The 144179-nt window shown below is 38.5% G+C and overlaps 1 protein-coding gene across 2 annotated transcripts; it reads right to left on the bottom strand.

Annotated features, from left to right (window-relative positions):
• Nucleotides 1-69229: 69229 nt before the first annotated feature.
• On the bottom strand, nt 69230-111296 carry LOC149806784 (ERI1 exoribonuclease 3-like). 2 transcript variants are annotated; one of them, XM_089957577.1, is made up of 7 exons: nt 110963-111296; nt 87407-87523; nt 81476-81535; nt 75694-75785; nt 71881-71953; nt 70696-70792; nt 69230-69628 (listed from the first exon to the last, which is right to left on the bottom strand). In XM_089957577.1, the coding sequence occupies exons 1-7, from the start codon at nt 111074-111076 to the stop codon at nt 69546-69548; spliced, it is 636 nt and encodes a 211-aa protein (XP_089813703.1). In that variant the 5' UTR covers nt 111077-111296; the 3' UTR covers nt 69230-69545. The 2 variants fall into 2 exon arrangements, with proteins under 2 accessions (XP_089813703.1, XP_089813694.1); XM_089957568.1 differs by lacking the exon at nt 110963-111296 and adding an exon at nt 92712-92933.
• Nucleotides 111297-144179: the final 32883 nt, after the last annotated feature.

The following is a 144179-nucleotide window of genomic DNA, read 5'->3' as shown; positions in this document are numbered from 1 at the left end:
TGGTACCAGGCTCATGCCTCGGACCCTTTCGACTTTCAGGAAGAAATGCTAAAGTATTGTCGTTCCGACGTGGACATTTTACGACGTTGCTGTGGAAAATTTCGAGAACTGTTCATGGAACACGGAGGGGTCGATCCTTTGAAAGAAGCTTGCACCATTGCCAAAGCGTGTTCCTTAGTGTACCGCCAACGATTCATGCCTGAAAACACCGTGGCTGTCATCAGTCCTCAAACGACCCACTATGTCAAGCGTCAATACTCGGTCAAAGCCCTACGTTGGTTACATTACTTGTGTGACAAGGAAGACAAATGGATTCAGCATGCCCGCAACGGAGGAGGCGAAAAGACCATCGGAACGTATTCGGTAGATGGCTGGGACTTAGAAAACCCCAAGATCGTGTACGAGTTTAACGGTTGCTTATTTCACGGATGTCCCGTCTGTTACCCTGACCGTGACACTAAAAATCAGTTTTTGCAACGAACCATGGAAGACTTGTACCAGGACACTTGTCAGCGACGCCTAAAGTTGGAACAGGAAGGATACCAAGTGGTGGAAATGTGGGAACACGAGTACGATCACCGTATGAAAACCGATCCCGAGTTTAAACGCCTCGTGGAAAGTTACCAGTTCATGGACCCGCTGAACCCGAGGGATAGTTTGTACGGAGGAAGGACCAATGCCACCTGTTTGCTGTACCAAGCCGACGAAGAGAACGGAGAAGAAATCAAATACTTGGACGTGTGTTCGCTGTATCCCTACGTGTGCAAATATTGTCGTTTTCCCGTAGGGCACCCGCAATTGTTCACGGAACACATCGACCTGGTCAACATTCGACAATACGAAGGCTTGATCAAGTGTAAAGTTTTGCCTCCCACGATCCTATACCATCCCGTCTTACCTCACCATTGTCAAGGCAAACTGATGTTTCCTTTGTGCCGTACTTGTGCCGAAACGTGCAACCAAGACCAGCCTTGTCATCACAGCCAAGAAGAACGGGCCTTGACGGGAACCTGGGTCAGCGTAGAATTGTTCAAAGCTCTGGACATGGGATACCAACTGTTAGAAGTGTACGAAATTTGCCACTTTCCCAAGACACAACAATACCGCAAGGGTGACCCTACTCAGAAAAGCATTTTCGCCGACTACGTGGATGCCTTTTTGAAACTGAAGCAAGAAGCCAGCGGCTATCCTTCCTGGTGTCACACTCCCGAAGACCAAATACAATTCAAAGAGAAATACTACGCACAAGAAGGCATCACTTTAGACCACATCGAGAAAAACGAAGGCAGGCGATCGTTTGCCAAAGTGATGTTAAATTGCTTGTGGGGTAAAATGGCACAACGACCGTGTTTACCCAAGACGGAATATTTGACAGAACCTTCCCGCTACTTTCAGATGATTCACGACAAAACCAAATTCATGAAACACGTGGACGTCGTTCGCGAGGATTTGATCTTGGTCAATTACGAAGAAGATCTGGACTTTGTACAAGACGACCCCTTTGGAAATGTCATCATTGCGGCTTACGTGACAGCCCATGCTCGCTTAAAATTGTACGAAGCTTTAGAACTGTTAGAAGAACGCGTCCTGTACTTTGACACGGACAGTTGCATTTACATCCATCACCCGATTCAACATCACCCTAACATCGAAGGAGACCGTTTAGGAGCCTGGACAGACGAACATCCCGACGACAAGATTCTAAGTTTCGTCAGTGGCGGTCCCAAAAATTACGGCTACGAATACCGTGACAAACAAGGAGAAGTGCACACGACGTGCAAAGTGAAAGGACTGACTCTGAATTATCGTACCAGTCGAGTGGTCAACTTTGGGGTAATGAAAGAAGCCTTGCAATCGGGAGAGGATGGAAACTTTAAAGTGACCACCTACCAACCGAACAAGATTGTACGTTTACCCACTCACCACATCGTCAGTCGACCTTTGGAAAAAGTTTATCAAATCGTGTACCAGAAGCGAGTTCGACTTCCCAATCATTTCACCTTACCGTACGGTCACATCGGTATTGGTCTGTATATAAAAAGGAACCCTAGGCAAGATCGATAGTTCATTGGGACTACCAAGACCGAGCGAACAAGATGAATACTTTGAAAGAGACATCGTTCCAGTTTGGGGATTGTAAAAAAGTTGTATCTTCCTCTAGTGTGACTAATATTGGATGGATAAGACCCAGGCATTGCGACGGAAAATGTCCGGAAGGAAACTGCGATTGTCCATGTGGTTACCATTGTAATTGCGTAACGGAGTTTGCAGACGAGTGCGATTGTGAGCCTTGCGATGGATACGATGCTGTACCTTGTGACCTGAGCGATGCCGTAAAGCATCATGGGAACTTTAGTGCCCCTACCCCTATCATGGAAAGTGATGCTGTGCGTGTCAAACCTGTGGGATGCGAAAGCGATGCTGCTCGTCCTCTTGGACATTTTACTGGGTTTCGTTTTAAAGGGGAATGTCCACCTTCACGTCTACCCCCCTACGGATGTCATCCAGCCCTGAGCAAACTCCTACCCATGTCACTCAACCCTCATAGAAACGAACCTGTGAAAAACGAATATTCTTTTCCTGTGCGTTTGTCGGAATACTGCGACTTTGAAAATCGTCTTCAATCGTTCAAAGGAAAATGGCCAAAGTATCTGGGAGGACCGACCCCCGAAGAATTAGCCAGAGCCGGATTTTTCTACTTGGGCGAAGGAGATAAAGTCAGGTGCTTCAGTTGCGATGTGACACTTCACCACTGGGAACCGCAAGATTCGGCCTACGTAGAACATGCTCGATGGTCACCGAATTGTCATTACTTACCCTTAGTGGGACCGAGACATTGAAGTAACTTCTTACCATAATCATCTGTTCATGAATACTTTACAAGAGAACATTCGTGCTTTGCCTGTGGAGTTGAGAGAACGCATTTATCGAGAACTGGTCAAAATACAAGTGAAACGTAAAGAACAATTGCATCCGATACGTCACCGGTGTTTGAACCACTGGTACCTGAAGGCTATACAAGGACTGATTCAATTGAAAGTGTTCCATTGGACAGACATTGATCAACGACCTCCTGGTTATAAAAAGGAATGGTTTGGTATGGACGATTTTATCTACTACATTGTAAACGTACTGCATCGAATTCCAGAGGAAGAGTTAACGAATTACCAACATCTTTCACACAATGTCAACTTGGTGAAAGAGGAAACTTCTGAACGAATTGTAATGTGTAGATTAGTGACTCAACGATTTAAATTCGACACTGAAGTGAAACCATGTTTGTGCAAAGAGTACATTTCTTGTGTCAGACCAAAGAGGATTTAGTATGACCTATTCATGGATACTTTACAAGAGAACATTCGTGCTTTGCCTGTGGAGTTGAGAGAACGCATTTACCGAGAGCTGGTGAAAATACAAGTGAAACGTAAAGAACAATTGCATCCGATACGTCACCAGATCTTTAACCACTGGTACCTGAATGGTATAAGAGAACTGATTCGTCAGAAATTGTTTCAGTGGTCAGACCTTGTTCAATACTTCCAAGCCCCCGATGATCCACGTGTTGATCATTTTGGTTACTTCGAGATTCACCTACAGCAATACATTGAGGAAGACAAGGTAAAGGATTATCAACATATTTTACGTGGAATCTACTTAGAGGAAGAGGAAACTTCTAAACGAACTCTGAAGTTTCGGTTACAGTATGCAAGATTTAGATTCCCTACTGGAGAACGAAGATCTCTGGCTAGAAAGTACGTGTATTGTTTCCGAAACAAAGAGACTATAAAAACAGGCTGCCATGCCACGACTTATGTCACATGTTATCCAACAGATTCCGTGGAAGGAACTCAATGACCATATTCAAACCGTGGATCATTACCATCGATTATTACAAGAACTGTATCCATTCAATTTTGGACGACAAGTGGTGTGTGTCTTAGTGACTTGTTTTCTGGGATTTCGTTTACCAGCCGATTCTTTGTGGACTCTTTACGATCAGTACTTACCACCTCCATGGCCTTAAATGGTCACGAAAAACTCCTTTTGCTCAAAGCCTTGCGGTTTCATCTGGATACTTCTCGACCTCTACGGGAAAAAAAGATTCGTCAACTTTTAGCGACCCAAGACGTGTATGACGATGTGTGTGTAGCTTGTGACTTACATCCCCATTGGACAGATGTCCGTGCCTGGAAAGAATGGGATTTTGAGGCTTGGACCCAAGAAGTGGCCCAGTATGCACGAGAGTTGTTCAAGGAAAAAAGTTACTTTTCAACCCGTGTTAGTGACGGTGCCAGAAGAACCCGTCACCCAGGACAGGACTGTCGTGGACAGACCTGAAAGACCCTTTCGGGAGGACACTTGTGTGACCTTACCCCCTGTTGAACTGGTTAGAACATTACCCAAAAGATGTGATTGTTGTACAGACACTTGTGTTTATTCCACGTTCATCGTTATCATGTGCCTTTTATCCTTGTACTTAAGCCTTTGGCTTTTATGTATTTTTGTCTTTCGTATTCATGTTTGATAAAAAAACATTCAATAAACGTGTTCTGAAAAAGTATATAAACTCTTGTCTTGTTCGTTTTCGTGTCACAAGTGACATTTCTTACACCATGGCTACCTCTGCTGTCTCTACTCCCTCTTCCTCTACTGTCAAAGTCATCGACGAACACTTAGATCGTGCCAGTTGGGAGGCTTTGTATCTTCGCCATCCCTTTAACATGCTCATTGCTGGACCTAGCGGTTCAGGCAAAACCGAATTCGTCAAACGTTTGATCGAACATAAACATCATTTGATCGATCGGCCCCCTCAACGGATCGTGTGGTGTTACAAAGAGTGGCAATCGGCGTACAGTCTCTTGCGAGAAAGTCAAGGCGATTCCATCGTGTTTGTGGAAGGCATTCCTAAAGAAGACGACGGCATCGTCTCTGACTCCCGTCAAACCCATTTGGTCATTTTCGACGACATGTTAGGAGAAGACGAAGAAGAAATTAAATTGTGGTTCACGCGCAAAGGGCATCACCGTAATGCCAGTGTCATTTACATCACCCAAAATTTGTTTCAACAAAGTAAAGCCCATCGCACCATCAGTCTCAATGCGCATTACGTGGTCTTGTTTAAAAGCCCTCGAGATAAATCGCAAGTGCAAGTCTTAGCCAAACAGTTAGGAACGCCTTGGCTGACTCAGGCGTACGACGATGCCACTCAAACGCCACACGCCTATTTACTCGTCGATTTGAAACCTACGACCCCCGAGGATTTGCGATTTCGTACCCACTTGTTTCACCACTGGTGCCAAGACGGAGGGCCTGTCCTGTACACGTCTCCGTCCTCGACTTCATTTCACTCCCCATCAAAAAATCTATAAAAACCTCAGACCTTTTTCGTCTGTCTCACACTCAGTGCGAACATGACGTCCCTTCAGTCGCATCTTCCCGTCAAATTGATTCGTGCCTTGTATGGCATCAGTCGAGAAAAAGATCCACAAACACGAGCCCGTGTCTTAGAAGCTAGTCTCAAAGAAGTCTTACGATGGTTTACGGTGACGGCACGTCAATTACTCCAAGGAATCATTCAGATTCCTCATCAAACCCAACGCTTTTTCGATCGAAACAAAGTCGCTTTGGTCCAACTGGCCGATCCCCGCATCGACACTCAAACCAAAAAACAAATCATTTTGAAACCTGGAGGGAGCGGTACTCTAGGAGGGGTCATCATTCGCTCACTCTTAAGATGGGATCCTAATGCCCCCAAAGTTATCCCCAAGACAAAAGTCCAACGAAGCCCCAAGAAGAAAAAGACCAGGTCCCCAAAGAGAAGAACTTCTCCAGTGGCGGGACCCTCCTCTTACCAGACACCACCCCGAAAAAAGAAAAGAAGCCCCCAGAAAAAGAAACAGAGAAAAAGTCCCCAGAAAAAGAAAAGTCCACAGAAGAAAACTAGTCGCAAGAGAGGCACTGCGGCCAGGACGCAACCTTACACTCGCAAACCACGACCTGCCACAGCAGTGACTGCGTCTCCAGCATCCTCACGTTCATCCACTTCTCCGTTAATGTCACCCAGAACTGAAGAGTACTTGGAGACGTTGATCACACCAAGAACATCTCCGTTGATGACCCCCAAAAGAACTTCCCCAGTGGCAGGACCCTCCAATTTAGTGGCAGTGGCTGCTGCTCACAAAGTACCTTCTCCCAAAATCAAAGTCCAAGAAAGATCGGGCATGTTACAAAGTTTACTGGATTTGTCCAAGCAAGAACTGGCTCGATTTAGTCCGTTGCGTACCCCTGCACGACGTGTCATGCCTGTCCTCAAACTGATAAAACGTAAAGACAATCAGTGGCGACGCGTTCCAGTATAAAAAAGGCCTGTGACCAAGTAGGGTATCAGTGTTCTTTTGGTGCTCCTAAAGACTCAAAGATGTCACCCTCCAGAAAACCCCAAGGAAAGAAAAGGAAAGGACTGCCACCACGTTTAGCCAAACATGGGGACCTGTTATCTGTCCTGTCCAAAGCTTCTTCACCCCTACGAAAAAAACTCATTCAAACGGCCTCCGAAGAGGTCATCGATACCGTGTGCGAATGTTGTTTGAACGTTTTGAAAGGCACGATCCCTTTGTCCAAACACCAGAAACAATGCTTAGGCAAACATCGTCACGTTCTTCGCCAAATGGTTCAAAAGAAAATTCCCATTCGTCAAAAAAAGAAGATGTTGGTCCAACGTGGAGGTATTTTGCCTCTCTTGTTAGGCCCCATACTGAAAGGAGTCTTGGGAACCATGTTGGGAGGACTGATGGGAGCAAGATAAAAAGGCCTTCGAAAGTCCCAAGATCTCAGAATCGACCCCTGACAACCCCATGGAAGGACGAAAACTAGCTTTAGTGCCTTACAAACGATGGATGGAATACCATCGGTGGCAAGAACAACGCACCCCGCATTTACCTCCCAATCCCCATTTGAGCGAGATGTCCCAGTTACAACACGAATTGCAATCCTTGATGGATCGCCAAGATTTGTCCGAAACAGAAAAATCGCAAAAGTACGGTCAACTCTTGCAACGACTGCAACTCTTTCACCAGAAAGCTTTAGACGAAACAGCTTTACCCACTCTAAAAGATTTTAAGACCTTGATGAAAAGTCCAGCACCATCATCATCATTACCACCACTACCATCCCCAAGGGTCACCAGAGATGCTACCCCACAAAGACCTGAGGAAGAAGAGATGCGCGAAGTGTTTCAAACACCGACAGCAGCTCCCATTTCGAGTAAGATTGCAGCATCCTTGTTGACCCCGTCCCCCACACCCCAACGAGAAGAAATGAAAGCTTGGGTTAAAAAGATGATGTCCACACCTCCTTCGACAGAAGTGAAAAAGAAAGAAGGGAAACCAGAAGCGAAAAAAGAAAAGAAAACCAAAGCCATTCCATTGCCACCACCACCACCACTACCTTCGACTTCTACTCCCGTAGCCCATCGGACACGTAAATCCGTTTCCAAACCACCCTTTCGACCCACCCAAAGTAGCATCACCGAAGAGTGGGTGACTTATTAACACAAAATAAAAAATGGAAAAAGTCTTAGCCAGCATTTACTACGATCCCTCCCATCCTGCAGGTTACGCAGGAGTTCAAAAATTGTATCGTGCTGCCAAAACTCGACTGAAAAGTCTCCGTTTACCTCAAGTGCAACGATGGTTACAAGAACAAGCTACCTACACTTTACACAAACCCATTCGACGCAAGTTTGCCAGAAGTCGCACCCGAGTGGAAGGCATCGATCATCAATGGCAAGCCGATTTAGCCGATGTCTCTCATTTGGCCAGCTACAATCGTGGCTACAAATATTTGTTTTGTGTCATCGACGTCTTTTCCAAATTTGCTTGGGTCGTACCCTTGACTTCCAAATCGAGCAGCGAGTTAGTGCAAGCCCTGCAACGGGTGTTGAAACAAAGCGGTCGTCACCCTCTTCGATGGCAAACGGACAAAGGCACCGAATTTCTGAACCAAGCTTTCCAAAAAGAATTAAAGAAACGTGACATTCATTTTTTTACCACCGAGAATCCCGAAACCAAAGCCAGCATCGTGGAACGTTTTCAACGCACTTTGAAAGAACGCATGTGGAAATATTTTACGCATCACCACACTCTGAAGTACATCGACATCTTACCGCACCTGGTGCAAGCGTACAACCAATCTTACCATCGAAGCATCGGACGTGCCCCGCAAGACGTGACTCCCGACAACGAAGTGCTGGTGTTCGAGCGCCTGTTCGGTACGTCCCCGACGAGGGCTGTCCCCGAGAAAAGTGGAGAGTTGACCGTAGGAGATTGGGTGCGCATTGGCAAAACCAAACGCACTTTCGACAAAGGTTACTTACCTAACTGGACGACCGAATTGTTTCGCGTCACTGGACGAGTGCATGGCCGTCATCCTGCCGTCTATAAATTGGAAGACATGAACGGAGAAGTACTCAAAGGAACGTTTTATTTGCCCGAGTTACAACGTGTCACCAAAAAAGAAGACGACGTGTACGACATCGAAAGCATTCTCGAACGCAGAACCCGTAAAGTGGGCAAACGACGTGTCAAAGAAGTCAAAGTACGTTGGAAAGGATATCCACCCAGTTTCGATTCTTGGATCGACGCTTCGCAAGTCATCGACTATAAAAAGAAGAAGTGACCATCATGCCCTTTCACACAGCAGCAGACGCAACTACGTCAATCAGTCCTTCTTCCCCTAGTTCTTCTGTGCAAGATTTACAAAAACAACCCTTGTGGGTGTGGTGTGGAGAACGTGTGCCTAAAACGCAAATCGTCTTTTTCTGCCAAATCTTCGTGGTGTATTGTGTCATCGGGGCAGCCATTGCCAATTTGAGTTTGCAACAAGGAGACAAACAATTGTGGACCATTTTATTGAGCAGTTGCATCGGTTACCTGCTTCCCAATCCCTCCCTGAAATTCTCCTCGAACGGGAACGTTGTGTCCAGTGCCAGTCACCACTCCAACAACAACCACAATCAGAACCCCATTTTGGGCGGAGACACGCCTCTGACATCCATTAATAACCCCTCGGACAGCCACAGAACTCTGGAATTATGAGTCACCAAAACCAATTTTACTTAACCTTACCCAGTGACAGTTCCATGGAGGTGTTTCCCAAGAACACGTTGTGCTGTTACACGGCCAAATTACCTCAAGCCATCCCGTTAGATCACGAAGCCCATTGGGAAGTGGCTTTAGTAGAAATGATTCACCCTACACAAATCAAAAACATCACTGAAACTCAAAACTTTTTTGAGGTCGAAATCCTGAACCAACAATTACAAGAAGCCATGACTGACATCGGGTTTTCAGGGATCACAACAACATCCACCAGCAATCCAGCCTTCAAAATCTACACCGTGAAAATTCCACCAGGGTTTTATTTTAGTGGCCAACATTTGGTGGACACTATTGCGGACAGGTTCGAGTTCGCCTTTGCCAAAGCCCTGAACAGAACCAAAAAAAGTGTCACCCTGGAGTACCATAAAGTGGCTCGTCGCTTACTGATGAAATTTCAGGATACCCAAACGATGTCCATCAGTTTCAATCGTGACTTGTTTGATATTTTAGGTGGAGACACAAACATGGCTCCAAATTTTAATCCGAAGATCAACAGCAATACGGAATTTTACAAGTTTTTTAGATTCCCTATAGAACTGAATCAAGGACTGAATTTAATGTTCGTGTACTCCGATGTGGTGGAGTATAACGTGGTGGGACACACCTCTGTACCGTTACTGCGTGTCATTCCTTTCAAAGTGGATAATACCACGGTCAGTGACCAGGAAGGTGGAAACACTTACCACGTCCACCGCGAATTTGTCCATCCTCACTATTTGCCTGTCAGCAAGTCGTATTTGGACACGGTCAACATTGCTATAAAAGGAGATTTGGGACAAAATATTCCATTCACCAAAGGAAAAGTCACGGTGAAACTCCATTTTCGAAAACGGTTCTCTCACGACTCGTAAGTAAGTCATGTATCCAGTGTACCAAGGGGTTGCTCGACAGCGAGGACACGGTTTAGGAGACATGTTAAAATCGGCCTTTCGTTCGGTGGCCCCAGTGTTGAAACCGATGGTGACACGCGGATTGCACGCTTTGAAAGATGCGGCACTGACGCAAGGCAAAGAATTTCTCCAAAATGTCATCATTGACAAACAAAACCCTAAAGAAGCCTTCATGAGGGCAGGCAAAAATGTCTTGCTGCAAACGGGCAAAGACATTTTGGGCCGACGAGACACACCTATAAATGCCCTGCACGCTACCGAATCAGGCATTCAGCAAGGACAAGGCAGAAAAAGACGACGACGAAGAAAACACCCTTTCACCAGACTTCAAGCGAGAAAGGCCAAGAAAAGAAGAACCGTTCGAGACTTAGACGTTTTCGATTATTGAGAAAAGAGACAAAAAAATGATGCACCGAGAATCTTGCGCTTGTTCCAAGACGGAACTGGATCTGTTTGCCATGCCCCCCACCATGATGACGATGCAAGAATCCCAATGGGTGGAATTTCATCCCGTCTCCTCATTGACAGCCTCAGCTCCCATCGAGTTTGAAATCAAAGGACAGCCCGAAGATTACATCGATCTGAATAGCAGTTACTTGTACTTGAAAGTCAAAGTTGTCGATGAGGACAATTCGACCCTAGATGGCGATGAGGTAATAGCTCCCGTCAACAATTTCATGCATTCCTTGTTTAGCGGAGTGGACTTGTACTTGAACAACAAACTGGTCAGCAGCAGCATGGATACTTACCCTTATCGAGCGTACCTGGAAAATCTCTTGACGTACGGAATAGATACCAAGAACACTCATCTCAATGCCTGTGTGCTATGGGAAGCTGACGAAGCAGGCCAGTTTGAAGAATTCGAAATTGATACAAAGGATAAAACTAAATCAACAAATGATGGATTTATAGAACGAAGAAACAGAATCAAAAGTGGAGATAGTTTAGAACTGATGGATCGTTTGCATTTGGACATGTGGTTGCAAGAGAAGTATTTGCTGAACGGGGTGAATGTCCGCCTGAGACTGAATCGTAGCAGTACCGCTTTCCATTTGATAGGTAAAACTGCTTGCAAAACTGTCATCGAGGAAGCCAGGCTCTACGTACGACGCGTAGAAGTGTTACCTAAAGTGGGTAACGACATCAGTCAGACGTTGAGCAGAACGACCGCTAAGTATCCGATCCGACGCGTGGAAGTGAAAACCTTCACCATTCCCAAGGGACAACGATCCATGATCGAAGATCATTTGTTTCAAGGACAGCTACCCAAACGTTTGATCGTTGGTATCGTCGAAAATACAGCCTTCAACGGAGATTTGGGTAAAAATCCTTTCAACTTTCAACACTTTGGCGTGTCCAAGATCGAAGTCAGTCGCGATGGCAAGACCTTGTGTACCCGACCTTTCGAACCTGACTTTGAGAAGAAGAATTACTTGAGATCGTACTTGTCCCTGTACGAAGCCACCGGCCAGTTAGGAACCAACACCAGTCACGGTATTACGTACGAGGATTACGCAGGAGGCTATGCTTTGTGGGCTTTCGATTTCACTCCTGACCAAGGCAGCGACGAGGGACATTTCCACCCTATAAAATCCGGCCAGATTCGTGTGGAAATTCAGTTTAAAGACCGAATCCCTGATGAAACGGTGAACGTCATTCTGTATGCAGAATTCGACAATACCATAGAAATCAACAGTTTGAGAGAAGTCATTCTGGATTACTAGAAACCATGGAAGACTGTTATCCCTCTTTACAAAGTGGAGAAACTTTGGACATGAAATGTGAGGAGACTGTGGAAGAAGAAGTGATCATGATGAAGTCAAGATGGCCAGAACAAGAAGCCCATTTAGTCTCCTGTTTTGCCAAACACTTGGTCGACAAAATGACGGAATTGATCAAGAAAAATTGTTATGGATGTCAAAACGATCATCCCAGTCAAATTCAACACGATAAATGCCTGATGTTGAGCCAAGAAGAAAAATTGGACGAGTATCTGGACGAAGCTTGGAGTCTCATCTCGAACAAAGACGTGTTGCACCAGTGGTATAAAGACTTGCGTGAACATTCTTGTCCACCATTAACCACTCAAGAGATCCATCGTATCGAAGCTCTCCTAAATCAGAGTGAGGAAACAGAACGAATCACCGTTTATTCGTCAGACATTTTCAAGCAAAAAGTCAGGATCGAATTGATGACTTATTATTACCTGTGAAGAAGAAGAAGAAAAAACACAAATCAATGGATACCTGGGAACTTTATTACCTTTTGAACCACAGTTCGTATACGGCTTCTTGGAATCCTGTCGTCTGTGCTAAAGATGAACTCCCTCATCGCAAACCTAAAGACCATCAAGCTTACGTGATCAACACGGACGACAGTCATCTCCCAGGAACCCACTGGGTAGCCGTCTACTTTCCTCAAGAAGGATGTGTGGAATATTTCGATTCGTACGGATTGCCCCCTTTGGAAGACGATATCATCGACTTTATGAGAAGAAATGCTCAAACCACCCGATTCAATAATGTGAAATTACAAGGCACAGATTCCTTGGTGTGTGGACAGTACTGCGTGTATTTTCTGCATCATCGCAGCCTGGGCTATTCCTTAGAACATTTAGTGACTCATTTCGATCCTCGTTCTTCTGCTAGAAACGATGTGAAAGTAGATCGATGGTTTTGTGACCATTATGCTTATCTTTTGTCTCAAGCTAGGAAACGTAGTGTCCATCAATGGCCTAATGATTTCCAACAGTGGAAATCACAATTTCATTCACAACGTTGTCAGCCCTGTTTAAAGTAGATTGTTATTTGAGAAAAAAATGTTGGTGATTTGAAAAAAATTTGTTTGATGTTATAGTGTTGGATTATTGTTAAAAATGTTGTTGTTTAGTGTTAAGTGATTTTTGAATAAAAAATGTTGTGTTTTGAAAAAAATGCCTTTGTCTTTTGTTTAGCTATAAGAATGTTGGATTGATGCTCTTTCATTTCTTACTATCCCTCTCATGAACGTTGCGGCTCGAAAACCGTGTGGGGATGTTTTCCTTCACGTCCGCGCTTTCACTTTAAGAACCGGTTTGTTCCCAGTCTAACCATCCATTGTCGACTCATCCTCCTACGAAGATGTGCTCCAAACTAGCTAAGCTCAACGAAGCCTACGTGAATTTGTATAGGGTCAGACACAGTCTGATACCGAAGCCAGAAGAAATAGAAAATGTGAGAATGTTAAAAATCACTGAAGACCTAATAGAAGAGCTCTTCAGAGAAGAAGTGAACAGGGAAAAAGAAGAATGGACAGAGAAGTACAGACTTCAGAGACAGCAGCAACAGCAGCAACAACAGCAACAAGAACAACAACAGCAGCAGCAACCTGAAGCTGACAGAGGCTTTGTCGATTGCCGTATCGACACCAAAGAGTTCTTCTTCTCTTTCCGAAGAAGCAGACCTATTGCCAGAAAGTCTATAATCAGAGGACATCGCATTCTTAGAAACTAAAAAAGAATGCCATAGCAAAACAAAAAACAGCCCTTTTCAGGGCTACCCAATACTCTAGAAAAGAAATAACTATTAATTTGCCAATGCGTATAGGTAGAGTAGTGTGAAAATAAACACTAACTCTTTATTAATAGTGGAAGTGTATGTGTTGGTGTGTTTGTGTTAGTAATGTTGAAGTAAGTTTGTGTGTTTGTGTTAGTGTTTGTAAGAGCTGAAGTAAGTTAGTGGAGATAGTAGATTAAAATGATATCTTTTCTTAGTGTTTGAGGTGTATATTAGGGGTTAGATTGGATTGATTTGAGTATGTGGATATTCAAATTGAAGTGATTTATAAAAAAATTTTACAATAGTGATGGGTAGCATAAAAAGTGAGTGAGTGTTTCTTTTAGGTCCGCGCGTTGTTGTTGATTTTGGTCATGATCTAGGTAAGATGAATTTTATGTTATTAGGGGGATGTTTTCCTTCACGTCCGCGCTTTCAGTATAAATTGAAACTCGCTCGGCAGTCCAGCTACCCTTGTTGATTGATCAACACCAAAAAAATGAACACGAGACTTGAGAAACTGTTGGAGCTTCATGTGCATCTGGAATATGCCAGGCGCATATTAAATGAACTGGCCGCGGAAGCCATTGTCGAGGAGGGAAGGATAAGAGAGGAGGAAAGAAGAAACAAAGAAGAGGAGGAGAGAAGATATAAAGAAGAAGAAGAAAGAAGATATAAAGAGGAAAGAAGAAACAAAGAAGAGGAGGAAAAGGAGAGAAGAAATTTCAAAATCCCAGAGAGCGAAAATTGGGATTCTGAAGCGACATATCCTGCCTCTGCTCTCTCCCCCAAAAAGGTAAAAAGTAACTGGGGGATAAGATGTGTATGTGGCGCCAGGCCTGGAAGGTGCCACCATTAACCAGGTGCCCATGAAGTTCCAAACAAAACAGCCCTTTTCAGGGCTACCCAATACTCTAGAAAAGAAATAACGATCCATTTGCCAATGTGAGTAGGTAGAGTAGTGTGTATATAAACACTAACTCTTTATTGATAGTGAGAGTGTATGAGTTTGTGTGTTTGTAAGTGATAAAGTAGGTTGTTGTGGATAGTAGATTAAAATGATGTCTTTCAGGTGTTAGAGGTGTATATTTGGGGTTAGATTGGATTGCTTTGTTTATGTGATAGTCAATTGAAGTGATTTATAAAAAAATTTAAAATAATGATGGGTAGCATAAAAAGTGAGTGAGTGTTTCTTTTAGGTCCGCGCGTTGTTGTTTTTTTTTGGTCATGATCTAGGTAAGATGAATTTTATGTTATTAGGGGGATGTTTTCCATCACGTCCGCGCTTTCACTATAATAACCCACAGTATTCGTCGTTCAAACCATTCTGCAAAGAATAAAAAGAAGATGGCGTCAAACCAAATGGACAAAATACAAACCTTGCAAGACGTTTTAGACAACTTAGGAATAATGGAACAGATGCTATTAAGACTGGTTGAAGACCATTATTCCTATAGTCCCCATCGTGTGAAGATGGAAATTAATAATTTAAGGAAAGCAAAGGACAAGATTAGTGGTGTAATGAAAGAGATCAAGGAGGAGAAGGAGGATGAAGAGGAAAGAATAAGAATACGCAATTGGAACGAAAAAATTGAAAAAGAAGAAGAAAATGAAAAGAGGAAGAAAGAAGAGGAGGAAGAGAAGAAGAAAGAAGAGGAGGAGGAGAAGAAAAAAAAGAAAGAGAAGAAGAGTGTAGGAGATAAAATAAGAACTTGGTGGAGGAAAAGAAGAAATTAGAAGAAGAAGAAAACCCAAAGGCCCTTTTCAGGGCCAGCCATATTTCTCGAAAAGAGATAGTCTTTGAATTGCCTACCCCTTTTTTTAAAAAAAATTTTAAAAAATCCCATGTTAAATTCCCCTTGTCCGTAGATTGTCCCACGATTTTTCGCCATGTTAAATTCCCCTTGTCCGTAGATTGTCCCACGATTTATTCCCATGTTAAATTCCCCTTGTCCGTAGATTGTCCCACGATTTATTCCCATGTTAAATTCCCCTTGTCCGTAGATTGTCCCACGATTTTTCGCCATGTTAAATTTCCATTGTCCGTAGATTGTCCCAAGGGGTTCTGTAATGCTAATTCCCATTGTCCGTAGGGTATCCCTATATACTACTTACATAACACTACTATCCACACAAACTTACGCGAACGAATACAAATACAATATCTAAAATCCACACGAACATACGCGAACGCAGACAAACCCCAAATATAATATCCACACAAACTTAGGCAAATGCATAAAAACCCCAAATATACTATCCACACAAACGTACGCGAACGCATAAATACACACACCAGATGGAAGAAGAAAAAACAAACCCAAAATATACTATCCACACAGAAGGGAGGGAAAACAAACCCCAAATATACTATCCACACACTGGAAGAAGAAATAAAGAAACCCAAATATATTATTCACACAAACGCACGCGCACGCATACAAACACACACTCTACTATCCACACAGAATGGAAGGGTAAAAAACCAATATCTACCACAAAAAATATCCCAATATTTACTGTAAAAAACCAATATCTACTATCCACACAAACGTACGCGAACGCGTAGAAAGACACACTCTAATATCCACACAAACTCAAATATACTATCCACACAACGTACGCGCGCGCATACAAACCCCAACTATATTATCCACACACGGAAAAAAAAACAAATATACTATGCACACAGAGAGAAGAGGGAAAAAAACAAATATACTATCCACACAAACGTACGCGAACGCATACAAACACACACTCTACTATCCACACGGAAAGGAAGGGTAAAAAAAAACCAATATCTACTATAAAAAATACCCCAAAATTTACTATTAAAATAAGCAATATCTACTATCCACACAAACGTACGCGAACGCATACAAACACACAATATAATATCCACACAAGCCCAAATATACTATCTGTCGCAGAATAGAAACCGAGTGGGTTTTTGGACTAAATGAATAAGACAAACACAATGTGAGAAAGATGGAAATTTATGAAATGAATTAATAAAGAAAAATATATGATGTAAAAATACAATGATTCTCTCACGCTCTCAACATACGATTGACCCAATCACTCTACACATCATTCACTCATTGAAAATAAACCCAAAAATATGAAATCAATATGAAGTACAGATCCAAGAAACCTCATGGACTGCAGATACGATTCAAACAGTATTATACACTACAAGAGAGATTCACATAATCTCAAATATGAACTCCGATTAAGGTTCAAAATAATCTTATAATATTCAAGTGTGTTTCCAAATAATGTTATAAACTATAACAGAGATTCACATAATCTCTTGGAATACATCTAAGATTCAAAATTATCTTATGAACACAACTAAGATTCAAAATAATCTTATGAACACAACTAAGTAATTGGAACAACAATTGAACCAAACGTATGCTTCTAGACCCCTTGTACAGTCGCACGATTCCTTGGGTTGGCCCACACTCTTATCGGCCGCTCGCACCCTTTATGGATCCACCACATGTACAGTCATACATATACACGTACAGACAGCATACAGCACCCTTTTGAATTAGCTACGTCTACGTCCGTGGCACAGACATACGTACATACATACATGCGTATCGACAGCACGCAGCCTTAAATACTCTGGAAACTCCAGACAGCTCTAAACAGCTTCAGATAGCTCTAGACATCTCTAGTAAACTCTAGTCAGCTCTAGTCTTAGTCACAGTCACAATCACAGTGACAGTCACAATCAGCTACAATAAAACCAAATTTGTCATAATAATAGTTTTTGTAAAATCTAGATATATGCTAATAAATTAACCTCTAATAGTGACTTGTAATTCAAAGTTCAAATCTGCGTTGTAATAAATGCATTATTACGCGATAAGACATTACAAACCGAATAAGCTTCGCATATCAAATGAAATGTAAATTTAACACTTACCCCTATGGCTGGAGAACAATGGAGAGCTTACACTCCTTGACGTGATCCAAAAAGACCAGTGTCGGTTTTAGAAATTGATCTTACTTAAATCCATAGGAGAGTGAGCAAAAGTCAGGGTAAAATGCCCGTGCATATCATGTTATTAATGTCACTTCGTCACAAGTAATTTCCGGCGAGGTACATATTAATACAGTCGCTTACCTGGAAAAACACTTATTCACCCTTGATAACGTTGCACGCATGTACAACGAAAAATAGTCAAATAGTTCTAACGCAAAACCAAGTTATTTTTTTGCATAATTCTGTGACACTATCCATACAACGTACTCGCACGCATACCAACCCCACAAAATAGCATCCACACACGGAAAGAAGAAAAGCAATATATACTATCCACACAAACGTACGCACACGCAAAGAAACACATACTCCACTATCCACACAGAAGGAAAAGGTAAAAACCTAATATCTACTATCAAAAATACCCCAAGATTTACTATTAAAAAATACCCTAATATATAGTATCCACACAAACGTACGCGAGCGAATACAAACACATACTCTACTATCCACACAAACACATACTCTACTATCCACACAAACGTACGGGCATGCATACAAACTCCAAATATACTATACACACACGGGAAGGAAAAAAACAAATATACTATCAACACAGAAGGAAGGGAAAACAAACCACAAATATACTATCCACACAAACGTACGCAAACGCATACAAACAACAAATATATTATCCACACACGGGAAGAAGAAAAAACAACCCAAATATATTATCCACACAAACGTACGCGCACGCGTACAAACACTCTACTATCAATACAAACACACACTCGACTGTCCACACAGAAGGGAAGGGAAGAAACCCAATATCTACTGTCAAAAATACCCCAATATTTACTATCGAAAACCGCAATGTCTGCTATCCAAACAAAAACGTACGCTAACGCATACAAACACCAAATATACTATACACACGGGAAGAAGAAAACGAAACCAAATATACCATCCACACAAACGTACGCGCACGCATACACGCACTCTACTATCCACACAAAACACACTTTACTATCCACACCGAATGGAAGGTAAAAAACCAGTATCTACTAAAAAATATGCCCCAATATTTGCTATCAAAAGACCCAATATGTACTATCCACACAAACGTACGCGAACTCACACACACACACACACACACACACACACACACACACACATTTACACCAGGAAAGGAGTGAATGTTTATAATCACACTACTCCACATTCACGCCAATTGTCAACTTGAATAGTCTGTTTTAGAGATTTGGGTAGCCCTGAGAAGGGCTGTTTTTTATAGCTTCAGATACACCTGCTTAATGCTGACATCTCCCAGGCCTTGCCCCACACACGCAACGTCTACTCTAGTCCTGCTCCCAGCTGATGTCTGTTCTTGGGAACGCAGAGGCGGGTTGAGTGGCCTCATGATTCCAGTCTTCACTTTGTAGGATAGTGAAGACTTCCCTCTGTCTTCTATTTTGTAGCCGGGGATGATGAGGTCTCCTTATCTCTAGCACAGGTACTGGGGGCTGTAGATGACATTTTTGTGACTGAGGTGTTGGTTGTCGTGGTGGAGGTGTCCTCACCTCAGGCTTGACCTCACACAGAGGTCTCAGTATGAGGTGAGGCAGAATCGTTCTTTTGTTTTCCTTCTCCTCTTCTTTCTTTCTCTCCTCTTTCTTCTCCTCTATCCTAACACGTTCTGCTATGGCCTCCATGACCAGTTCATCTAATATGCGCTTGGAATACTCTAGACGCATCTAAAGTTCCAAGATTTTTGCGATTCTACTCATTTTTCAAGTTGTTGAATCAACGATGGGTAGCCAGACTTACGAGCGCTTCCCTTTTATATTTGTCAAGCACGGACGAAAAGGAACATATCCCCTGATACCAAAACTTGCAAGACCCATATCATTACCAAAACAAATATGGAACGCTAGGTCCGGCAATTAATGTTAAGGGGATGGCGAAGATATAAGGCCTCCCAACTAGCACGATCTAAGTGTTCGTCGATGACTTTGAAAGTGGAGGAAGAGGGAGCAGAGACAGCAGAAGTAGCCATAATTCAGGGAATGTCACTTTTGACACGAAGACAGACAAGACAAGAGGTTTAATACGTTTTAAGGACACCTTTATTTCAACACATGTTTAAAATGGAACAACACGAAAGACAAAAAATACATAAAAGCCAAATGGTTAAGTACAGCGATAAAATACACATCACAACGATCAAAGTGAAATATAAACAAGTGACTGTACAACATGTTTTTGGTAACAAAGGTGTCCTAGGGACAGTGTGTAATATTCTTACAGTCTCTACGTTGAGTAGATTCATACAGGTGTCCACCCAGAATGGTCTTTCGGGAATGTCTGTGTCACTCCTGTCCTGAAAAGGAATGGTTTTCCTTGGTGTCGGATTCTTCTTCTTCTGGCACTGTCACTAATAAAGGTTTAAAAGTTACCTTTTTCACTGAACGCTTGAATTTAGGATCACAACTCTTGGGCATAATTGGCCAGTTCTTTGGTCCAAGCCTCGAAACCCCAATTCTTCCAGTCACGTATATCTGTCAAGTGAGGGTGTAAGTCGCAAGCTACACACACAAACACACACATCGTCGTACATATCTTCAGTACCTAAAAGTTGACGAATCTTTATTTCCCGTAGAGGTCGATGAGTATTTAGATGAAAACGCAAGGTTTTAACAGAATGAGTCTCTCGTGAACATTTAAATGGACCACTTTCAAGTTTTATTCGGTGGCAAGTACTGTTTGTAAGGAACCTACAATGAATCGGCTGGTAAACGAAATCCCAGAAAGGAAGTCACTAAGACACACATCACACAACGACCCCAATTCAATGGACACAGAACATGTAATAAGTGTTGGTAATCATCCACCGTCTGAATACTCTCATTGATTTCCTTCCACGGAATTTGTTGTATCATCACTGATAAAGACCATACCATGGTAGCCCGTTTTTATACCTCTTTTTGTCGGAGGCAGTAAGTGTATTTTCTGCACAGAGACGATCGTACTCCAGTGGCAAATCTCAATGGTTTAGTCACTAACTTACACATCACACTCCGTTCAAAAGTTTCCTCTTGAACTACGTTTACAGTACGTAAAATATTTTGGTAATCCTCTAACTCTTCTTCTGGAAATCGTTGCAGTATGTCTACCTTGTACTTAAAAGAATGAGTCACAACAAACCAATCCTTCTCGCCCACGTCCAGTTTAACAATGTCTGAACAAGGGAACACTTTCATCTGAACCAGTCCTCTTACAGCATTCAGGTACCAGTGGTTTAATCATCGGTGACGTAATGGATGCAATTGTTCTTTGCGTTTCACTTGTATTTTGACCAGCTCTCGATAAATGCGTTTTCTCAACTCTAGAGGCAAACCACGAATGTTTTCTTGTAAAGTATCCATGATCATGTCAGTCAGTATTTATACCCATGTTGGGGTCACTCCTAATTGTCCTTATTTTATTTAAAATCTTCTCCTGGAGTGTAAGTAATGGACATACATAGTGAATAATTTCTGACCACTGCCATTCAGGGAAACGGTCAAAAATGGTAATAAAATCTTTTGATGTAAACGTTCTAAAGTAGAATAATCGAATGAACGCAGACTTGATCATGAAAAATCTGACGAGTTTGTTGACTTTTGTCAATTTTCTCTTGTAAATTTCCCGACACAAAAGTTCCTCAGTCACCAATTGAGATTTTGCTCTGGCAAGTCCCTGCCAAACTTCCTTGTAGATCTTCTCTTGCAATTCATCTGGTAATCCTTGAATAATATTTTTAAATGGGGTTTAAATACTTGTCTGGGTGTTTTCCAACATTTGACCCCGAGCCAAGCTGGTTTCTTAAACGACATGGTATGCCACGTCAATGACTAGGGTCCCACTAAATGTAGGTAGTGACATTGCGGAGACCATCTAGCATGTTCCAGGGAAGCCGAAACTTACTGCTCCCACTCTTGAAGTGACACACCGCAACTGAAGCACTTGACTTTATCCCCTTTGCCCAAGTAGAAAATCCGGCTCTGGCCAATTCTTGGGGGGGGGTGTAGTTTCTTCAAGATATTTAGGCCACTTCTTTCATTGAATCGTTTGAAAACGACTTTCAAAGTTGCAGTATTCATGCAAACGCACAGGGAACGAATATTCGTCTTTCACAGGCTCGTTTCGACGAGGGTACTGTGAAATCTGCAGGACTTCACTTAGAGTTGGATGACATCCGTAGGGTGGTAGCTTCATGGTTTCACGTGGAGGATGACATCCGCCATGAAAAACAGTAAAGTAATAAGGTGTTCTGCAACGAGTGGCATCGCTTTCGCATCCTTCAGGTTTGACACGGACATCATCATTTTCTATGGTAGGTATCGTAGCAGTCGTAGTCATATCAAAGTTCCCATGATAATGTACCGAATCCCTAAGGTCACAGCGTACCGCATCCCTGCAATCGTAAGGCAGAGCATCTCACTCCACTTGAGAATCCCTGAACTTGAATGATGTCTTTTTAAAAGTATTCATCTTTCTCGATTGACGTTGGTAGTTACAGTGAAATATAGATCTTGTACGTTTTTCCCTTTATATGCTGGCCAATATCGACGTGTCTGTACTGCAAAGTGAAGTGGTTGGGAAGCCGTACTCGCTTTGGATACACGAGTTTCATGTATTTGGTTTTGTCGTGAGTCATTTGGAAGTAGCTGGAAGGATCGGACAAATAATCCGTCTTGGGTAAACACGGTCATTCTGCCATTTCGCCCCACAAGCAAGTTAACATCACTTTGGCAAACGATCGCCTTCCTTCGTTTATCTCCACGTGGTCTAAAGCGATGCATTCCTGCTCCCAGTATTTCTCTTTGAATTTCTTTTGGTCTTTGGGAGTGTGGCACCAGGAAGGATAGCCACTTGGCTTTTTGTTTCAGTTTCGAATGTCGTCCAGATCGATGTGTACGTTCAGCAAGTGCGGGTACCCTGCGGTAAGTGACGATATTTGCACACGTAAGGATACAACAAACACGCGTCCAAATATCTGATTTCTTCCCCTTTCTCCTCGTCGGCGTGGCACAGCAAACATGTGGCATTTGTCCGTCCTCCGTACACACTATTCCGCGAGTTCAGAGGGTCCACCAGCTTGTAACTTTCCACGATGCGTTTAAACTCGGGATCGGTTTTAAAACGGTGATCGCACTCGTGTTCACACATTTTCACCACTTCGCATCCCTGCTGTTCTAACTTCTAACTCCAATGACAAGCGGCCTCGTACAAGTCTTCTACTGTACGTTGTAAAATCTTTTTAGTGTCACGTTGAGGGTAGCAGAGAGGACATCCGTGAAATACGCACCCGTTAAACTCGTACTCAATTTTAGGGTTTTCTAAATCTCAGCCATCCACTGAGTACAGCCGGATGGTCTTTTTGTCTCCTCCTTTTCGAGCATGTTGAATCCATTTGTCTTCCTTGTCGCACTTGTAATGTAGACAGCGTAGGGCTTTGACCGAGTATCGACGATTGACTAAGTTGGTCGTTTGAGGGATGATGACAGCCAAGGTGTCTTCGGGCATGAGTCGTTGCCGGTATAAAAAAAAAAACACGCTTTGGCAAAGGTCCAGGCTTCTTTCAAATGATCAATCTCTCCGTGCTCAATGAACAGTTCTCGAAATTTTCCACAGCAAAGCCGTAATATGTCCACGTCAGAACGACAATACTTTAACAATTCTTTCTGAAAGGCGAAGGGTCCGAGTCTGGTACCAAGCATAGAAAAAAAGCTTCTCCTTGTTCGATGCGCATGTTGTCGGTGTCGTAGTAGTAATCCTCAGGCAGATAGGGTCGAACGGCATGTTGATTGGCTTCGGTATTAAAACGGTGCGACTATAACCTTTTGGCCATTTCTGTCATTCCAAACTTTTTAGGCATTCGATTCAAAGGCATGGCCGAGTAACTCATCGAATCTTTAAACTGCACTTGTCCCACTTGCACAGAAACGCATTTGGCTCCGTTCAAAGTCAATTTCGGACGTTCGGTACTTTGTTCCGTATAGTATCTGAGAAGAAACCGTCCATCTTATCCCTGAGGGGTCTACGATCCTTTCGGTGAAATCGGCCAGCGTGTTATGTCCCCGAAATATTTTTTCACGTCCTCCAGGAATCTTGCTGCAGTGAGTGGAATGACTAAAAATTAGCTCTTGGGTGCACTACTCGCAAGCTAGGTGAGCCAGGCAGAAATTAGGAATGTGAATGCCGGTTCCTTGCATGAATTCGAAATCGAAAAAGATGAAATTCCCTTTAGTCTGGTCATCTTCCTCCTCTTGTTTGGAATGGTATATTTGAATTTAGCAATCGTGTTCCAAATCGACGATTTGGTTACTTCGTTTCATTCCTGGACATACGTGAGCCTTGGCATTATTGGTACGTATGCCATGTCCACAAGTAGGGCACAACCTCAGGAGTTGACAAGCACCTTTCGTCTGTTAACCTTTCATCTTCAGATGTTGTTGGTAACAGGCAGGGCTGACAAAGATGCGCTGACAAGTAGGACAATGCACTCGTTCTTGTCCTTCGTCAAGACAGGGTTGAAAGGCCAAACATCCTGAACCTTTCGAGCCACAAATGCTTGTGTTGCTCTCGATTGTTATAGCCATAGTCACATTTCTCACAGTAATAATTGCAGCACAGGAATCCGGTGATACTGGCAATGGTATCGAAATGTTCATCCTGATGATAGACGTGAAAGTATTTTCCGTCTTTGAAATATTTGCCTCGAATTAACAGAGGTCCACGTACTTTGCATTTCAGGAATGCCACAGGGTGTGTCTTTGGATAGCCCCGCTCGCTGTAACAGGAGTTCTGCTTCACTTCGTTGTTTGGCTCGGTCCGACTGTCGAATAGTTTTCCAGGCTCTTTTCCATTCTGCCGTCTCGTTCTTGTCGGCATACGTTTGTCCCACCACGATGGCACAGGCTAAACACATCTGGTCTTGAGGACTGTTAATTTGAGCGAGGTTCTTTTTGGTGCTGCGAGGGTCGTCCACCAATAACACCTTTTTGCGTCCGGTCCCTTGGGGAAGAGAAGCGTGGGTCATGAACAGGAAGGTCTTTTTCTCCTGGGTCGTAATAAAGAAGTCTGATACATTTGTTTCAGACTCCTTAGCTCTGCCAAAATGTCTAAGAGTACGGTCACTGTTTGACTTTCACTGTCCTCCTTCTCTCTTTGACCTTGTTTCGTCTCTGCTACTGTTTTTCTTCTTGTCATTTCCTTCTTCTTGCCTCTTCTTCTTGCTGTTTTGATGTTGCTGTTGAAGGAGAAAAGCTTGTTCTGCTTCTTTATGCTGCTGTAAAAATTTCTCCAACTCTTCTTTCTGTCTCTGCATAAAATCATCGACGTGTGGTAAAGAAGGAGAAGATGGCGAAGGTGCTGGTGCCGGAACAAATTCTTGCGAAGAAGAGAGAAAATCCACTAAATCCCAATTAAAATTGGTCTCTTCTGGAAGTTGGACTGTGTTGACTTTGGTAGCCGTTGCTATGAAATCGCTTCTCGTCTCCACGGCCGGTACACCCCAATTCATCGTCTTCTTAGTTTCCGTCATGTTTGAAAACTTTGTCGCATTGATTCACTGTGCACAGACGCTAGCGAATCTATATAGGGAATGTGACGTCACATGCAGAACTCTTCGGATTGGAAGACAGACTCCACACTGTGACTGAATTTTGTAATGCGTATTGGGATTGGTGAAAAAACTCAATCCGTTTCTATCCGTTCTTCCATTATAAATAACTGTGGTTCACTGCATTAGCTTCACCATTGCTCGTCACAAGATGTGGACTAGCATTGAATCATCTACCCTCGTATCATCGATGGTGTTCCATATGGACTTGCCCATGTATGTCAAATCATCATGGGCAATCATCCGGATCACCGATTCGAGCGTTTGAAAAAGAAGAATCTATGTGGAGAGACAAGGCTGTCTGAAGAGAGTCTTCATCTACGGTCCAGAAGTTAGAAGAAGTTTGAGAAAGAGAAGAAGACCTATGCGATGCCCTCTATGTTAACGGAATGATGTTAACGAAAAAAAGGAAGAAATCCAAAGGCCCTTTTTAAGGACCATTTATATGCCTCAGAAAGATTTGCTTTCTTTCCCAATTTTGTATTTAGTTCGTTCTATAGTTGTTTGTGTGAGAGACTGATATTCTATCTATGTGTGTTATATATGTCTGTCTCTACTGTATTTGTCTATACCTAGGGTAGCTTGTATTCAGGTCAGTCACTTGCAGCATTGTTTCCAGCCTTCCGCCGAATTGAGGTCAGCCACTTTCAACATTGTTGGGAGTGTTCCGTCCAAATGAGCTGAGCCACTAGCAACGTCAATTCCTATTGAGTCGAAACAGGTCCACATTCAATTCCAATTTGACGCTATAGTGCCGGGACCCTTTTTCAACATAGAAGCCTACGTGAGGCTAAAGTGCCCCACTTAACTACTACCGCTCCATAAATATCTAAATAGGCAAATAATGCAAAGATTGATACATAGGTGCAAATAAAATTATCTGTTTAAACTTATCCCGCACAAACTGTAGTCAAAACAATATATGTAAATAATTTGTACTTTTGCTGATCATCATCATCACGTACATGATCAAAGACCACGAAAGAGGTTACAATACAGATAAAGTTATATAATTTATTCCCGCTCTTAAATTATCTATCAAGCCTTTTTTGCTGATCCTTTCTATATGTTATATACAAATGTCTCGATAAATGTTTAATGCATTTTAAACAATTGCATAGAAAATATTTTGTGTATTACCAGAGATATAGACCGCTCAGATGGAATAGTGGTTAGAGCTTCCGCTTCGGACGCGGGAGGTCGTGGGTTCGATCCCCGGCCGAGTCATAAAAAATACTTACAAAAATGGTACTAACAGCTGCCTCGCTAGGCGCCCAGCATTAAGAGGTTAGTGTTAGGACTGGTCGGACTGGTGTCATGATAATGTGACTGGGTGGGACATCATGCTACATGTCTGCGGCATGATGCCCCAGTGCTAGACATCGCTATAAACTGCCACATTGCAGACATCGTAGCGAAATGACTGAAAAATTGTTAAAGCTACGTTAAAAATCATAATCACACACACGCACGCACGCACGCACACACACACACACACACACACACACACACCAGAGATATATTTTATATTAAATGTATCACCTGTTTCCATAAAAAAGCAGCAAACATCCTGAAAGTCATGATAGTTATTACCAATCCGGCCAAGTCTCAGTACTTGTAGTTTAATAATGCCCATGAACGTGTTGCTACTTACTTTTTTTGTACAGTCATAGAATTAAAATAAAATACATTATATACACATCTATCTTTTATTTGCTCTTTCATTCAACGGTCGCTTTCCCATCTTCGCTAGCCAAGGTTCCGATATGTTAATCCTATCAGAATCTTGGGTAGAGAAGATGTCACTTTCGTTGCCCTGGCCTTTTTTGCTATTTCAGCAGCGGGGAGGGGGGGGGCAAACAGATTCTAATTGGTTCACCCGTATTTTCGCAAAATACGACTTCCTGGGGGATCGCAAAAAATGTTTTTAAAAAAATGCGATATTCAGAAAACAACTCCGTCGATGACAAATTGGTTTACTTATTATCGCTGATAGTTTTTTTTTCGATGTAACTTAAGAAAAAATGCGCGATTATTCGGTGACGCGTTGAGAGCGTCGCCCTCCCTGCTGCTATGAATTAAAAATTGCTATACCAAATAATGGTGCATTCGGAATCTTACACAGCTCGACTAGCTAGAGAGCGAGAAGAATCACTTAAAAAATATATCCCTGTAAAAGAGGAGTTCAAAAGAAATGTGCAGTCGCGACAGGAAGCACAAGTTGAGTACGCAGCGGAAACGGAACAGTTGTTTAAACCTATTACCGCGGTTACTGGACATGTTTTAACTGCTATTAGGGGACCTAAAAAGGAACCAAGTGAGAAACAAGAAAGTCTTATTCAAGTATTAAAAGAAACTGCTGAAAAAATGGCTGCGGTCCAGCCTCAACCTGAAGGTGCTATTGGAGGACCAAAAAAGAAAAAAAAGACAATTGATCCTAAGGAGAGATTTACTGAAGGGGGTATAACAACAACAAAAATTTTTCCAATGCAAACATCCGATGAAATAATCAAGTTTGGTATGTTTGCTGCTGCTGGTTATGATTCAAAATTTTTTTTAAAAACCCCAATATGTTAAAACTACAGGTCGTAATAAGTGGATTGATTGGGTGTATAAAGTAAACAAAGGTGTTGGTCGATTAAACACAAAAGAATTGTCTTATCGGGCATATTTATCAGGAGTAAACAAATATGATGAAACGATGCAGGAACTAAAAGAACAGGAAGAGGAAGAAAAACGACTACTAAAACAAAAGAAGAAAAAAATCTTCTGCTACTATTACTGTTCCACATCGTGAGCTTTCCTCACCTGAAGAAGAAATAAAAAAGTGAGAAAAAAAACGGAGGAAGATTTCTCCTATCGACTTCCTTCGCCACTGCAGCAAATAGACCGACAACAATCTCAACTCTGGTCCGAATTACCATTGGATACCGCAGAGATGTTTGAAGAAACTCCCATAAGAAATCTTCAATCGCATCCAATGTATCGTTTAGTCGATATTGCTGCGAGATATAATTATCCGACTTATTTAAAACCTGAATATCTTGGAAAAGTAACACGTGAGCAGTGGCCTGCTGCAGTATATTTTACTTCTAGAGGATTACCTATTAACCTAACCGATCCCAATTACTTGTCATTTATGGAAAAGGTCGAAAAAAAAAACGACAACAATCTCAAAAAAAACACCCGTTGCTACTGGCAGTGGTTTGGGAAGTTGTTTTATTCCCTGCCCTGATAGTATCTTCAATGACGTTTCGCTGTTAGAAGTTCTCATAGGAGGAAAACGAGCTGGAAACAACTCACCAGAAATAATTAATGAAGCAGCTGCTATCTGTCGGCGATTGTTTCAAGGTGGTGTCATGGATGCTAGTATTTACCGAGAACTCGTTGATGAACTCGTTGATGATTACAGCGATTAAACAATAGTAAATAGCATAATGGTTATATATAACAGACATACACCTGTGCAGATCAGAGCAGTAAACTCACGATTACCAATCTATAGAGCAGCTTACGGAGTTGGACTTGGTGATGTGACTTAAAGATTATTTGCAGGCTTAGCACCAAAATTTGGTCCTCTTGCAAAACAATTATCGATGAAAGCCATTAACGTGGTTGCCGAAAAAGCTCCTGGTGCAATTGTTAGCGCTGCTGGTAAGGCGCTCTCAGCAATCAAAGAAAGACTAGCGCGATTAATAAGACGAAAACCACCGGTGAAATTACCGAGTACCGAAATTATGCCTGCGGGTGTTAGTAAGGTGATAAATCAAGCTGCAGATCAAAAACTAGCAGCGTTAATAAACCAGGAATCTGACGCACAAAAAAATATAACAGCGAATTTGATAGCAGGAAGTTGACTTCGTGTTCGACGAAGATAATCACCATTTGGAAAAATAAGCAATAGTATAAAATGTTCAAACGCATATCCGACCCAGCATTTAACATAGATGAGCCGGTCGAGCAAGATAACTCAGTTCGTAATTATCAATTTTATTCCTATGATGCAAAAGAACCAAAGCAACGAGGGCGTATAGAACTTCAAGTTCATGATACAAGTGGATATTTTCTACCTCATGAGGCTTTTACTGAAGTAGAAGGTAAACTTGTAAAGAAGAATAATAATAACTACGATGCCAATGACCGAGTTGGTTTTGTCAACAATTTAATCATGACACTGTTTAGTAGCGCCACTTACATGACTGATGGAAAAAATATCGAATCGATTCAGAAGGATGTCGATGTTGCTACAACGATAATTGGTCTAGCAAGATACTCTGATGATTTTATAAGATCGGCTGGTCCATCAATCATGTTTGCTAAAGATACTACCGATAACGCTGACCATGTTCAGTATATTAAGTTGCGAACATCACGAGATACTGCTGCTGACCCACAGCCAGTTGCTGATGGTCCTGAGTATGAAGGTAGACCAGCTGGTGCATTTGATATTGTAAAAGGTATTAGCGGGACTCACAATTTAGGATTTGCAACAAGCCGATTAATGTTGTCAGGGTCCAGTAGGAATTTTTCGTGTGCGATTCCACTAACTCATATCTTTGGATTTTGCGGAGATTTTAGAAGGGTTATCTTTGGAGTTAAACACACAGTTGTGCTTTACAGAAAAGAAAGTGATAATGATGTGATCTGGCGAGGAGCTGGTGTTGTTGATGCTGATGCTGCTGCTGATGCTGCTCTTGCTGGCAAAGTAGAGATAGCAAAACTTTCGCTGTGGATGCCGGTATTAACTCCATCGATCACGGAAGAACCCCGATTACTTTCTTTTATGAATCAGGGTGGTAAATCATTGTTATCGTGGTTAACAGTGACCACAGATTCCGCTCAAAGTTCTGCCGTGGGTTTGTTTACTTGGCATATAGCATCACAACAACGTATTTCTGCGCCACGACATATTTTTATTGCGCTGCAAGGTAAAAGCCGGGAAAATAAACAAAACCGATCTCATATGATATTTGACAAACTTGATGTTACTGGTGTTTCGTTAAGAATAAATGGACAACAAGAACCATCTGAAGATATATCATTAAATTTTACACAAAATCATGTAGCGCGTGTATATCAACGCTGGCTAACGTTCCTGGCGCGTAATACAAATATAGATACTGGGACGCAAATATCACAGTTTGATTTTACAAATCTGTATCCGATTTATTATTTTCCGCTGGAGCATCTTGATTTATCCAAGCAATCTGTCGTCGATATATACTTTCGAGCTCAGATTGGTAACCTACCAATTATCAATCCTAATCCGGTAGTTCGTGACACCTGTTACAAAGCAATCGCTGTCATACTTAGCAATAAGGCAATTTTACTTGAAGGTATCAATGGCCGAATGAGACTCGTTGATGCACCAGTAGAAAACATGTAGACAATTAAATCAAGAGTTAATTAATAAAATGTCATATAGTCACGTTAATGTTACTTTGACTTCTGGTCAGATTAAGAAATTACAATCAAAGAACGCGAGTGTGTGTGGGGCAACGATAACACTAAAAAACGATCAAATCGCTAATGGTGGCCCAAATAAGTTATCGCTGACGAAAACCCAACTAAAACATTTCAATAAAGCGAAGCAAGCAAAAACCGGAGTTCAACTTGATTTCGCTCCAAAAGCTATCAAGGATATGGTTAAAACCGGTGGTATATTTCCACTTCTCGCAGCAATACCAGCGCTGATAGCTGCTGCTGCCCCAGCTGTCGCAAAAGCAGTCGCGTTAGGAGCTGTTGGGACAGCTGCTGGAATGGCATTAAAGAAAAGGATATAAAAAAAGAACGGGGTCTAAGACTTCCAGGAACTCCACCTTCATGGTACCCAAAACGGTTTTGACACAATACGAAAACGCACCGATGTCAAATTTTGATTTCCTCGATGCTGCTAAACAATTAAATATAAAAAAATTTCAGAGGCGTCTTTATGCGAGATCAATTACCACAACAAACGAATAATCCAGAAACTGGAATTATTAATCTCGGTAACAGCGATGGTCCTGGAACTCACTGGGTTGCTTACGCGATCGATCCACGTGGAATTATTTATTTCGATTCGTATGGATTGGCACCGCCAGTTGAATTCCTCAAATACGCACGTAGAGTGCAAGCCACTCCAACCCCTATTCCAGTCTGGTATTCAACGCTACCAACACAAACACTAACCGATCCACCAATATGTGGCCGTGAAGTATTAAATGTGCTTGACGCGCTATCAAAATCAACCAAAGTGCCTCATAAAGTCGTGCACGAGTATACCGCGGGTCGATTTAAACAATACTTAAGAGAATAATGGTAGATATTTACGGAAGATCTCTCATCGAAGCAAAGATAAAAAAACGCGGTGATATAGATTTATCAAAATATGCGACCAAAGATGAAATCGACAATCTTTTAACATCATCCGGGATAGACCCAGATGAGGTTGTTATTTTTCAGGACCGATATGGCAAGCTAAAAACCAGTAATATCAAATGGAATGACATAGTTTGCAGGGTTCTTGGAGCTGTCCCGGATAACATCCCTGTGTTTACTGACAGCGGAAAAATCAGAGACTCAAGTATATCGTTTACAACCATCAGGAATGAAATTGCAAAAAGCGTTGCTAATCGCCTAACAAATACCGGTGACACAATGACAGGTGAACTCAGCATGAACGGGAATAAAACAGTTGTTTTAAGAGATCCAACATCCGACGACGATGCTGCAACGAAAAAATATGTTGACGTTAACTATGGCACCGTTGACAATAAATTATCCACGCTGCGGGCCGAGTATGACGTTCGCGTAAACACGTTTTTAAGACTTCGTAGAAACCTTCAAAAAATTAATGAAACCACAGAAGGATTCTTCGGCACTCTGCACACCGTTGACATAAATCTTTCTGATATCAAAACCAATATTGACACGATCAAACAAACACAGCAAGGTATCAAAACCGACATTGACACGATCAAACAAACACAACAAAATATCGTAAGTGGGATTCCTGAGATCGTTAATAAAACCGAATTGATTAAATTCCCACCTGGAGTTACTCCCGGGCATTTTAACAACATAGTGTACACGATATCATCTGGATTTGCAACATGGTCTGAACAAAATAAAACTATCAAATACACCGCAATAGCCACTGGCGTGTACAGGTTTTCTGTGTTCAGTGCTGCAAAATTTGAGATTTTCACAAAATATCCCTGGCGACATTCCACCGATAAGTTTTCCGGGTTTGTTACTATCATATTAAACAAGGGAACCGAAGAAGAATTTATGCTGGAAGCAGACGATAAGACGTTAAACGCAATATCTTACTGGTGGTGTTTGGAATTTGTAGCTGAAACACCTCAATTGTTTACTGCGTAAGACAATAAATGACCCTGACAGCATCAACGACAACATTAGATGCGTAACAATATAGATACGATCAAGTACGCGAATGGCAATCAGAGTTTAAAACCCTCATCGATAAATACAACCTAAAGGTAAAAAAATATAAACGACGAGCAGTCATCCTGGATGCGTTAGTATGCTCAGTATCCGCGTTAGTTGCATCCGCCGGAGTAGTATTATCAGCACTAACACCAGTAACAATCGCAGTAACGATCTAGGTCTTTTCATCAACTGCCATCGCAGGGGTTTTTAATATAATCGCAAAAGAAATATCCTCGTGCACGAGCATAAAATTGCACGATTATGTCATACAACTAAACACAACCACAGTCGCATACTCAAAATTGTCGTCGTTGATATCATCAAGCATCGACGATACAACAATATCAGATTCCGAATTCGCGTTAATGGTTAAGATATACGAAGACTGCACCCGCCATTTAAAAACAACAAAGATAGATAATGACAGAATTACTTCAGCAGATAGTCGACAATACAAGCCCCACGAGAATTTCAATGATAACGGTAAGTTCGACTAACCCTGAATTTAGTATTAATTTTCCAACTGCAATCCCCGTGAAAGAAATCGTACTAGCACAATTACGAGTATATCACAGTTGGCCCAATATCAGATCAAAATCGTTTGGTGGATTACCAGCAAATAATTCGTTCGTGTTTGCACATAAAAACCGACCAGATGGTACACCCAACTGGAACGTCATTGGGATACCAACCGGGTCTTATGATGAAATCAATGAGGAATTACAACGGCGATTAAAAAATATCACCGGAAAAGAATTCAAGATAGCAATAACTGTTCATGAACCAACCCTGTCATCTGCGATCGAAATAAGCACTCCAGACTACGCCGTGGATATATATCAGAGTTCGATCAGAACAGTGTTAGGATGGCCTGAAATCCCACCCGAAGGACCACCGATACCACCAGAACCGAAAAAGTCTGATTATGTCACGGACAATTAGTCATATCACGAAACTGAACCATCGTACAGAAATAATTTACTTAAAATAAGAAGTGAAATGTTGGATAATGAATTTTTATCCGATGGGGGTGATATGCGGTAATTTGTTTATGAACAAAATCCTAGCGGAGTGAAAGTGGGTATAATTATTAAACCAGATTATGTCACTGAATATCTTAAAATTATCAGTCAAGAATATAAAACACAACTACAACGACTACGGCAGAGTTTTCAAGAACATATTTTTGATTTATCGTTAAAAACCTCAGTTATCAAACATATAGAAATATTAAATCAAATTGCATATAATATGGAATTGTTTAACCTACGACTTATTCAAGGAGTGTTAGCTGCCAAAGATGGTTCTGCCAGAGTAGATTTTGCAAATAGGTATAAAGTACGCGTAGATGATATTCCAACATTTAAATTTCCAGGGTATATTCCACCAAACGAACTCAAAAAATCAGTCAGTGATATCATTGATGAGTTCTTTGATGACATACTCGCACAGTACAAAAAGAACACTGCCACCGGCAACTATTCTCCGGCACAAGAATGACCCAACAGGGACAGGCCGACATGTATCCCCGGAAATCGTAAATATAACTAATGTGGTCGCGGTCAGTCTTGTGTGTGATGTAATCGATGACAGCTACAGCACGGACACCACAGTATCAAATCAAGCCCAGAAAGGATTTGTTCTTTATTCGTTCACCCCGAAAGAACCACCTGGATATCTGATTGTGCAAGAGCCAATCAATCAGGTTTATTTGCAGTGTTATAATCCACTGTTATCAAGAATAAATTTCAAACTAACAGACCAATCTGGCCACCTTCTTGATTTAAGGCATGAAACACTACATATTAATCTACTTGTAAGATCCTAAAGATTTCCATCCTGAGGATTTCTATCCTAAAAATCTTATTCCAAAAAAATCCTGACAGTCAGCGTGTTTTTTTAACTATCGCTCAGAATTATAAGAAATTTATTTTTTACTGAAAAACTGTCAAATTTCTCAATTCTGAAGGGTAATATGCCTGTCAAAATCATGAAAATCGACCGATTTTCTAATTCGGAAGGGTAATATGCCTGACAGAATCATGAAAATCGTCCGATTTGCTAATTCGGAAGGGTAATATGCCTGACAAAATCATAAAAATCAACCACAATTCACTAGCAAGTATAATAATTTTATTTTTTATGCACGAGGAACAGTAAAATTATTTTATTTATATATATTTTGTGCACATCGACTGATTTGCTAATTCTGAAGGGTAATATGCCTGACAGAATCATGAAAATCGTTCGATTTGCTAATTCGGAAGGGTAATATACCTGACAAAATCATGCAAATTCAGTAAAAAAATATATCTGCAAAGAATTTTATTTTTTCCTGACAGACCCTGATTTCCATTTAATCAAACGAGTATTATATATGTACAAGCACATGAAGGTTTTTATTCACGACAAACAAGCACTTGAAAACTACATCAAAGAGGTGTTTATGCAGTCCCCGGTCAGCACAGTTGATTTAGTTATTGATGTATTCGGTAATGAAGACTTTTTATTAACGCAGGGACAGTTAGATGAATGCGGCAAAAACGTATTTGTGTGATCACATGTGACAGAGATCAGATTTTAAATTACGCGCTTTCCTGCATTAAATTTGATCGGCTTAAGGAAATATTATTTAACTCTGCAGATGCAGATCAGATTGATACAAGTGAAACAGATGCAGATCATACAAGTGAAAATAACTCATCAGATTGATTGATGTAGGTCAGATTGATGTGGGTAAAAAAAAATCATGTGGGTAAAAAATATTTTTTTTCTGTCACTACAACGAGACTGACATTCTACTTTCAATTTCATTTCCACGTACCTGACTTCATTTCCAACAAATCAAGGGGATCTAACTCTCGATCTTTTTTCTCAACTGTCTTGCACGAGTATTAATTTTTTTTTTGATTTGTATTCTTCAGGCAATGCTGACCTAATTTTTTCGATTGCACGGCAGAGAGAGACCAATTCATCTAGTTGCTGTTCTTCTATTGTAGCTAGTGATTTAGATAACTCTGTCTAGATTTTCTTTATAAATTTATACTGAGCAGGCCAATTATACCAACCTTCCAATTTAGCCTCATATAGTGCTTCAAAATCAGACATGATTTTTTAAGGATTTAATTCATCAGATATAATTCCGTTTTCTTCTAATTTTTTAATAGCAACAATTGCATCATTGATATTTTCGTAATTCATTATTTATATAATTATGTATTTAAAAGAAGAAAAAAATTGTACACCATTTATGTGAACTTGCAAGTCCAGTCTACACTATTTGCCGTACCCCCTCCAAATTGTCTTGGCAGGATTGCCGACTATTTACCGCGTCCCTCCAAACAACACTATTTACCGTGCTCCCTCCAATTGTTTTATAACATTTTGGCAGGTTTGACGGGTAGTGCAAGGACACTATTTACCATGCCCCCTCCAAATTGTTTTATAACATTCTGGCAGGTTTGACGGTTAGTGCAAGGAAAACACAGACATACACGGGGTTATATTCTACGCTTGGAAGCTCAAAAATAGCTCATATGGTGGGCGTGGTTTTTCGTATTTCTTATCTTAAATATAATCGCAGAAAAAGTACAGATGAACCAAGAAACCAAACGAATTCAGTAAAATAAGTATATTGTTTGTGAAAAAATTTGTAAATAAACGATTACATCTGCCGATCCTCGACTTTGTCAACTTCGACCTTACCACTTTGACAAGGGAAGTAATTGGAGATATTTACTTCCGTGTTAAGTAGCACGGAAAATTGTTTACCTGTAAAGGTAATGACGTGGGTTGCGCTGGGAGAGAAATTCATAATTGACTTTTACACAGTCGCTGCAGAGTTATCTCCGTTATCTGCATCTACATAACGAAATAAAATCCAGCTATTAAATTTGTATGAAATCGTTGATTTGATTATTTCATCTGCAACACGTTGGGCCGAACTCGACTGAATACCGAAATACTTGCTAGCCACGCACATTGACTTAAATATTTTTTTCACCGGTGCTTATGTTGAGAGATCTGACAACTCTAGGAATTTTTTCCAAATGTACCAGTACCTCCTCGTGCAGAATTTTCGCTCTGTGTGATGGCTCGTAAATTTTGAAGAGAGTTATTAAGTTTATTTTTGTCAATATGATCGATCACAAGGCCGTCTTTAATCTCTCCAAAGAAACATTCGAATACAAACCTGTGATTGTAACACATTCTTGTATTCCCAATGTTGAACGTACGATAACCAGCATTATTAACAGCACCAGCTGTTTTTTTTCGACCTACAATGCCTAATTGTGCCATTGCGTGACGCTTCATAATTTTCGATGACAGGGTGTCGGACAAATTCCCGATTCATTTTATATAATAATGTCATTTGTCTAATTTATAATTTGCTTAATTTATAATTTGTCTGAAAACTTAGTTATATAATCGCGCTCACATTTCAGCACATCATTTTTATTTTTTTGTTATGATATCGCTTAAGTTCACGGTATCTTTTCCCCCCGAAACTTGCGCACAATTGTGTTTTACCCCTGACTCCAATACCACATCGCAGACACGGTATTGGTCCCAAACTCCCTTTCCGAACACTTTGGGAATGTTCCCCGCAGAATTCTTTTCTGCAGGATTTGTTACAAGGAGTTACAGATCCCACTTTAAGCCACCTGCACTGATTGGTTTGAGGCATTATATACACACACACACACACACACACACACACATATATATATATATATATATATATATATATATATATATATATATATATATATATATATATATATATATATATATATATATATTATTTCTGATTTAAATATTTGTCTTAAATATAATATGGAAGAGTTTGAGAGATTATCTGCAATCAAGCCCCGGAAAGCTTCTAGATTTGATCTCGACAGACTAACCCTGATTCTCGGAGGCAAGCCCTGACTGGTCTGTTTGATATTATCAGAGATGCCAAAAAAGAATTTCGTCATGATGGAGCATCTCACGTGTGGTCTACGTTCAAAATTATACACGACGACGATGTCATTGATGGCACAATGAGTGACGCACGAGCGAAAACAATCATCGATTACCTCAATCAGAAATACCATTTCAGAATAAAGTTTATTGTGCAAGCAGATTCCGATACGTGGATTATTCGTGACAAACGTGACCCTGTCCTTGCTAATGGAAAAACCGCTCTGTTAAGTAAAGATTCCAAACCAGGAATGTTAACTGGGATTGACAAACCATACTACGCTTGAGCGTATCCTGTGACCGCGGTCATTTATGGAATCTATCAGCTAAATGATAGACCCAACATTAATGATCTTGCCCCGATGAGATTCTCAAGGTTGCATTGTGTAGCCGAGCGAGTAATGGAATATTTTAAAAATGCGAAGCGTGGAAACGGTTTAACTGATCTGCGACGTGAAAAAATAGAGAAGTGGGCTGAATCGGTTAAGGATACAGGAGCGTCAATAAACGATGTCGCTGAGTTATCAAGTAAATTAAAATTTCCAATGGTAGTAAAAACGTTAACGGGGGAGGTTTTATATGAATCAGATAGTAAATCAAGAGGAGCACCAATTAAAATTATTGACCATAACGCTCACGCTTGGACCTCCGCGGTAACAATATTTCCACGAAATCGTATAGACAGCTTTTGGAGTGGAATATTTGATGCTATTAGCTGATTAAGCAGAAACGACCCTGTGTCAGAGTGGTTGTTTAAAAGTTCCGAAGATGGCGAGTATGATTAATTTGTAAGACCTTACGGCGAATTATATCGTAAAGAATCTCTCCACGAAGAAATGAAAAAACTCGCAGAGAGATACTCAGAAAATAGTGAGAAATTATTAACTAATTGTTTTACAGTCCCGTCAGTTGCTGCCCACGCCGCGAGAGAGAGAGAAACTCATGGAGACCAACACACGCTGAGTTCCTTGAAGATGTCCAGGATAGTTGTATCGAATACGGACACGGCGGTTTGTGGAACACCAAGTATAATATCAGCGAGATGATTTCCGTGGACATGACCGCGTGTTATCCCGGAAGTTTTCTTGGGATGGGCGAGTGTGCCGGATATTTTAAAAGATTTGGTCATCCTTGTCATGAGATGGTAAGAGTATCAATTAATGGTCCATTACCCGATTTTGATCTGACAGGATTTGCTCATGTAACGTCGTTTGAATTCACTATGAATCTTCATCCGATTTGTTATGTTTGGTTTGGCAGACATTTTTCGGAGAAACGTTGGGCGCCAATAGTGTTATTACGATATATGCTTGACAGTAAAATATTAATATCGTTGGTTGTCAGTGAAACAATTATATCATATCGGCCGCAGACTTCGGATTGGTTACCAACATCGGAGCGTATCAGTCTCAATGAAGTCATCGAAGAATGCAAACATGAATATCCGGACCTGTCCGCGGATGTCATTGTTAATGATGCTTCTAATATTCTTAAGATTAAACTCAGCAACAGTCAAAAAACAGCAAAAGATCTCGATAGAAGAATAATCGGTAAATTTACTCAGGGTGGTGCATAGGATCATAAACGGCATCACTCACGATTGATTATGGATGATGTTGAATTAGATTTTATAATTAATGATGCCACTGCGAGAAATATACTTTGTAATCGGGAGGACGCTTACTTGTCTGACGGAACACGGTTGGGCACAATTGTTAGTTACATCAATGGAGAATCGCCTCAGTACACCCATTTAACATCTTCGATGCTCGCTTATGTTTCTATAAATTTGGTATCGATGATAAATAGATTTCCTGACACTGCAGTTAGAGTTGCTACGGATTCATTTTATATCGATAAAAAAAATATTCAGAATTACTGGCTCGTTTCACAAGCAATGATGAATCATGGAGTTCAAGGAAATGTTACATTATTATTGTGAATCCGCTGATGTTGCGGTTAAAGATAGTTATTGTAAATCAGAATTATCAGAAATGTCGAATGCACCATCTGTGTATGATCCAGTATCCAGACACAAAACCGTTTATTTGAACGGGGTGAGAAGTTCTGGTAAGACAACTCGAGTGATTGAATTATTTCGACAGAATTCAGATATAATCGCGCTAACACCAACACACAGACTTGCCAGGGAGATGAAACAACGAGGAGTCAATTCTAGTACTTATCACAGCTTTTTCAAATACAGCGGTGGTGTGTGGACTTCAGATCGAATGGGAGAGAAATATATTCCAAAGGTTATTATCTGGGATGAAATATGTACGGTACCGTTAGAAACATTAAAAACGTTTCTCGATTGGTTATTAACAAAAAATACAGCTGTGATAATGTGCGGCGATCACGGTCAGCCACCTCCGTTTGTTGGACCATCCCCACATTTGTGGTTAAAAGAATTTGTTGATTATTACGAGGAGATAACTGATGATCATAGATCTCTCGATGCAGAATTAAAGGAATTTAAAACATTAATCAGACTACAACCGAATAAAAACTAATTTCAGAGACTTCAATAAGCGACTTTTGGAAAACGTGGAGACCAAACGATTTGATAGTGGCAAGTAGAAAGATAGTCAGAGACACACTTCAACAGCAGTTATTTCAATTACACAAGAAAACATTTTCAACACTGCCAGTGCCATTGTGTTATTGACCAGCTGATACGCGGTTACAGAATATCGACGTTGATATACCAGGACAGTCAGGGAAACAAAATCTCGTATTAAATGATATTGTCGCAGTTGATATAAATGTTGTTGAAGATGCACTGCGCGCCGATAAATCCCCGTGGAGGCTAGGATACGCAATGACGATACATTCATCTCAAGGACTAACTACCTCTGATACAGTTGTTTGGATCAATGATGATCGAATCGAATGGTCAAACTTAGTTTACTTGGCTGTGTCCAGAGTCAGAAGAATATCTCAGCTGCGAAGGATTGTCTTGGATGAGTCAATGGCTGATGAAATTAATAATGAAAACAACAGTGATATAATCAGAAAAAAATTAGCTGGTTATAAACAGAGTGACAAAAAAAATAATCGAGAATTTGACCTCGATGTTGAATTTATCATGACACTGAAACAACAGCAGAATAATCACTGTGCGAGCTGTAATTGTGTAATGTTGTGGCAGTATTCGGATAAACATTCAAGACAATTTACCGTAGATAGAAAGGATAATCGTCTTGGTCATACACGTGAAAATGTGATGCTGACCTGACTTGAATGTAATCGACGTCGGGGGCTAGTTAAGTGATCTAGGCGGTAATTGTGTATCCTCGGGAATTACTTGTAATTGTTCACGCGTAAACCCACGTTGAGGAGCAGTTGAATCCAACCTGTAGATTGCTGGTCTACCAGTAGATCTAGTTATGTTAGATATCTTGTGTGTAGTGATACTCCTGATAGGATCAGTCGCTCTTTTTTTTACCCTTTTCAAGTTCACCTGGTTCATATAAATATCTCACAGTGACATCACCCAGTATTGGTTGTGCTGAAAAATCACGTCGTTGTGGTATATGTTTTTTGGATATTGCGTTAATAGGTTTCATATTAGTTGTTCGAGTAATTTCATTATTTAATGCAGCTATCAATTTGGTAATCTTGCGACCCATTCGCGTGATCTCTTGTTCTGAATGAATTCCTTCGCGTATTGATATCCAAATAACTGCTCAGCAAGTGTTCGATTAAATCGCTCAACAATTGCCTGATCACGGTGAATTTCAGTATGTCCTCGTCTGATGGTGACGTTATGTTGTTTCATCAGCGATGATACTGCACCCTGAAATTCTTTGCCAGGATCAGCTTGTAATCGTAGAGGTCCTCGTTGATAAATTCGTTCAAAAGCATTGGCTACTTCAGATGCTGTTTTAGTCGTTAACGGTTCTGCATCTTTGTATCTACTTGCAACATCAACTACAGTTAACGCGTATTTATATGTTATTTGACGTCTTCGGATTTTAATGGTATCGTGTGGCAGAAATAATATATCAGCCTGATGAACTTCATTAGGAACACTAACGTTGAAATGCGCAAAGTGAATTTATTTAGGCGGTGGTTGCTAAATTTGCCATATTGCCTGTTTGGATAACCAATTTTTAGCAGTATCGCGCGTAACTTTTGCTGCTTCAGCGAGTTTACTAATTGCTGCGCTACCCTTCCAATATCCTTTTGGGGAATAATAAATCGACTCCATTTATAATTAATTACCAGCACCTAACACTAATTTACCTTTCATCGCAGATTTTATTAACCAACTAGCTAATTTTTCCTTGAGAGATTTATCAGTGATGGAATTTAACGCGTGAATTAATTTCACATCCGCGAGATGTCTATGCTGCAGATCTTTACTTTTATAAGCTACATCATGAGCATGACACGCCTTATCAATAGCGTTTATCGGATACTCACCTGGTTTTGGTTGATCTTGGTCATCAAGTCTGATATCAAGTCGGGTTCCTGGACCGCAGTAACTATATCCTGGGAGGTGTTTTTCTCCTGGGTATTTAGCCCACGGAGTCCCAGGTAGTTTTTCTAATTTTGCTGCGATGTCACCCCCGTGTTGCTTTTTTTCTTTTACTTGACTTTGGCTTTGACTTTGATTTTGGTTTTGACTTTGGTTTTGACTTTGGTTTTGGTTTTTCACCTGACTTGCCAGTGGAGATAAATTTAAATTCTTTGTACAGCATCGTTCACACTTGCCCGTAACTGCAAATCTATTATTTTTTGTTGTAATGGTTGTTAGATCACTTGTTGGTGTACGCGCCCTGCATTTAACACAATATAAATCCATATTCTTTTTATATATTTTCTATATGGAAATCACTGACTTTTCTGCAACAAGGAAACGAGAACCAGTTAAGCATCATGCAGCGCTACCAAATTCTGTTCGTATGATTATTATAGAACCATCTGGAAGTGGTAAGACGCAGTTGTTACTTAATTTAATAACGAAATGGATGAAATGGGACAAGTTATATTTGGTAGCTCCATCTGTAGACGATCAACGATGCTATGATGTAATAAAAGATTTTAATGAAAGCGCAAAATCGTCAAATGAGAACGGGGACGGTGTTGTTGAATTTATCACTGATATTAATGAAGCACCAAGTATTGATGATATTGATGGATTTATTAATAATTTAGTTGTTTACTATGATCTAGTGTTGGATAAACAATCAAATCCTGCCAGGATATTTTCCAGAGGTAGACACAAAAACGCAGCTGTAATTTATGTAACCCAGCGGTATACACAGATCCCTAAAGTGATCAGGGATAACTGTAATATTATTACTGTCTTTAACGGAGTTGATACTCACACTTTACGAAATATTCATCAGACCTGGTGTAGTGGTGATATGGACATAAATAAATTTAAAAATTTCTTTGTCGTGCTAAAATAAACCCACACGGATTTGTAACAATAAATCTACACGATCCTAGAACACGGTATCGAATCGGGTTAGATGAATTTTTTTAATTCAAGCAGCAGGGGAGGGCGACGCTTTCAACGCGTCACCGAAAAATCGCGCATTTTTTCTTAAGTTACATCGAAGAAAAAAAAACTATCAGCGATAACAAGTAAACCAATTTGTCATCGACAGAGTTGTTTTCTGAATAATGCATTTTTTAACCATTTTTGCGATCCCCCAGGAAGTCGTATTTTGCGAAAATACGGGTGAACCAATTAAAGTCTGTTCGCCCCCCCCACCCCACCCCCCACCCCGCTGCTACGCTACTTCTTTTGCTTCATGTCTGTCGGAGTATTTTCCTTCGCTTGAGTGGATGCAAGACGCTTTCTTTCTGCGTTTGTTATCCGACAGGAAATTCTGAAACAGCTTTCTCTTGACTTCCTCCGATTTGTACTTCAACACTGCATCAGTAACTAAATTATGCCGTTTATGTGGGTCGATGCGATAATTTCCATTTTCGCGTCGGGCGCTATGGTAGTCCATAAAGTGTAGTGCAGTTACACTGTATAATAAAATGAGTTCCAGCGTGGGGATGAGGTTGGGGGTGGGGGTGGTTGGGGGTGGGGGCTGCCAATTAACGGAAGTGTTAAGTTTATTATTCACTGACACTGCATTATTATTGTCCAGACTTTGTTCGAGCGATTTCTTCTATTTGGTTCAAAGACATACATTTTGAGTCGCTATTTAAGGTTAGTCTGCAAATATTCGACAAAGATTGGATCCTTCCCCTTAACATATTATTCAAGTTATCTGCAAGACTTTAACTTAGTTGTTTCTTCAGCTATAATACCGCCAGTTCCATACAAGCGTGTTAATAATACATTGTCGGCCCCCCCCCCCCCCCAGCAAGTGTTTTGCACTAATGCTTGCTATTTTATCGTTGAGATGTTTGGTGCAGAGATAGCGCGTTGCCCTTGAAAAGACGTGTTCAGTTGTTTCTCTCAGCGCTTTCTCTTTGTCTGTGACAAAGTCCATGTTTTCGGGAATTCGGAGTTCTACATCTTCACCTCCAGAGTCCAGTTCTGCAGCAACATGTTCAAGAAAGCCTTTGTAGGTTTTGTATGAGGCGTCTTTGTGAAGAAGAATAGGTCCTAAGAAGATTGGAGTTTCATTATTTTCTACTTCTGATGAGTCTGTAGTTCTTGTAAACAATTATTGTGATATAGAAGTTGCCATGATTAAATGTCATGTCTATTCCTTCTTCGCGAGCCGAGGTTCCGATATGATAACCCTATCTACACCTTGGAGTATCGAGCAGATATTTTTGTACTTGTTTAAATTTTAACACTGTTCCTACATGATCGAGACAAGGGAAGCACACAGCTTGAATGAACTGATAAATAAGCAAATTTTTATTGCCTCTCCGCGTTTGTACAAAAAACTTTCATTCAAATACACATGTAATGGCTTCCTTCTGTCTGTTACTTAGACGTACTTTCGATGTTAACTTACAAAGTATCCTTTTAAAATCAATTGTCTCCCCCATTTTCGGCCGATGTACAATGCACCCTGTTACAAGCTGTTTGTTAGTTGGCATTACTTACTAAGGGGGGGGGGGGGGCAACTCATGAAATTTAATAGCTATCACTAGGACAAAACACTAAAATATCTGCTCGATCCGCCAGGGTGTAAACAGGGGGTTATCATATCGGAACATTGGCTAGCGAAGATGTGTCTATTCATACTGTCTGGCACTTCACATATTTCAGGAAATGTCTGAGGTCTTCAATCTGGTCTGACAGATGATTGATGGAAGTTTATCTTAGTGACGAATGATTGTTTAAACGAAAGGGTGGCGATTTATCATTCCAATTACTTCCAGCAGCTCATCGGCTAAATTGGCCTTGTTTGACGTGACTATATTATCCTTTATCATATCACAGTTCTGTTTATTTCTAAGAACTTCTCAATCACGTACACATGTTAGTGAGCCATTTTTTAAAAAAGTTCTTCGTAGATATCTCTCGGTTTTCGACTGAAGTTTTTCATCTGCTCCGTTATTTTGTCAAATGTTTTAGGATTTGTTCGTACAAAGCCTGATCTGCCGATTGAGTTACCGTGTGGAATTATTTTATTGGATGAATGCCTACATATTCACATAAAGCGATGTTTCCCAAGGTCACGTCATTTTTCCTAACGAAGTATGACACTCTCATCTCAACACTGGAATCTGTTTTGTGCTTGGTATAATATCGACTAAGAATGACATATTCAAATATGACTTGCCCTTAATCTAAGATTTAAGGCCATATCTTCATTTCCATTAAGTGTTATTGAAACTGCATTCAAAAGACAACTGACATCTCCTGTTGCAAACAAGGGAAAGCCGTAAGAAGTAAGGCCGCATTTTTCCATAATGGTTAATGAGCTTCTGTCTGTCTCGATGAAATCGGATGAGATTACTGCTTTTGCGTAGTATTCTAAATCGCCGTGGTATAGGTTTTGCAGCAAATCTCAAGCTTTCTTCTCCGTGTTGCAACGACTGACCCTGTACCTTTTTAAATGATCAATAATGAAGTTCTAGTCAGGAATAAAAACGAATGCAGAGAAGTATATAATGGTTTAATAAAGTCATTAATACAGTATCCCAAAACTCAAGAAACCGTTTTTATTTTAAAAAAATTAAATTCGACATTCTAAAAGACAAGAATGGGTGGGGGGGATAAGGTATATTCGATTCCGTGTAAAATTATTTTGGACACAAAATTATGGTGGTTGCATTTTAGAATTAACCAAAACACACTAATTCATTAGTTTATTTTTTTAATATTCAAAACTGGTTTTGTTGCTACCAATAGGGAGGAAGAAACGATTAAATACTTTTTTTTGCAACTGTGTTGTTGTGAAATATTTTTGGGGTCAGGTTTTATATTTTTGTACGAAACGAGATTGGAGTGAATTTCAAAATTTCTGAAAATCTTATTTTATTTAAGTGAATATTGCCAATCAAATTTTGTAAATCTAGTAGTATTACTTGGAAAACATTATATTTAAATCGAAATTTCAAACCAAAAAACCGAACCTGCAAAAGCTCTATTTGAGTTGATATTTCATTTCAAATTTGAAGCTATTAAGTCTGACCTGTATCAGATGGAATCGTGTGAAAGCATATCTGATAGGGAAATAAAGCATGGCTATGAAAGTTGAATAACGTGATTACTTAATGAAGTGATGATTGAGAAAATAACCATTTTTCTCTCACTATCTTTTTCGTATGTGTATTAACATATTTATATGTTATCTTAGAATTATTAATTCAAACTATTTCTTTACCTATTCACTAGTTTCTTCTTTATTACTTTATTACCTGCTTTCCTTTTATCTTCCTCGTGCTGTCATTTGGTTGAAATAATGTACCAAGATATATGCATTACTTGAATGTATTACTTAGCTCTATGACAATAACATTTATTTTATATAAAAAAAAACGTTTGTAACTATTTATAAACTATTATTATTACCTGCATTAATAGGCTTAATCCATGAGAAGGACGTTCAATTTCTTTGCTGAAACACTGGCTGCATGCGTACGAACTGTCAACATTCCGAAACAATCCAAACGCTATAGAAGACAATTGTTTTAAAAAGGTAATCTCTAACGCAGTTCAAACGACAGGAACCACAAGGCCAGAATGCAATTCTTCTCGAACTCGTAATTTTGCTTCTTTTTGAAGTCATTTTTTCAAGGAAAATTATCTCGATGCTACTGATATAATAATTTGACAATGAAAACACTCGAATAAAATGAAGTACAATAGGTTTCAATAAATATATATACTGCCCCCACACCCACCCGAAAAAAACAAAAAAACATCAATGATACCATAAATGTATATAAAAACGACCGAACGGGCACCGCTCCGGTGCTCTAGTGGTTAGAGCGTCCCCCTCGGATGCAGGTGGTCGCGGGTTCGAACCCCGGTCGAGTCATACCAAATACTTGTAAAATTGGTATAAACAGCTGCCTCGCTAGGCGTTCAGCATTAAGAGGTTAGTGTTAGGACTGGTTGACCTGGTGTCATGATAATGTGTCTGGGTGGACCTGGTGTCATGATAATGTGACTGGGTGGACCTGGTGTCGTGATAGTGTGACAGGGTGGAACATGATGCTACATGCATGTATACGGCATGATGCCCCAGTGCTAGACATTGCTATAAACTACCACACTGCAGACATCGTAGCGATTTTCAGTTCGTGTATATATTGACAGTTATAACGTTTCTGGTCCAACATGTGGAAAAGTAAGAGTTGAAAATCTCATTTGTTTCGTTGATGTTTGATTGCTGTTTTTTTTTTTTATAATTCAAAATTTACTGCTGATATATTTTGAACTAATGCACTGGGATGTTCTAATGAAAAAATGGCGACTGTTCACAAATTCAAACTTGTAAACATTGAAGAATGTTTTACATGTTATGATTCTGAATCGAGTCTGTACTATATCAGAATCAGACATTGAAGTCATCACATTTTCGCACACTTGATTATGAAACTTCTATGTTACTTGTCGACTTTCATTCAAGGTTTGACGTCGTTTACCTCCACACCTACCTCAAAGCTCAAGCTTCCAGCTGAGTTCAAAGGGGCTCGTATGGCAGCGACCCATGAATACTACATAAACTCGTGAATCAAATGAAGCCCAGTATTTTCAGTGAGAAGCAGTGACATTTATTCAAAATCACTTTCGGTAACCAAAACATCATATCCGCTATCGTCTCCAATCTATAATAAAATCTGTCATGTCAACTTGGCAAATGCGTACTCAGGGCGGCGCCAGACCCTGTCAGACTATCTGGAGCCCTAGGCAAAGTTAGATTTTGGCGCCCCTCCCCCCGGAATATATCAATTTCAAAATTTATAAACAATATTTTTTTTTAAAAATGCGCCCCCTGAAATCAGCGCCCTAGGCGGCTGCCTAGTTTGCCTATATGGTAGCGCCGGCTCTGTGCGTACTTCGAAATCGTCAGTCAGTGTATCCCATGGGGGTGCAAGACAGAGTAAAAAGTCTCTTTGGTGTGAAAACTGGGGGTCACGGAATGGTGTAAATGTTGTTAATTAAATACATGTACTCGGGTTTCGTTTCTTTTTCTCTGTACAACGATACCCGAGGGTGATTATAATGTGGTCTATGTATTTCGAAATCGTGAGTACGATTCGTCCTGTGCCACACGTGCAAGGTGCCTTTGATAAAGAATAACGAAAATTCTAAAAGTATAAATACGTTACTACATGTAAAGGACCTTTACAATACTAATGGTTTTGTCAGCAAGCGGCCTGCTAAAAGGATTCGCACAACTCCAGCTGTAGGGGTAGGTAATGTTTTGGGTTTTAAGTGATAACTAGTGTATTACCATTTTTCCCTTTGCATGTTTGTTATAGTTTTCTTTACATACCATAATGCGTGCATTTTTTATTCTTGTTGCGACGTAGTGCAGGACTTGTATTGGTAATGTAAAGCTACATTTTTTAAAAGAATTGTTTACTATTGTCTTATCAAGCAGGGTTAGGTTACTATTGAACCTCTGTTTTGTAATTGCCATTATAATATAATCTTTTTAACTTACCATGTATAACGTCCTTACGTTATGTCTGTATCAAGTTTAGTACACTGTATCGGGTATATTTTCAGCTGAGTTTTTGATGGTAGGAATATCCGGGGTGTCCGGTGTTGTCAGAGGGTAGAAACGTCCGTGTGTCCGGAGCGTTTAAGGTGCCGGAGCGTCTAATGTCTAGCGTCCGGAATGTCAAGAGTGACTAAGGTGACCCAGCTGTAGAGCCGTCAAAGGACCAGGGGGACCGGAGGGTCTAATATTTCAAGTGTCCAGAGGGTCTAATATTTCAAGTGTCCGGAGGGTCTAATGTTTCAAGTGATCATAGTATTCCGAGGGTCCGGAGTCTATATTGGTTGTGAAATTGATTCGGAGGAGCTGTGGAGCGGATATGGTGCACGGGTGACGGAGTGCATCTCCACACATGTATTTTTAGCTGTATGCTAACTGTGCGTTTTTTTTTTGTTAAATAGATCCAATATTTGGATTATAAATACGCACATATCTTCATCATCCACTACTCATATAAATCGCCACATTAAACCATATATCTGTGTCGTCAAAACGTGTTCTGTTGTTAATCCGAAATATCCCACCCGGTTATCTTGTTACAGACTGAGTAAAAAACAAACTTTGTTATCAAAACCTGGGGTCAAATTACAAATTTGTGGTCTCTGAAGCGCAAATGATTGATTGATTGATTGTTATTTTTTGGCACACCAGCACTGTTAGGCTATTTAGCGCATTACAAAAGGTTATATGTATGATTATTTAAAAATGATAACAAGTTTTATATTGACCAGCGATATAAAACAAAAGAGTTGAAGGTAAAATGACAAGATGGTAACGGTAAAAAAAAGCTTACTGATAAACAGGGGATGCAAATGGCGTATGTTAATGAAGACAGATGAAAAGGTATTGAAAGTAAGGGATGGTATATACAGTACATAAAACTGCTCAAGGTGATGGCATAAAAGATATAGTTTAGAATAAATGTTTACTTCTTTCAGGAATTCTATAATGCAAGTCACGTCCACTCTATCAAAGTTCCTTCATGTCATGCACATTGTAATACTGATCGTGCATAGGTTGCAGGTCGAAACACTCTATCATAAAGTGCTTAACAGTGAATGGTTCATTGCAAGAAATGCACTCTGGTGGGTCTTTGCCTTTTAGTATGTGGGAGTGGGTTACATACGTATGATCAATTTGAATTCTTGCAATGACTACCTCCTCCCTACGGATGGTTCTGTTGGAAGGAGTCCATTCTCCTACGGTTGGCTTGATGGCGTGAAGTTTATTATTCGTTGCATCATTCCATGATGCCTGCCACTTCTGACATAAAAACTCTTTGATACTAGGTTTAAAATCAGTATATGGTATTTTAAAATCAGATGGTTCTTGGGATAGGGCCATTTTAGCAGCGTGATCTGCTTTTTCATTACCTTTAATATCAATAAGGCTAGGTAACCAACAGTATACTATATTGTGGGAGTTACTCAGAAGCGCAAATGAGGGTAAAGGGAAACACTGAGTTGGTAACATGTACATGTACACAAATTGTATGTAACCGTTGTTAGTCTTAAATGTAACTTGTTCTTTCTATCTGAAAAATGTAATTGCTAAAAATATCTTGCACACAGTGTAGTCATAGTGGTGATGTACGTTGCACAGGGGCCTGTATCTTTTCTCAAGCAACCTATATAGGAATAAATGCTGATATATCATACTACATTTTGCATAGCCTAATAAATTTTGTACCGATGTTTAGCTCAGGCTTTTGACTTGTATGCTTATATGAATTTGGCTTAGTATCATACCCTTAAGGACTGCCAGATCATTTTCCCATGCTACTGCTCAATATGGCAGTGATCGTGCCCACTTAATACGCAAGTGCAATGCTCTGAATGGAATAATGTCTTCTCATTGGCCAGCTGAAAATAAGTTATACACAGGTGCCATACGTTGTTTCCTTTAATTGCAGGCTTTCATCGCATTCCAGCCAGCTGAATTGTAGGTCATTGGAACTTGAAAACACATCCATTTGCTTTTGTGACACTTTGACTTGTTAGAAATAATACATCAGAGTAAGTAAAGTCCAAGTAAGACAATACGATTTTACTTTATAGAAGAATGCTGATATGGGCTATCAAGTCTGTGAGATATTCTTGAAAATGTTACTTCTCATTCTGATGTAAGTTGACCCTGGAACATGCTACATAGTATCATTATTTAGGCAGTAAGATGGTGACCCCAAAAACAAGCATCAAAGGTAAGCATCTTACATTGTGGGGCTAATCTCAGCCCTGTGTTTGCATGTTTTTAGATGCTAGTAAGACATTTGATGCGATCAGTCATTGGTCACTCTTTAAACAGTTGCTTGATATTCAAATACATGTACACTGTTCATCCTTTAGTTACCTGGTATGGCAAACATGCCGCTCCTGCCATGTAACCAATGGGGACAGGCACGAAGGTGTTCTTTCGCCGTTGTTATTTAATATATACATGAGTTTATAAAATGGGTCAGTGTCACATAGGGTTACAGTGTCACATAGGGTTACATTTGCCACCAAATGTGTAATTTCTTAACAATTTCAGTTTTACCGATGATGTCTTTGACACGTTCTTCTATTGCACATTTAAGGCAGGTATTAAAGATATGTGAGCAATACACATTTGACATTGATATCATTTGTAATACACAGTCAGTATACATGGTGTTTCATTAAACTTATTTCAAATTACAATCTCTTTCCCTGTACATCTTAACGAGCATGCTCTTTAATATGTCAAAAGTTATACGTATTTGGGTCAAATTCTAAATTCCAGTCGGTCAGATGATAAAGATATGATGAAACATTACAGATTTTTGTGTACTCAGACAAACATGCTTCTATGTAAATTTAGAAATTGTTCTTTGAATATCAAAATTAGATTATTCAAATTTTATTGCTGCAGAATATATTGCGCTTCTTTGTGGACAAACTTTAGCAAATGTATGAAAAGAAAACTAGTTATTGGTTATAATAACATTTTTTTATTTTATTGAACCTTCGAAGATGGAACACTACCCCTAACATGCTTTTAAACTACAGCGTATTCAGTTTTGAAAAAGTAATGGAAAAGTATGTTCTCAATGATGACAAGAATATTTATAACTAGAAAGACAATATCTCTGATTCTTAAGGTAAAGTGATGTATTAAGTAAATTGTTGTATTAGTGTTTATAGTCAGTAAAATACAGTATATTCCATAATTAACACCAGGGCCTTTCCTTGGCTTTGCATTTGGTGACAAATGCAAAAGAATTGTAAAAGTGGCATTATTGTTTACTAAATGGTGAAAGTTTCTGACGAAAACAAATTCTAAAGTAAATTTATACCTGTTTTCACTATCTGCGACAGTCAGTGGATCATGTCTGTAGATGATGAATAAGACGTTATTTGAACATGAGTGCAGCTAACTGCAAGCTGTCAGTCGGTTTTGATAAGCAATTAAATGTGATTACTAGGAAATAAGGAATCACCGGGGGATATACTCTATTGTTGAAGGGGTCAGCAAAAAGATTCAGTGTCATTTGCATGTGTTGTTCATTTATGTTTATTGCAAACTGTGAGTTAGGCACTTGGGACTGCTTTGTGTTTTAGGGATTATTTACTTAGATAACACGTCTTTGTGGTCTGAACTAAACTGAGTAACACAGGATGCTGCTACAAGGATACCAGTTGACTGTAAATGGATCAACAAGACCAAACTAGTAAGCTGACATGTAACAATTTTAGGGTATGAAAACATTGAATTTAATCTCCCTTTCAAATACATTTATTAATAATCATTCTTGTGTTTTGAAATGTAATAAAAACATGTAAAAACTGCTTCATTGTCCAGTTTATATAGATTAAAAATAAGGCCAGTATAATATTATGCATATATTTAAGTCCCTGTATCATGGCACTGGATGGTTCCTATGGCTGAAAAGTGGCTCCAAATTTTTAAATTTGGTGCAAAGAAAAATATTTCCAAGGGATGCCCTAAACACCCCAACTCCAATTAATGGACCTCCTCTCCAATTTTAAGAACAGAAGATTTAAAACGATGCAGTGTAAGACCTGTGCTTTTCAATACCTGTTTGCTTCAGCTTCATGATTACAAAAAAATGCTGCAGCAGTCTCAGTTGATCACACCTTTACATTCTCTATATCAATGTATACATTACTAATCAGAGATCTCGGAAACGCTTAATTACGCGTATTTGGATGCCAAGTTTTGATCTGGGACGCAGAAAATCACTGTGGCAGGAGTCCTCCGTACGCGTGTAATAGGTATGCGGCAAAATTCAAAGACTTGCTAGTCCTGCTTCAGCCACCTGCTTTGTGGGAAAATGTGTTGATCATTTAGCTGTGCTAATATTTACAATGACAGAATTCAGTGACTGAAAGACCCCTTGATGTACATACATGTTGCCATTATAAGAGTACATAAAAAAGAACATGATGCAATAGCTGGGCGGCAAGTTCAAAGGCTTTGACTGGTGGCCTGGTGTAAAATGTACTTACATTTACAGTGAGTGAATTCAGAGACAGAAAGACCCAGAGATGTAAATGCGGTCGTTTATAAAAGTACATCATATAAACAACTTTAGCTTTCGTTATTGTGTTCATTTCCAAATGTATCGGAATAAGTAGTGCACGCGACCTCAGAATCAAGACATGTTGAGACTAATACAAAATGCCATTCGTAAATTTGGATAAGTATTTTGGGGTTAAACTGCAAACTTACGAACATTGTAACGAGATTCAGAAAAGTGCTAAAGCTGCTAGAATTGATAGTTCGGATAGGCATTAGCTAAGGGTAAGAAAGTGTATGATGCCTAGCTTAATGTTTGGAATAAGGCCTTACTTGGATTGACAAAATTCAGTATCACTCTGATGGACGAACAAGAGCTATTTAAGAGGTACATTGACTGACCATATTTTTTTTAAATGCCCCTCGCCTTAACCCGGTTAGTTCTAGTGTTGTAGCGAAATGTATTCATCAAGACATCAGTAACTAGGCCTAGTTTTGATATCAATTACGTTGACAAACAAACTTTTGCCCATTCACAAGCATATGTTTTGATAGCTGATTGACCATTAACCCTTTTCCGAGCAAGGTAGCAACTATCAATTTCCTGCATGATATCCTTTGATGATAAAACATACAAACATGTGTTTTAAGATCAGAATCGGTGATCTGGATATATATTAACTGACTCTTGTACACTATTTCATCATAAAATTAGTTTCAAACTGTAAGTGAACCAATAGGCCTAACGGGAAATAATGGCCGACTTCGCCAAGTCTGGGATGTACCAGTTTATTAGATTGTCTGTTTTCGTAAATCATTGGGCAAATATTTTCAGAAAAATATACAAATCATTGAAAGCAAATCCAATGTACTATTTTATTAAAGATTTAACTTTAAAATGCAAATTATATAGGTCAGAAACGTATGGGACAATGCTATGTTGTGGAATTCGCGAGATGCGCTTTAAGGTCTAAGCTGTTTTCCGACTTGACACGTATTTGCGAAAATACGTGGGGGTGGGTGGGGTCAGCAAATTAGATACTATTTAACAATTGCCTAAAATTACTACAAGGACGTAGACAAATAAATAAACCATAAATTTGCAATCCTGTCAATGGACTATTTGTAATGAAGCTATATTACAGTGAGCGATTACATTACACAACTTCAGAATCTCTTCTGTAACCCAGGATTTTTTCTTTGGGCGATGGAGGCCAATGATGTCCTTGGCAGATGTTCTCATGACTGTGTTGAAAGTGTCTGTCATCACTTTAGCATCACCATCCATCACAAGGAGTGGAGCAAATTTTCCTCCAATTGTGGATTGGAATGACTTGCAGATGTTAGGGTCCTTCAGTTGTTCAAGGTTGAATTTGAGCCTGATGTTCTTTGGCTTGTTAATTTTCTTTAGCCTCACTCGGAAGTTCATAATCACGAAGTCGTGATCACTCCCAACATCAGCACCCGGGAACGTCCTTCCTTTTGCTCTATTGATGCCAGATCGGTAACGGTTTTGAACCAGTATGTATTCGATCTGGTTGTGATGGGTTCCATTTGGTGCTTGCTATGTCCAGCATCGTGAAGCTTTATGGTGTCCCAGGGTGTTGGCTAGTACCAAGTTGTTGTAGCATGTGAACTCGAGCAGCTGCCTCCCTCTTTCATTGGTAAGCTCATTGCAAGAAGGTCCACAATGATCTTCCCAGTCTTTTAGAGCATCTTTGCCAACTTTGGCATTCCAGTCTCCTTGGATGATGAGAATGTCTTTTTTACTGACCATGTTTAGAATACCCTGGAGTTTGTTGTAAAACACCTCTATTTCTCCATCATCATGATCGGTAGTTGGAGTATAGACTTGGATAAGTGTGATGTTAAAGGGAGATGCTTTCAGACGAATAGAAATGATTCTGCTAGATATGGGGCAGCATTCAAACACAGGTCCCTTGATGGCTTTGTTTACAAGGAAGTCTGTTCCAAATTCCAAATGGCCTAAGGTGGCGTGGTGAAAATATTTCCATGTATTAGGGGATATCTGTATAGTTTTTACGGCGTGAACTGTTGACGGTACGGAAAGTTGATGAGAAACCATGCTGATGTGCGGTTGACAGACAAAATAGAAAGGTGTGAGATCTGTGGTCTTGAATTGATTAAATTTATGTATTGAATGGATACGTCGGGCTTTCTAATTTACAACTGAAGTTGTATGGAAGTCTTTGGAAATTTGGGGTAAACTTATGACTTATAGTGGAATTGGGCCAGTGTTTGACACCGCTCGGTCAAGCAAATATCCCTGGCTTGTAACACTATTTTATTTCGATGCCAACAATGTGTAAAATCTATATTAATTTCCCCCTATCGAAGCCGTAGGACCCGTGTTAACGAATATTTCAATGTTTTTCAAATTTTTCAGCTATATCGTCAAGTGGAATAAATGAAATAAATATTGCATTGCATGGGACACTAAGCCATCAGACTTTGCAACTATTATATAAAGATTTGCATGCAAAATCTCAGACATATAGTACATTCAAATTATTGCACCTAATGAAACAAGAAGAGCAAAGCCAGCATGTCAAGATTATGATCAAAGTATTAAAACATATAGCCTTGACCACAAGGCCAAAGGGGATAGTTAGCACATCGCCGAAATAATATATCGACCTAATAATCAATATCGCAAAGTATGAAGAAAATCAATCCACGAGTTTAAGAAATATAGGCAAATGACCAAATAACAATAATAAAAATAACTAAAACTTTAATGCAAAGTCTCTATGGCTGTAACGTTGACACCAAGGACAAAGGCGACAGGCAGGATGTAATGTCTTCGCATCATTATAATTCATTTCAAATATAAAGACAATCTAGTAAGAGTTTCGGAAATATATACCAAGAAAATGTAAATGTAACCTGGACACAAAGATAAATATAAAATAATAAAACTGTCAAACGAACAATTAAATTTATATATATATATATATATATATATATATATATATATATATATATATATATATATATATATATATATATATATTAAATCAGATATACGTAACACCTTCCCCCATAAAAAAGAAAGATTTATATGATAAAGCTTTCTTTTTACCATAGATTAATTCATGAGTTTTAAGAAAAAAGAATTATACATAGTGTATACGAAATAATACATTTCTATACAACTATACAAGGGAAATTTGGGGACGTCCATTAATTATGTCAACTGTTAGGCAATTTTTTACCCCCCCCCCCCGTCAACAACTGTCAAACTTTCAGTGACCCCCCTAATAAAATTATGTCAAAATTTTTATACCCCCCCCCCCACAAACTAACAATATTTTATACGGCTGGCTTTTATGCTAAAAATAGAATTATGGAAATTAAAAGGTCTACAAATAAATTTTAATACATTTTTTTTTACTTGTTTAACAGATTTCAAATTGACTATAACACTTTGAATTCTTGAAAATATCGAGACTTTGTATTCTAGCTTCTATCATCTTCCCATGGGGAAGCCAAGTGTTCCTCAATTGTTATAATGGTCATAGCGGCTGATTCATTAATTTCTTCAGATCAATACCATATGTGGTTAATCTGTCTACAGTCTACAATCTACATTGAATAAAAACAAAATATGATGATGCAAGACTATGACTTCCTTGGCAAGAGCTCAACCAGTTTAGGATTAAACTGGTGGGCTGTTGACGGGCGAGCGAGTGTGTGTCATACCAACGCACCGGCTAATTTCCTATTTTTTGATTTGTTAAATTTATTGTAAAAAATAACATTGTTGACGTCAATTTATCTTGAACTCCCCCCTCCCCCATGTCAACAATTGTCAAACTTCTTCAAACCCCCTGCCCCCTATTTTGTTGACATAATTAATGGACGACCCCTTTAGAGATAGTCTCAAACTTAGCATCTATAGGTTTAACTTGTCCATGTCTCACAATATGTCCCAGAAATGTAACACTAGCACGGGAGAACTCACTTTTGGATAAATTAATTGTCAAACATGCATCCGTGAGTCTGTCAAAGAATTTTCGAATCGTTGCTAAATGTTCTTTCCAGGTGTCGTTGTAGATGATGACATCATCGACGTAAGCATCACAATTATCTAGACCAGAGGTAATCATATTCATGAGGCGTTGAAATGTACTTGGCAGCTCTTTCATCCCAAACGGCGTTAATTTATATTGGTAAAGTCCATCTGGAGTCACGAATGCCGAAATTTCATTTGCTCTTTCCGTTAGTGGAATCTGCTAAAATCCTTTCAGAAGGTCAAATTTGGTGACATACTTGGCATTCGCAATCTTATCAATACAGTCATCGATTCTTGGTAATGGGAATGAATCTGTTTTTGTCACACTATTCGCCTTCCTATAATCAGTACACATACAGAAAGGTTTATCTGGTTTCGAAACAAGTATGAATGGTGAACTCCAGTCACTGTTACTGGGCTCTATAAAATCATTATCCAGCAAATATTGAATTTCCTTTCTGAAGAATTCCTGTTTGAGACGGTTCATCCTGTACGGGTGTTGTTTGACAGGTTTGGAATTTACAATTTCATCGTCATGGAAAATTTTGCTTGTCCTTTTAGGAACATCTGGAAATAAGTGCTCATAGTGAAATAATAACTGTTTAAGTTAATTTCTTTCTTGCTCTTGCAAATGTGAAAGTTTCTGGTCCAGATCTTTCATAATTTCTAAATCCCGAAGATTTGTTACTCCAACGTCAGTAGAATCTGATGATATTCCTTCACTTAAATCTTCAATGAGTGGGACAGGTACAACTAAATTAAATGCATGCTTAACCTGGTTATCTCTTTCAATATAATGGTATTCCTATAATTTATTTAGATCCCAGTAGCACTAATATTATAATTTAACTCATTCATTTTCTTCTTAACTTTGTATGGGCCGTATTATATAATATAAAGTTAAATTTCAAGAATGAGCAAGAGAGACAACTCCATTATTACAAAACTCAAAAGTTCTCTCCATTTTAGTTCTGTCAAACCATAAATGCACTTCTGACTTGAATTGCTGAATGCCAAATTCAAGCACAATCGACTGGAAAGTTCCAGACCTAAAATTTGACCCTTGACCCGATTGGATAGAGTTAGAAAGGACAAATTGAGTAAAAGACTTTATCAAAGCTTTTACTATTATTTTAGATTTTATATTCCACAAGGGAATTGCCTCTGGAAACCTTGTTCACGCACACATAATGGTCAACAGGTATTGGTTACCTGACTTCATCTTAGGTAAGGGACCGACACAATCTACCATAATTCTACTGAATGGTTCGTCAAAGGCAGGAATAGGTGTAGATGAGCCTTGGGCATTTTCTGATTGGGTTTTCCTACCATTTGACAGGTATAACAAGATCTACAGTATTTACTAACATCACTTTTGATTTTTGGCCAATAGAAGTGAGTTAAGATCTTGTGATAAGTTTTATTGATCACTAAATGACCAGCCAATGGAGTTTCATGGGCCAGACTAAGTATTTCCTCTCTGTAAGGTTTTGCAACTACAATTTGATAGTGCACTGACCTTTCGTCATCAGCAGGTACCTCAGGAGTCTCCATTTTCTCATAAGAATTCCATTTTTAATGAAACAGACAGGAACTTCAGTAGCCTCAGTTTCACTAATGGGCTACTGAAACAAACAGGAGATCTCAGAAACCCTTTCCTGTTCGACGACAAGTGATTGTCTTTAATCAACCTGATTAGAATAAAGAGAATGAGTCGTTAAAAGAGGATCACTGTGATCAATACCTTCTGATTGATTCAAACAAGGAGTGAAAGTGACATCATCAAAAGCCTGACCAATACATGTGTCAGCTAAAGGAATACATCCTTATCAACATCATTCTCAAGAGCTTTCTTTGCCATAGCCCTGGTAACTGCACAAGCTGTAAATACATCAGGGAATTCGTTTTCAATTGGATTGACTTCCTGATCCAAGCAAGGCTTGTCAGTTACAAGTGGATTAACCACAACCTTGTCTCCAGCAAGGTCGTTGCCTAGTACTAAATGAATGCCCTCAACGGGTAAAACAGAGACCATTCCGACTGTCACGGGTCCTGAAACTAAGTCTGATGACAAATTTACAAAATGGAGAGAAACATCAACAAAGCCGCACTCTACTCCCTGAATAAGAACACTCTCATTAGAAGAAGACTTCTCGGAAAAAGGCAAAGTACCGACAATAAAAGACTCTGAGAAGCGCCAGTGTCCCTTAAAATTTTAATATGGATAGGATTGGCCGAATCACCCAAGAGTGATATAGAACCCTTCGATATGAATGGTTCATAATTCTCCATAATCGAATCAGACTGAGGTTTGTTAGACCCAACAAATGTATTGCTGTCAATACATGACCATGACCTTGACTTCTTAGAAATAAGAGCATTTGGAATAGATCTGTCTAGATTCTGATACCTATTTTTTAATTTGTAGCAACCAGAAAAAATGTGTACTTTTTTCTTGCAATAAGTACACGTAGGAAGAAACAAGGATCTTGAATCAAGCTTCCACGAAGTTTGATTTTTAGAAGTTGTGCCAGTTTGAGTTTTAGAAGGGCTTGTATTAGGCTGAAATACTTTTCTGCCAAAAGACTGTTGAATAGAAGTCTTATGTACAAAAGGAATTTTATGAGTTAAAGAATACTCAGCAGCAGCACGAGCAGCATTTTCCAAAGTTTGAATCTGATGCTCATCAAGATAAGACTTAATGTTACTATGGACAGTTTTTGAAATCTTCAAGTAATACAAGGTGTCTGAGATTTTCATAATCTAGCTCAGCTTTCTTGGCTAAGCACCATCTATCAAATAATGGCTGTTTTTCTCTAGCAAATTCGACATGAGTTTGTCCAGCTTCTTGTCTATAGTTTCTGAATTTTTGCCGATAAGCCTTAGGGACTAACTCATAACACCTTATGATGAATTCCTTAACCACATCGTAGTCACCACTTTGGTGAACTGACAGTGAATTATAAATATCACTAGCCTTACCAGTGAGTACACATTGTAATAATTTAGTCCAATGCTCCCTTGGCCATTTCAAATTTGCAGCAACTTTTTCAAAACGAATAAAATATTTATCTACTTCCTTTTCTCTGAAAGGAGGCACTAACCTAATGTTCTTTGCAATATCAAAACTCAAATCTGAATTTGAAGTATGAATGTGTTTTTCACTTGCCAGTTCCATTTCTTTTATTTTACATTGATATGCCCTTTCTTCCTTCCCTCTCTCTCTCCTTATCTATTTGTTTTTCTTGTAATTGTATTTGCATCTGTTCTTTTTGTAATTCCATTTGTCTTTCTTTCTCCCTTTCTTCCGCTTGTAAATGCATGTTTTTCTTGTAATAACATTTGTTCTTTTTATGTTCCAATTTCATTTGTTCCTTCTTTTTCTCCATTTTCGTTTGTTCTTTCTCTTTCTCCAATTTCATTTGTTCTTTCTCTTCCTCCAACTCTAACTGCATTTGCATTTGGTTTTCTCTTTCTTTTTATGAAGTTCCAGCTTCCTCAACTCCAATTCCATCTTGTATTTTAATTCTAATTCCTTCATTTTTGTGTCAGAGTCTGATACAGACGTACTGACTGAAACCAAAGCACCTTTATCCAAAACATTCTTTTCTACCAAATACTAAACCAAAATATTTCTTATTTACTGTTTCGTTAGAAAAGCCTTTACTTCAGAAAGATCGTATTTTCTGGCAAGTTGAATCAAATCATCTTTTTTGGAAAGCTCTAATTGTTCCTGGGTAGGATGTGAAAGAAAGATTTCCACTTTTGATGCCATTTTAGAAAAAGCTTATCAATCTCACTAAAGATTTCAAAAACTAGGGGAATTAAAATTTCAACAAAAAAAGTTTTCTGAAATATTTTAGCTAAAATACAAAAATCCCGGACAAGCCCCCAATTTCTATGTTACGTGTTTATGCTCGAATAAACAGTAACACAGAAAGAGTGAAAACAACAAGCTTTTTAAAATTTAACAAACAATTTATTTTCCTGGAAAATTATGTTAAAATGAAAAAAGAGAACTTACGGTTTCAAGAATGAAATCCAAAAATAATCTAAAAATAATCCATAAATTAAATTGCAAAAGTCCTAGTAATAAATGTTCTAATAATTTCAAGTTCGAATCCTGATTAAAACCCCAAGGTGGATGACGATGACATATGCTGTAGTCAGTATTGAGCTTATCTATAGTTCCTTGTTGAAATACAAATAACGGCACTCCGGTGTTGTAAATTCAAATTAAACTTGTAAGTAATGTCATTCCAAAATTTCTGTGTGAGCACTCCTCAAAATATTTCCAGAGAATAAAGAATCCTTTTGAAATCCAAATGATCTGAAGATATTTAACTCAAAATCTGGCAACAACAAAGTAAACAACTTGATACCAAGTGTAAAAGCTCCAAAACTGAGATCTCTCTCTCTCTAAAACAAAGGTTATATTGCATCATAAGACGCAGTTTCGAAATTCCCCCACGTTGTGAAATCAGAAAGGGAGGTCACGTGATTGTGTCTATATCACATACACAGAATATGGCCTCGATTAGACCAATGATTTTATTCACAGAATAAAAAAAAGTGTTTACTTCTTAACCCACATAGTCCCATCATGACTTTGACAACAAACAAATATTTTAAAATAAAATAGAACTTTGTTTAGTAATTTTGAATCAAGGTCAGCTTCCAGGCCAACAGCTGGTGTTTATGAAAAGAATGATTCAGGTCAACCAATTTTCTGAAAAAATATCAGCTCCAGTGAATAAATTTACATTACAATAGCATGTAAGAAAAATAATTTTAAAAAATTAAAACTGACAAACAAACAATTAAATTAAATAATGTATATTAAATCAGATATACGTAACACTAACATTAAAGTTTCAACAAATCAATAAAATTTCTAAGGGTTAAAAATTTGAAGTATTTGTAAATAAATTATTTTTCTTCTTAGTTACCATTATCCCAAGGCAAATTAAGATGCTGTTTCACTTAACAAACAAGAAATCCATTTGTTTCTAGATTAACATTGTTTATTGGAAGGGATATTCCCACCAAATCAAAGTCCTTTTCGTCAATCCAACCCAAACCGCTGCATACAAACACGGGAATGCACAGAAATGCCAGAACGCAATAGAAACACCGAACGCAATATCGTATATACCATAGCTGGAAATTGTGAAATTTGCGACATTTTTTTTTCTAATACAATTTTTACATAAGTTTAATACTTAATCTGATTCCTGTGATTCAGAGTAGTTAAAATTTCCATATCGATTGTTCAATGATAATAATATGTACACGCAGTTTTCCTTTTATGAAAGATTTTCTTCAATACCCATACGCATTCACTTCTTTGTCAATGGCATTGTTTGCATATATTGCTTAAACATTAAGCTGCAAAAATGAAGCACTGGTAAGCGAAGACTAACACCAAGATTCCAGTGAACCACTGATAGCAAACGTCAGACCTTTGCAGGTTATACAGATTGTAGTGTCGGTATTAGGAAAGAATCAGCGATCACATTGTGCATTTCAAACTTCCTTTACATGTTTTCTGTATAATTAGTATTTATTACGTCACTAAACTTTGATAATCCCATCACATCCCTTTCCCATGCATCCAGTCTCAATAGAGCTTGATGTGTCATATGATTTTAACATTTTTTTGTAGCGATTACCGAGACACTCCTGACTGAACTACCCAAAGCGATAATCGGTAAACTTCAGATATATGATACTTGTGCTGCGTTCTTCCCTTCACTCATAACATTTTATCCATCATCATTTATACTTTAATTTCAAATTCATATATCTTTTACTGAACTATTGTTTTCCATTTTGTGATATTTTGAGTAACTTCTACATGAATAATTTTGTATCTTTCAAATTACTGTTCGTACTGAAACATTTTCACACGTCATCTAAAGATGAAGATATTGAAAATAAGTACCTTGAATTACGTACGTATATGATGAATACTTTGTCGTATTGTTTCAACATAAATAATTGGTGTTTAAACCATCACACCTGTCTAAAATGAGTTTTTTTTGCACAGAGAAAATGTATGCTGTTTGATGAATGCACATTATTCATAGATCTCACATTATGGTTTTTGGACCAACAGTAGAAAGAAGTTCGATTGCTTTCATGTAATTTTCTGACAGATGTTACATTTCTGTAACAGTTCTCAATTCCATAATTGGACTTGTCTTTATGCATGTAATTTAAGATTTGTATGCGATCGTTTTACTTTTTGAATATCCAATAAAATCTTCTGATCATATGAGACTTTCTGACAACCACATTTTAATCTCGAGTTGTAACACTGTTTCAACATTCTTTGCCTACCCGGCTTTATTGTACATCTTTTGATCTACACTAGCAGCAGAGAGGGTGAACAGATCTTTTGCTGAAACATCATTTTGAAAACTAAGACCTCAAATGAAAAAAATAAAAAATATAATGTCACTAACACATACAAATTTAGAAAAACACGAACGACAAAAATAAAGTAACCAAAAAATTACCCCAATTAGAGAAATTCTCAGTAAAGTTAGAGGCTTTGGTTCAGCGTTAGTGACCTTCTATTTTTTATTTTTTTCGTATAAGGTCTTAGTTTTTAAAATGACGTTTCAGCAAAAGGTTTGTTCACACTATTTGCTGCTACTATTAGGACAGAACTTTTATGTAAAAGTATTACGATTGAAATTTATTCTAAATTGTATTAAAAGTAATTTTTCATTAATTTATATTGAAAATAATTTTCCACTAAAATATATGGAGATAAAATTTATATATTGGTGTAATATGACTGTATGCTATTTTATAAAGATCGCACTTTACGAGCAGATGCAGAAACCCATACAATACATTTCGCTTGTAACTAAATGTCAACAATTGTCAGCACAAAATACATTTCGCTTGTATCTAAATGTCATCAATTTAGAATTTGGGTGAAGCTGCTGAACAAATTATTATATCAATAATGGATGCATTACACAGATGATTCACACGATCGCCATGGAAAAGTTCAAGGGGCATGTTCTCAAGATTGAGCGAACAAAAAAACTATAAATAGCGAACCAGGCTTACGAAGAACTAGTTCGAGTCAGAACAGCTCTGTCTTTTCCTTACAGGTAGGAATTGTCTGCGTTCATAAACTTCTTTAAAGAATGTGTACTTTTTAATATTTGAGACTTTAACGGTAAAGTTCATATTTTTCAACATTTTTGTGAGTTCTTTATATTTTATATTATAATATAATGGAATGTTTAATTGTATTTGTGGCATGTATTATTGGAAAATATGAATTTGCTACCAACTTCATGTTTAGATTTAATTTGGAAATAAAAGATTCTTTAAGTAATATTGAGTAATGTTTAGTAACCTATTCCAAATTAGTATCCTATTTTAGCACGATACATTTCTTCAAAATGATTGCTGCATTATTCGCAACTACTGAATTTTATACTCGTTGGATAACATGAAGTTAATCGAGATTTAACTATCTATATTGCGTTCTAAACGTTACCAATAAATATATACAATGAAGTTGGTAAGCACGATGGGAAAATGTAAGTTTATATGTATTTCTTGTATTTTAAATATAAAGGCTTTATAAATGTATCTTTAGAATTTAGCATTATACATATATCAATAAAAGTTTGTTGCTTAAGTCAGCTCTGTCTTTTCCTTACAGCGATTCCGTACCTCATTCCCTGAGATGTAGCCATATCTCCATGGTTATTGGTGACACCCTTGTTAGAGAGCCTGAATTCCTTCTTCTCTCTCTCTCTCTCTCTAACCATGGGCAAAGATATTTTTAACTTATGAGCAATCCCTTCTCATAGCTAGAGGTGAGAAGAAGGCTATGATACAAACACAGATCATAACAGCTGTTGGAGAAGAAACAAAGAATAGTGGAGAATATCATGAATAAGGGTGTCACTCTGCATAATTATGATCTACGGAACAGACTCGTACCGAAACTCTTGCAACCATCAGACTTCACACCGCCGCCCAGCTATGCTGCATCAACTCCGGAACGACTGGACAACTCTACTGTCATTTTCGTTCATTTTGCCTACAAGATAATTCTTCTTGCAGTAACACCTGAAATTCCCGACATATCGAATGCATGCTACACCTAGTCCAGCCCCGAATTCGAGCTACCTACAACCCAGGCTGAAATTCATACATCCTTGCAATAAAAAGAGATTTCCATGGGTCCAACAGCGACATCTATGCCAGGACCCAAGTCAATGACAGCTACATTGTCAGTTTTTTCTTCAGTGATAGTGACGTTAACTTTTACAAATTGTACTCTTTCTATATTACAGAAAATACGTGTATTGTTTACTATTCATTAACATATAATTAGTTTCTTAATATTTCAGTATATATAGAAGTGATCCAAATTCAACATGTTCTTCATACCCGGTTCCTCATACCCAGTTTCAGTATGCTCTGCGATATTTTGCTGATTCCTGTTAACAAAATTTGTAGATACTTCTACTGAGACACAACAATACCACTAATGAAAAAGTATTAAGGAAGGGTCCATGTGAAAACTCTTTAAAGAGGGTGCGTTAGGACCAAATATTGAAACTGATCAAAAAGTAGTTGAAATAAAAACAATCCTCCAAGTAGAGGTTCAACTAGAATAAAATATTGATATATGAACATATTACACATGTTGTTATAGCTTCAAGCTGTTACCCATCAGCTGCCACTTATTTCTATGATTCTACTCAACGAAATTCTTCGATGTTTCTTTTCTAGGTCGAAAATATCACTAATGATACAAGTTTTAAAACAAGTCTTCGTGTTGAATTCATAAATACAGGTGATTATAGGGACCATCTATCTATCTATCGATACATAGATAGATAGAGACGTCTAGCACTGGGGCATCATGCCACAGACATGCAGCATCATGTCCCACCCAGTCACATTATCCTGACACCAGCCCAACCAGCCCTAACACTAACCTCTTAATGCCGAGTGCCAAGCGAGCCAGCTTTTATTACCATTTTTAGAAGTCTTTGGTATGACTCGACCGGGGATCGAACCCATGATGATGACCTCCCGCATCCGAGGCGGATGCTCCAACCACAAGGCCAGCGGAGTGGTCATACATACATACATGCATGCATGCATACATACACACACATAGATACATACACACATACAAACATACATACATACATATATTAGCTTATCATGTGCTGAAAAATGGCGTTAAACCCCACAACAACAACAACATACATACATACAAGATTTAATCCACATGTGTAATCCCACATCCCATATCTTTTGTTTACAATGTCTCGAAAGTCTTCTCGACAAGATGTTTTAATTAACTTTTCTGCTAAGAGATGTGAAGCTGGTGTTTAAGTCAAAATTCTCTAATAGGGGTTCAGGCATCACGAGGGAGAGAGAGGGACTGAGCAAGAGAGGGAGTGAGCAAGAGAGGGACTGAGTGATAGATGATGATGATGATGATGAGAGAGAGAGGAGCAGCAGAGACGAAGGGAGGGAGAGAGAGAGTGAGGAAGCACGAGATAGCGAGGAGGCAGGAGCGAGAGAGAGAGGGAGCAACAGAGAGGGAGAGAGCGAGAGGAGAGGGGGGAGCAAGAGAGTGAGAGGGAGGGAGAGAAAAGAGCGAGATAGAGAGGAGTGAGAGAGAGAGAGAGAAAGAGTCAAAAAGATAGAGCAAGGGAGAGATGAAGGTAGAGAGCGAGGGAGATAGAGTGAAATGGAGAGATAGAGAGAGAGGAAGTGAGAGAGAGAGAGAGGGAGCAAGAGAGAGGGAGGGAGCGTGAGTGAGAGAAAGCAAGAGAGGGAGAGGGAGGGAGTGAGAAAGAGAGAGGGAGGGAGCAAGAGAGAGAGAGAGGGAGTAATAGATGGAGAGGGATGGACCAAAGGAGTGATAGATAGATAGAGGGAGGAAGAGAGATATGGGGGGAGAGAGAGAGAGAGAGCGGGAGGAAGCAAGAGATAGAGAGAGGGAGGGAGCAAGAAAGAAAGGAAGCAAGAGAGAAAGGGAGCAAGAGTTAGAGAGGGAGGGAGCAAGAGAAAAAGGGAGAGAGAGAGAGTTGCTGGAGATGAGTTTGAAGATCATGATGCCTAAGAAGGCTGTTTTTTCTAAAACCCAACTCTAGTCATGACTTTAGTCAAAGCCCAACTCTAGTCATGACTCTAGTCAATGCCTGTTTAGAAATTAAAAAACAAAATCATAATTGTTAAATATTTTGTTACCTTGGTATTATTCAGTTTTAGAACTGTTAAAAAGGCTTTTTAATACCCTAAATATTCATGTAAATACTTTCCAAAAAAAATGGTTATTTCTTTTCTGGATACATTGACTTTACCCACTACAATTCTCTGAAAATCGTTTTTGGACAGGAGGCTGAACCCCTGCCCCAACCCACATTTTAACCCATGGCTTTGCCACTCAATACAACAGTTTTTGTACCACATGATGAAATATGTACAGTATGAACAAAGAAAATGAAAATGTCCATTAATAATTTTGTTTATATGGAAAGATTTATTTTTCTCTCTCTCTCTGGTCCAATTTGTTACTTTTGCAAATATTAGCAGTAAATCTATTTGGACTAGGATGGTAGCAAGACATTGTCCATTTTATTTTTTAGAGGAACAAGGTTCCTTCCCCTTTCAGTCTGCTTTGAGTAACATGCTGTATCATCTGTTCCATACAAAGATCACTCCTGCAAACCATAGACTTATAATTTATTTGAGGTACAAGTATCAAGTCCATGGGAGTGCAAAAATGGGCCCTATAGCAAGGTCAACGAACAATATGCATATCTGGGCTGAAAAGCACAGTTAACAGTGTATCCTGCTCAAACCGGTTTGCTACATTACCTGGGGACATCACAGTTGAGAAATGCTGGCTTTGCTTCAAAGTGAGTGTAGAACAATCCTGACTTGTCCATTTGATCTCATCCATTGTTTTTAGTAGTTTCAGGCAATGTTAACATACTACTCCATGCACCTCCTCGATAGCCAAGGTTCAGATAGCATAACCCTACCTACACTTCACCATTTTTGGCCAATGCACAATGCCCCACGCTATTGGTTAGGTGGCATTACATACTAAGTGAGGCAACTCAAGAAATCCAATAGATGTCACTAGGACAAAGCAGACAGGGTTATCATATCAAAACCTTGGCTAGTGAAGATGCTCCATGCAATGTCAACTAATAAGTCAAAGTCTTCTTGGCATTTGTAGTTGTATGTTAACAAAGCAGAAAAACAGCTGAAGATTGAAATGTATATGCAAGTGGGCAAAGGGAAACCAAAATGAGAGGGTATACATTTTGCATTAGCTGCTGATTGCAAATATAAAACTATAAAACAATTTTATTCATACCGGTTTTGGGAACAAAAACGAGCATAAAGTCTATATTAACCGCATTAGTCTATATTACTAGTTTTGATCTATGACAACGTATTGTCACTCGAAGACTTTGGGAGACTTTTTATCTTAAGCAGTCGAGTGGTACATAAATACGACAGTTTTACTTAGATCAGAAAGATGATTGAGGTCGTGTCAGCTCTGATGCCATCATGATAAAGCTAATGGATGAAGAAGCTGTCTCGATCAACAACATAAAAAGAACTACAAGATGAAAATTTAAATCAGAGAAGTATCCAAATGAGGAACACTCTCGTTAATGTGGCCATTAAAAATAACTTTAATCAAGAGTAAGAGATGTGAGGTAAAGAATTATAGCTACTACTGCCAAAAATTATACAATTTGAAGAATTTAAACAAATATTTATCAAATATAGGTAATTAGTAAGAAATAAACTTCAATAATAAATTCATAATTGGTAAATTGTTCAGTTTACCTGTTTATCTTTAAAACACCAATTTTTGTTTTAATTATCCAATAAAGATAATTTTTGAAAGAACTGTGTAGTATATTATCATTCCGTAAACTTTATTCAATATTTTGTACAAAATCATAAGAACTCTGTATTCAATTATTCATTGCTTACATCAGAGATCCTTTAATATCACAAAATAACTTCACTACATAATTTTCCATTGCAAGATTTTCAAACTAATTGATAATCCATTCAAATAATCACTAGCACTCCATTGGTATCCATGACAGTAATTATTTTGCATCCTGAACACATATATCACCGTTGAAAGGAACAGGCAAATCATTTGGACTGCACAGTAGCTAAATGTCTTTCACAGAAATGTCACAAAGTCTATGGTTTTGTTCAGGTGGCTGATCCAGTTATCTTGAAAACATAACCTCTGCGTAGCATAGCAGTCAAAATGTTTGCAATGTTCTTGCAGTCATCTGTAGATTAAAAAAACATTTGGGAAAGAATAAGAAATGGATAAATATTTTACTGTTATGTAATTCTGGAAATACAGATTTTAATGTATTTCAAAGGTATGCAAAAAAGCTCAAGTCATGTCATTTTTAATAGAAATTGAATACTTATAACTAAATATGTAGTACTTTACAAAGATCTGCATAGATAAATCCAGAGATTTGGGGAGGGTCATTCAGGAGCAGAAGAAAACATGTCCGAGTTTCATCTCATTATGCCCCAATCCAAAAAAATTCAAAAATTAAATTTACTCATGCATTTCTTTTCCTGCTGCCCAAGAGCTGTGGTGTCGCAATGGTTAGCACGTTGTAGATTCAAATCCAGACAAGACCAGCTTTGACTGGCCAGTGTGGTGTATTTCTGGACACTTTATTTCTACTACTGCAGCATTTAATAGTTTTTAAAGTGTGCTGTTAAATGCCAATCAATCAATCAATCAATCAGTCAAATGATAGACCCAAGCCACATCTCCAATCAATGGGTCCCTTAACAATGTGAGGTAACTATGTTACAATGATAATAATAACGTTGGGAGCCATTTCATGACCAGCACCATTTTGAAACTACCAGGTGCTGTTTAGAAATAGCACTGGGCAATTTTACAACCAAGTGATGGTCTTGAAATGGCAATGCCATGAAGACTATCAACATTCTTTTTAAAAATGGTAATAATTTCACAGTATGTCAGTAAAATGGAAATAAAGAATATAGTAAATATATCCACAGAAAGCCAATCTGAATTTAAACAAGCTTTACTTGTACATAGTGGATCTGTCTTTGTACTTATAAAAGTTTATGTTCTGTGGCTTTGGAATTCCTGGTTCTCTTACTCTTAGTAGCTTGTCAGATTTTTTTAAAAATACATTTCACACTAAGGAGAGTTATCGTTGGCATTGACATGATGCAAATGATGTTTTTCACTTTAAGAAATATGAAACATTGTGACCTTGTACCACTGCCAATCAGATTTCCCATTTAGGAAATTTCAATTGTAATCCAATTTCCCAGAAAGCCCAACTGGTGTAATTACCAATTCCACTGTGATGCCTGCCCTGATGGGGTATACTAAGTTGGGATAACATTTCCTGCATCCCTCTGGGAAACGTCCCAGTTAAGCTAGCAAAAGCCTGAAATAGAATACAGTATGCAATAAAAAAAATTTCTACAGAACAGAATTTGAAAATGAGAGATTTCCACTAGCAATGAATTATCTGAACTACTATTTTACTACACAGACAATAAAATTATTTTAGCTCGACTGGTCACAGTCCAAATTATCAAATTAACTCAAGCTTAAGGTTCCATCATATATGGGCTGTTCCAGTAAAGTATACTTGGGACCCAATTAGGACACTTTTAATGTGAGGTACCCACCCATGTATACAATTTAATTTTTTAAAATCATTTTAGTATGAACTCTTTGTCAACAAAGTACCCTGGCATATAATTTTTAAAAAATGCCTTCCCTGGGTACCATGTATGTTTAAATGGAACAGCCCTAATACATGTTTTATGGACTTTGCATCATTAAATTATGTGAAGGTTACGCTACAGTGTGGGAAACTATATTTCAAGCATCAAGTGGTAAAACAACTCATTCTTGACAAGAATTATACGCTCCCAAAAGCTCAAATATTGGTATAGGGTGGTGAAGGTGATGGGGAAAACAAATGAACCTGAATCAAACTGAATGTGTTGTTGTTGGCAAAGTTTACAAACTGGTAACAAAATCTGAACAGAGAAGAACAATTTTAGAAATTTAACTTTTTGAAGAAGAAAATTGTCAGTGGCAAATTTCTAAAAAGAAATGCCATTATAACTCCCAAACTGCAGTTAATCCTGTTAATCTGACTTTTTAGTCTGACTATTACAATGATATCATGCAATGACAGGAAAACAACTTAATTTTGGTCATTTAAAAATATTCTTCCCTAGTCTGAAAGCTGGCTTAAGCTGATGATTATTTTTAACTGAATGAACTGAATTATGTTATGGAGACTTAGTTGTACTGGTTGTTGCACTGGTGGACCAGTTCTGGTCCCAGTAGACTGGCTCTGAAAGGTTTCTTTAATATGTGGAGAGAATACATACAAATACCATTTTTTCAATTTAAACAATATAATTTTTTAATTTCAAATAAAATATACATCTGCTCTAGATGGCCTTTAAAATGGTATGTTTGTCTTACTGTCGGCAGAATCAGATGTATGCTTACCTGTTTAATATTGATCCACTTCTTAAAGTAGCCTGTGACAGGTAGACGCAAGTAATCACACTGGCTTGGTAACCTGAGAAAAAGTTTTTGTAAGTATAAATTCTTGAAATTCTCACAATAAACCAGTCATTTTTAATCACTACCCTGGCACTCATCATTAGTTTATGTGCAACACCTTGCATACCAAATCTCTAACTTTGCTAAAATATAGAGCTCAAACTGATGAACGTGGAAGTTTGCTGTAATATGTAATATAAGCAAACAACAGAGGGTAACATGAGTTCCAGAAAAGAAAAGCCAAGAATCCAAGATAAATCCACTCACTGTACACTTCATAAGTTATGTTATATACAATTTTAAGTAAGATATCTTTTAAAGATTTTAAGAGATATGTAATTGATGTTTTTTTAGTTTGCTGATATGCTCTCTCTCTCTCTCTCTCTCTCTCTCTCTCTCTTTCAATCTCACCAATCTCTCTTTCAATCTCACCAACTAAGTGAAGTAGACAATTTAATTTTCTGTTGAAGAAGTTCGGGTATGCATTGTTGACAGAATTTCTGGAACACGGAATTTGTTGAATAAAATACAAAATAAAAGACCTTATTTTACCCAACTTTTTCTCATTGAAATGCAAGCATGCAAATGTCTTTTCATTTTTTTTGCTTGCATTTCAATCAGAAATCTGTAATATTTACCCTCTCTGATTAAGAACAGAATCTTATATGATAATTTGGGATACTTCATATAATCCAGAAATATTTGATTTAATGTTTTAAAAAAAGGGGGAAAAAGTGGAGAAGAAGAAACAACAAATATTCACATAACTATGTGATAACATTAGAATGACGATGAGATTATACAATGGCTATGATATTTATATCATATTTCTAAACTTAGTCGGATAGTATTGTCAAATTACAAATGTAATGCAAATTTTAAAATGGCACACAACTGCTTCTTTCTACATCAGTTAATTTTTAATGGTGTTTTGGTAAACATAGCTAATGTAATATTTTCTTATGCTGTTGCATGAAACATTTATGTACTTCAAACAGCCTGTCATGTTTTAGTTATCAATATTGAATGTTTGCAAGGTCTGGAATTTCTTTGGAACCAGGATATATTTCTCAAAAAAAAAAAAATTAATTAATTGGGAAATTAATGGATATCCCTTGAAATACATAGCTTACTGATTGCTTGTCATTCAGTCAGTTACCTAAAGAAACCAGCTTTGTTCCTTTTGAATTCATAAGAGCTTTCGTTATCAAGGAAAGAACTGGGGTCTTGATACCTCCTGAAGAGTGAGGCAGAGTTTGTTGAATCAACTGTTACTCCATCATTAAGTAACTTCTTATACAATGGGACTGATTTAGTTGATGAACCGTTACTCCAATGTAGAAGATTCCCTTCTTATAACCATTTGGAGAGGAAATGCAGAGTGCATTGCATTATAATGGTATTATTTCAAAACATTTTATAATAATACTGATAAAGCAATGCAGTCAATATTCCTTCCATTCAACGATTGATTGATTGATTGATTGATTCAATTTTTAATGGCACATCAGCACTGCAAGGCTATTCAGCGCCAAACAAAATGTTATATGTATAATCTTTTAAAAATTATAAAAGTCTCATATCAACTAGCAATATAAAAACAAATAGTTGAAATTAAGACGGTTGTATGGTAACGATGCAAAATAAAGCTTCCCGATCAACGGGGGATGTAAATGTTGTATGTTAATGAAAAATGATGAAAAGGTATTAAAAAGGGACAGCATATATAATGCATAAAACTGCACAAGGTGATAGCATACAAGTTAGAGCTTAGAGTAAAGATTCACTGCTTTCAGGAACTCTATAATACGAGTGATGTTTATAGTATCAAAAAGTTCCTTCATGTCATGCACAGTGTAATACTGATCGCATGTAGGTTGCAGGTCAAAACACTCTATCATAAAGTGCTTGACAGTGAATAGTTCATTGCAAGAAACGCACTCTGGTGGGTCTTCACTTTTTAGTATGTGGGAGTGGGTGATATAAGTATGACCAATTCAGATTCTTGCAATGACTACCTCCTCCCTACGCATGGTTCTGTAGGAAGGAGTCCATTCTCCTAGAGCTGGCTTGATTGCATGAAGTTTGGTATTCAATGCATCATTCCATGATGCCTGCCACTTCTGACGTAAGGACTTTCTAACACTAGGTTTAAAATCAGTGTACGGTATTTTAAAATCAGATGGCTCTTGAGTAAGGGCCATTTTAGCAGCACGATCCGCTTTTTCATTACCTTTAATACCAATATGGCTAGATAACCAATAGTATGTTATATTGTGGAAGACACTCGTCTCTGTATTTTTGACGAGTATATTTTTCAATAATGGATTCTCAAGTTTTCTATTGTGTAGTGACTGAAGTACTGATAGTGAGTCAGAGAAGATGATGCTGTTTAAAATACATTTGTTTTCTATATGTTGCAGAGCATGGTCTATAGCTCTGATTTCGGCTGAAAAAATTGACGTTCCATCTGGTAAGCGAACTTGCGTTGTGTGATTTCCACAAACGAAGGCTGCAGCAGCTTTTTCCTCATCCTTTGATCCATCGGTATAAGTTCTTGTGTAGTTTTTAAATTCGGTGAAAAGTTCTTGATAACAGTTGTGGAAGACAGAAGGGTTTGTCTCAGATTTTTATCCATTGTGTAGCGTAAAAAGTACTTTTGGTTGTTTAAGTAGCCAGAGTGGTGTTTCGGAGATGGACGTTTTCTGAATTTTAGAAAGATCAATTTTTGTAATGTCAAGGCTGGATGATATTCTAATGCCAAAGGAAGGTATGGCGTTTGGTTTATTTTTGTATAAGGTTTTGTATTTGGGTTGAAAAACAGCCAAAAAGGCAGGATTCAGAGGGTTTGCTTTTAATTTGAGAGCATACTGTGCGGAAAGCATTTCTCTACGATGCAATAACGGTGGTTCATTTGCTTCAGCCAGCAGGCTTTCACACGGGGATGTTTTAAATGCTCCCAGAGCCAGTCTTATTCCCTGATGATGTATTGGATCAAGCTTCCTTCCATTCAAAATGTAAAAAGAAGAACCGTGAACATTTCATAAGTCACTTTTACTACCCTAGTAATAGAGGTCAAGTTTAAATCAGTCATTCCCTGGAAGGAAATAATTATGCTCTGTAGATCAGAAAACAGTAATAAATTTATTTCAATCAAACTGGAGAATATGTAGTGAACATTTTTTAAAAACTTCTTGTCTTTGTTTTTACATATTATTTCAGAGTCAATTTAATGAATATTTCAAAGTGATTATATGTCAGCTGAAGCAGTTAAAATGTGACTTACCATATTCGCCAGCTTATAAGTTGAGTCCAACTGCAAACAACATAGACCCTGATCTGCTGCCACATAATGAGCTAGAAGATTAAGTCTATGTTGTTTATTCTACTGATTACTTCTAAAGAAATGCATAGACCCAAATTTGCAAGTGCATTATGCAACAGCAGAGCTGGGTCTGTGCAGCTTTGACATTACTTATGAGTGAGCATATACAGTAGTTGTTTAATTGGTCTGAAAATGCAACTGTTTCTTTGACGGTTATTATCTAACATGTTTAGCATATTATTGCCTACACAGGTCATGTACTCAATTCGGTTGGATGCATTGATACTTCAGCACAAGTCAAACTGTTCTTAATTTTTGGGATTTATTTGATGATTACAATAATAATCATATTGAAGGTGGTATTGGCAATATCAATATTTATCACTGGTTTACAGAATTATTTTTTTTAAAGTTTTTTTTATTTAAATTACATTTTCTTGAGATCCCAGTCTCCACAGGTCACAAAAGCAAAAGATGCATCCGGTTTTAACAGTCCTTCATCATGCATCCACTTGTCAAACATCTACAAAATACAAATATGTGTACATCTAGTTTTGACAGTCCTTCGTATGGCAACCACTTATAAAAAAATCTACAAAAGTCAAAAACATGGAGGATATCTAAGTTTTTTATTTTTTTAGATATATGTAAATATTTCACAAGCGAAGTGGAAACATTGTATTTTGTCACTAGTGGTGAAGTCACATGTGACAAAACAAAATGTTGCCACTTCACAAGGTAAAATAATTCCAAATATCTTTTATCTTTTTCAAGGCAAAAGCTGTCAATTTGGTCTGTTCCATTCTGTACCAACGCAATTAACAACTGCATTACTATGCTGATAAAAAGAAGTTCCTAAATTTTACAATAAGTTTGGGACAGTAATGTTTTACAAACATAACTTCATTTTTAATGGATAACCCTTTGCCATCCTCAAGATCAACAAGATTTTTAAGGCAGTCCAAAAGTCCATAACAACAAGTCTGTGAGATTTGCTTAATCACTATTTAGCTTTTTCACATCCACCTGACATACCTCTGGTACGTATTTAGTTTCAAAACATACACCAAATGAGTTGAAGCTACAAGTCCCTTACCAATCCACCCCTCAATCCCCGAATGTTCATACTCTGTCTTTTAGTATGCCTGATGCTCCTTTCTGCATGTTATAAGGGGTGTCTTTTAGTATTCCTGATACAACTTCTAATATGTTGTAATATTTTGTCTTTTAGCATGCCTGATGCCTGAAGATTATGGCTTAAAAATGATCTTTATCACATACAGGATAAAGTCAATATAAATTTCAAGGCTCCCTTGTCCCATGAACAAACTACTTGCTATTTTTGGTAATGACAGATGGTGCTGGAATTAATAGGAAACAAATATGGACAAGTACAACATAACAATTATTAAAAAAGTCATTGTGATTGAAACAGCTGACCTTCTAATACCCTCTGTGAGTGATTTGGATAACATAGCTTTAACAATTTAAGTCGTATTACTACAATGTCTGCAGTGTGGCAGTTTGTAGTGATGTCAAGCACTGACGCATCATGTCACAGACATATGGCACCATGCCCCTCTCTGTTATATTATCCTGACACCAGGTCAACCAGTCCTAGCACTAACCTCTTAAAGCTGAGCACCAAGCGAGGAAGCTGCTAGTATCATTTTTATAAGTCTTTTGTACGACTCAACTGGGGTTCAAACCTGCAAACTCTCACATCCAAGGCCTACCACTTAGGGCATTGGAACAGTCATAACACCGTCTCTGGGACTGTCAGGGTTGAAGCCAATGGAATATGTTTACCTGAGGCCCAAAGTTTAAGTTTGTTTCACTAATTATTTGCAATACAGAGATTCATCACACAAGGGAATCTGACCTATCTGTAGCTTTCATAAATGTCTTTAAGCTTTCTATTGTACTGCATTTATCAGTGTACAATGCACACTCAAATGTGAACAGCATGGACCCTGAATGGCCCTCACATAATGAACCAACAGTGCAGGGTCAAGATTGTTATTCTCAAGTAGAATGAACAGTGTGGACCTGCAAGAATAATATGTAACAGTTAATTTGGGTTTACAACATTTGCAGCTGAAATCATATTATAGAGTCAAACTGGTACCAATATATATAAAAACCATTCTAGGAACCATACAAATGTGGTCTTTACTGAAAGGTGGTCTTCAAATATCTGTAGAGTCATATAAGAGAACTGGAAAGAAAGACAGACACAGACAGACATATATACATACTGAAAAATAAAAAGAGACTGACAGGCAGACAGATAGATAAAGACTGATAAATAAATAAAGACTAACACAGACAGATAGATAAAGACAGGCTGGCAAGAAGAAAGAAGATTATGGTTTTAAAATGATCTTAGTCACATATGGGTTAAAGATAGTCCTACAATGTAAGATGTATTACATGTTATTTATGTTGCAGTGCTATGACCAAAACATAAATATCAAGGACAAGGTCCTACATTGTAGGACTAGGGACAAAGTCAATATAAATCTCACCCTTACAATTGCCAGTCACTATACACTGATGGTCCAGAATAACAAAAGCTAATGGTCTCAGGTCATGTTAGCAGATGGTCACTATATGCATGCAAATTTGGACAAGTGCTTGCTATATGCATAGACCTGCCCTGAATTTCAGCAATATCACAAATGTAATCAATCATGTGCCTTAAATCTAGACTTAAGACTTGCATTGGTAACACTGAGCCAAGGTATGACTGTATCAAAGTTAGAGTAAACAGTATGGTAGGTCTTTAAAGACTGTCTAATGTGTTGTCTCTAATGCTTTGTGCACTATTCATTATATTTTTTCTAATGCTAAAAAATAATTGTATAATATTACCTGTACTCTTCTTAATTACCTAAAATCTGCTAACCACCCTGCAGCAACAAATACATACAAAAAATCAGAGTGAAACATTACTGACATCATGGTGCATGGTGAGTTACTCATTCCATCAGAATTTTGGATAACTTCTCAGTTTTGCAAGAATTAAGCCCACAATTATCTACTATGTGTATTAATGCTTCAACAGTGAAAACTTACAGTGACCTACTTGAGCAATGTGTATAAAAAAAATGTGTGTGTGTGTATATATATATATATATATATATATATATATATATATATATATACACCGTGTCTGGTAATTCTGAACATTGGGTAATTATGTGCAACAATACATCATTTATGTAAACATTGGATCATGTGTCGTTTTGGGTTGAAAATTCAATTTGCATCAAGAAAGACGATCATCCTTTAATTAAAAATAAGTTATATTCATAAAATGTTCACAAATACCCCACATTTCTACTACAACTGCATATGAAAATGTGATTTCTAAAATGTCAACATGAAGACCCACTCCATGACCTTCTTCAGCTTGTAACCCAGAAAAACATATTTAATATTTATCTTTTAGAATCATACAAATAAATACATTATTTAAAAGATGGAAATGTTTACCTTAGAACAATACTGCATCTTAATCCACGTTTCTAATTTTGCAGGTTGTCCCATACATATTTTATTATCTGCTATAACATGTCAACTTGCCACCAGAACAGGATTCTCAAAAAATTCCCTGGCATATAGCCTGTTTCAAAATTCTTTAGTAATTGTTTTTCCCCATAAATGAGATGTTGTAAACACATTACATCCTATTCATTGTTGTTTCTCTTCCACATAATAGAGGGGCCCCGAGTGGCCAAGTGGTCTAAAGCGCTCTCCATTACGGATCACTGCCATCTCACCTATGTCTGCGTGGGTTCGAGTCTAGGATTCGGCCAATGTGGGTATGTGAGAAAGCTTGCCAGTAGCTTCTCATGGGTCGGTGGTTCTTCCCGGGATTTTCCCGGGTTCTTCCTCCACCATTAATACTGGCGCCATGCATAGCCTATCGTGTGCTGAAAAATGGCGTTAAACCCCATAACAACAAAAACAAATCCACATAATAGCTTATTTTGATAAAATGTTGAACTTTTTCTAATATTTTTTATTAGATTGGTATAGTTTGCTTAATATCTCTCGCTATTTAGTGGCATTGTTACCACTGCATTTTGTAAAACCAGCAATAAACCTGACCTAATTACTTGACAGAAACACTGACAGAAATAGTCCAAAGTAATGTATTTAATTTCCATGGCCCAATGAATTTACTTTACATCTTTTCAAAGCTATGCGCAGAATAGGCCAACATACTGAGAGTCATGAAAACACTGGGGTGGTATCCCATGTGTCCAAAATTAATATTATTTTGAACAGAATATTTTGGTGACAATTGCCTCTTTTTAAATATATATACACACCTACCTCTCCCTTGATAACAAGCACACATTGGGGTCCAACAACATAGATCACACTGTAAGCGAGGTTGCAGTTACCAAAGGACCTCCAAGAAAGTAAGAAATGATGACAATCCCAGCTAGACATCGAGAAAACAGCTGGGGTGGGGGGGGGTACTGGGCAGTTTAATGACCAATTACTTGCTTTATAACCATGTTGAGAATAATCGTCAATAAAGCACTTCTTCTAACAAAGTTGTTAATTACTCTGTATAAATTACATTTATTTGTAAGCTGCCCAACATCTTAAAGATCATTAACATTATTCCAACTGGTTTCAACAACCTTCCTGTGTACACAAAAACATTTGTGTGTTATGTCACTGCTTAGTGTTGTTGTTGATCAGTCTGGTTCCCTACTTGGTGTGTGATAACTAAGTGCAAAGCAGGGAGTCACAAGCAGGAAACCAGACTAACTGTTGATACATCACCAAACAAGACACATTTTTTAAAAAACTAGCTACATTAATTTCATGAAATAATCATCTATGTCAAAACTCAATTTTTTTATTGTTCAAATACTAAAATACTGATGCCATCATTTCCTTGTAAGTAATAGTGAAACTTCTCATCCTTATGAAAATCTCTAACAAAGTTCTTTATTTTACGAAGTAGTCATTTCACTTGGATGCTTTGCTATCTTTAATCACATTTATAATTGAGAAGGTTAATTTAAGGTAGATTAAATATATTATGTGCACAATAAAATTTAAAATATTTGATTGATCAATTGAAATCGTTCACCCAACATGCAACCTGCTAAACCTTAAGTATGTGGGATTTGCATGCCTTGTAACTTTTGTTTTATTCCACCCCTTTTATTTGATACAAAAGATGATATTAACATGATAATACAAAGGAGGTACAATGGGGTAAGGATTTAATTCAGTGCAGCAATAGAACAAATACTTCCAAGGTCAGATTTCAAAACACAGTTGTAACTTAATTAGGTTCTAAGAGAAACACTCACCAACAACATTTTACGTTTAAATACAAGAGGACACGTTGCATTTATGATGATTACACTTAAACCGAACTAACAAATAGAACTAGAACACAAATTTCACTTGGTAATAAATTTATTTAATTGGTATTTATTTATTAAACTACAGCCTACACAAGATGTGACATTTTCATTGTTCAAAATTTTTTTGACTATCGTTATTTATGGTGTACTAAGAATGTCATTTGGAAAGAAAATGTAACAAAATATATAACTTCTTATTTAAAGCTGATAATTTTATACTGTTAATTAAAATTTCCAGGTCCTATCTGCTGTTTACGATGATAAAACAAGCTAAACAAAATTTCAGTTTCTTCAAGTTCAACAAATAGGGATAAAGTTTTGGTATTTTCTCGTTTTACAAAATGGGATCCATACCTGACCCTGCATTAATAAGTGCGTTCGCAAGTATCAAGGAAGTGGTATATATATATATATATATATATATATATATATATATATATATATATATATATATATATATATATATATATATATGGAGGGAGTTGTTGTCATTGTTGTTATAGGATTTAATGCCATTTTTCAGCACAAGATGGGCTATAAATAGCGACCAGTGTAAATGATGGAGGAAGAACCTGGAAACAACCACCGATCCACGACCCACAAGAAGCTACCAGCAAGCTTTCTCACATACCCACATTGGCCAAGCCCAAGACTCGAACCCATGCAGACAGAGGTGAGATGGCAGTGATCCATAACAGTGAGTGCGTTAGATCACTCGGCCACTCAGGGCCCCCAAAGAGAAAGAGAGAGAGATTAAAAAGAAAGATGGTAAGAAAAGTGACTTTTGTTACTGTAACTGCATGTAACTTACCTTCAATACTTCAGTGATGTGTGGCCTTCCATCAACCATATCCTGCGCAATACCTGTCAGCTAAAATATATATTTAATTATCAAGAATTATTTTCTATATACATAATTTTGCTGGTATGAACTTGTATAACAATTCTGCCCAAGTCCATCAGCAACTGATGATGGTGGGATATTTTAAAATTATTTTACTCAGAGCTTTTGACCTGTACAGCCAACTCTTGACATCTTAAATTTTTGCATGGTTCTGTACTGAAGTATCATGTTTGAGATCTCTGGGAGAAACTACTGTCCCAAGATAGATGAAATGTACAAATACATCAGGGTAGAAATTACTCCAAAAGTAGGGATGCCCACCAGACAACCATAATGCAAAAAAATGTCCAACTAAAAAAAATCTATAATTCCAATTTAATTACTTGTACCAATTATTAGATTTCACAACTGAGCTTTTGCAAATTAAAAGTAAAAGTGTCAAAATTGCAATACTTTATTTGTTTTGATTTTGGCACAGATACATTTTTTAAACCATTTGTATCAAAACTGGTTATCAGGGTGGGCTTTTGATGTAAACATTAGGTTGCCCAACCTTAATTTTAAGTTGCCCCAAGCTACTGGGCAATGGATTTTTCTACCTCTGTATCTTTTAGTACATGATATGTTAAATTCTCAAGTTCCAATTGGCTTACTATAGGGATTTATGTTAGTACAGCATGCATTTCCCCAAGACAATGGAATACTGCACTTGACTCTAGATGCTTCCCAATAAGGTCACTAGCAGATGATATTCTGCCCATTTTACCAAGATGATGGGCAACCTAGCAGTTTCTATATGCGACCACCAAAATAGACCATTTTTAACAAGGCACACTGAAGCAAAATCAGCTTATAAATTACAAATATAGATTCTAACAGAAACTTGATTTGAATTCTGTTTATGCATGTATTTTTTGCAAAAGTATCTCAAGATTCAATAAATTTATTTCAACTTCCAAACACTATATGAACTCAGTGGTAAATCTGCCAGCAAATATGGCTGCTGCAGATGTCCCTTAGGAACTATCTTTAGGAATTACACCTCTTCCAGTTGGCACCATTGCCATCTGCTAATGTTATATGACATCTGATGACATCATTGTGATTTACTATTACATGTATAATTTTTTATTATTTCTCCTTTGTTAACTGTCTTCCTTCGGTGTTGTCTGGTTTAGTATAAGAGAAGAGTTCCCTTGGGAAAATGCAGAATAGTATATTTCCAAACTAGTAGTCACATGGCAGTAGAGGTGATGAAGTGCATTACAGCAAATGGTGATTTCTTATGAACAAGCAATGCTGAAGCTATACTTTGTTTGAAAAATGTGCCCACTACTAACTCCTGAGTATTTTAACTCATATTCCCTAAGATTCACAAGGGTGAATAGCGCTAACAACAATCACAATTTAATAATTCAACATCAAGAACTGAAATTAAAAAGAGTACTGAAAAACATGTTATATTCCCATGCTGTGAAAACTGTGAAACCACTTTCTTCTGTATTTCACAGTGATATTGACCTTTGGATCCCGAAATCAATAGGCTACTTCCTTACCACAAGCACAAGTAATCTGCAAAGTTTGGCCCAGAGATGTTATGTAGAACAAATGTTAATGTGAAGAAACCATTTTTTAGTTACCTTGACCTGTTACCTTTCATCCTCAAAATTGAAAAGGTTCTTTCTTATGCCAAGGTAAAACCATTCACAAAGTTTGGTAACCATAGATGATGGAAAACACAAGATACTGTGCAGAAGCCATGTTCCTTCATTCAGTGACCATAAATCTTTACCTTTGTCAACCCAAAGTCAAATGGGTTATTTCTCACCAAAGTGCAAGCCATCGACATAGTTTGGTATTGTGCAGAAACTGTTTTACTTTTTTCAATCAGTGATCTTGACCTTTTACATTTCTGACTGCAAGATCAATAGGTTTTTCCTTACCCCAAGTGTAACCCATCCACAAAGTTAAGCAACTAGAGATGGTCAACAATTCAAGATGTTTTACAGAAACCATTGTTTCTTGCAAGTCCCAGTGACCCCAACCTGAGATTTTTATCTGTAATTTAAAGTTTCTTCCTTGCTCCAAGTCAAACCATCCACAAAGTTTGGTAGCTATAAATGGAGGACAACTCAAATATGTATGAAAATAAAATTGGTAACCAACATTATAAAATAAATATGTGCTGCCAATTACTGGACATATTAGAATGCAATTAGTTTTAACTATTGTTTAAATTCACATACAATCACAAATTAGATATTTGCGTTTCTTTTAAATTTGATGCAGTGTTTGGAGAAGACAACACAAGACAAACTTGTGATACAAGACTGAATCTAAATCATCAAGACATTAATCGTATTTTTTTTTAATACATCATACAGCCTAGTGACCGAAAAAGCAGCATTCAATTATGAGATTATTTATTCACACCTCTATAAAATGGCTTCATTGGACAGATGACTCATGTACAAACAATTTACCAATACACAAAAATTAACACATTGTGCATCCCTTGTCAATTATCAAATTGAAATTTCCTACACTGTATGATGTTTTCAGAGGTAGGTTTACAATAAATTTGCAAGAATAGTTCCAAGAATGTCTCAATTATCTGAAACTCAGAGGTGTCTGGCTTATGTAGTTTTACACAAACAAGCTCTTAACAGAAATCTGTTCGAAACCAATATGTTCATTTTATAGAGAATTCTGGATTGGAGATGGTCCAGTTTTCACAAGTTTCTCTTTACTTCACTATACAGTATTGTCACTATAAGATGGTATACTATGGGGCTCCCTATGGTATACTCTGTGGCTCCTGATGGTATATTCTGGGGCTCCAATGGACAGTGTTATATTAAGGGTACAATGTATTTCTCACTAAAAAGTTGAAAAAATGTTTTTTACCCACTATGTAATGGAATCAGTTTAGAGAATATTCTGGCTCTGATATCCTAAAACCAAATCATTACTTGTATGTTCTACACTGTTTATTTATTCTAGATTTTCAGTCCGATGATGACGTAGGTTGCTGACAATCAATCTCAGCCAAGCATCATTAATAACAAGCTGCCTGTAAAACCTGGTTAAAATACAATAACAATTATGGAGTTATTGTATAGAAATGAAAGTGGGTGGGTCTGACAATCAAAGGCTATAACTGTGCCAAACAATGCAGATTACTGACAATCAAACTCAGCCAAGATCTCACAAAAATCAAGCTGCTTACCAAATATGGTTGCAATCCAATAATACTTATAGGACTTTTTTTGTATAAACAGAAGAGGATAAGTCTAACACAAGCTATAATTCCACAAAACAATGACACTGAACTCTGACAAAAAAAATCACCCAAGGCATCTTGAAGCTCAAACTGATACCGAATTTGGTTGAAATCCATTAATAACTACGGGTATTACAGAGAAGGCATGAAACTGAGTCAGTCCAAATAAGGGGAATTAACTCTGCTAAATGAGGATGCAGAATACTGACAAATGAACTCAGTCAAGGACTCATTAATATCAGGCAGCATACCAAATATGGTTCAGATCCAACAATAATCAAGGGATTTATTGTGTGGATAATAAAGTGGGTTGGTCTGACCACTGGGCTATAACTCACCTAATAATGCCATATAAGCCTGACAACTAAACAAGTTCTCATCAATATCAACCTACATAACAAATTTGATTGAAATTCAATAATAATTGAGGAAGTTATTGTTTGGAAACAAACACCGGTGGGTCTGACAAGCACGGACTATTACTCTACTAAACAATGACACATAATGCTTTCAATGACAGAATAACGTCAGTGACAATGCTGTCAGTGACACAGAATGCTGTCAGTGACACAGAATACTGTTGACTGATCTCCGCCAAGATCTCATCAATATCTAGCTGAATTATATTTAAAAACTAGGCTGACCCCTAACAATAATTAAGAACTTTTGTGTGGAAATGAAAAGTGGGTTGGATGGAATAATGGAAGGACATACAAACAGGCCCAATTTATCCCACCCACAAAATGGTTTTAAAGCAGAACTATTTCAACTATATTGTAATAATATCAAAGGCATTATCTTGTAATAAGTATTGCTTAGCTCTCTTGACCACACCCATAACCTTGACCTTTGACGTGGAGAAGGGTGGGGGGAGTGCCACAAACTTCAGCAATTTTTAATATTCCTCTATAACTGTGGGCCAAGTATAGCAAAAACTTATGCTATTCAAATAAGCATGACAAGACAAAATCATCAGAGGAATCTTTAAATAAAAGTCTAACTGCCAACAGGAAACAACTAGACTGCAAGAAAAAAGACACTGTCACAAAATACATTTTGTCACCACCACCATTTCAAGAAAATTCCTGTTAGACATGATGAAAGCAAACAATTTTATAAACACTTCATCACCTCTATGCAAATTGATGTCAACTTTTATAAACACTTCAGTACCTCTATGCAAAATGATGTCAACTTTTATAAATGCTTCATTACCTCTATGTAAAATTATGTCAACTAGGGCTGTAACAAATACAGAAGGTGGTGAATATCATACATATCATGCATACAGCATGACAAATTCAAATTTTTATTCATGAATATTCAGTAAAGAAAAACAAGAACACACCCCATTCCCCAAAAATACATAAGTTTTTCATTTAAAGTTAGTTGACACGTGGGTTACTCAGTGTCTTGGTTACTAGTCTTAGTAACATAAAAGAAGTTCAAATAAGAATATTCTTCTTTAAAAAGACAAGCATATCAACATGCTCTGGTTTGAGATATGCCCTTTGGGCAGTTCAAATGTCTCCAGCAGTACTGAATGCTCTCTCACTTTGGACACGATTTTAAATATATTTTATCAGATTTTAAGCTTGAATGTTTTTTAGCAAATTTAATCAATAGACCCAGGTTTCTAATCTAAAATTGTTACTGAAAGCATTTACAAATATCAGACCCATAAAGGTTCGCCTTTATAGGCAGTATATATTGACAACAACAAGAATAAAAGTTATACTAAATATTATATAGTACTAAATACTTGATAATATGTCTACATAACTTGCAGATAGTTTTGGCTTCTTTCATTACAGAATTATCGTCTTCTTTGTACCTTGGAAATCCAAAGTATTTCCATACAGCTGATTTATATTTAGCTGAAGGCCCTCAAAATTCAACTTCAGCTGACATTTTTGCAGGAATTGTTTTTTATTGTTGTAAAATGCGTGTTTGGAGAATGAAATTAACTTGAATTTTCATCAATAATTGCACAGCTTTTGAATACTAATAAAATTATCATTAAAAAACAGTAAACAACTTTAACTAATAATTTATTAAAGTAATTTATTGTCACAATAAGAATATGAGACTGAGTTTTACAACTTCGAATTAAACAACTTGATGTAGTATGTTTATAGTGCAACTGAAACAACAAACTACGCTTTAAATCAATGAAATGTCAACTGTATTTTGAAATATGGTTAGTACTGGACAACTGGGTACACATCAAGATTTATGTTAAACTATTTATATTCAAAAATATTCAAATAACAGTACTGCGAATACCAAAAATACAATATGAATATGGGACATTTTCGATTCACCAAATATTCAAGTGTATTGTTATACCTCAAATATCAACTTATTATAAAAACTCCATTACCTCTATGCAAAATGATGTCAACTTTTACAAAACACTTCATTATCTCCATGCAAAATGATGTCAACTTTTAAACACTTCATTATCTCCATGCAAAATGATGTCCACTTTCATAAACACTTCATTACCTCTATGCAAAATTATATCACTACCTCTATGAAAAAAAGATGTAAACTTCTGTAAACACTTCATTACTTCAGCAAAATGATGTCAATTTTTATAAACATGCCATTACCTCAATGCAAAATGGTGTCAACTTCTTGTGTACATCTGGCTCTACATAATGGTGGAAAATGGATTCAGTCTCCAAAGTTTTGGAATTAACCTTCAAAACTGGAAATTCTATGATTTCCTGAAATGAGAAAAGATAACCATGACAACATAAGCATATGCTGTCAGATCTAACTGAAACTGAAACATCAAAAAATATTCCATTATTTATTACCAATCAAAATGAGAAATGTACGTTTGTGTTATCTGCATTAAGAACACAACTTTATTGATAAATATAACAAAAATACATTTGCAAAATTCAATTAAAAACCAATACATAAAGTGTTCTCATTCTTATTTTTAAAAATACCGATAATATCCACTCTTTTATTTGAATTACTTTATTACATTCTAAATAAATGGCTATGACCAGGGTCCATTCTATGATGTGCAATTTTGATACATATATTCACACACACTTCCCAACATCACGCCAAACGTTCATATGAATGTACAGTAACTGCACGTATTATTTACAAATCCTTCCACTGTTCACATAATAACTCCTCATATTTGGAATATTCCCCAAACCCCATATTTGCTTCATAACCTGTACGAAATAATTAGGTGGATTCCACCTGGAACTTAAGCAGACTCCAGGCGGAATCTGCCTAAAATGTTAAAAATCTGGTTAATAGAAAGGCGGACATGGAAAATTTGAGAAATCAAAGAAGAATCCATCTAGAGTCTGTCTAACTCTAAGATGGACTTTTGTCAAATTCCTGCTATAAATACATCTTTAGGCATAATTTTGGACTTAGTTGATTTTCCACCCACCATCTAGGAGGAATTAGGAACTTAGTCACTGACATCTATTATATGAAAGGAGGAATCTGGACTTAGTTTATTTTCTAACCAACATCTCGGCGGAATGAAGAACTTAGTCATTTACATCAGACTTAAATAAGGCATAATTAGGACTTGGCTTTTGTGTGTCTGTAAAGTTAAATGACTGAAAATATAGTGATATTTTGTGATTGTAATATCACTGACAGTTCAATAAAAATATCAATAAGATATAATAACATTTATTGTTTCTTGTACAATTTGAATGATTTTCAGCAGCATTTATATTTCCTGTTTCTGATAGCTGTAATTTTATTGTTTATTTTGGGCGCAATTTATAACTTCTTTTCACAGCTTTCCATGTTAAATTTCTTTTTCAAATTTGTTGTTGTTGTTGTATTTTTGTTTAACTTCAATTGGATTTAACTGCCCTCGAACAAGTTTTCATTTTGTTTTCCGTTTTAAAACATAATTTCGCTTTTCTCCTGACCTGAATTTCCTCGATATGGACCCATTTTTTAATATCGTCTCCGAAACTTTTTTTTTAAATAATGCTCCATCCGGTCCCATTCCACAACAAGCTTTCAAATAAGTATTTGTTCCGTTTATTGTTGAACAGATGATCGTTGTGTAAAGCTTTCTGATTGGTCAAAAAATTTTAATTGACCAATGAATCGTCGCGTAACAGAAACTGATGGGAAAGAGCATGTTTGCTAAATATGGCGATTCGAATTTTCGAGCGGGACGAGAGATTGAATAACCATTTGAAAAATGTGCGGCAATGAGAATACCCTGAACGCAAATTTGATTGGAACATAATTGATGAATCTGTATGAAAATTGAACACCAGGACAAGCATTTTGCATTTTGTGCCATAAAGAGCTTTACAGTAGCGGCTAACGTGCTAAATAAGACGAGGAATTGAATCAGGATGATTTCGAAGTTATACAACTCCAAACTGATTAACTTTAAGGAGGGACAACGTGTAGATCACTGGTGGGAATTGTTGCCAGATATCCATGTCTATCAAAGATAGTCATATCTTTGCGGAATTTTCTTGGCTGAAAAGTAGAATCTACTTTCAATCTCGTGAGGCATTATTGTGTATATTATCAAAATATTCTTGGTGTCTTGGAATTCACTGTAAAATAAGAGTAATTATAGCATGATAAACGTTTGTCGCGGCTGCTTATGGAACAAGGACTAATTCGAGAGACAACAACAGCATCATAGTTTGTGCAATCAAAAATCCAGTCTACAGTACAAGTGACATAAGGCAGGCTCCTAGCTTTTCTTCTTCTTATAATCAAATTGTCTCAAATGGATGCTTTTCTGTAATTTTGCATTATTTTCACGGCTGAATTTTTCAATGCAGATTAATATTTTATATATGTTTATGTGTTCACAGATGCCTGTTCATATGTTCCAGGCTTGATACTTGGATTTTTAAAACCACTTAATTATTTAGTGTCAGATATTTTATATCATGTTGTATATATAGTATATGTTGTACATCACAGAAGGCCTCAAGGTAGATTAGTTCTGTAACTAACTGAATTACCTTCTCTAAATAAAGTCATATATTATTATTATTATTATTTTTATTTTTATTAACTCCCATTTCTCTTGCCTTGGATGTCATATAATTACAACATCAGTATAATTGTTTTCATGCATACTTAAATATCACCTTGGTTAATAAAGTCCTGTTTAATTCATATCCATTATTTCTTTGAAACCTGCTGAAATGTCTGAAACACTAAAAAACTTAAATAAAGTACTATATAATGATCAAAATTTTAGTGAAATCTTACAAAAGTTTTAGTCAATTTTTTTGTGAAACCTCACATATATTTCAAAGAAATTTGAGTTAGACCTCAACATAATTTCAAAGAAAGTTTTGGTCAAAATATTTGTGAAATCTCACCAAACTTTAAAATGAAATGAAAAATACTTAAGTGATGCCATGTTGGATTAGATTTTGTATGCAAGAAAGAAAATGGCATTGCCCCTTAGGACAAGAAAAACCTAAATCTTATTTGATAATGTCTGTCAAAATAAAATTAATGATCCATTTCAAAAATTACTGTGAATATTTATCATTGATTCCCAATAATGCCTAAAAATCATTAGGCAGTTTAATAGAAATCTGAAGTATATTTTTTATGGTTTAGGCAGAAATTGCTTAAAAAATCCATCTGAAATCCGCCTTGACATTTTCATTATTGGATGGGGTTTCTGCAGGTATTTCCATCTAATTAGGCAGAAGTAAAGATTCCGCCTAGTAACAGTAATTTGCGTATTTCGAGCTATATTCTACCCTGAATCTGCCTAAAAGTGATAATAAGGGGAATCTAGGCTAAATAAGCGGAATAAACAGATTCCGCCTAGTAGGCGGAATAAACAAATTCCACCTAGTAGGCGGATTAAACTAATTCCGCCTAGTAATACATTGTCTAATTTGCATATTTCGGGCTGTATTCCGCCCTGAACCCACCTAAAATTTGTAATAAGTGGAATCTAGGCTTTAAGTGAAATCTGCTTTAAATTCCACCTGGAATCAGTTAAAAGTCAGGGCGGAAGTTTTCATACAGGAAGGAAGGTTGAATTCCTGCACTCCATTCCTATCTGTTGGACAGTTCACTCTAATACAGGCATGGGAAACTTACTCCAGGGTACAGGCTAGACATATGAATAAGATGCAATGGTACCTTACTGTTAGGCAGTTCACTCTAATACAGGCATGGGTAACTTATTCCAGGGTACAGGCTAGATAAATGAATAAGATGCAATGGTACCTTACTGTTGGGCAGTTCACTCTAATACAGGCATGGGTAACACTCCAGGGTACATGCTGGATAAATGATTTTTAAAGCCATACCCTATCATGTAAACTAACAAATAAAAAAAGGCCATGGGCCAGATCCAGCCAGTGGGCTGTATTTTGCCCACCCCTGCTCTAATACCATCAAATGGAATAGCCATAGATCCCACTATACAAGATGAATTTTTTCAAACTGCTTCCTAATTACGGTTCCAAGCTTACTATAATCCATTACAATGTGATTCAAATTAATATCCCTTCACTGTGTGGTTTTTGCATACAAAAATAACCCCAACTACATAGCCGTGCTTTGTATTGTCTTCTGACATTGATGGCCATGATGGAAAGTAACCATACAAGCTGCAAATTACTGTATGATGTTAGACTTATACCAAAATTCACAACCAATGATATAAATTATCTGGATTTACTTTTGTATCCAAATCTAATCCCTCTGTTTAATGATTCAGTTAATTGACTCTTTCTAAACACTTCATGTTAAACAGCAATATCACTCAGTTTGGACAACCACCAGCCAACAGATGAACTTCAATTCAAATTGCTGTTGCATATATTCAAACCATCTAACACTGAACTACCTTTATACAATCGTTCTCAGCTGGAATCAACATCAAAGATTCAATACATATTGGCTAATGTGACAAAACAAATTTGTCTACTGGTTTAATCTAGAAAACTCAAAAAACAAAATAGTCTGAGCTACAGTTTCTTATAAACTTTTCTGGTATTTTCTAATACCAGAAGAACATACACTATGTATATAATACAACTTTGCATGTATCTGGGGTATATTTATGCATACACCAGCACACAAATACATTTTTAATACCTATAATAAACTGTATAAATGAGATATTTGTGTTTCGGGTATCATGCAAATGGTTAAAAAAGAAGACATTCTAAATACTGAAATCTGAATAACATAAAGTTCTATAAAGCAAAAAAAAAAAAGGAATGAAAAAAATGAAGATATTATATATGAATCAATAGTATAAATGAGTGTGTTAAAGATGCACACTGAACTATATACCAACAAGGCAGAGAAAATCCTACCAATCTACCGGTAATGCAACTTGTCAACTTTTCTGATATCTTTCTACAATATATAATATGTAAAGAGCAATTACTTACCATATTATGCATGTCAAAGGAATATATGGGTTTATTTGTGGTATATCTGGGTGTTTTGTACAACCCTATTTTTGCATAGTGTACATTATGCAGTGGGTTTGACAGTAACAGATCATTTTCTGTATAAATTATATTACTATAATTATTTATAAAGTTTGTGGACACACTATACACAATTGGAATGAAAACGATCTCTTACCTTCTGATGTAGAACTGCTCACTAAATAAAATTATAAGGAGAGCTATATCGATTCTAATCAGCCATGTTTTAAGGCATTATGGATTGCACTTGATAGTACCAGATCATATGTGTACAGATACAGGTCCACACTTACGAACAGTCTCAAAACAACTCATTTTAATTAAAGTGAGTGAGTCGGTTGAGTAGCACAACACACGGCTGAAAATGTTTTTTTAGTCATATCTCATTTTCACATAAGAACGGGGTTCTGTGGGTGGTCGAGTGGTCTAAAGTGCTTGCATTTACCAAACACTGACATCTCACCTCTTCCCACATGGGTTCAAGTCTCAGGCACAGCCAATGTGAGAGATTTAGCCAGCAGCTTCCCTTGAGTTGGTGGTTCTTGCCGGAGTTTTCCCAGGTTCTTCCTCCACCAGTTACACTGGCTGCCATGTATTGCCTAACTTGCACTGAGCAATGGCATTAAACCCAAAACAACAACAACAAATAAGAATGGCAGTAGACAGATCATGAAAAACAATTTAAAATACAACCTGAAAAAAACATTTTAAAAAACTGGCTACTAAAATTGAATTATTCAAAAACTGTTAAATTATCCATAGTCTTCACCATTAAACAGGTTTTCAACAGAAAAATAACTTCAGCATTTCATCTCATTCAAGAGCTGCTGTAACATTAATCTCAATCAGCCCCCAAAATATGTGTTGATAATGATGGACTATTTGTGGGTCTGATGTTACCCTATTCATAAATTGTTATTAAACAGATCTGTCTGCAACATATCAATGTACGTTTTAGGCCATAACCGGTATTTCTAATGACTCTTAAGCCACCACTGATTGATATGTCCTGTTCGCAATATGTTAAATTAACACAACACTATGTCATGTGGACATTTTTTTAATTTCATGGCTAGATATAAGTGTTACCAAATTCCTTTAAGTGTCTAAACTGCATGCCAAACAAGATGTTTCAGTTGCTAATTTCAAGCAACATAAAACAATTAATATCTCTTTGATTTGAATGGCCCAGCAGCAGAGGGGGCGAACAGACCAAAACAGTTTTACAAGTAACCCCTTCCACGGAAACTATTCTCGATAGAAGCGTTATTTCGTCGAAATAACACTTTTATTCAGAAAACGAGACAAAAAAAATGTCTTGAAAATGCTTTGTATTTCCGCTGATATAACGCGAGTTACTTCAATAAATCCGACTCGTATCCGACATAATTTCCACGGTGAGGTATCATCGAAAAATCAGGTGTAGTTTGCGCCCCCCTGCTGCTGTACGAAATGAGTTTCCAAGGAAAAACATTTTTATGTCGCAAATAGTGTATCAAGGCCGACGCGGTATCGTGTACGCGGGTCGTGTAAATTTATTGTCACAAATCCGTGCTGGTTTCTTTGAGCGCGACTAAAGAAATTCTTAAACTTATTAATATCCATATCGCCGCTACACCAGGTTTGATGAATATTTCTCAGCGTGTGAACATCAACTCCATTAAACACCGCAAGAAGATTACAGTTATCCCTGATTACTTTTGGAATTTGTGTATAACGCTGAGTAACATAAATCACATCAGTGTTTTTATGACGACCTCGTGAAAATATTCTTGCAGGATTTTTTTGCTTGTCCAGCATCACATCATCATACACTACTAGGTTATTTATTTTTCCGTCGAGGTCTTCCACGGACGGAGCTTCTTCAATATCAGTTATAAATTCAACTACTTCGTCGCCGTCTTCACTCAGCGCTTTTGCATTCTCATTAAAATCTTTTATAACATCATAACAACGTTGATCATCCACAGACGGAGCTATCAAGTATAGTTTGTCCCATTTCATCCACTTCATTATCATGTTCAGTAGCAGTTGCGTTTTACCTGATCCTGACGGTCCTATAATGATCATTCTGATAGAGTTTGGTAGGACTGAATTATGCTTAACTGGCTCCTTTCTTCGCGTCGCAGAAAAATCTGTAATTTCCATTTGTATATAAGGAATAATAATTATGGATCTATATTGTGTGAAGTGTAAGGCACAAACCCCTACGAATGATCTAACAACCATTACAACAAAAAATAACAGACAAGCACTTTCTGGTAAGTGTGCGCGATGTGGCACAAAAAAATTTAGATTTCAAAAAAAAAGCCTGACAAAGTCAGCGGAGGTGACATCGCAGCAACCCTCGGACGACTTCCAGGTACCCCTTGGGCTAAATATCCGGGAGAAAAGCATCTCCCAGGATACAATTACTGCGGTCCAGGGACACGACTAGATATCAGACTTGATGAACAGTCTAAACCAAAACCGGGAGAGTATCCGATAAACGCTATCGACGCAGCGTGTCACATGCATGATGTTGCTTATCGAAGTAAAGATCTGCAAGACAGGCATATCGCGGATGTGAAATTAATTCATGCACTAAGCGCCATAAAAAATAAATCATTTAAGGAGTCACTTGCTAATTGGTTAATAATATCAGCGATGAAATCTAAATTAGCATTAGGCGCTGGATAATTAATAACAATGGAAGCGATTTATTATTCCCCGGCCGGATACTGGAGAGGTAATGCAGCAATTAATAAACTCGCCAACGCGGCATCAGTAACACGCGAGGTTGCCAAAAATTGGCTATCAAAACAAGCAATATGGCAAATCTACTTACCACCACCTCGACAAATCAATTTTGCACATTTTGATGTTAGTATCCCCAATGAAGTTCATCAGGCTGACATACTATTCCTGCCTCATGATACTGTCCGTAGAAAAACATACAAATACGCGCTAACAGTAGTTGATGTTGCTAGTAGATACAAAGAAGCAGAACCGTTAGCGACTAAAACAGCGTCCGAAGTCGCCTCTGCGTTTAAACGAATTTATCAGCGAGGACCTCTAAGCTGGCCCCGATTATTACAAGTTGATCCTGGTAAAGAATTTCAGGGTGCGGTGTCATCACTGACAAAGCAGCATAACGTTACCATACGACGAGGACATACTGAAATTCATCGGGATCAGGCAATTGTTGAGCGATTTAATAGAACACTCGCTGAGAGATTATTCGGATACCAGTACGCGAGGGAATTCATTTACGATACGAGATCTCGTGAATGGGTTGCAAGACTGCCAAACGTGATAGCCGCACTGAATAATGAAATTACCAGAACAACAAACATGAGACCTGTAAATGCAATCACAAAAAAATATATACCCCGCGTCAGTGAACGTGTTTCAACGCAGCCAACGACGCTAGCGTCCCCGTTGCTGGGTAATGTCACCGTTAGGTATTTATACGAACCCGGCGAACTCGAAGGAGGAAAAAAAAGAGCAACCGATCCCACATGGAGTGTTACCACACACAAGATATCCAGCATAACCAGATCAACTGGGAGAAACGCAATCTACAGAATAGATTCAACTGCTCCTCAGCGTGGATTCACACGCGAGCAACTTCAGGTGATCCCCGCGGATACACAATTACCACCTCGATCACTTAAATAACTGCAGCAGCACCTCTGCGTCGATTACACTCAAGACAGGTCAACATCACATTTTCACGCGTATGACCGCGATTACTATCTATTCTATCTACGGTAAATTGCCTTGGATTATTTTTCGAATACTGCCACAGCAATAAACAATTACAACTCGCGCAGTGATTATTCTGCTGTTGTTGTAATTGTATAATAAATGTTTCGTCGAGATCAAACTCGTTGCCATTTTTTTTGTCGCTCTGTTTGTAACCGGCTAATTTCTTTCTTATTGTATCATCAGCGATTGATCTGTTGATGCTGTCGTTGATAACATCATCTAATACAATTCTTCGTAACTGACCTATCCTTCTTACTCTTGACACGGCTAAATAAACTAAATTTGACCACTCGATGCGATCATCAACAATCCAAACTGTTGTATCTGAAATAGTTAGTCCCTGCGAACTGTGGATGGTCATAGCGTATCCTAGCGTCCACGGGGATTTGCTCATTTTCAGTGCCTGTTCAACAGCATCAATATCAACTGTGACAATATCATTTAATACTAAATTCTGTTTTTCCGATCTCCCAGGTATATCAACGTCGGTATTCTGCAATCGCGTATCAGCTGGTCTATAACACAACGGCACTGGCAACATGGGAAATTTCTTCTGATGTAACTGAAATAACCGCTGCTGAAGTGTGTCCCTGACTATCTTTCTACTTGCCACAATTAAATCACCTGGTTTCCACGTTTCCCAAAAGTCGCTCAGCGAAGTCTCTGGAATTATTTCACGCATTATCTCACACTGGACTTTATTGGTTTGTAGCCTGATCAACGCCTTAAACTCTTTCAGCGTTTCATCGAGTGCTCTAACATCGTTAGTTATTTCCTCATAATAATCTACAAAAGTTTTCAGCCACGTGTGTGGAGATTCACCTGTAAATGGCGGTGGTTGACCATGATCGCCGCACATAACAACTGCGGTATTTTTCTTTAGCAACCAATCCAGAAACTGTTTTAATGTATCCAACGGCACAGTGTCTATCTCATCCCAGATTATTTTCTCGGGGATATATTTCGTTCCCATTCGCGTAGGAGTCCATGTGCCGCCGCTGTATTTGAAAAAACTGTGATACGTACACGCGTTAACATCCCGTTGTCGCATCTCCCTGGCAAGTCTATGTGTGGGTGTTAGCACAATCATGTCAGAGTTTCTAAATAATTCTATCGCGCGAGTTGTCTTACCGGAACCACCAGCCCCGTTGAGATAAACTGTTCTATGTCTCACAACAGGATCGTGCACCGGCGGCAGCGAAGTTGTCGTAGAAATTGAAAATTTCCCAGATATTTCTGCGCCGCGATATTCATCCTCGATTTCAACATCAGCTGATTCACAATATCCATGCAACATTTCATTTTTTATTCTCCATGAACCCCACGATGGATCATTCGGTATAACCTTATTCAACGCCGCTAAGTGTTTTTTATCGATATAGAATGAATCCGTTGCAACTCTCACTGCGTCAACGGGAAACCTATTAATCATCGACAATAGGTTTATTGATACATAAGCTAGCATCGAAGATCTCAAATGTGTGTACTGAGATGATTCTCCGTCGATATAACTAAAAACAGTTCCTAATTTTTCCCCGTTTGACAGAAACACATCTTCGCGGGTACAAAACGTATTATTCGTGGCGGCATCAGCGACAATAAGATCCAATTCGGCCTCGTCCATGATTAATCGACTATGATGTAGTTTATGATCATACGCTCCACCTTGAGTAAATTTTCCTATTATTCTTCGTCCTAGATCTTTTGCTGTGCTTTCATCAGTTCGGGGAGCTCTTTCGATGATAGTGTCGATAAACGATTCTGGATATTCTCGGAAATTTTCAATTTCTACGGTGACTTGCGGAGTTGGCAACCAAACTTCGGTTTGACGACAGTAGCATATAATCGCTTCACTGACCGTCAGCGACAGCAGTATTCGACTGTCAAGCATGTATCGCAATAACACTATTGGTGCCCATCGCTTCTCAACGAAATGTTTACCAAACCAAGCATAACACACAGGATGTAAACCCGTAGCGAGTTTAAACATCGACACACAAGCAACCCCGGTCAGGTCAAAATCAGGCAATGGTCCGTTTATGGCAACTCTTGTCATCGAGCTTGTAATATGACCAAACCGTTTAAAATACTCACTACATTCCCCCCGCCCAAGAAAACTTCCTGGATAACACGCCGTCATATCCACGGATATCATATCGCGGTGATCATACTGGGTATTCCACAAACCACCGTGCCCGTATTCGATACAGCTCTGTTGAATATCCTCGAGAAAGCTCTTCGGGGTTGGTCTCCATGAATTTCGTTCTCGGGCTATATGCGTGACAACACCCGGGACAGTAAAACACTGCGTCAGTAACGTATCAGTGTTCGTCGCATGATATTTTTCTGCGAGTTTTTTCATTTCGTGATGTAATGCCGCCGTTCTGTATACCTCCCCGTTGGGTTTCACAAACTGATCAAACTCTCCCTCGAGGTCACTTCGGAATAACCACACCGACACTGGATCGGTTTTACTTATCTGATAAATAAAATCAAACATAGAAATGCTGGCATTTCCGCTCGTGGAACCACTAGCATTTTCCAATTCCGGATAATACTTTACAACACGATCTCGAGGAAATATCCTAACCGAGTCAGTCCAGGCGTGACTGTTATGATCGATAATAGTTATTGGTGCTCCACGGGAATCATATTTACTCTTGTACAATACCTCACCGGTCAACGATGAAACCGTTATAGGAAATTTTAGTAATCGTTCGAGCTCGGCAACATCATTTATTGACGCTCCTTCATCCACTACTTTTGCCGCCCACGCTGCTATTTTAGTCTGTCTTAGCGGTGTTAGGCCGTTTCCTCGCATTGCATTTTTAAAATGTTCCATTACTCGCTCGGCTACACAATTCAACCCTGTGGATTTTATCAATGACTCTGACATCTTCATCGGTTTGAGTTTATCAACGCGTGGTTTCTTCATCGGATAAATTCCATAAATGACTGCGGTCACAGGATACGCTCTGGCATAATATGGTATATCAATCCCAACAAGTACTCCCGGGTTTGAGTCTTTGGTTACGACGACGGTTTTCCCCCGCCGGGCATCAAGAATAGGGTCTAGTTTGTCTCTGATAATCCACGTTGTTTCACCTGTTTCCGTGTCGTCGACGCCAACGATAAATTTTATCTGAATGAAATATTTTTTATCATCGAGATACCCAATTATGTTCGACGCGATTGTATCGTTGATGGTACCATCAATGATGGCATTTTCAGAAATGATTTTATACGAAGACCACACATGTGCAGCACCATCACGACGAAACTCTTCTTTGGCGTTCTTGATAACACCAATTACGAGTGTGAGTTCTCGTCGTCGTCGATCAAAAGTTAACCGGTCAAGATCGAATCGACCGCCTGCGGGTTTTATTCTGGATAGTCTTTCAAAACTCATTATTATAATTAAGACAAGTATTTAAATAGACAAAAATATTATATATAATGAACGAAAACTCAAAGAGTTTCTCCGGCGATGCTAGCATCGCTCATGCAAAGCATTTCTCTGGTGCGCAAGCGCACTCATGCAAGTGGATTAAACTAAATTCATCAGCGCCGTGTAACAGACGTTGCAGAGGCGAATACTGTGGACAACATGCTCAACAGGTCCGCGGTGGGAGTCTAGGACCGATACCGTGTATCAGATGCGGCATTGGAGTACGAGGAAAAACGCAATTATGTTCAGCGTGTGGGGGAAACGCTATCGAGAACTAAAACGGTATTATGATAAAAAAAATCCAGACTCGAACACGTTCTCGGAGCGTGATTACATAAATAAGTTTTCAGACAAATTATGAATTAGACAAATGATTTGCTTATAGTATAATGAATCAAGAATTCGTCCCCGAACAAGAATTTGTTCCACATCCAACTATTCCAAATTATGAGGCAAACCGAGATGGCATAGTGAGAAACTACAGGCTGAGGAAACAAGTTGGTACAGTTGATAATTCTGGTTATTTAAGATTTACTGCCACGTGCTCAAAGAGGTATTTATGTCATCGTTTTATTTACGAATGTTTCTTTGGAGTGATCCCTAAGGGTTTTGTCATTGATCACATTAACGGTAACATACTTGATAACTCTATAAACAATCTTCGCGTGGTCACTCAGAGCAAGAACTGCCTACTGGGTAACACAGGGCGTTGTAAAACAGTTGCAAGAAGAGCTATTAAATCTATAAACGCAATTACAGGTGAAGAAATTGTATTCCAGTCAATAAACGCCGCCGGTAGGTATTTCGGTATTTGTTCACCTGTTGTACAGCGTGTCGCAACCGGGATCTACAAAACAGCATTTTCAAAGAAGCTCAAACAGAAGATTTCATTCTGTTATATAACTCTTATCGCTGACACAAACGACGATAACTCCTCCACGAGTGTGTAACGCTTTGCAGAGTTGTCGTTGGGTCAGAGGATTTGCTCCCCCTAAGAAAGCCACCTTGATAAAATATTTTATCGAGTTCATAACATGTAATCATTTATTTACCGTAGAATATATATTTTTTTACAAACAATATCCTCGTTTTACTGAATATATCCGACTGTTTTGCTCTTCTGTGCTTGTTATATGACCGCGCTTAAGAAAACATACAATTAAAATATTTTAAACAAGTCCCGCCCACTGCTAGAGCGAATTTCCAACTCGCAAGTAACAGTTGGGTTATATACGAAATCGCTCCCTAAGACCTTTGGGTCGATCGAAAGTCAGCAGCGCAAGCAAAACCATAAATTAAATCCGCCAATGGCGGGTGTCTTTTGTGCACCATCCAATGGTCGATTCAATGGATGGTTTTGCTCTGCTGCTGATCGTAGAAAATGACCCACCTGTGTATGTTTGTGTCGTCATAGGATAAGGTCTTAGGATAAGATTACATGTTCATTGTGCCTTTGCCTGCTATGACACTCGAATCAGAGGTTAAAGGTTGTTCTGTGTTGTATCGTCCCTCCCGAGCTTCTAGACCGTTATTTGACGATCTAGAAGTTCCTCATGGGGTGAGTGACCCCCAAAAATAAACAGATAGATGGATGCATAAAGCTCTACGTCACCTGGGTGCCCACCAATAGAAACATTCAGAAAGAGTGTTGGCCAAAAATAAACGGTAACATGAGGTGCCTAAGGGAAAAATCACAACACGAAGGTCTAATATAAGACAAAGAAAAAAAAATCCTAACAAAGGACTCATGAAAGAACCGTAGGCCGGTGAAGAGTACCCAGTAAGTGATAACCGCTCATCATCTATCTGTTTATTTTTGTTTTTGGTGATGCTAGCACGAGAAGTCCCTTGGACTTCCAGAGAAACTCTTCGAGTTTCCACGCTCATGCAAAGCATTTTTCATGCATTTAAAAATATGAAAATATATAATAATATGAATCACGAAAATATAAATACCATACTTGTTGAAATTAAAGAATTACAACAGCGAGGTTTTAATATTTTACTAGACACTGAAACAATTATGTCAGATTTTGAATCCTTGAATGAGCTATCACAATCGGGGAAGAACAATCTCCCTGCCAGATATAGGTTCATTAAGGGTTTGCAAGATCGCATTTACAGGTCACTTGCCGGGATAACTGAAAATCAGGTATCTGAATTTATTCCACTGTGCCGTGCAGTTGAGAAGATTCGTCTTGTATTGTCAAGCGAGTATGAGACTCGAAAATTAATTAGCACCAGGGTGAGACGGTTAAAAGGTTATATAAAGAATCTAGACACGGAAATGCCTTGCATTTCTGACGAAAATACTAGTATTTGTGACTACGAGGCCGACAAGGAAGTATAAACCGCATAGCGTGTGACTCACAGCACAAAGTGAAAGTAGAACCTGAGAAACGCTAGCCCCCCCACTTGGAGTGTAAAGCACATTTCCACGGTAAAAAAAAAGTGTATTATTTTTTTTTGCCCGAGCGTGGAAACTCTTCGAGTTTCTCTGGAAGTCCAAAGGACTTCTCAAGGGCGTTTTCAGAGTGTGTGAAACGCATAGCGTTTTCCACTCAAAGAGTTTTCGAAATGTTTTACATGAGAAGTCCTTAGACTTCCAGGATTTGCTTAAGCGTTTCAACATCAATACAACAATGAGAATAGTTCATAATCTGTTCTCGTTGACACCAAGCTGTGATCATATGATTTTGCTGTAGCTGTGTTAATTGTGACGACGTCAACAAGAAGTCTTCGTCACCATACACGTCAACGATTATTTTAACGGGGAAATACTGTCCCGAGAAGTCCCTTGGACTTCCAGAGAAACTCTTTGAGTTTCCAGAAACGCTAGCGTTTCCAAATGCGGTTTTTATTGCCTCGTGAAGAATTTGCTTATCATGAATATGAACTCGTGCGTGAATGTATTCACACATTATATACAACTGTTTTTTTTAAATGCGTGAGCGATGCTAGCATCGCCAGAGAAACGCTATGCGTGGAAACTCTTCCAGAAATGCTTTGCATTTCCAATTTGGAAACTCGAAGAGTTTCAGGACTTCACCAGTAAGTTCACGGAGACAGTCTCGCCACGCAGGTCCAACAAATCCCCCCGTTGGTCGGCAAGTTTGAAATTTATCGTTGACAACCACGGATTATTACACCGTAGATAGACGGGATTGATTGGTTCTTGCACAATCAGAAAACCGGGGGGGTCTTTTGGTGTGAACGTATACAGGATAAACCCCTGCGTCGCCGTCGTTGTGTCAGCGCTAGCGCTGTAGCTACCGTCGATGACGTCACATACAAGATTGACCGCAATAACATCTGTGATATTTACGATCCCGGGTGAGATGTGTCTGCCATCGGATGCTGTACTGTTGTCGTGTCTTAAAATAACAGGTTGTGGTTTTGTTCGCGTGTACGTGGCAGAAATATCTTCGAAAGATTCCGCGATGAGATCCTGGACTGATTTTCTTAGCTCGCGCACGTTATATCCAGGAAGTTTAAAATCTGAAATATCCTTCACGGGAATACCAAATCGGGATGCAAAATTCGATCTTTTTTGGGTTCCATAATCGCCTTTGAGATCCAGTAGATTCTGAATTACTTTTTGATTCATAAATTCCATCGTGGATACGAGTTTGTTTAGTTTTTCTATGGTGGTGATAATGTTCGTGCGTGGTTTTGTTATATCAGAGATATAATCTTGAAAATATACTCGCAACAGGTCTAGCTGTTGTTTATGTGCTTGTTTGATCGGATTAAAAAAATGAGCTTCTATGTCTTCTGGAAGGTATTCACGGAATCTCCCGTCTTCGAAAATTACATATATTATATCCAAGGGGTGTCTATCTAATGTTGAAAACCGGGCTTGGCCTGATCGTAATTGATCTGGAAATAATAAATGCTCGCCGTACACGAGGTCGTGTAGTTCTTCCTTCGTGGTCTCGAAATCCGATTTTTCAGGTTTTGGTTGACCCGGTTCGACCTCGGGTCGTTTTTGTGGCCATCCTAATACTGTTCGAATTGTGCTGTTGTAAATATCCACGGCGTATCCCGGTGTTGAGATTTCAATGACCGCAGACAGCGTTGGTTCGTGCGCGGTCACAGATATTTTGGCTTCCTTGCCGGTGATTCGTTTTATTTGGTGTTGTATCTCATTATTGATTTCTTCGATCTGATAACTCCCAGTGGGGAGTGTAATTGTATCCCAGTCGAATTCGTCAGAGTCGGCTTTGCTTTTCCACGAAAACACAAACGAATTATTTGGCTGCTGACCACCAAATGATTCCGACCTGATATTGGGCCAGCTGTGATACGCACTGAGCTTCGACAACGCGATTTCGTTCACGGCAATTGGAGTTCGAAAATTAATGCTGAATTGTGGTGTCGTCGAGGACACTGAGATCATTGTGGTCCTTACCGGCGTTGTGTTTGTGACTATTTGTTGAAGCAGTTCCTGTGGCGTTGCCATCAGTGACATTATTTATTTGTTTAGTTTTCAAATAGTCATTGTACACATCTGACATTAGTTTGAATTCAGAATCTGATATCAACGCGGCGTCGCTGGATTGCGCGTCTAACGATGATGATATCAGCGATGATAATTTCTGATATGCGGTCGTGGCTGTATTTAATTTTGTCGTGTAATCGTGTAATTTTGTGACCGCGCACGAGGATATTTTTTTTGCTATGATGCCGAAAACTCCTGCCGTGGTTGTGGTCGCACAAACAGAGATCGTGGCAGCGACTGCAATTACCGGAGTGACCGCTGATAGTATTACTCCCGCGGATGCAACAACGGCAGATACTGAATAAACCATAATATCCAGCACTGTTATGCGGCGCTTGTATTTTTTTACTTTTTGACTGGTTACTTCGATGACAGTTTTTAACTCAGATTGCCACTCACGGACTTGATTGTATCGATATTGTTGAGCATCTGGCGTCGTTGACATTTATTTAAAAATCGCTGCCGATTTTCAATTACGCGGTAACCAATTGAGGTGTTGAAGCGACGAATTCCAAACACCACCAGTAAGATGTTGCTGTTAAACTATCGTCCTCGGCTTCAAGCATAAATGTTTCCTCCGTTCCGCTGTTTAGTATTACGGTTACAACCCCGGAATACTTATCGGTGGAATGTCTCCAAGGATATGTTGTAAAGATTTCAAATTTAGCGGCTGAAAACACAGACAACCTGTAAACACCGGTGGCTGTTGCTGTATATTTGATAGTGCTATTTTGTCGTGACCATGTTGCGAATCCCGATGATACCGTGAATACGATGTTGGTGATATGCCCGGGAGTAACTCCAGTGGGGACTTTAATCAGACTGGTTTTGTTAACGATCTCAGGAATACCCGATACGATATCCTGCTGTCTTTGTTTGATCGTGTTAATGTCGGTCTTTACATCAGCGAGTTTCACATCGACGACTGGAGGAGTTCCAAAGAACTTATCCACGGTTTCACTAGTTTTTTGCAAGTTTCTTTGGAGTCTTTTAAACCCGTTCACGTGAACATCATACTCTGACCGCAACGTGGCTAGTTTATCATCAACGGTGTCTACGTATTGTTTGTTTGCGGCATCTTCGAGACCTTCCGGATTTTTTAGAACGGTTATTTTGTTTCCATTCATGCTAAGTTCGCCTGTCATCGTGTCACCGGCTTTTTTCACACATTTATCAACACCTTTATCAATACTGTCTTTGATGCTTGCGATTGATATATTCGAGTCCTTGATCCGGCCACCATCACTAAATGCAACGAAGTTATCCTTGGTAGCTCCAAGAACTTTGCGAATTATATCATTCCACTTAATGTTGCTCGTTCTTAGTTTTCCCTGCTTGTCCTGAAAAATAGCAACTTCATCTGGGTCAACTCCAGCTATATTCAAAAGATTATCGACTTCATCTCGGGTCGCATATTTTGAGAGATCAGCATCTGTGCTTGGTTTGACTTTTCTTGTGAAAGGTCTTCCGTAAATATCCACCATTATTCTTATTGCTGTTTTTCAAATGCGAGCATGAAAATGCTAAGCATTTCTCGATGCGGTATATTCATACACTACTTTATGAGGAGACGTTGCTGGATTTCTTGAGATTGCATCAAGAACATTTAAAACCTCGTTTCCACAAATGGGCGGATCAACTAATGTTTGTGTTGGTAGCGTCGACTGCCACACTGGAATATTAAAAAATCTGCTGTTAAAAGTGCGAGGCACTCCGCGGACATACCTGAGAAACTCAGTTGGCGGTGCTAAACCGTACGAATCGAAATAGATTATCCCACGAGGATCGATCGCGTAAGCAACCCAGTGAGTTCCAGGTCCATCTTTGTTGTCGAGATTGATAATGCCAGTTTCTGGATTATTCGGCCGCGTCGGTAATTGATCTCGCATAAATACTCCTCTGAAATGTTTTATACGCAATTTTTTAACAGCATCGAGTAAATCAAAATTGCTCAACGGCGTTAGAATTTTTTTGGATACCATGATGGTGGAGTTCCTGGTAGTCTTAGCCCTGATCCGCGAGTGGATCTCCCCTTTTTTTTCTTATACCCGTTTCCGGTTGCCTTCTTTAGTGCCATTCCAGCTGCGGTTCCAACTGCACCTAACGCTGCAGCTTTTGCCGCTGCGCCAAGTAATCCTGGAATTGCAGCAGCTAGTATTGGGATGAGGGGAAATATTCCACCGGTTTTAGTCATGTCCTTGATAGCTGCAGCAGAGAAATCAAGGCGGATACCGGTTTTTGCTGTTAGTGCCTTATTAAAATGTTTAATCTGAGTATTAGTCAACGACAGCTTGTTTGGACCACCAGTAATCTGATCTCGTTTTAGTGTTATTGATGTCCCGCACGTGCTTGCGTTCTTTGATTGCAATTTCTTCGTTTGACCGGAAGTCAAGGTGACATTAACATGACTGTATGACATTATATCCTAAGTTTGATTTTAATTGCGTTACATATTCTCGATTGGAGCGTCGATGACCCTCATTCGTCCGCCAACACCTTCAAGCAGCATTGCTTTATCGGAGAGTATGACAGCGATCGCTCTAAAACCAGCAGGCGGGCCGAGGGGAAACTCACCTACACGAGCTTTGAAGTGTATATCAACGACAGATTGTTTTGTTAGATCCAAATGTTCCAGCGAAAAGTAATAAATCGGATACAGCGTTGTAAAATCCAGTTGTGATATCTGCAACCCGGTATCAATATTTTGATCACGTCCCATAAATGTCATCAAACGATGATACGCCCGTGCAACTTCATTTCGCTCATAATCTATCAGTATATCCTCGGATGGTTCCTGATGCCCGTTTATCCGCAGCGAAACCTCAGAGACACCAAGTTTGTCAAATATCATATTACTCTGTAGTTGGGAAGTCAACCTTGCATTTTGCTGGAGTGCAACAAAAATATGTCGCGGCGCTGATATTCCCTGTTGTGATGCTATGTGCCACGTGAACTGCCCAGCACCGGCACCTTGAATGGAATCTGTTGATGTTGTTAACCACGATATCAGTGATTTACCACCTGTGTCCATGAAAGAGAGTAATCGTTGCTCTTCAGTGATCGATGGGGACATCACTGGCATCCACAAAGCAAGCTTGAATAATATTACTTTACCGCCAGCAACACCGTCTTCTCGCCAGATAGCGTCAACGTCATCACTTTTTCGGTTAAGTACAACTGTATGATTGGCTCCAAAAATAACCTTTCTGACATGTCTGCAAAATCCAAAGATGTGAGACAGTGGAATTGCGCATGAAAATCTCCTACGTTCACCTGATAACATTAATTTACGTGTAGCAAAACCTAAATTGTACTCTGGACTAGGCCTTAATATTGGAAATGCAGCACCTGGTCTGGCCGCAAATCCAGCCGGTTGCGGGTCCATAGCAGTGCCTTGTGCTGTTTGTACTTGAATAGTAGATCTGTGTTCAGGATGATCAGAATTATCCTTAGCGAACATCATAGTCGGACCAGCTGATCTAGTGTAATCATCTGAGTATCTCGCTAATCCCAGGATTGTTGTAGCAACGTCAACATTATCCTGAATTATTTCAATTTCTCTTCCGTCAATGCTGTATGAAGCACTTTTGAACAGCGCCATGATACCGTTGTTAACAAAACCAACTCGAACATTAGCTCCGTATGCTGTATCAGCGGCAACATCTGTTACAAGTTCACCCGTGACTTCAAGAAATGCTTCAGCGGGCAGGAAATATCTACTTGTATCCTGGACTCGTAATTCAATTCGTCCGCGTTGATTAGGTACTGTTGCCTCATAAGAATAATACTGATAATCGCGCACGGACTCATCTTTTAGTGTTGGTGCATCCATGTCGAACGCTGGATCAGATATAGGTTTGAACATTATATAAAATTATTGTCTTCTAAAACGAAATCCGCTTCCTGATATCAGGCTTGTATTTATTTGTTCGGGTGTTTGGGTTACAAGCTCTGCAAGTTTTTGATTGGCAGCCTGATTTATTACTTTACTGACGTCCGCGGGCATAAGTTCAGTACTGGCCAGTTTCACCGGTGGCGGTTTTTTTGATCTACGAGTTAACCGTAACAGTCTATCCTTGATTGACGCGAATGCCTTCCCGGCGAGATCACCAACAGATCCAAGGGCTTTATCCTTGACAACATCAATAGCTTTCATCGACAATTGTTTTGCAATCGGTAACACCTTAGGGGCTATTCTTGAAAACAAACCAGTAACTGTATCACCGAGACCATCTCCGTAGGTTGCTCTGTAGACTGGTAATCGCGAGTTCACTACGCGGACTGGTAACACGCTAGTGTGTCTAGGTTGAGAATTGTGCACGATCATTTTATTTAATTATTGTTTCTCTAACTAAATTTGCTAGTCGCTGTGGTAACCGTCTGCGAGTTCATCAATGAGTCCCCGGTAAACGCCGATATCCATAATGCCACGCTGAAATAGTCTCTGACAGATATCTGCGGCTTCATTTATAATTTCCGGAGAGTTGTTTCCGGCACGTCTTCCTCCGATGAGAACTTCTAGCCGTGATACATCATTGATGATATTATCAGGACAGATGTGGTTATTATATCCGCGACCGGTGTAACCTTTTCCTGTTTTCTTTAGTTTTGCTGATACTTTAGCAATTTCATCAGTTATAGATCTTGCATCTTTTTCTATCTTTTCTACCTTAGAGCGGGTACCCTTTTTCATTATTTCTTTTTTTAATTTTTCTCTTTCATCAATTAATTTTTTTAATTCATCTTGTAATTTTTTCATTTGCTCTTTCAGTGTTTCCCTTTCTTCTGATATATCGGGGGGGGGGTCGAAACAGGAGTGGGAAAATCATCTTCTTCTTCTTCTGGAGGTGTCGGCGTCGTAGGTCGTTGGGGAGGTTTTTTACGTGGACGTTTCTCTAACGCATACTCGTATTCACCTGGATCAACATCTATTACTGTTTGTTGTGGTGTTCGTAGTTTTGAAGCAACTGACTGCTTTTTTTGTTGTTTTTCTTCTTGTCTTTTTTGTTCGGCATCTTCCTTCATTCGTTGTTTTTGTTGTTTTTGTTGTATTTTTGCTTGCTCGTCCTTCTCTTGTTGTGTTCTTAAGCCTGTAATAATATCACTTACATATCCTTTTATAGCAATATAGGTAATGTCAGTTTTATTTATTCGAGGGATATCTCGATTTACTTTATACACATAATCTCGCCACTCATCCTGAGATATACCCTTACCAGCTCCTGGTTTTAAATATTTTTGCCTTTCATTATAATTTAATATGATCCAAGCAGCAAAATCTCTAATTTCCTTTTCGTTTTCAAGTGGTCTACTTTTTATTTCTTCAATACCTTCTTCAGTAAATTTGTTTATAAATGTTCCCTTGACACCTGCAGCACCTGCATCAGCACCTGCATCAGCACCTGCATCAGCCACCGTTTGTTCTTTCTTGAGTTCTTCTATGGCCTGAAGCAAACCTGGCACTGATTTAGTAGGATCAACAGGGTCAATTTTTCCTGTGATAGCAGTTTTAACCTCAGTAGTAGCAGCTGTAACAGGTTTGAATAATTCCTCGGCACCTTCCGCGAATTCAACTTTTGCTTCTTGTCGTGCTTGTAATTTTTCTCTGACGGAATCACGAACCGGAAGAAATTTTTTAATCGCGGCTAGTCGTTCTCGCGCCAATCTAGTTGTGAGTGCTTCTCCGATATTTGCCATTATTTATTTATCAATGATTTAATTCCGTTAACATAAAAATGTTTTCTCGTAGCAGCAGAGGGGGCGCAAACTACACCTGATTTTTCGATGATACCTCACCGTGGAAATTATGTCGGATACGAGTCGGATTTATTGAAGTAACTCGCGTTATATCAGCGGAAATACAAAGCATTTTCAAGGACATTTTTTTTTGTCCTGTATTCTGAATAGAAGGGTTTATTTCGTCGAAATAAGCCCTCTATCAAGGAATAGTTTCCTGGAAGAGTTTATTGTGCAAAAAGTTTCGGTCTGTTCGCCCCCTCTGCTGCTGGCCCAGTCGGCTGGCTTAAGTGTTTCAAGTTGATTGACAAAGATTATGTACGTGCAATCAGAAGCAAGTCCGTAAGGGATTAAAGAGATCAAATGATTACGGTTAGATCACTATGCTCAGTTATCTAAGCATAAAACAGGGTTAGTTTGACAAGAATGTTTAAAGTTTGTCAAGATATCTAAGCATAAATCATCTCCCAATTCTAAAACAGCAATATCTAAGCAGCCAAAATTTAAATCATGGATAGAAACTGAAATTTCAGTGGCTGTAATCATGTTCAATGGACATTATAAGCTGACATGATTTTAAAATCTGCTACAATGGCAAGAATGACATTACCCGTCATGCTGCATATAGCCAAACTAAATCTCCCTTTTACAATTTCATATCATTCTCAAATCCAGTCAAAATAAAGGTCTCCGACTCAGAGATCTGCACAAAAGTTCTCATACAAAATGGACAAAAACTACTCGCATGGTGACCCAAGCTTTGGGTTCCATTGGAAGAACTAAGTGGTAAATATAGTCCAATTAAAAATTTCCCATTCTCATTGAAAATCCTCCCTTTTTCGAAGTCACAACTCCAGACCAAATTCATCAAATTTTTCCTCAACTGACTTTTCTGTTATGTCACGTGTGTTTGACCTGTGCAAGTTTTAAAACTTTTCTGTAATTCTCGAAGTATTTTGTGATTGTGGCTCAAGTTTCGCTCCACTATAAAGAACGCACTTTCGTTTTGTTTTGGGTTTTTTCATAAGTAGATTAGACTGGAAGCGCATTCGCGAATCGAACTTTTGTTAAGTTTTAGGTAAATCACTGCACATAGTTATCCTCGTAGATTTAGTATTTGACAATAAAAGAAGTGACAAACGTTAAAATGATCCGTTACTGTCGGTGCTCCTATATTGTTGCACCCACTGTACTTAGTGTATACAAATGTACAATGGTACATTATAATAAGTAAAGAGGGAAGTAAATTTTATGCTGTACAATGCTGGCACATTCAAACCTGAGGATTCATATTTTTTCTCTCATCACATGTTGCTTCGAAATCGAGCACAAGAAAAAAATCAAACTGTTGTGGTTCAGGTGTAACAGATGAAGCCGGTGCTGATTTTGCCATCAATAGAACGTTCCTCAGTAACACACTATTTGATGAATAAACTGACGGTATATGATAGTGACAACAGTTTTTCAGTTTAGGTAAACTGAACCCGACCAAAACATCCTCGAAAAACTCTGCCAACTGTAATCATCGGGTCACTCTCAAAGCAATCAAAGAAAATGTATCGTACGTTAGCGCCAATGTTATACATGTCATAACATTTAGCAAGTGTAAAGTATGTTTCCGGTTTGGAAGGGTCCGGTCCATTTGAAACCACCCCAAACCTTATAAAACACTCCAAACCACTCACTCAAAACCCTCTCGTTATGTATATAAGGAACTAACAAAATTCTTCTTATTTATATAATTTACTGGAATTATCGGTAAAAGTGATATACAACAAATTTACACAGACGTCCAGGCATAAACATAAACATAGAAAGAAACTTCATAACAAAAAAGAACAAAACTACCATTCAGCTATTACAAACAAACAAGTGACTGTTTTCTTTCTTAGTGAATTATCTGTAGGAGGGGTAAATATTCACAGAGACAGAGAGTGAGGTGGGGTGGGGGTGGGGGGTACGGCATGTATGAAGGCACGTATGTGACCAGACTAGCTAGCATCACAGGGGCTCGTATGGTTGCTTACAATTAACCCGTCATACAGGTACTATATAATAACTACAGGTCAATTGTAACCAACGATAGGAGCCCATGTGGCTAGCATACGCAAGCACGCACGCACACACAGTCCTACAATGTAAGACATAGCACATGTTTTTGTTTTAGTGCTTTATCGGGTGATGTGTCTTAAGGTTTTGATTAATACAGACACACACACACACCAATGAAAATCTACTAAGACTTCATTACAAAAGAGAAATAATGGGGTACATTATCTTAGAGGACGAGGGGACTTCAGAAGGACAGGCGTGTTGACAGGATTGTTTTTGGATGAAACAGATGTATAAATTATAGGCAGACAGACATGTAGCAAATGAAAAATAAAAGAGACAGAAAGAAGAAGAGAAACAACTACATCGCTAGTTGTGAATGGGGGCACTTCAGTGACAATGAGAATTAGCATTACAAGACCACCCTGGGCCACTATTGCGACAACATTTGTAAAATCACCCTGGGCCAATATATCGACAAGACAAAAGGTTGGGTTTTGTATCAAGACAATATGAATGGAACAGGTGAAGTGACTTCACGGTACTGGAGATTGGTAAGAAGGTAGGGAGGGGCTGACCTCAGTTGGGCGGAACACTTGGAACAATGTTAGGCAGACAGAAATGCAGCAAATGAAGTCAGTCTCTCTCTCTCTCTCTCTCTCTCTCTCTCTCTCTCTCTGCAAGTGGCTGACCTGAATACGCGCTACCATTGGGAGAGACAAATATAGTAAAGACATAGGCATATATAACACATAGACATAGATTGATGAATACAAGAAAGCAAATCTTTTCGAGGCATATGAGTGGTCCTTATAAAGGGACTTTGGGTTTCTTCTATTTTCATACAAACCCAAAATATACTATCCACAAAGAGGGAAGAGGAAAACAAAACAAGCCCCAAATGTACTATCCACAATATTTACTATTTAAAAAAATACAAAAACAATATCTACACTTATGTTACGTGTTTAGGCTCGAATAAACAGTACCACAAGAAAGAGTGGAAACAACAAGCTTTAAAAAAATATAATAATTTATTTCCCTGGAAAAATTCTGTAAAAATGAAAAAATATAAACCTACGGTTTTAAGAATCAAATCCAAAAATAATCCAAGAATAATCAACGAATAAAATTTTTGAAGTCCTAATAATAAAATGTTCTAATGATTTCAAGTTCGAGTCCCGACGAAGAATCCAAGATCTAAGACGATGACGTATGATGTAACATGTAGTGTTGAAGTCTACAGTTCCTTGTAGAAACAAGAAATATCACTCCGGTTTTGGAAATCTTATATCAGCACACGTATTTTCTAGAAGTAAAAAAAGAAGAATTAATCCTTTTGAATCCAAGTAATTTCAAATAACTCCAAACGGCATAACACATTCCAGTTAAAGAAAAGAGAAAAACAACTGTGTTTACTTCTCTAATACGATGGTTTAAAACTTGAATTTTACGTCCCGGTTAAGGGTCACGTGGTCATATTTACATATAAAAAAAATCACGTAACCCCTGTATGTCCTTGATAAGACCCAATCATTTTACTCCGAGAATAAAAGTTGTTTACTTAACTAAAAACTATTTACAAGTCTAGGGTCACATATTCAATACAGCCTCGATCTCACTCTTATAAGACGCACAATAAAAAATAAATAAACAAAAAACTTGACGTGGCTGTTACTAAATTTTGAATCAAGGTTAAGATCCAGGTCAACACCTGGTGTTTACTAAAACAGTCAAGGTCAAACTATTTTCTGGAAAAAAGTATCATCTCCAGTGAATAAATTTACATTACAATAACATGTATTGAAAAAAATTTAAAACTGACAAACAAACAGTTAAATTAAAATGATATATAATAAATCAGCTATAATTAAATCAAATATACATAACACTAATATCCACACAAACTTACGCGAACGAATACAAATACAATATCTAAAATCCACACAAACATACGCGAACGCAGACAAACCCCAAATATAATATCCACACAAACGTAGGCAAATGCATACAAACCCCAAATATACTATCCACACAAACGTAAGCGAACGCATAAATACACACACCAGATGGAAGAAGAAAAAACAAACCCAAAATATACTATCCACACAGAAGGCAGGGAAAACAAACCCCAAATATACTATCCACACACTGGAAGAAGAAATAAAGAAACCCAAATATATTATTCACACAAACGCACGCGCACGCATACAAACACACACTCTACTATCCACACAGAATGGAAGGGTAAAAAACCAATATCTACCACAAAAAAAATATCCCAATATTTACTGTAAAAAACCAATATCTACTATCCACACAAACGTACGCGAACGCGTAGAAGTACACACTCTAATATCCATACAAATTCAAATATACTATCCACACAACGTACGCGCGCGCATACAAACCCCAACTATATTATCCACACACGGAAAAAAAACAACAAATATACTATGCACACAGAGGGAAGAGGGAAAAAAACAAATATACTATCCACACAAACGTACGCGAACGCATACAAACACACACTCTACTATCCACACGGAAGGGAAGGGTAAAAAAACAAACAATATCTACTACAAAAAATACCCCAAAATTTACTATTAAAAAAAGCAAATCTACTATCCACACAAACGTACGCGAATGCATACAAACACACAATATAATATCCACACAAGCCCAAATATACTATCTGTCGCAGAATAGAAACCGAGTGGGTTTTTGGACTAAATGAATAAGACAAACACAATGTGAGAAAGATGGAAATTTATGAAATGAATTAATAAAGAAAAATATATGATGTAAAAATACAATGATTCTCTCACGCTCTCAACATACGATTTACCCAATCACTCTACACATCATTCACTCATTGAAAATAAACCCAAAAATATGAAATCAATATGAAGTACAGATCCAAAAAACCTCATGGACTGCAGATACGATTCAAACAGTATTATACACTACAAGAGAGATTCACATAATCTCAAATATGAACTCCGATTAAGGTTCAAAATAATCTTATAATATTCAAGTGTGTTTCCAAATTATGTTATAAACTATAACAGAGATTCACATAATCTCTTGGAACACAGCTAAGATTCAAAATTATCTTATGAACACAACTAAGATTCAAAATAATCTTATGAACACAACTAAGCAATTGGAACAACAATTGAACCAAACGTATGCTTCTAGACCCCTTGTACAGTCGCACGATTCCTTGGGTTGGCCCACACTCTTATCGGCCGCTCGCACCCTTTATGGATCCACCACATGTACAGTCATACGTATAAACGTACAGACAGCATACAGCACCCTTCTGAATTAGCTACGTCTACGTCCGTGGCACAGACATACGTACATACATACATGCGTATCGACAGCACGCAGCCTTAAATACTCTGGAAACTCCAGACAGCTCTAAACTGCTTCAGATAGCTCTAGACATCTCTAGTAAACTCTAGTCAGCTCTAGTCTTAGTCACAGTCACAATCACAGTGACAGTCACAATCAGCTACAATAAAACCAAATTTGTCATAATAATAGTTTCTGTAAAATCTCTAGATATATGCTAATAAATTAACCTCTAATAGTGACTTGTAATTCAAAGTTCAAATCTGCGTTGTAATAAATGCATTATTACGCGATAAGACATTACAAACCGAATAAGCTTCGCATATCAAATGAAATGTAAATTTAACACTTACCCCTATGGCTGGAGAACAATGGAGAGCTTACACTCCTTGACGTGATCCAAAAAGACCAGTGTCGGTTTTAGAAATTGATCTTACTTAAATCCATAGGAGAGTGAGCAAAAGTCAGGGTAAAATGCCCGTGCATATCATGTTATTAATGTCCCTTCGTCACAAGTAATTTCCGGCGAGGTACATGTTAATACAGTCGCTTACCTGGAAAAACACTTATTCACCCTAGATAACGTTGTACGCATGTACAACGAAAAATAGTCAAATAGTTCTAACGCAAAACCAAGTTATTTTTTTTGCATAATTCTGTGACACTATCCATACAACGTACTCGCACGCATACCAACCCCACAAAATAGCATCCACACACGGAAAGAAGAAAAACAATATATACTATCCACACAAACGTACGCACATGCAAAGAAACACATACTCCACTATCCACACAGAAGGGAAAGGTAAAAACCTAATATCTACTATCAAAAATACCCCAAGATTTACTATTAAAAAATACCCTAATATATAGTATCCACACAAACGTACGCGAGCGAATACAAACACATACTCTACTATCCACACAAACGTACGGGCATGCATACAAACTCCAAATATACTATACACACACGGGAAGGAAAAAAAACAAATATACTATCAACACAGAAAGAAGGGAAAACAAACCACAAATATACTATCCACACAAACGTACGCGAACGCATACAAACAACAAATATATTATCCACACACGGGAAGAAGAAAAAACAACCCAAATATATTATCCACACAAACGTACGCGCACGCGTACAAACACTCTACTATCAATACAAACACACACTCGACTGTCCACACAGAAGGGAAGGGAAGAAACCCAATATCTACTGTCAAAAATACCCCAATACTATCGAAAACCGCAATGTCTGCTATCCAAACAAAAACGTACGCTAACGCATACAAACACCAAATATACTATACACATGGGAAGAAGAAAACGAAACCAAATATACCATCCACACAAACGTACGAGCATGCATACACGCACTCTACTATCCACACAAAACGGACTTTACTATCCACACCGAATGGAAGGGAAAAAACCAGTATCTACTAAAAAATATACCCCAATATTTGCTATCAAAAAACCCAATATGTACTATCCACACAAACGTACGCGAACTCACACACACACACACACACACACATTTACACCAAGAAAGGAGTGAGTGTTTATAATCACACTACTCCACATTCACGCCAATTGTCAACTTGAATAGTCTGTTTTAGAGATTTGGGTAGCCCTGAGAAGGGCTGTTTTTTTATAGCTTCAGATACACCTGCTTAATGCTGACATCTCCCAGGCCCTGCCCCACACACGCAACGTCTACTCCAGTCCTGCTCCCAGCTGATGTCTGTTCTTGGGAACGCAGAGGCGGGTTGAGTGGCCTCATGATTCCAGTCTTCACTTTGTGGGATAGTGAAGACTTCCCTCTGTCTTCTATTTTGTAGCCGGGGATGATGAGGTCTCCTTATCTCTGGCACAGGTACTGGGGGCTGTAGATGATATTTTTGTGACTGAGGTGCTGGTTGTAGTGGTGGAGGTGTCCTCACCTCAGGCTTGACCTCACACAGAGGTCTCAGTATGAGGTGAGGCAGAATCGTTCTTTTGTTTTCCTTCTCCTCTTCTTTCTTTCTCTCCTCTTTCTTCTCCTCTATCCTAACACGTTCTGCTATGGCCTCCATGACCAGTTCATCTAATATGCGCTTGGAATACTCTAGACACATCTAAAGTTCCAAGATTTTTGCGATTCTACTCATTTTTCAAGTTGATGAATCAACGATGGGTAGCCAGACTTACGAGCGCTTCCTTTTATATTTGTCAAGCACGGACGTGAAGGAACATATCCCCTGATACCAAAACTTGCAAGACCCATATCATTACCAAAACAAATATGGAACGCTAGGTCCGGAAATTAACATGTTAAGGGGATGGCGAAGATATAAGGCCTCCCAACTAGCACGATCTAAATGTTCGTCGATGACTTTGAAAGTGGAGGAAGAGGGAGCAGAGACAGCAGAGGTAGCCATAATTCAGGGAATGTCACTTTTGACACGAAGACAGACAAGACAAGAGGTTTAATACGTTTTAAGGACACCTTTATTTCAACACATGTTTAAAATGGAACAACACGAAAGACAAAAAATACATAAAAGCCAAATGGTTAAGTACAGCGATAAAATACACATCACAACGATCAAAGTGAAATATAAACAAGTGACTGTACAACATGTTTTTGGTAACAAAGGTGTCCTAGGGACAGTGTGTAATATTCTTACAGTCTCTACGTTGAGTAGATTCATACAGGTGTCCACCCAGAATGGTCTTTCGGGAATGTCTGTGTCACTCCTGTCCTGAGAAGGAATGGTTTTCCTTGGTGTCGGATTCTTCTTCTTCTGGCACTGTCACTAATAAAGGTTTAAAAGTTACCTTTCTCACTGAACGTTTGAATTTAGGATCACAACTCTTGGGCATAATTGGCCAGTTCTTTGGTCCAAGCCTCGAAACCCCAATTCTTCCAGTCACGTATATCTGTCTAGTGAGGGTGTAAGTCGCAAGCTACATACACAAACACACGCATCGTCGTACACATCTTCAGTACCTAAAAGTTGACGAATCTTTTTTTCCCGTAGAGGTCGATGAGTATTTAGATGAAAACGCAAGGTTTTAACAGAATGAGTCCCTCGTGAACATTTAAATGGACCACTTTCAACTTTTATTCGGTGGCAAGTACTGTTTGTAAAGAACCTACAATGAATCGGCTGGTAAACGAAATCCCAGAAAGGAAGTCACTAAGACACACATCACACAATGACCCCAATTCAATGGACACAGAACATGTAATAAGTGTTGGTAATCATCCACCGTCTGAATACTCTCATTGATTTCCTTCCACGGAATTTGTTGTATCATCACTGATAAAGACCATAGCATGGTAGCCCGTTTTTATACCTCTTTTTGTCGGAGGCAGTAAGTGTATTTTCTGCACAGAGACGATCGTACTCCAGTGGCAAATCTCAATGGTTTAGTCACTAACTTACACATCACACTCCGTTCAAAAGTTTCCTCTTAAACTACGTTTACAGTACGTAAAATATTTTGGTAATCCTCTAACTCTTCTTCTGGAATTCGTTGCAGTATGTCTACCTTGTAGTTAAAAGAATGAGTCACAACAAACCAATCCTTCTCGCCCACGTCCAGTTTAACAATGTCTGAACAAGGGAACACTTTCATCTGTACCAGTCCTCTTACAGCATTCAGGTACCAGTGGTTTAATCATCGGTGACGGAATGGATGCAACTGTTCTTTGCGTATCACTTGTATTTTGACCAGCTCTCGATAAATGCGTTTTCTCAACTCTAGAGGCAAACCACGAATGTTTTCTTGTAAAGTATTAATGATCATGTCAGTCAGTATTTATACCCATGTTGGGGTCACTCCTAATTGTCCTTATTTTATTTAAAATCTTCTCCTGGAGTGAAAGTAATGGACATACATAGTGAATAATTTCTGACCACTGCCATTCAGGGAAACGGTCAAGAATGGTAATAAAATCTTTTGATGTAAACGTTCTAAAGTAGAATAATCGAATGAACGCAGACTTGATCATGAAAAATCTGACGAGTTTGTTGACTTTTGTCAATTTTCTCTTGTAAATTTCCCGACACAAAAGTTCCTCAGTCACCAATTGAGATTTTGCTCTGGCAAGTCCCTGCCAAACTTCCTTGTAGATCTTCTCTTGCAATTCATCTGGTAATCCTTGAATAGTATTTTTAAATGGGGTTTAAATACTTGTCTGGGTGTTTTCCAACGTTTGACCCCGAGCCAAGCTGGTTTCTTAAACGACATGGTATGCCACGTCAATGACTAGGGTCCCACTAAATGTAGGTAGTGACATTGCGGAGACCATCTAGCATGTTCCAGGGAAGCCGAAACTTACTGCTCCCACTCTTGAAGTGACACACCGCAACTGAAGCACTTGACTTTATCCCCTTTGCCCAAGTAGAAAATCTGGCTCTGGCCAATTCTTGGGGGGTAGTTTCTTCAAGATATTTAGGCCACTTTCATCGAATCGTTTGAAAACGACTTTCAAAGTTGCAGTATTCATGCAAACGCACAGGGAACGAATATTCGTCTTTCACAGGCTCGTTTCGATGAGGGTACTGTGAAATCAGCAGGAGTTCACTTAGAGTTGGATGACATCCGTAGGGTGGTAGCTTCATGGTTTCACGTGGAGGATGACATCCGCCATGAAAAACAGTAAAGTGATAAGGTGTTCTGTAACGAGTGGCATCGCTTTCGTATCCGTCAGGTTTGACACGGACATCATCATTTTCTATGGTAGGTATCGTAGCAGTCGTAGTCATATCAAAGTTCCCATGATAAGGTATCGAATCCCTAAGGTCACAGCGTACAGCATCCCTGCAATCGTAAGGCAGAGCATCTCACTCCACTTGAGAATACCTGAACTTGAATGATGTCTTTTTAAAAGTATTCATCTTTCTCGATTGACGTTGGTAGTTACAGTGAAGTATAGATCTTGTACGTTTTTCCCTTTATATGCTGGCCAATATCGACGTGTCTGTACGGCAAAGTGAAGTGGTTGGGAAGCCGTACTCGCTTTGGATATACGAGTTTCATGTATTTGGTTTTGTCGTGAATCATTTGGAAGTAGCTGGAAGGATCGGACAAATAATCCGTCTTGGGTAAACACGGTCATTCTGCCATTTCGCCCCACAAGCAAGTTAACATCACTTTGGCAAACGATCGCCTTCCTTCGTTTTTCTCCACGTGGTCTAAAGCGATGCCTTCCTGCTCCCAGTATTTCTCTTTGAATTTCTTTTGGTCTTTGGGAGTGTGGCACCAGGAAGGATAGACACTTGGCTTTTTGTTTCAGTTTCGAATGTCGTCCAGATCGATGTGTACGTTCAGCAATTGCGGGTGCCCTGCGGTAAGTGACGATATTTGCACACGTAAGGATAAAACAAACACGCGTCCAAATATATGATTTCTTCCCCTTCCTCCTCGTCGGCGTGGTACAGCAAACAGGTGGCATTTGTCCGTCCTCCGTACACACTATTCCGCGGGTTCAGAGGGTCCACCAGCTTGTAACTTTCCACGATGCCTTTAAACTCGGGATCGGTTTTAAAACGGTGATCGCACTCATGTTCACACATTTCCACCACTTCACATCCCTGCTGTTCTAACTTCTAACTCCAATGACAAGCGGCCTCGCACAAGTCTTCCACTGTACGTTGTAAAATCTTTTTAGTGTCACGTTGAGGGTAGCAGAGAGGACATCCGTGAAATACGCACCCGTTAAACTCGTACTCAATTTTGGGGTTTTCTAAATCTCAGCCATCCACCGAGTACAGACGGATGGTCTTTTTGTCTCCTCCTTTTCGAGCATGTTGAATCCATTTGTCTTCCTTGTCGCACTTGTAATGTAGACAGCGTAGGGTTTTGACCGAGTATCGACGATTGACAAAGTTGGTCGTTTGAGGGATGATGACAGCCAAGGTGTCTTCGGGCATGAGTCGTTGGCGGTATAAAAAAAGAACACGCTTTGGCAAAGGTCCAGGCTTCTTTCAGATGATCAATCTCTCCGTGCTCAATGAACAGTTCTCGAAATTTTCCACAGCAAAGCCGTAATATGTCCACGTCAGAACGACAATACTTTAACAATTCTTTCTGAAAGGCGAAGGGTCCGAGTCTGGTACCAAGCATAGAAAGAAAGCTTCTCCTTGTTCGATGCGCATGTTGTCCGGGTCGTAGTAGTGATCCTCAGGCAGATAGGGTAGAACGGCATGTTGATTAAAAAGGTGCGACTATAACCTTTTCGCCATTTCTGTCATTCCAAACTTTTTAGGCATTCGATTCAAAGGCATGGCCGAGTAACTCATCGAATCTTTAAACTGCACTTGTCCCACTTGCACAGAAACGCTTTTGGCTCCGTTCAAAGTCAATTTCGGACGTTCGGTACTTTGTTCCGTATAGTATCTGAGAAGAAACCGTCCGTCTTATCCCTGAGGGGTCTACGATCCTTTCGGTGAAATCGGCCAGCGTGTTATGTCCCCGAAATATTTTTTCACGTCCTCCAGGAATCTTGCTGCAGTTAGTGCAATGACTAAAGATTGGCTCTTGGGTGCACTTCTCGCAAGCTCGGTGAGCCAGGCAGAAATTAGGAATGTGAATGCCGGTTCCTTGCATGAATTCGAAATCGAAAAAGATGAAATTCCCTTTAGTCTGGTCATCTTCCTCTCCTTGTTTGGAATGGTATATTTGAATTTAGCAATCGTGTTCCAAATCGACGATTTGGTGACTTCGTTTCATTCCTGGACATACGTGAGCCTTGGCATTATTGGTACGTATGCCATGTCCACAAGTAGGGCACAACCTCAGGAGTTGACAAGCACCTTTCGTCTGTGAACCTTTCATCTTCAGATGTTGTTGGTAACAGGCAGAGCTGACAAAGATGCGCTGACAAGTAGGACAATGCACTCGTTCTTGTCCTTCGTCAAGACAGGGTTGAAAGGCCAAACATCCTGAACCTTTCGATCCACAAATGCTTGTGTTGCTCTCGATTGTTATAGCCATAGTCACATTTCTCACAGTAATAATTGCATCACAGGAATCCGGTGATACTGGCAATTGTATCGAAATGTTCATCGTGATGATAGACGTGAAAGTATTTTCCGTCTTTGAAATATTTGCCTCGAATTAACAGAGGTCCACGTACTTTGCATTTCAGGAATGCCACAGAGTGTGTCTTTGGATAGCCCCGCTCGCTGTAACAGGAGTTCTGCTTCACTTCGTTGTTTGGCTCGGTCCGATTGTCGAATAGTTTTCCAGGCTCTTTTCCATTCTGCCGTCTCGTTCTTGTCGGCATACGTTCGTCCCACCACGATGGCACAGGCTAAACACACCTGGTCTTGAGGACTGTTAATTTGAGCGAGGTTCTTTTTGGTGCTGCGAGGGTCGTCCACCAATAACACCTTTTTGCGTCCGGTCCCTAGGGGAAGAGAAGCGTGGGTCATGAACAGGAAGGTCTTTTTCTCCTGGGTCGTAATAAAGAAGTCTGATACATTTGTTTCAGACTCCTTAGCTCTGCCAAAATGTCTAAGAGTACGGTCACTGTTTGACTTTCACTGTCCTCCTTCTCTCTTAGACCTTGTTTCGTCTCTGCTACTGTTTTTCTTCTTGTCATTTCCTTCTTCTTGCCTCTTCTTCTTGCTGATTTGATGTTGCTGTTGAAGGAGAAAAGCTTGTTCTGCTTCTTTATGCTGCTGTAAAAATTTCTCCAACTCTTCTTTCTGTCTCTGCATAAAATCATCGACGTGTGGTAAAGAAGGAGAAGATAGCGAAGGTGCTGGTACCGGAACAAATTCTTGCGAAGAAGAGAGAAAATCCACTAAATCCCAATTAAAATTGGTCTCTTCTGGAAGTTGGACTGTGTTGACTTTGGTAGCCGTTGCTATGAAATCGCTTCTCGTGTCCACGGCCGGTACACCCCAATTCATCGTCTTCTTAGTTTCCCTCACGTTTGAAAACTTTGTCGCATTGATTCACTGTGTACAGACGCTAGCGAATCTATATAGGGAATGTGACGTCACATGCAGAACTCTTCGGATTGGAAGACAGACTCCACACTGTGACTGAATTTTGTAATGCGTATTGGGATTGGTGAAAAAAGTCAATCCGTTTCTATCCGTTCTTCCATTATAAATAACTGTGGTTCACTGCATTAGCTTCTCCATTGCTCGTCACAAGATGTGGACTAGCATTGAATCATCTACCCTCGTATCATCGATGGTGTTCCATATGGACTTGCCCATGTATGTCAAATCATCATGGGCAATCATCCGGATCACCGATTCGAGCGTTTGAAAAAGAAGAATCTATGTGGAGAGACAAGGCTGTCTGAAGAGAGTCTTCATCTACGGTCCAGAAGTCAGAAGAAGTTTGAGAAAGAGAAGAAGACCTATGCGATGCCATCTATGTTAACGGAATGATGTTAACGAAAAAAAAGGAAGAAATCCAAAGGCCCTTTTTAAGGACCATTTATATGCCTCAGAAAGATTTGCTTTCTTTCCCAATTTTGTATTTAGTTCATTCTATAGTTGTTTGTGTGAGAGACTGATATTCTTCAATCTATGTGTGTTATATATGTCTATGTCTCTGCTGTATTTGTCTATACCTAGGGTAGCTTGTATTCAGGTCAGCCACTTGCAACATTGTTTCCAGCCTTCCGCCGAACTGAGGTCAGCCACTTTCAACATTGTTGGGAGTGTTCCGTCCAACTGAGCTGAGCCACTAGCAACGTCAATTCCTATTGAGTCTAAACAGGTCCACATTCAATTCCAATTTGACGCTATAGTGCCGGGACCCTTTTTCAACATAGAAGTCTACGTGAGGCTAAAGTGCCCCACTTAACTACTACCGCTCCATAAATATCTAAATAGGCAAATAATGCAAAGATTGATACATAGGTGCAAATAAAATTATCTGTTTAAACTTATCACGCACAAACTGTAGTCAAAACAATATATGTAAATAATTTGTACTTTTGCTGATCATCATCATCACGTACATGATCAAAGACCACGAAAGAGGTTACAATACAGGCAAAGTTATATAATTTATTCCCGCTCTTAAATTATCTATCCAGCCTTTTTTGCTGATCCTTTCTATATGTTATATACAGATGTCTCGATAAATGTTTAATGCAGTTTAAACAATTGCATAGAAAACATTTTGTGTATTACCAGAGATATAGACCGCTCAGATGGACTAGTGGTTAGAGCGTCCGCCTCGGACGCGGGAGGTCGTGGGTTCGATCCCCGGCCGAGTCATAACAAATACTTACAAAAATGGTACTAACAGCTGCCTCGCTAGGCGCCCAGCATTAAAAGGTTAGTGTTAGGACTGGTCGGACTGGTGTCATGATAATGTGACTGGGTGGGACATCATGCTACATGTCTGCGGCATGATGCCCCAGTGCTAGACATCGCTATAAACTGCCACACTGCAGACATCGTAGCGAAATGACTGAAAAATTGTTAAAGCTACGTTAAAAATCATAATCACACACACGCACGCACGCACGCACACACACACACACACACACACACACCAGATATATATTTTATATTAAATGTATCACCTGTTTCCATAAAAATGCAGCAAGCATCCTGAAAGTCATGATAGTTATTACCAATCCGGCCAAGTCTCAGTACTTGTAGTTTAATAATGCCCATGAACGTGTCGCTACTTACTTTTTTTGTACAGTCATAGAATTAAAATAAAATACATTATATACAAATCTATCTTTTATTTGCTCTTTCATTCAACGGTCGATTTCCCATCTTCGCTAGCCAAGGTTCCGATATGTTAATCCTATCAGAATCTTGGGTAGAGAAGATGTCACTTTCGTTGCCCTGGCCTTTTTTGCTATTTCAGCGGCGGGGAGGGGGGCGGCGAACAGATTCTAATTGATTCACTCGTATTTTCGCAAAATACGACTTCCTGGGGGATCGCAAAAATCGTTTTAAAAAAATGCGATATTCAGAAAACAACTCCGTCGATGACAAATTGGTTTACTTATTATCGCTGATAGTTTTTTTTTTCGATGTAACTTAAGAAAAAATGCGCGATTATTCGGTGACGCGTTGAGAGCGTCGCCCTCCCTGCTGCTATGAATTCAAAATTGCTATACCAAATAATGGTGCATTCGGAATCTTACACAGCTCGACTAGCTAGAGAGCGAGAAGAAGCACTTAAAAAATATATCCCTGTAAAAGAGGAGTTCAAAAGAAATGTGCAATCGCGACAGGAAGCACAAGTTGAGTACGCAGCGGAAACGGAACAGTTGTTTAAACCTATTACCGCGGTTACTGGACATGTTTTAACTGCTACTAGGGGACCTAAAAAGGAACCAAGTGAGAAACAAGAAAGTCTTATTCAAGTATTAAAAGAAACTGCTGAAAAAATGGCTGCGGTCCAGCCTGAACCTGAAGGTGCTATTGGAGGACCAAAAAGGAAAAAAAGACAATTGATCCTAAGGAGAGATTTACTGAAGGGGGTATAACAACAATAAAAATTTTTCCAATGCAAACATCCGATGAAATAATCAAGTTTGGTATGTTTGCTGCTGCTGGTTATGATTCAAATTTTTTTTTTAAACTCCAATATGTTAAAACTACAGGTCGTAATAAGTGGATTGATTGGGTGTATAAAGTAAACAAAGGTGGTGGTCGATTAAACACAAAAGAATTGTCTTATCGGGCATATTTGTCAGGAGTAAACAAATATGAAACGATGCAGGAACTAAAAGAACAGGAAGAGGAAGAAAAACGACTACTAAAACAAAAGAAGAAAAAAATCTTCTGCTACTATTACTGTTCCACATCGTGAGCTTTCCTCACCTGAAGAAGAAAAAAAAAGTGAGAAAACACAGGAGGAAGATTTCTTCTATCGACTTCCTTCGCCACTGAAGCAAATAGACCGACAACAATCTCAACTCTGGTCCGAATTACCATTGGATACCGCAGAGATGTTTGAAGAAACTCCCATAAGAAATCTTCAATCGCATCCAATGTATCGTTTAGTCGATATTGCTGCGAGATATAATTATCCGACTTATTTAAAACCTGAATATCTTGGAAAAGTAACACGTGAGCAGTGGCCTGCTGCATTATATTTTACTTCTAGAGGATTACCTATTAACCTAACCGATCCCAATTACTTGTCATTTATGGAAAAGGTCGAAAAAAAACGACAACAATCTACAAAAAAAAAAACACCCGGTGCTACTGGCAGTGGTTTGGGAAGTGGTTTTATTCCCTGCCCTGATAGTATCTTCAATGACGTTTCGCTGTTAGAAGTTCTCATAGGAGGAAAACGAGCTGGAAACAACTCACCAGAAATAATTAATGAAGCAGCTGCTATCTGTCGGCGATTGTTTCAAGGTGGTGTCATGGATGCTAGTATTTACCGAGAACTCGTTGATGAACTCGTTGATGATTACAGCGATTAAACAATAGTAAATAGCATAATGGTTATATATAACAGACATACACCTGTGCAGATCAGAGCAGTAAACTCACGATTACCAATCTATAGAGCAGCTTACGGAGTCGGACTTGGTGATGTGACTTAAAGATTATTTGCAGGGTTAGCACCAAAATTTGGTCCTCTTGCAAAACAATTATCGATGAAAGCCATTAACGTGGTTGCCGAAAAAGCTCCTGGTGCAATTGTTAGCGCTGCTGGTAAGGCGCTCTCAGCAATCAAAGAAAGACTAGCGCGATTAATAAGACGAAAACCACCGGTGAAATTACCGAGTACCGAAATTATGCCTGCGGATGTTAGTAAGGTGATAAATCAAGCTGAAAATCAAAAACTAGCAGCGTTAATAAACCAGGAATCTGACGCACAAAAAAATATAACAGCGAATTTGATAGCAGGAGGTGGACTTCGTGTTCGACGAAGATAATCACCATTTGGAAAAATACGCAATAGTATAAAATGTTCAAACGCATATCCGACCCAGCATTTAACATAGATGAACCGTTCGAGCAAGATAACTCAGTTCGTGATTATCAATTTTATTCCTATGATGCAAAAGAACCAAATCAACGAGGGCGTATAGAACTTCAAGTTCATGATACAAGTAGATATTTTCTACCTCATGAGGCTTTTATTGAAGTGGAAGGTAAACTTGTAAAGACGAATAATAATAACTACGATGCCAATGACAGCGTTGGTTTTGTCAACAATGGAATCATGACACTGTTTAGTAGCGCCACTTACATGATTGATGGAAAAAATATCGAATCGATTCAGAAGGATGTCGATGTTGCTACAACAATAATTGGTCTAGCAAGATACTCTGATGATTTTATAAGATCGGCTGGTCCATCAATCATGTTTGCTAAAGATACTACCGATAACGCTGACCATGTTCAGTATATTAAGTTGCGAACATCACGAGATACTGCTGCTGACCCATTATTTATTTCGATTCGTATGGATTAGCACCGCCAGTTGAATTCCTCAAATACGCACGTAGAGTGCAAGGCACTCCAACCCTTATTCCAGTCTGGTATTCAACGCTACCAACACAAACACTAACCGATCCACCAATATGTGGCCGTGAAGTATTAAATGTGCTTGACGCGTTATCAAAATCAACCAAACTGCCTCATAAAGTCGTGCACGAGTATACCGCGGGTCGATTTAAACAATACTTAAGAGAATAATGGTAGATATTTATGGAAGATCTCTCATCGAAGCAAAGATAAAAAAACGCGGTGATATAGATTTATCAAAATATGCGACCAAAGATGAAATCGACAATCTTTTAACATTATCCGCGATAGACCCAGATGAGGTTGTTATTTTTCAGGACCGATATGGCAAGCTAAAAACCAGTAATATCAAATGGAATGACATAGTTTGCAGGGTTCTTGGAGCTGTCCCGGATAACATCCCTGTGTTTACTGACAGCGGAAAAATCAGAGACTCAAGTATATCGTTTACAACCATCAGGAATGAAATTGCAAAAAGCGTTGCTCATCGCATAACAAATACCGGTGACACAATGACAGGTGAACTCAGCATGAACGGGAATAAAACAGTTGTTTTAAGAGATCCAACATCCGACGAAGATGCTGCAACGAAAAAATATGTTGACGTTAACTATGACACCGTTGACAATAAATTATCCACGCTGCGGGCCGAGTATGACGTTCACGTAAACACGTTTTTAAGACTTCGTAGAAACCTTCAAAAAATTAATGAAACCACAGAAGGATTCTTCGGCACTCCGCACACCGTTGACATAAATCTTTCTGATATCAAAACCAATATTGACACGATCAAACAAACACAGCAAGGTATCAAAACCGACATTGACACGATCAAACAAACACAACAAAATATCGTAAGTGGGATTCCTGAGATCGTTAATAAAACCGAATTGATTAAATTCCCACCTGGAGTTACTCCCGGGCATTTTAACAACATAGTGTACACGATATCATCTGGATTTGCAACATGGTCTGAACAAAATAAAACTATCAAATACACCGCAATAGCCACTGGCGTGTACAGGTTTTCTGTGTTCAGTGCTGCAAAATTTGAGATTTTCACAAAATATCCCTGGCGACATTCCACCGATAAGTTTTCCGGGTTTGTTACTATCATATTAAACAAGGGAACCGAAGAAGAATTTATGCTGGAAGCAGACGATAAGACGTTAAACGCAATATCTTACTGGTGGTGTTTGGAATTTGTAGCTGAAACACCTCAATTGTTTACTGCGTAAGACAATAAATGACCCTGACAGCATCAACGACAACATTAGATGCGTAACAATATAGATACGATCAAGTACGCGAATGGCAATCAGAGTTTAAAACCCTCATCGATAAATACAACCTAAAGGTAAAAAAATATAAACGACGAGCAGTCATCCTGGATGCGTTAGTATGCTCAGTATCCGCGTTAGTTGCATCCACCGGAGTAGTATTATCAGCACTAACACCAGTAACAATCGCAGTAACGATCTACGTCTTTTCATCAACTGCCATCGCAGGGGTTTTTAATATAATCGCAAAAGAAATATCCTCGTGCACGAGCATAAAATTGCACGATTATGTCATACAACTAAACACAACCACAGTCGCATACTCAAAATTGTCGTCGTTGATATCATCAAGCATCGACGATACAACAATATCAGATTCCGAATTCGCGTTAATGGTTAAGATATACGAAGACTGCACCCGCCATTTAAAAACAACAAAGATAGATAATGACAGAATTACTTCAGCAGATAGTCGACAATACAAGCCCAACGAGAATTTCAATGATAACGGTAAGTTCGACTAACCCTGAATTTAGTATTAATTTTCCAACTGCAATCCCCGTGAAAGAAATCGTACTAGCACAATTACGAGTATATCACAGTTGGCCCAATATCAGATCAAAATCGTTTGGTGGATTACCAGCAAATAATTCGTTCGTGTTTGCACATAAAAACCGACCAGATGGTACACCCAACTGGAACGTCATTGGGATACCAACCAGGTCTTATGATGAAATCAATGAGGAATTACAACGGCGATTAAAAATTATCACCGGAAAAGAATCCAAGATAGCAATAACTGTTCATGAACCAACCCTGTCATCTGCGATCGAAATAAGCACTCCAGACTACGCCGTGGATATATATCAGAGTTCGATCAGAACAGTGTCAGGATGGCCTGAAATCCCACCCGAAGGACCACCGATACCACCAGAACCGAAAAAGTCTGATTATGTCACGGACAATTAGTCATATCACGAAATTGAACCATCGTACAGAAATAATTTACTTAAAATAAGAAGTGAAATGTTGGATAATGAATTTTTATCCGATGGGGGTGATATGCGGTAATTTGTTTATGAACAAAATCCTAGCAGAGTGAAAGTGGGTATAATTATTAAACCAGATTATGTCACTGAATATCTTAAAATTATCAGTCAAGAATATAAAACACAATTACAACGACTACGGCAGAGTTTTCAAGAACATATTTTTGATTTATCGTTAAAAACCTCAGTTATCAAACATATAGAAATATTAAATCAAATTGCATATGATATGGAATTGTTTAACCTACGACTTATTCAAGGAGTGTTAGCTGCCAGAGCAGATTTTGCAAATAGGTATAAAATACGCGTAGATGATATTCCAACATTTAAATTTCCAGGGTATATTCCACCAAACGAACTCAAAAAATCAGTCAGTGATATCATTGATGAGTTCTTTGATGACATACTCGCACAGTACAAAAAGAACACTGCCACCGGCAACTATTCTCCGGCACAACAATGACCCAACAGGGACAGGCCGACATGTATTCCCGGAAATCGTAAATATAACTAATGTGGTCGGGGTCAATCTTGTGTGTGATGTAATCGATGACAGCTACAGCACGGACACCACAGTATCAAATCAAGCCCAGAAAGGATTTGTTCTTTATTCGTTCACCCCGAAAGAACCACCTGGATATCTGATTGTGCAAGAGCCAATCAATCAGGTTTATTTGCAGTGTTATAATCCACTGTTATCAAGAATAAATTTCAAACTAACAGACCAATCTGGCCACCTTCTTGATTTAAGGCATGAAACACTACATATTAATCTACTTGTAAGATCCTAAAGATTTCCATCCTGAGGATTTCTATCCTAAAAATCTTATTCAAAAAAAATCCTGACAGTCAGCGTGTTTTTTTTACTATCGCTCAGAATTATAAGAAATTTATTTTTTACTGAAAAACTGTCAAATTTCTCAATTCTAAAGGGTAATATGCCTGTCAAAATCATGAAAATCGACCGATTTGCTAATTCGGAAGGGTAATATGCCTGACAGAATCATGAAAATCGTCCGATTTGCTAATTCAGAAGGGTAATATACCTGACAAAATCATAAAAATCAACCGCAATTCATTAGCAAGTATAATCATTTTATTTTTTGTGCACGAGGAACAGTAAAAATATTTTATTTATATATATTTTGTGCACATCGACTGATTTGCTAATTCTGAAGGGTAATATGCCTGACAGAATCATGAAAATCGTCCGATTTGTTAATTCTGAAGGGTAATATGCCTTACCGAATCATGAAAATCGTTCGATTTGCTAATTCGGAAGGGTAATATACCTGACAAAATCATGCAAATTCAGTAAAAAAATATATCTGCAAAGAATTTTATTTTTTCCTGACAGACCCTGATTTCCAATTAATCAAACGAGTATTATATATGTACAAGCACGTGAAGGTTTTTATTCACGACAAACAAGCACTTGAAAACTACATCAAAGAGGTGTTTATGCAGTCCCCGGTCAGCACAGTTGATTTAGTTATTGATGTATTCGGTAATGAAGACTTTTTATTAACGCAGGGACAGTTAGATGAACTGCGGTAAAAACGTATTTGTGTGATCACATGTGACAGAGATCAGATTTTAAATTACGCGCTTTCCTGCATTAAATTTGATCGGCTTACGGAAATATTATTTAACTCTGCAGATGCAGATCAGATTGATACAAGTTAAACAGATGCAGATCATACAAGTGAAAATAACTCATCAGATTGATTGATGTAGGTCAGATTGATGTGGGTAAAAGAAAATCATGTGGGTAAAAAATATTTTTTTTTTCTGTCACTACAACGAGACTGACATTCTACTTTCAATTTCATTTCCACGTACCTGACTTCATTTCCAAGAAATCAAGGGGATCTAACTCTCGATCTTTTATCTCAACTGTCTTGCACGAGTATTAATTATTTTTTTTTGATTCGTATTCTTCAGGCAATGCTGACCTAATTTTTTCGATTGCACGGCAGAGAGAGACCAATTCATCTAGTTGCTGTTCTTCTATTGTAGCTAGTGATTTATATAACTCTGTCTAGATTTTCTTTATAAATTTATACTGAGCAGACAAAATATACCGACCTTCCAATTTAGCCTCATATAGTGCTTCAAAATCAGACATGATTTTTTAAGGATTTAATTCATCAGATATAATTCCGTTTTCTTCTAATTTTTTAATAGCAACAATTGCATCATTGATATTTTCGTAATTCATTATTTATATAATTATATATTTAAAAGAAGAAAAAAATTGTACACCATTTATGTGAACTTGCAAGTCCAGTCTAAACTATTTGCCGTACCCCCTCCAAATTGTCTTGGCAGGTTTGACAACTATTTACCGTGCTCCCACCAATTGTTTTATAACATTTTGGCAGGTTTGACGGTTAGTGCAAGGAAAACAAAGACATACACGGGGTTATATTCTATGCTTGGAAGCTCAAAAATAGCTCATACGGTGGGCGTGGTTTTTCGTATTTCTTATCTTAAATATAATCGCAGAAAAAATACAGATGAACCAAGAAACCAAACGAATTCAGTAAAATAAGTATATTGTTTGTTAAAAAATTTGTAAATAAACGATTACATCTGCCGATCCTTGACTTTGTCAACTTCGACCTTACCACTTTGACAAGGGAAGTAATTGGAGATATTTACTTCCGTGTTAAGTAGCACGGAGAATTGTTTACCTGTAAAGTTAATGACGTGGGTTGCGCTGGGAGAGAAATTCATAATTGACTTTTACACAGTCGCTGCAGGGTTATCTCCGTTATCTGCATCTACATAACGAAATAAAATCCAGCTATTAAATTTGTATGAAATCGTTGATTTGATTATTTCATCTGCAACACGTTGGGCCGAACTCGACTGAATACCGAAATACTTGCTAGCCACGCACATTGACTTAAATATTTTTTTCACCGGTGCTTATGTTGAGAGATCTGACAACTCTAGGAATTTTTTCCAAATGTACCAGTACCTCTTCGTGCAGAATTTTCGCTCTGTGTGATGGCTCGTAAATTTTGAAGAGAGTTATTAAGTTTATTTTTGTCAATATGATCGATCACAAGGCCGTCTTTAATCTCTCCAAAGAAACATTCGAATACAAACCTGTGATTGTAACATATTCTTTTATTCCCAATGTTGAACGTACGATAACCAGCATTATTAACAGCACCAGCTGTTTTTTTCGACCTACAATGCCTAATTGTGCCATCGCGTGACGCTTCATAATTTTCGATGACAGGGTGTCGGAAAAATTCCTGATTCATTTTATATAATAATGTCATTTGTCTAATTTATAATTTGCTTAATTTATAATTTGTCTGAAAACTTAGTTATATAATCGAGCTCACATTTCAGCACATCATTTTTATTTTTTTGTTATAATATCGCTTAAGTTCACGGTATCTTTTCCCCCCGAAACTTGCTCACAATTGTGTTTTACCCCTGACTCCAATACCACATCGCAGACACGGTATTGGTCCCAAACTCCCTTTCCGAACACTTTGGGAATGTTCCCCGCAGAATTCTTTTCTGCAGGATTTGTTACAAGGAGTTACAGATCCCACTTTAAGCCACCTGCACTGATTGGTTTGAGGCATTATTTATATATATATATATATATATATATATATATATATATATATATATATATATATATATATATATATATATATATATATATATATATATATATATATATATATATATATATAATTTAAATGTTTGTCTTAAATATAATATGGAAGAGTTTGAGAGATTATCTGCAATCAAGCCCCGGAAAGCTTATAGATTTGATCTCGACAGACTAACCCCTGTTTCGCGGAGGCAAGCCCTGACTGGTCTGTTTGATATTATCAGAGATGCCAAAAAAGAATTTCGTCATGATGGAGCATCTCACGTGTGGTCTACATTCAAAATTATACACGACGACGATGTCATTGTTGGCACAATGAGTGACGCACGAGCGAAAACAATCATCGATTACCTCAATCAGAAATACCATTTCAGAATAAAGTTTATTGTGCAAGCAGATTCCGATACGTGGATTATTCGTGACAAACGTGACCCTGTCCTTGCTAATGGAAAAACCGCTCTGTTAAGTAAAGATTCCAAACCAGGAATGTTAACTGGGATTGACAAACCATACTACGCTTGAGCGTATCCTGTGACCGCGGTCATTTATGGAATCTATCAGCTAAATGATAGACCCAACATTAATGATCTTGCCCCGATGAGATTCTCAAGGTTGCATTGTGTAGCCGAGCGAATAATGGAATAGTTTAAAAATTCGAAGCGTGGAAACGGTTTAACTGATCTGCGACGTGAAAAAATAGAGAAGTGGGCTGAATCGGTTAAGGATACAGGAGCGTCAATAAACGATGTCGCTGAGTTATCAAGTAAATTAAAATTTCCAATGGTAGTAAAAACGTTAACGGGGGAGGTTTTATATGAATCAGATAGTAAATCAAGAGGAGCACCAATTAAAATTATTGACCATAACGCTCACGCTTGGACCTCCGCGGTAACAATATTTCCACGAAATCGTATAGAGTGCTTTTGTAGTGGAATATTTGATGCTATTAGCTGAATAAGCAGAAACGACCCTGTGTCAGAGTGGTTGTTTAAAAGTTCCGAAGATGGCGAGTATGATTAATTTGTAAGACTTTACGGCGAATTATATCGTAAAGAATCTCTCCACGAAGAAATGAAAAAACTCGCAGAGAGATACTCAGAAAATAGTGAGAAATTATTAACTAATTGTTTTACAGTCCCGTCAGTTGCTGCCCACGCCGCGAGAGAGAGAGAGAAACTCATGGAGACCAACACACGCTGAGTTCCTTGAAGATGTCCAGGATAGTTGTATCGAATACGGACACGGCGGTTTGTGAAACACCAAGTATAATATCAGCGAGATGATTTCCGTGGACATGACCGCGTGTTATCCCGGAAGTTTTCTTGGGATGGGCGAGTGTGCCGGATATTTTAAAAGATTTGGTCATCCTTGTCATGAGATGGTAAGAGTATCAATTAATGGTCCATTACCCGACTTTGATCTGACAGGATTTGCTCGTGTAACGTCGTTTGAATTCACTATGAATCTTATCCGATTTGTTATGTTTGGTTTGGCAGACATTTTTCGGAGAAACGTTGGGCGCCAATAGTGTTATTACGATATATGCTTGACAGTAAAATATTAATATCGTTGGTTGTCAGTGAAACAATTATATCATATCGGCCGCAGACTTCGGTTTGGTTACCAACACCGGAGCGTATCAGTCTCGATGAAGTCATCGAAGAATGCAAACAGGAATATCCAGACCTGTCCGCGGATGTCATTGTTAATGATGCTTCTAATATTTTTAAGATTAAACTCAGTAACAGTGAAAAAACGGCATAGGATCTCGGTAGAAGGATAATCGGTAAATTTACTCAGGGTGGTGCATAGGATCATAAACGGCATCACTCACGATTGATGATGTTGAATTAGATTTTATAATTAATGATGCCACTGCGACAAATATACTTTGTAATCGGGAGGACGCTTACTTGTCTGACGGAACACGGTTGGGCACAATTGTTAGTTACATCAATGGAGAATCGCCTCAGTACACCCATTTAACATCTTCGATGCTCGCTTATGTTTCTATAAATTTGCTATCGATGATAAATAGATTTCCTGACACTGCAGTTAGAGTTGCTACGGATTCATTTTATATCGATAAAAAAAAATATTCAGAATTACTGGCTCGTTTCACAAGCAATGATGAATCATGGAGTTCAAGGAAATGTTACATTGTTATTGTGAATCCGCTGATGTTGCGGTTAAAGATAGCTATTGTAAATCAGAATTATCAGAAATGTCGAATGCACCATCTGTGTATGATCCAGTATCCAGACACAAAACCGTTTATTTGAACGGGGTGAGAAGTTCTGGTAAGACAACTCGAGTGATCGAATTATTTCGACAGAATTCAGATATAATCGTGCTAACACCAACACACAGACTTGCCAGGGAGATGAAACAACGAGGAGTCAATTCTAGTACTTATCACAGCTTTTTCAAATACAGCGGTGGTGTGTGGACTTCAGATCGAATGGGAGAGAAATATATTCCAAAGGTTATTATCTGGGATGAAATATGTACGGTACCGTTAGAAACATTAAAAACGTTTCTCGATTGGTTATTAACAAAAAATACAGCTGTGATAATGTGCGGCGATCACGGTCAGCCACCTCCGTTTGTTGGACCATCCCCACATTTGTGGTTAAAAGAATTTGTTGATTATTACGAGGAGATAACTGATGATCATAGATCTCTCGATGCAGAATTAAAGGAATTTAAAACATTAACCAGACTACAACCGAATAAAAACTAATTTCAGAGACTTCAATAAGCGACTTTTGGAAAACGTGGAGACCAAATGATTTGATAGTGGCAAGTAGAAAGATAGTCAGAGACACACTTCAGCAGCAGTTATTTCAATTACACAAGAAAAAATTTTCAACACTGCCAGTGCCATTGTGTTATTGACCAGCTGATACGCGGTTACAGAATATCGACGTTGATATACCAGGACAGTCAGGGAAACAAAATCTCGTATTAAATGATATTGTCGCAGTTGATATAAATGTTGTTGAAGATGCACTGCGCGCCGATAAATCCCCGTGGAGGCTAGGATACGCAATGACGATACATTCATCTCAAGGACTAACTATCTCTGATACAGTTGTTTGGATCATTGATGATCGAATCGAATGGTCAAACTTAGTTTACTTGGCTGTGTCCAGAGTCAGAAGAATATCTCAGCTGCGAAGGATTGTCTTGGATGAGTCAATGACTGATGAAATTAATAATGAAAACAACAGTGATATAATCAGAAAAAATTAGCTGGTTACAAACAGAGTGACAAAAAAAATAATCGAGAATTTGACCTCGATGTTGAATTTATCATGACACTGAAACAACAGCAGAATAATCACTGTGCGAGCTGTAATTGTGTAATGTTGTGGCAGTATTCGGATAAACATTCAAGACAATTTACCGTAGATAGAAAGGATAATCGTCTTGGTCATACACGTGAAAATGTGATGCTGACCTGACTTGAATGTAATCGACGTCAGGGGCTAGTTAAGTGATCTAGGCGGTAATTGTGTATCCTCGGGAATTACTTGTAATTGTTCACGAGTAAACCCACGTTGAGGAGCAGTTGAATCCAACCTGTAGATTGCTGGTCTACCAGTAGATCTAGTTATGTTAGATATCTTGTGTGTAGTGATACTCCAGATAGGATCAGTCGCTCTTTTTTTACCCTTTTCAAGTTCACCTGGTTCATATAAATATCTCACAGTGACATCACCCAGTATTGGTTGTGCAGAAAAATCACGTCGTTGTGGTATATGTTTTTTGGATATTGCGTTAATAGGTTTCATATTAGTTGTTCGAGTAATTTCATTATTTAATGCAGCTATCAATTTGGTAATATTGCGACCCATTCGCGTGATCTCTTGTTCTGAATGAATTCCTTCGCGTATTGATATCCAAATAACTGCTCAGCAAGTGTTCGATTAAATCGCTCAACAATTGCCTGATCACGGTGAATTTCAGTATGTCCTCGTCTGATGGTGACGTTATGTTGTTTCATCAGCGATGATACTGCACCATGAAATTCTTTGCCAGGATCAGCTTGTAATCGTAGAGGTCCTCGTTGATAAATTCGTTCAAAAGCATTGGCTACTTCAGATGCTGTTTTAGTCGTTAACGGTTCTGCATCTTTGTATCTACTTGCAACATCAACTACAGTTAACGCGTATTTATATGTTATTTGACGTCTTCGGATTTTAATGGTATCGTGTGGCAGAAATAATATATCAGCCTGATGAACTTCATTAGGAACACTAACATTGAAATGCGCAAAGTGAATTTATTTAGGCGGTGGTTGCTAAATTTGCCATATTGCCTGTTTGGATAACCAATTTTTAGCAGTATCGCGCGTAACTTTTGCTGCTTCAGCGAGTTTACTAATTGCTGCGCTACCCTTCCAATATCCTTTTGGGGAATAATAAATCGACTCCATTTGTAATTAATTACCAGCACCTAACACTAATTTACCTTTCATCGCAGATTTTATTAACCAACTAGCTAATTTTTCCTTGAGAGATTTATCAGTGATGGAATTTAACGCGTGAATTAATTTCACATCCGCGAGATGTCTATGCTGCAGATCTTTACTTTTATAAGCTACATCATGAGCATGACACGCCTTATCAATAGCGTTTATCGGATACTCACCTGGTTTTGGTTGATCTTGGTCATCAAGTCTGATATCAAGTCGGGTTCCTGGACCGCAGTAACTATATCCTGGGAGGTGTTTTTCTCCTGGGTATTTAGCCCACGGAGTCCCAGGTAGTTTTCCTAATTTTGCTGCGATGTCACCCCCGTGTTGCTTTTTTTTTTTACTTGACTTTGGCTTTGACTTTGATTTTGGTTTTGACTTTGGTTTTGGTTTTTCACCTGACTTGCCAGTGGAGATAAATTTAAATTCTTTGTACCGCATCGTTCACACTTGCCCGTAACCGCAGATCTATTATTTTTTGTTGTAATGGTTGTTAGATCACTTGTTGGTGTACGCGCCCTGCATTTAACACAATATAAATCCATATTCTTTTTATATATTTTCTATATGGAAATCACTGACTTTTCTGCAACAAGGAAACGAGAACCAGTTAAGCATCATGCAGCGCTACCAAATTCTGTTCGTATGATTATTATAGGACCATCTGGAAGTGGTAAGACGCAGTTGTTACTTAATTTAATAACGAAATGGATGAAATGGGACAAGTTATATTTGGTAGCTCCATCTGTAGACGATCAACGATGCTATGATGTAATAAAAGATTTTAATGAAAGCGCAAAATCGTTAAATGAGAACGGGGACGGTGTTGTTGAATTTATCACTGATATTAATGAAGCACCAAGTATTGATGATATTGATGGATTTATTAATAATTTAGTTGTTTACTATGATGTAGTGTTGGATAAACAATCAAATCCTGCCAGGATATTTTCCAGAGGTAGACACAAAAACGCAGCTGTAATTTATGTAACCCAGCGGTATACACAGATCCCTAAAGTGATCAGGGATAACTGTAATATTATTACTGTCTTTAACGGAGTTGATACTCACACGTTACGAAATATTCATCAGACCTGGTGTAGTGGTGATATGGACATAAATAAATTTAAAAATTTCTTTAGTCGTGCTAAAATAAACCCACACGGATTTGTAACAATAAATCTACACGATCCTAGAACACGGTATCAAATCGGGTTAGATGAATTTTTTTAATTCAAGCAGCAGGGGAGGGCGACGCTTTCAACGCGTCACCGAATAATCGCGCATTTTTTCTTAAGTTACATCGAAGAATAAAAACTATCAGCGATAACAAGTAAACCAATTTGTCATCGACAGAGTTGTTTTCTGAATAATGCATTTTTTAACCATTTTTGCGATCCCCCAGAAAGTCGTATTTTGCTAAAATACGGGTGAACCAATTAGAGTCTGTTCGCCCCCCCCCCCCCGCTGCTACGCTAGTAGTAAATGGGGGCACCCTAGCGACAATGGGAATTAGCATTACAAGACCCCTTGGGCAACTCTAGCGACAATGGAAAATTAACATGGAGAAAAATCGTGGGACAATCTGGCGACAAGGGAAATTAACATGGAGAAAAATCGTGGGTCACTCTAGCGACAAGGGGAATTTAACATGGAACTATAGTGTGGGTCTGTCTAGCGACAAGGGGAAATTAACATGGGAATAGAGTTTGGGTTTGTCTAGGGACAAGGGGAATTGAATATGGGATTTTTTTTAAAATTTAAATTTAAATTTAAATTTAAAAAAAGGGGTAGGCAATGGAAAGGCTATCTCTTTTCGAGAAATATGGCTGGCCCTGAAAAGGGCCTTTGGGTTTTCTTCTTCTTCTGCTTCTAATTTCTTCTTTTTCTCCACCAAGTTCTTATTTTATCTCCAACACTCTTTCTCTTCTTCTCTTTCTTTTTCTCCTGCTCTTCTTTCTTCTTCTTCTCTTCCTCCTCTTCTTTCTTCCTCTTCTCATTTTCTTCTTCTTTCTCAATCTTTTCGTTCCATTTGCTTATTCTTATTCTTTCCTCTTCATCCTCCTTCTCCTCCTTTATCTCTTTCATGACACCACTAATCTTGTCCTTTACCTTTTTTAAGTCATTAATTTCCATCTTTACACGATGGGGACTATAGGAATAATGGTCTTCAACCAGTCTTATTAACATCTGCTCCATCATTCCTAAGTTGTCTAAAACGTCTTGTAATGTTTGTATTTTGTCCATTTGGTTAGAAGCCATCTTCTTTTTTATTCTTTGCAGAATGGTTTGAACGACGAATACTATGGGTTCTTATACTTAAAGCGCGTACGTGAAGGAAAACATCCCCCTAAAACGTAAAATTGATCTTACCTAGATCATGACCAAACAAGGCGCGAACGTGAAGGAAAACATCCCCCTACTTTTTCATTTCATATAATAAAACCCAAACTATACTTTTTCATTTCATATAATAAAAACCCAAACTATACTCTCCACATACGCTAAGAAACAATAAACAAAATCCATAATCTACTATCCACACAATCTTACGTGAGCGCTTACAAAACCCAAACTATACTCTTCACATACGCTAAGAACAATAAACAAATCCATAATCTACTATTCACACAATCGTACGTGAGCGGGTACAAACACAAACACAAACACACAAGCACAAACACACAAACACAAACACACAAACACATACGCTAAGAACAATAAACTAATCCATAATCTACTATCCACACAATCGTACGTGAGTGCTTACAGAACCCTAACTATACTCTTCACCTACGCTAAGAAACAATAAAGAAACTCATAATCTACTATTCCCACAAACATACCTGAGCTCTTACAAGCACCAACACACAAACACATACCCTCACACTATCTTAAAAAAGAGTTAGTGTTTATAATCACACTACTCTACCTACACACATTGGCAAATCGATCGTTATTTCTTTTCTAGAGTATTGGGTAGCCCTGAAAAGGGCTGGTTTTTTTTTGGAACTTCATGGACACCTGGTTAATGGTGGCACCTTCCAGGCCTAGCGCCACATACACATCTTGTCCCCCAGTTACTTTTTACCTTTTTGGGGGAGAGAGCAGAGGCAGGATATGTCGCTTCAGAATCCCAATTTTCGCTCTCTGGGATTCTGAAATTTCTTCTTCTTCTCTCCTTTTCCTCCTCCTCCTCTTCTTTGTATCTTCTCTCCTCCTCTTTGTATCTTCTTTCCTCTTCTTCTTTATATCTTCTCTCCTCCTCTTCTTTGTTTCTTCTTTCCTCCTCCTCTCTTATCCTTCCCTCCTCCATAATGGCTTCCGCGGCCAGTTCATTTAATATGCTCCTGGCATATTCCAGATGCACATGAAGTTCCAACAGTTTCTCCAGTCTCGTGTTCATTTTTGGTGTTGATCAATCAACAAGGGTAGCTGGACTGCCGAACGAGTTTCAATTTATAGTGAAAGCGCGGACGTGAAGGAAAACATCCCCTAAAAAACATAAAATTGATCTTACCTACATCATGACCAAAAAACAACAACGCGCGGACCTAAAAGAAACACTCACTCACTTTTTATGCTACCCATCACTATTTTAAAATTTTTTATAAATCACTTCAATAGACTATCCACATACGCAAAGCAATCCAATCTAACCCCAAATTTACACCTCAAACACCAAAAAAAATAAAAAGACATTATTTTAATCTACTATCCATACCAGCTTACTTAACCACTTACAAACACAAACACACAAACACATACCCTCACATTTTTTTAAAAAAAAGTGTTAGTGTTTATTTTCACACTACTCTACCTACACACATTGGCAAATCGATTGTTATTTCTTTTCTAGAGTATTGGGTAGCCCTGAAAAGGGCTGTTTTTTTTTTGTTTGCTATGGCATTCTTTTTAGTTTCTAAGAATGCGATGTCCTCTGAGGATAGACTTTCTGGCGATAGGTCTGCTTCTTCGGAAAGAGAAGAAGAACTCTTTGGTGTCGATACGACAATCGACAAAGCCTCTGTCAGCTTCAGGTTGCTGCTGCTGCTCTTGTTGTTGTTGTTGCTGCTGTCTCTGAAGTCTGTACTTCTCTGTCCATTCTTCTTTTTCCCTGTTCATTTCTTCTCTGAAGAGCTCTTCTATCAGGTCTTCAGTGATTTTTAACATTCTCACATTCTCTATTTCTTCTGGCTTCGGTATCAGACTGTGTCTGACCCTATGCAAATTCACGTAGGCTTCGTTGAGTTTAGCTAGTTTGGAGCACATCTTCTTAGGAGGATGAGTCGACAATGGATGGTTAGACTGGAAACAACCCGGTTCTTAAAGTCAAAGCGCGGACGTGAAGGAAAACATCCCCCACACGGTTTTTGAGTCGCAACGTTCAGTGAGTGTCATGAGAGGGATAGTAAGAAATGAAAGAGCATCAATCCAACATTCTTATAGCTAAACAAAAGACAAAGGCATTCTTTTCAAAACACAATATTTTTTATTCAAAAATCACTTAACACTAAACAACAACTCTAACATTTTTAACAATAATCCAACAATATAACATCAAACAATTTTTTCAAAACACAACATTTTTTATTCAAAAATCACTTAACACTAAACAACAACAACTCTAACATTTTTTAACAACAATGCAACACTAAAAGTTTCTCCACTAGGTAAAGAGGGATAACAGTCTTCCATGGTTTCTAGTAATCTAGGATGACTTCTCTCAAACTGTTGATTTCTATGGTATTATCGAATTCTGCATACAGGATGACGTTCACCGTTTCATCAGGGTCTCGGTCTTTAAACTGAATTTCCACACGAATCTGGCCGGATATTATAGGGTGGAAATGTCCCTCGTCGCTGCCTTGGTCTGGAGTGAAATCGAAAGCCCACAAAGCGTAGCCTCCTGCATAATCCTCGTACGTAATACCGTGACTGGTATTGGTTCCTAACTGTCCGGTGACTTCGTACAAGGACAAGTACGATCTCAAGTAATTCTTCTTTTTAAAGTCAGGTTCGAAAGGTCGGGTACACAAGGTCTTGCCATCGCGACTGACTTCGATTTTGGACACGCCAAAGTGTTGAAAGTAGAAAGGATTTTTTTCGGCAGCTCCGTTGAAGGCTGTATTCTCGACGATACCAACGATCAAACGTTTGGGTAACTGTCCTTGGAACAGATGATCTTCGATCATGGATCGCTGTCCCTTGGGAATGGTGAAGGTTTTCACTTCCACGCGTCGTATGGGATACTTGGCGGTCGTTCTGCTCAACGTCTGACTGATGTCGTTTCCCACTTTAGGTAACACTTCCACACGGCGTACGTAGAGTCTGGCTTCTAGGATTTTGGTTTTGTAACCGTCACTATCAGCCATCAAATGGAAAGCGGCACTGCTACGATTCAGTCTCAGGCGGACATCCACCCCGTTCAGCAAATACTTTTCTTGCAACCACATGTCCAAATGCAAACGATCCATCAGTTCTAAACTTGTGTCGGCTCCCGTGATTCTCTTTCTTCGTTCTAGAAATCCATCATTGTTGTCTTTCTTTTCATCAGTTTCCAATATTTCCAACTTGGTAGGTTCGTCAGCTTCCCATACCACACAGGCATTGAGATGAGTGTTCTTGGCATCTATTCCGTACGTCAAGAGATTTTCCAGGTAGGCACGATAAGGGTAAGTATCCATGCTGCTACTGACCAGTTTGTTATTCAAATACAAGTCCACTCCACTGAACAAGGAATGCATGAAATTGTTGACGGGAGCGACTGCTTCATCGTCTATAGCACCTCCAGTCTTATCTAGAATTTTGACTTTCAGGTACAAGTAACTGCTATTCAGATCGATGTAATCTTCGGGCTGTCCTTTGATTTCAAACTCGATGGGAGCGGAATCGGTCAGTGAGGAGACGGGGTGAAATTCCACCCACTGGGATTCTTGCATCGTCATCATGGTGGGTGGCATGGCAAACAGATCCAGTTCCGTCTTGGAACAAGCGCAAGATTCTCGGTGCATCATTTTTTTTGTCTCTTTTCTCAATAATCGAAAACGTCTAAGTCTCGAACGGTTCTTCTTTTCTTGGCCTTTCTCGCTTGAAGTCTGGTGAAAGGGTGTTTTCTTCGTCGTCTCTTTCTGCCTTGTC

Source organism: Sinohyriopsis cumingii, chromosome 1, assembly GCF_028554795.1.
Source record: "Sinohyriopsis cumingii isolate HCF-2022 chromosome 1, ASM2855479v2, whole genome shotgun sequence".
Taxonomy (NCBI): Eukaryota; Metazoa; Mollusca; class Bivalvia; order Unionida; family Unionidae; genus Sinohyriopsis; species Sinohyriopsis cumingii.
Note: the sequence above shows the minus strand (reverse complement) of the source record. Positions and strands in the feature narration are given on the sequence as shown.

What these genes read in the sequence shown, in the direction of transcription:
- LOC149806784 (XM_089957568.1), bottom strand. Translation starts at nt 92,840, where the DNA reads ATGGCAGCCAGTGTAACTGGTGGAGGAAGAACCTGGGAAAACTCCGGC. An exon ending in ACATCACTGAAGTATTGAAG is followed by an intron (nt 75,786 to 81,475) that starts GTAAGTTACATG and finishes TGTATTTTGTAG; the next exon opens with ATGTTTGACAAGTGGATGCA. An exon ending in AGTGGATCAATATTAAACAG is followed by an intron (nt 70,793 to 71,880) that starts GTAAGCATACAT and finishes ATTCTATTTCAG; the next exon opens with GCTTTTGCTAGCTTAACTGG.